The following is a 133,554-nucleotide window of genomic DNA, read 5'->3' on the forward strand; positions in this document are numbered from 1 at the left end:
GTTCTGCAGCTGTTCATGTGACGAAGACGTTTTCAAACCTTCAAACTGAGAAACAGATGACACCACCGAGCGTTTTGTGTCAAACTGTGAGGGATAGAAGACTCCGCCTACGATGTTATGTAAGAAGGATGGAAGGAGGACAGACGGAGGTTGAAAGGAGGATGGAAGGAGGAGGACTCTGATGCAGCTTGTAGTTCAGTTTCTGACGTTGCCCCGCCCCCACGATTTCTGGCCAATGGGAGCTTCTATTTGCAAAGTTTAGTTTACTTCTACAAAATCAGTAAAGGTTTGACTGAGCTGAAGGAAAGAAACAAAGTCCACGCCGGATCCAGATCAGACCCAGACCAAAGCGGACGTGGACCGGGTTCTGGTCTGGTTCTGATGGATGTGGAGATCATCTTCAGAGAAGAACGTGACAAACGCAGACGAAGATGATGGACGTTTCCTCGGCTTCAGGAATCCATCCGTCTGCAGTATTTTCCTCTGGAGATGAAGATGAAGACGTTCACTCAGGTCTTCTTCAAAGAAAGGGCCTCCTGTCTTTGTTCATTTTGGGATGGCTTCTGTTGAAAATTGTGTTGCCTGGCAACCTGCTCAGTCGTGAAGATGAGCAGGATAAATGAAAGCATCAGCACAAGGTCCTCGGTGTCTCCATGGCAACAAGAACTAGCTGTCCTCTCAGCTGAAGTGCAAGCCCCGCCCACCTCCACATCATTGTTTGGCGTTTGATTTTTTAAGTTCATGTGATGGAAAAACAAGGAAACCACAGATAAATGTTCTCCTCTCTCTGAAGATCAGGATGAGTGACGGTTTCTCGAAACACTTACGTGTTTTTACAGTTTCCCAAAGACACGCCGTGTGTTCTGATGCTGGAGGAACATCCTGTTTCTGTGGAGGCTTCACATTCCTGAAGGTCCAGGAGGGCCGTCGGGGATGCAGACCCTTCCTGGAAACCACAGAGCTGCTCCGATGATCCTTCAGACCCACACCTCGCCGTGAGATGTTCCTCTGATGTGAGGAAGATCCAAATGGGAATGCAGAGCTTCTCCTTAACCCTTGTGCTGTCCTATGACCCCCCCTCCCCCCTTCCATTGAGGTGTTCTTCCTACCATGACAAAGGTGGATAAAGGTGGAAAGATTTCATGTAATCCATGGACACCAGTGAAGATCACAAATCATTGAAGAAAAAAGGTTCAGAGCACTGTCTAGTGGGTCTAGATGACCCAACTCCCAATGGTAAAGTGCCTAGGATAGAACAAGGGTTACGGCATGTTATTTGGTCAGTTTATAAGTTGAATAACTTGAAAAATCATGAAAAAAAAAGGTCAAGAAGATGTTGAATTCAGACCAGTTCTTCTGACCAATAGAATGACTGAGGAACAGCCGTTTCTCTGTAGAAGTCTGTGGGACTTTGGCTTCTTTGAGCCACTTCCTGTTTGGAACACCAGGGGGCGGGGCCACTCAGTCCAGCTCTCAGATACAGTCAATGAGTGAAACACTAAAGAAAAAACCGGGTCTTCAGGTCTTTCCTGCTCAGATGTTGAGCACATAAAGAAGACTCGTGTTTTCTGGCTGCCGGTCTTTGGACGGTCAGTCGGGTTTTGGGGGGAAGGACAACGTCACACTCAGCTGTTCTTATTGCTTTTATTGTCTACAAGGAGAAACAGAAAAATCCAACAGTGTTTCTGCAAATGTTCCAATTCCTGACAAAGACTTCAAAAGCCCCCCCAGCCCCCCACAGCTTCATCATTTCAGAGCCAAAAGATAAAAAATAATAAAGTTTCTGACAGAAGCAGATGAGATCAGAGCGTCAGCAGGAAGGAGTCGCTTTCCTCTGTAAATCAGTCTGAAGGTCCTGCTTTCAGCAGATCTGAATTCAGTTGAAAATGTTTCCATGCCAAAGCAGTTCTACCCAAAAAACCACAATTGGAACAGAAATGTCAGCCCAGACCATAATAATCTGCAGAGAAAGTGTCCCCGCCTCCGGCAGCAGACATCAGCTCTGCTTCTTCTGAGGACAGGAAGTCTGAAACTGTTCAGAACTTTGACCACTAATTTCCACTGAAATGTGTGACGTCAGGAAGGCCTTCAGGGTTTGACCCGCGGTGACTAGAGAAGACGTCTAAGTCAGGAGGTTCCAAATTGTAGGATCAGAATCAGGATCAGGATCAGGATCAGCATCAGCATCACTGCAGACCTAAATCAGGAAAAGCCTGGATCCAAACAGCAAATAACACCCTAAAGGTGGAGCATTGAACAGCTGTCATGACCTTTGACCCCAGTGGTCTGCAGAAAGTGATGAAGATCTGAGGTGGACGTCACCTTCCTTCATCAGCAGAGACCTTTCCTGCTGGGTGGGGGACGGCGGTCAACGTTTGGGCGTTTCTCTCAAGCTTCGTAGGATCTTCAGACTGATCCTGAAAAACGTTTGTGTGACAGAGAAGAAGCAAACGCCGTATTTTATTCTGATGTTTCCAGTTCTTTTCATCGTAAACATTTTCCGGTTTCCATGACAACCTCTGGTTCAGGAGGAGCCGCTCTCCATCCTGATCACAGAGCCGTGCTGTGGTTCAGTGTGTTGTGCATTCTCAGAGAGGGTTCGATGTCGACCATTGCAGTGTGTGTGTGTGTGTGGGGGTGGGGGGTGGGGTGGGGTGGTTCTGGGAATGTGGGGTCCGGGCCCCCATAAAGGGGCGTCTGCTCTCTGTGTGACCCGAGCAGTGAGTCTGGTACTGCTATATTTTGGACTTGGCTGATGTTTGCGGCCAGAGGAGGAGCAGCTCGGGGCGGGAGGGGGTCTGGTTCAGGAACCTCAGGGGGTCATCTCTGCTTTTTGCAGAGGATGCTGTTCTCCTCCTCATCATCATCGTTTGCTGCATTTTCATGGAGTTTCCCTTTAAAGCTGGTTGTTTTTGGTTTTTCATCCACGGTGATGAAATAGGAGATTTTCAAAATGATGACTCATTTCCATGAAGTGAAAGGATTGATAATCCGCAGAGAACCGGTGATCCAGACTTTCCTGTCAGCCTTACAGAAAGTCGCTTTCTCCCCTCTTTCCTCCTCGTTTGTAGCAACATCAAGAGGATCAAAGTTGTGCCGAGGAGGTTTCTGAACCTCAGTCTGAAACTCCTGAAACCTGAAATCTCTGCCTCTGTTCATCCATGACGGGTCAGAAACGCCTTTTTACTCACAGGGAAAGAAAACTGAAGGAAAACGTGTGACTGCGATGCTGCAGCTCGTCCACTAGGGGGTAGCATAAAAAAAGGTGACTGAAAAAAGGATCAGATTAACAAACCATTTAATCTGAGAATCATATAAAGGAGGAGAGCGGTTAAAAAAGGTGTAAGGGAGTGTCAGTCTGCAAACACCAGAATAAATAAATAGTTCCACGTTTTAACCATGACAGTGAGGTTTAATACACGAGGAAGTGACTCCACAGGTGAGTTTGCTCAGGTAGGGATTAGAAAGAGTGAAGAACACGGCGGCTGTACTGATCCTCTGGGTTAGTTGAATAGAAGCTCTACAGACTAGTGTGTGGCGCTGTTGTCTCTAATATGCAGCAGTGTGGAAGAAATCACAGACAAACCGTTGCCATGACAGCAAACAAACAAATAAATAAAAACAAACCAATCAAGCTGTTTCCTCTAAAATGATTACAGAACTTAACTTGATGCAGGACTTATTGTTGGTATCATTAATAATAATATGACTACTTTTTTGTTTATTTGTTATTTTGTTTTTTTTAGAAAAAGGAAATCTTCATGAGCAGCTTCCTTCTGGTCTGATGATCTGATGTCAAAGGCTGGTTAGTCGTCGTCCTCGTCAACCACGGGGTCCGTGTCCCAGCAGGTGATGTCAATCTCTGAACCCAAAAGAGCAGATTATGCAGGTTAATATTGGAGGGGGGAGGGGGGTCCAGCATCTTAGCTGAGTCTCCTTTCATTTTGTTTGTTCCGAGGTCTAAATCCGTCTCTAATTTCACCCTTAAAACACACAGAAGACAATGATTCTGTTACAGTGTTATGACATCATCAGCTGGTAACAAACATCCCAACTGAGTCCAGACCACCTTCAGTCCACAGACCACCAACAGTCTACAGACCACCTTCAAAAATATGAACTATACAATCACTTTTTACATAAAAGGTCAACATATTTGATCACAAATAAAAACTCCACATTTTAAGCTGCATCTTTTAGAACCACGGTCTCCAGTTTCTGCTGCTAAACTTCAAAGATGTTGAAGGAAGAAGGTTTGTTCCTAATAATCCAACCATCTTCAACCGCCCCATCAACTTGCATGAAAACAGGACTGTTTGGTGTCAGAAACGCCAAAGATTGATTCTCATCCATCGGTGGTTCTTCAGTTCAGCAGAGATCAGGTCAGAAAGGTCAGACGGAGCCACAGACTCTGACCTCAGATGACCTCCTGACCTCACCAAAGAACAAACTTCTTCTCTGACTCCACGAACGGCCATGCTGATCCGGAACCAAAAGAGAACCGAATGGTAGTTGCTAAAATCACCATCATCTTCCCTCTAAACCAGACATCTGGAGAACCTCTCCATCAGAACCCTTAAGGTTCTGGGCAGAGATCTGAACCTTGGACCACTCCACCGTTTCTTACCTGGAGGCCTGTTATAAAAGACCGGCGCTGGTTTAGCCGAAGACTCCTCTGATTGGCCAAACTCCTCCTCCTGTGATTGGCTGAAATATCCCTCGCTCGCCTGAAGCAGACGGAGACACGTTCATCAAAAACCTGCAGAAGGTGAGGGTGAGGCGGCTGGACCTGTCAGACCTGAGTCCCCTCCTTCAACAACGGCTCGCCATTGGTCATCAGCAGCTGGGCGTCGTCCAGCTGTGGCCCCACCCCGGACGCGTGCTGCAGGGCGTGCTGGTAGCTGAGGGTCATCTGGTCTGAGCCTGTGATGTCCACCAGGCTGGAGGGGTCGTCCTCGGCGCCGGTTCTCGGGCAGAAGCTGCCGTCCACCACCTCGTCGAAGCTGAGGAGAGGCTGAGGCCGGCTGCTGGCCGCCGCGGTGCTGGGGGGGGCGTCGTCATGGAGAACATCCGTGTCTCCCATCAGATCCACCAGATTGGAGGTCTGGGTCAGGTTGGATATAGGGGCGGAGCTTCCATCCCACAGGTTGACCAGCTTGTCCGATCCTGAGTCCCACGTGGAGAAGCTGGGGGGGTCTCGGGACTGGGGGGCGACGCTCTGCACAGGCTTGGTGGCCGTCGACTCCTGGACCGGCGGTTTCTGCTCCGGCTCTGGGTCTGAAGGAAAGACGGTAATGAAGCAAAAAGCTGTTGAGTCTCAGCTTTGAGGCTCTGGCGCCTCCTGGTGGCCGCCTGCTCCTCTGAAGACCTGCTCCTCCTCACCCCAGAGGTCCTCCTCCCTGCTGAAGTCCTCTTTGATGGGCGTGGTGACGATTTTAGGAATGGGGGAGGTGGCGGCCGCGGCTGAATCTCTGCTCGCTGCATCATCATCGTCATCATTCCCTTAAAAGGAAACACACGATGACAAAGACGGGACGTTTTTCTAAAATGCCTTTGTTTTCCTGACACCCATGAACTCCTTTACCGTCTGGTGGCAGAACTTCTCCTTCATGGTTAGGATTGCAGAGAAAAAGTCAGAAACTCAGAGGAAATCTACATTTCCACAGTGCAGCTTTTGAAAACTGGTTTTTCTGACGTTTCTGTGCAGACATAAAAAGTCAAACAGGAAAACCCGAAGTTCACTCAGACGCCAGATTCAGGCGCATCACAAGGTTTAGAGAAAATCCAAACATTCTTTGGTTTTTAAAGTCCATTCCAAAGGTTTTGGACCGTCTCCAGAAGAACCTGAAGCTTCGGCGCGGCTGTTCCTGTTTCAGAGGCTTTTTGATGCTGAGCTGCTTCAGCTCCACCACAGACAACACGGTCCAAAGACCGGATCAGGTCTGTGGTTCTCTGCAGGGACGCTGAGTTCTGCTGACCAAACCTCCTCACGAGGAAGATCACCGACAAGAACCGTCACGTCACCACACAGTCGTCTAGAACGTGCACGATGAAGACCACAATGAGGATCCCGCCATGTCTGACCGATTCATTCTCAGGAAAAGTCCAATTATTCTGGAGGTTCTGATCGTTTAGGTTTGAGAAAAGCCTCGTTTTAGGATCATTTTTGAAATGCTAACGTATCACTTCTGATAAAAGAAACAATGTTGGATTTTTCTTTAACTGCATTTTGCTGAGTCAGCACGTCTCTGCTGATTTTTTCTGTTCAGTCACATTCCTCTGAGAAATGTACGATTCGGCTGAAGATTCGCTTCATCTGCATTTTCAGCCCTGAATGTTTCCTCCGTCCGTTTTTCCTGATTGTTGACAGAAGCGTTTTTTCCTTTTCTTTGGTTTGGAAGTATTTCTACTTCAGATGTTCTAAACGCAGCTTCGTTTGGATGACGTCACATGAAGTCACATCTAACAAAGACTTTTAATGTGAGCGTATGTGTGCACCAATATCATTTCTACAGCCAGACGTTCTTTAGTGGAAAGTTTGTCGTTGTGTTTTGTCTGCTCTCTGTTCTTATTTCCATCACTGTTCTGTAACCTGGAAGTTCCGCCTTAGCTACTCTGTTTGTTCGTGGTTTTTTTCTCTGTTTACTTAAACTCAAGATCATCATTATGGTCTTTTTAATCCACATTGACACGCCACAGACGTCCACAGACGTCCACAGACGTCCACAGACGTCCACAGACGTCCACAGACGTCCACAGACGTCCACAGACGTCCACAGACGTCCACAGACGTCCACAGACGTCCACAGAAGTACTTTCCCAGACTGCGGAAACATCTGCAGACTTCTGGAGACGTACACCTGAGGAGGTACATCCTCAGCCTAACATCCACAGGGGTACGTCTCCTGATGCACGTCCACAGGTGCATGTCCTATGATGTACATCTGCAGATGTACGCAGGCGTCTGCAGGCGTCTGCAGATGTCTGCACATGTACAACCGCAGGCGTACGTCCTGTGATGTACGTAGGCAGGCATCAAAGACAGTGACTACGGTCTGGCAGCCGGTGAAAAGGCGCTGCACAACCACTCACAGGTTGTTGTTAGGGTTAAAGGTGGCGGTGGCGGGTTGTGAGTGACAGAGAGGGTGTGGACCGGGCCACGATGCCATCCAACATGAGAGCAGGTCAGAAGACAAAGGAGAAGATAGAAATGTTAATTTCTCTGACAGAAATGACTTTGCTGCAGGTTGAAGCCACAAAAGTGTAAGAAAAGAAGAGAATTTCTGATCAGCTGACATCTAAAGCAGACAGACTGGACTGAGACAGACAGAGCCACAGACAGACCCACGCAGACCTGGAGGTCGGTCCCCGCCGTCTCTGCACCGTCTGCTTAGGATTCAGCAGCAACTGTCATTTACTGAAGCAGCAGATCATTAGAAAAAGCTTTCTAACCCGGAGGCTGAAGATTGGAGAACGTTTCAGCAAAGTCTGATGCTAATTGTTTACATTTTTCCTTTTGCTCATTGTCACAAAGGTGGAACAAGTCCGTGATCTGCTGTTCCCGTGTTTTTAGTCTGTTGTGAACAACAGTGTTTGGATCCGCGCTTGTGTTTCTGGACTTTGAGGTCTCACATCGGATGATCCGGACAATCCTCAGAGTCCGTCGGTGTGTCTGCAGTTACCGATGTGATCGGCGCTCGGACTTCACCGAGGTGGTCCAGATCAGGGTTCAGAATGTTCTGGTTCCCTACGGATCTGCTGTGACCATTGAGTCTGCTGATTCTCTAGAGATATGACGCATTTGATGTTCAGCCCCACTCCCTCCACCCTGGAAGACACTACGCCCCCACAAGCCCTGCTGATGTCATTGATAGTGGATGTGAACCATAGACTGCATCTGAGAACTGGACTGAGTGGCCCCGCCCCCTGGTATTCATGTCAGAATAACCATTCTGGCTCTGATTTCTTTTTTAACTTCTTCTTGATAATCCTCTGTCATTTCATGATATTTTTAAGTTTATGTTATTCAAGTTATAAACGGACCAATCAGGTGCCTCAGTAGAAGTAGGCGGAGCCTGCTGCCTGCACATCCAACATTCAAAACATTGGACAGATTTGTGTAACCTGCTTTCAATAGTGGCCTTCCAACAAGCTCACTCCACCTGATGGGGGAGGGCGGTTGCCATAGAAACTCAGACCAATCACTGCTCACTGTTGTCTGGCTCCAACATGGCGGCATCCGTATGGTGAAAAAATGTGGCCTGAACGGAGTTCATTTGGTTGGAGCAGGAAGTGAAACACTTTCTATGGAGGGGGGTGAGGGGGGTGGGGTCCGTCCAGCTTTCATATACAGACAATGGGAATGTACACTGCCATCTGCTGGACAGAGGCTCATCACGACTAGAACCCTCTGAGAACACGCTTCCCTGTGAGAACACGCTTCCCTGGTAGAACACGCTTCCTTCTGAGAACACGCTTCCCTCTGAGAAACACGCTTCCCTGTGATAACACGCTTCCTTCTGAGAACACGCTTCCCTCTGAGAAACACGCTTCCCTGTGAGAACACGCTTCCCTGTTAGAACATGCTTCCCTGTGAGAACACGCTTCCCTGTGAGAACATGCTTCCCTGTGAGAACACGCTTCCCTGTGATAACACGCTTCCCTCTGAGAACACGCTTCCCTGTGAGAACACGCTTCCCTGTGAGAACACGCTTCCGTCTGAGAACACGCTTCCCTCTGAGAACACGCTTCCCTCTGAGAACACGCTTCCCTGTGAGAACACGCTTCCCTGTGAGAACACGCTTCCCTGTGATAACACGCTTCCCTCTGAGAACACGCTTCCCTGTGAGAACACGCTTCCCTGTGAGAACACGCTTCCGTCTGAGAACACGCTTCCCTCTGAGAAACACGCTTCCCTCTGAGAACACGCTTCCCTGTGAGAACACGCTTCCCTGTGAGAACACGCTTCCCTTTGAGAACACGCTTCCCTGTGAGAACACGCTTCCCTGTGAGAACACGCTTCCCTTTGAGAACACACTTCTCTCTGAGAACACGCTTCCCTTTGAGAACACGCTTCCCTCTGAGAACACGCTTCCCTGTGAGAACACGCTTCCCTGTGATAACACGCTTCCCTCTGAGAACACGCTTCCCTGTGAGAACACGCTTCCCTGTGAGAACACGCTTCCCTCTGAGAACACGCTTCCCTCTGAGAACACGCTTCCCTGTGAGAACACGCTTCCCTGTGAGAACACGCTTCCCTCTGAGAACACGCTTCCGTCTGAGAACACGCTTCCCTCTGAGAAACACGCTTCCCTGTGAGAACACGCTTCCCTGTGAGAACACGCTTCCCTGTGAGAACACGCTTCCCTCTGAGAACACGCTTCCCTGTGAGAACATGCTTCCGTCTAAAAACACGCTTCCCTCTGAGAAACACGCTTCCCTGTGAGAACACGCTTCCCTGTGAGAACACGCTTCCCTTTGAGAACACGCTTCCCTCTGAGAAACACGCTTCCCTGTTAGAACACGCTTCCCTGTGAGAACACGCTTCCCTGTGAGAACACGCTTCCCTCTGAGAACACGCTTCCCTGTGAGAACATGCTTCCGTCTGAGAACACGCTTCCCTCTGAGAAACACGCTTCCCTGTGAGAACACGCTTCCCTGTGAGAACACGCTTCCCTTTGAGAACACGCTTCCCTTTGAGAACACGCTTCCCTGTGAGAACACGCTTCCCTCTGAGAACACGCTTCCCTGTGAGAACACGCTTCCGTCTGAGAACACGCTTCCCTCTGAGAAACACGCTTCCCTGTGAGAACACGCTTCCCTGTGAGAACACGCTTCCCTTTGAGAACACGCTTCTCTCTGAGAACACGCTTCCCTGTGAGAACACGCTTCCCTTTGAGAACACGCTTCTCTCTGAGAACACGCTTCCCTGTGAGAACACGCTGGACTTTTGGACGTTCTTGGCGTTAAATCCCAGATAAGACCACGTCTCCACTGCTGAAGTCGTCCTCATCAGTCCTGGGGGGCGGTGTCTGGCATCCACGCTCTTCCTCTGTACCTACCAGCCCTGGCAGCAGGCTGCGTCCGAGCTCGTGGTGGCGGCGTGCAGAGGGGGGAGGAGCCCCGCAGTGGGGGGTTGGCGGTGGGGCTGTGCTGCCGCCTTAAGAAGGGGCTGTCCAAGCGGCCTGACAGACAGCAGCCGCACAACAACCACGACACAAAGACATCAAAGACATGGAGACGAAGCAACAGACACAGGGGAGGGGAGGGGGCATCCCCCCAGGAGCAGAAAGAAGGACCACCACGGAACAGGAGGGCATGAAAGAAAGCAGGATGACCCAGAGGAGGTGATGGTTTAGTGACGAAGATGAAGAACAGGAAGGAGGAAGACAGAGAAGAAAAGGTGGTTAGCGTTTCTACAGGAAGAAAGAACTTCCAGGTCAGATCATCACATCCAGAACTTCCTGGTCTCTAGGGCGGAACCAGAGACCCCCCCACACACCCCCACCCCCACCCCCACACACACACCTGGTCTTGTTTCAGATACATGATTAACCTTTTATTACTGAAAACAATAAGATGTCATACTGTTTGTTATTGGGCGACATCGGCAAAAGACTGAACCAAACGCTGGAAGGGACAAAACTCAGGACTGAACCAAACTCTACAGGGGACAAAACTCAGGACTGAACCAAACGCTGGAGGGGACAAAACTCAGGACTGAACCAAACGCTGCAGGGGACAAAACTCAGGACTGAACCAAACGCTGGAGGGGACAAAACTCAGGACTGAACCAAACGCTGCAGGAGACAAAACTCAGGACTGAACCAAACGCTGCAGGGGACAAAACTCAGGACTGAACCAAACTCTGCAGGGGACAAAACTCGGGACTGAACCAAACGCTGGAGGGGACAAAACTCAGGACTGAACCAAACGCTGCAGGGGACAAAACTCAGGACTGAACCAAACTCTGCAGGGGACAAAACTCAGGACTGAACCAAACGCTGGAGGGGACAAAACTCGGGACTGAACCAAACGCTGGAGGGGACAAAACTCAGGACTGAACCAAACGCTGGAGGGGACAAAACTCAGGACTGAACCAAACGCTGCAGGGGACAAAACTCAGGACTGAACCAAACGCTGGAGGGGACAAAACTCAGGACTGAACCAAACGCTGGAGGGGACAAAACTCAGGACTGAACCAAACGCTGGAGGGGACAAAACTCAGGACTGAACCAAACGCTGCAGGGGACAAAACTCAGGACTGAACCAAACTCTGCCGGGGACAAAACTCAGGACTGAACCAAACGCTGCAGGGGACAAAACTCAGGACTGAACCAAACGCTGCAGGGGACAAAACTCAGGACTGAACCAAACGCTGCAGGGGACAAAACTCAGGACTGAACCAAACTCTGCAGGGGACAAAACTCAGGACTGAACCAAACGCTGGAGGGGACAAAACTCAGGACTGAACCAAACGCTGGAGGGGACAAAACTCAGGACTAAACCAAACGCTGGAGGGGACAAAACTCAGGACTGAACCAAACGCTGCAGGGGACAAAACTCAGGACTGAACCAAACGCTGGAAGGGACAAAACTCAGGACTGAACCAAACTCTACAGGGGACAAAACTCAGGACTGAACCAAACGCTGGAGGGGACAAAACTCAGGACTGAACCAAACGCTGCAGGGGACAAAACTCAGGACTGAACCAAACGCTGGAGGGGACAAAACTCAGGACTGAACCAAACGCTGCAGGAGACAAAACTCAGGACTGAACCAAACGCTGCAGGGGACAAAACTCAGGACTGAACCAAACTCTGCAGGGGACAAAACTCGGGACTGAACCAAACGCTGGAGGGGACAAAACTCAGGACTGAACCAAACGCTGCAGGGGACAAAACTCAGGACTGAACCAAACTCTGCAGGGGACAAAACTCAGGACTGAACCAAACGCTGGAGGGGACAAAACTCGGGACTGAACCAAACGCTGGAGGGGACAAAACTCAGGACTGAACCAAACGCTGGAGGGGACAAAACTCAGGACTGAACCAAACGCTGCAGGGGACAAAACTCAGGACTGAACCAAACGCTGGAGGGGACAAAACTCAGGACTGAACCAAACGCTGGAGGGGACAAAACTCAGGACTGAACCAAACGCTGGAGGGGACAAAACTCAGGACTGAACCAAACGCTGCAGGGGACAAAACTCAGGACTGAACCAAACTCTGCCGGGGACAAAACTCAGGACTGAACCAAACGCTGCAGGGGACAAAACTCAGGACTGAACCAAACGCTGCAGGGGACAAAACTCAGGACTGAACCAAACGCTGCAGGGGACAAAACTCAGGACTGAACCAAACTCTGCAGGGGACAAAACTCAGGACTGAACCAAACGCTGGAGGGGACAAAACTCAGGACTGAACCAAACGCTGGAGGGGACAAAACTCAGGACTAAACCAAACGCTGGAGGGGACAAAACTCAGGACTGAACCAAACGCTGCAGGGGACAAAACTCAGGACTGAACCAAACGCTGGAGGGGACAAAACTCAGGACTGAACCAAACGCTGGAGGGGACAAAACTCAGGACTGAACCAAACGCTGCAGGGGACAAAACTCAGGACTGAACCAAACTCTGCAGGGGACAAAACTCAGGACTGAACCAAACGCTGGAGGGGACAAAACTCAGGACTGAACCAAACGCTGGAGGGGACAAAACTCAGGACTAAACCAAACGCTGGAGGGGACAAAACTCAGGACTGAACCAAACGCTGCAGGGGACAAAACTCAGGACTGAACCAAACACTGCAGGGGACAAAACTCAGGACTGAACCAAACGCTGCAGGGGACAAAACTCAGGACTGAACCAAACGCTGCAGGGGACAAAACTCAGGACTGAACCAAACGCTGGAGGGGACAAAACTCAGGACTGAACCAAACGCTGGAGGGGACAAAACTCAGGACTGAACCAAACTCTGCAGGGGACAAAACTCAGGACTGAACCAAACGCTGGAGGGGACAAAACTCAAGACTGAACAAAACGCTGGAGGGGACAAAACTCAGGACTGAACCGAACGCTGCAGGGGACAAAACTCAGGACTGAACCAAACGCTGCAGGGGACAAAACTCAGGACTGAACCAAACTCTGCAGGGGACAAAACTCAGGACTGAACCAAACGCTCGAGGGGACAAAACTCAGGACTGAACCAAACGCTACAGGGGACAAAACTCAGGAATGAACCAAACGCTGCAGGGGACAAAACTCAGGACTGAACCAAACTCTGCAGGGGACAAAACTCAGGACTGAACCAAACGCTGCAGGGGACAAAACTCAGGACTGAACCAAACGCTGGAGGGGACAAAACTCAGGACTGAACCAAACGCTGCAGGGGACAAAACTCAGGACTGAACCAAACGCTGGAGGGGACAAAACTCAGGACTGAACCAAACGCTGGAGGGGACAAAACTCAGGACTGAACCAAACTCTGCAGGGGACAAAACTCAGGACTGAACCAAACGCTGCAGGGGACAAAACTCAGGACTGAACCAAACGCTGCAGGGGACAAAACTCAGGACTGAACCAAACTCTGCAGGGGACAAAACTCAGGACTGAACCAAACGCTGGAGGGGACAAAACTCAGGACTGAACCAAACGCTGGAGGGGACAAAACTCAGGACTGAACCAAACGCTGGAGGGGACAAAACTCAGGACTGAACCAAACGCTGGAGGGGACAAAACTCAGGACTGAACCAAACGCTGGAGGGGACAAAACTCAGGACTGAACCAAACGCTGGAGGGGACAAAACTCAGGACTGAACCAAACGCTGCAGGGGACAAAACTCAGGACTGAACCAAACGCTGCAGGGGACAAAACTCAGGACTGAACCAAACTCTGCAGGGGACAAAACTCAGGACTGAACCAAACGCTGCAGGGGACAAAACTCAGGACTGAACCAAACGCTGGAGGGGACAAAACTCAGGACTGAACCAAACGCTGGAGGGGACAAAACTCAGGACTGAACCAAACACTGCAGGGGACAAAACTCAGGACTGTCCCAAACGCTGCAGGGGACAAAACTCAGGACTGAACCAAACTCTGCAGGGGACAAAACTCAGGACTGAACCAAACGCTGCAAGGGACAAAACTCAGGACTGAACCAAACGCTGGAGGGGACAAAACTCAGGACTGAACCAAACGCTGGAGGGGACAAAACTCAGGACTGAACCAAACTCTGCAGGGGACAAAACTCAGGACTGAACCAAACTCTGCAGGGGACAAAACTCAGGACTGAACCAAACGCTGCAGGGGACAAAACTCAGGACTGAACCAAACGCTGGAGGGGACAAAACTCAGGACTGAACCAAACGCTGCAGGGGACAAAACTCAGGACTGAACCAAACGCTGCAGGGGACAAAACTCAGGACTGAACCAAACTCTGCAGGGGACAAAACTCAGGACTGAACCAAACTCTGCAGGGGACAAAACTCAGGACTGAACCAAACTCTGCAGGGGACAAAACTCAGGACTGAACCAAACGCTGGAGGGGACAAAACTCAGGACTGAACCAAACGCTGCAGGGGACAAAACTCAGGACTGAACCAAACTCTGCAGGGGACAAAACTCAGGACTGAACCAAACGCTGCAGGGGACAAAACTCAGGACTGAACCAAACGCTGCAGGGGACAAAACTCAGGACTGAACCAAACTCTGCAGGGGACAAAACTCAGGACTGAACCAAACTCTGCAGGGGACAAAACTCAGGACTGAACCAAACGCTGGAGGGGACAAAACTCAGGACTGAACCAAACGCTGGAGGGGACAAAACTCAGGACTGAACCAAACTCTGCAGGGGACAAAACTCAGGACTGAACCAAACTCTGCAGGGGACAAAACTCAGGACTGAACCAAACGCTGCAGGGGACAAAACTCAGGACTGAACCAAACGCTGGAGGGGACAAAACTCAGGACTGAACCAAACGCTGGAGGGGACAAAACTCAGGACTGAACCAAACGCTGGAGGGGACAAAACTCAGGACTGAACCAAACTCTGCAGGGGACAAAACTCAGGACTGAACCAAACGCTGCAGGGGACAAAACTCAGGACTGAACCAAACTCTGCAGGGGACAAAACTCAGGACTGAACCAAACGCTGGAGGGGACAAAACTCAGGACTGAACCAAACGCTGGAGGGGACAAAACTCAGGACTGAACCAAACGCTGCAGGAGACAAAACTCAGGACTGAACCAAACGCTGGAGGGGACAAAACTCAGGACTGAACCAAACGCTGGAGGGGACAAAACTCAGGACTGAACCAAACGCTGGAGGGGACAAAACTCAGGACTGAACCAAACGCTGCAGGAGACAAAACTCAGGAATGAACCAAACGCTGCAGGGGACAAAACTCAGGACTGAACCAAACGCTGGAGGGGACAAAACTCAGGACTGAACCAAACGCTGGAGGGGACAAAACTCAGGACTGAACCAAACGCTGGAGGGGACAAAACTCAGGACTGAACCAAACTCTGCAGGGGACAAAACTCAGGACTGAACCAAACGCTGCAGGGGACAAAACTCAGGACTGAACCAAACGCTGGAGGGGACAAAACTCAGGACTGAACCAAACGCTGCAGGGGACAAAACTCAGGACTGAACCAAACGCTGCAGGGGACAAAACTCAGGACTGAACCAAACGCTGGAGGGGACAAAACTCAGGACTGAACCAAACGCTGGAGGGGACAAAACTCAGGACTGAACCAAACTCTGCAGGGGACAAAACTCAGGACTGAACCAAACGCTGCAGGGGACAAAACTCAGGACTGAACCAAACGCTGGAGGGGACAAAACTCAGGACTGAACCAAACGCTGCAGGGGACAAAACTCAGGACTGAACCAAACGCTGCAGGGGACAAAACTCAGGACTGAACCAAACTCTGCAGGGGACAAAACTCAGGACTGAACCAAACGCTGGAGGGGACAAAACTCAGGACTGAACCAAACTCTGCAGGGGACAAAACTCAGGACTGAACCAAACGCTGGAGGGGACAAAACTCAGGACTGAACCAAACTCTGCAGGGGACAAAACTCAGGACTGAACCAAACGCTGCAGGGGACAAAACTCAGGACTGAACCAAACTCTGCAGGGGACAAAACTCAGGACTGAACCAAATGCTGCAGGGGACAAAACTCAGGACTGAACCAAACTCTGCAGGGGACAAAACTCAGGACTGAACCAAACGCTGCAGGGGACAAAACTCAGGACTGAACCAAACTCTGCAGGGGACAAAACTCAGGACTGAACCAATCTCTGCAGGGGACAAAACTCAGGACTGAACCAAACGCTGCAGGGGACAAAACTCAGGACTGAACCAAACGCTGCAGGGGACAAAACTCAGGACTGAACCAAACGCTGCAGGGGACAAAACTCAGGACTGAACCAAACTCTGCAGGGGACAAAACTCAGGACTGAACCAAACTCTGCAGGGGACAAAACTCAGGACTGAACCAAACGCTGGAGGGGAAAAAACTCAGGACTGAACCAAACGCTGGAGGGGACAAAACTCAGGACTGAACCAAACTCTGGAGGGGACAAAACTCAGGACAGAACCAAACGCTGCAGGAGACAAAACTCAGGACTGAACCAAACTCTGCAGGGGACAAAACTCAGGACTGAACCAAACGCTGCAGGGGACAAAACTCAGGACTGAACCAAACTCTGCAGGGGACAAAACTCAGGACTGAACCAAACTCTGGAGGGGACAAAACTCAGGACAGAACCAAACGCTGCAGGAGACAAAACTCAGGACTGAACCAAACGCTGCAGGGGACAAAACTCAGGACTGAACCAAACGCTGCAGGGGACAAAACTCAGGACTGAACCAAACTCTGCAGGGGACAAAACTCAGGACTGAACCAAACTCTGCAGGGGACAAAACTCAGGACTGAACCAAACTCTGCAGGGGACAAAACTCAGGACAGAACCAAACGCTGGAGGGGACAAAACTCAGGACTGAACCAAACTCTGCAGGGGACAAAACTCAGGACTGAACCAAACGCTGGAGGGGACAAAACTCAGGACTGAACCAAACTCTGCAGGGGACAAAACTCAGGACTGAACCAAACGCTGGAGGGGACAAAACTCAGGACTGAACCAAACGCTGCAGGGGACAAAACTCAGGACTGAACCAAACGCTGCAGGGGACAAAACTCAGGACTGAACCAAACGCTGGAGGGGACAAAACTCAGGACTGAACCAAACGCTGCAGGGGACAAAACTCAGGACTGAACCAAACGCTGGAGGGGACAAAACTCAGGACTGAACCAAACGCTGCAGGGGACAAAACTCAGGACTGAACCAAACTCTGCAGGGGACAAAACTCAGGACTGAACCAAACGCTGCAGGGGACAAAACTCAGGACTGAACCAAACGCTGGAGGGGACAAAACTCAGGACTGAACCAAACGCTGGAGGGGACAAAACTCAGGACTGAACCAAACTCTGCAGGGGACAAAACTCAGGACTGAACCAAACTCTGCAGGGGCCAAATTCAGGACTGAACCAAACGCTGCAGGGGACAAAACTCAGGACTGAACCAAACGCTGGAGGGGACAAAACTCAGGACTGAACCAAACGCTGCAGGGGACAAAACTCAGGACTGAACCAAACTCTGCAGGGGACAAAACTCACTGCTGAACCAAACGCTGGAGGGGACAAAACTCAGGACTGAACCAAACGCTGCAGGGGACAAAACTCAGGACTGAACCAAACGCTGGAGGGGACAAAACTCAGGACTGAACCAAACTCTGCAGGGGACAAAACTCAGGACTGAACCAAACGCTGCAGGGGACAAAACTCAGGACTGAACCAAACGCTGCAGGGGACAAAACTCAGGACTGAACCAAACGCTGCAGGGGACAAAACTCAGGACTGAACCAAACTCTGCAGGGGACAAAACTCAGGACTGAACCATACTCTGCAGGGGACAAAACTCAGGACAGAACCAAACGCTGGAGGGGACAAAACTCAGGACTGAACCAAACTCTACAGGGGACAAAACTCAGGACTGAACCAAACTCTGCAGGGGACAAAACTCAGGACTGAACCAAACGCTGGAGGGGACAAAACTCAGGACTGAACCAAACGCTGGAGGGGACAAAACTCAGGACTGAACCAAACGCTGCAGGGGACAAAACTCAGGACTGAACCAAACGCTGCAGGGGACAAAACTCAGGACTGAACGAAACGCTGCAGGGGACAAAACTCAGGACTGAACCAAACTCTGCAGGGGACAAAACTCAGGACTGAACCAAACTCTGCAGGGGACAAAACTCAGGACTGAACCAAACTCTGCAGGGGACAAAACTCAGGACTGAACCAAACTCTGCAGGGGACAAAACTGAAGAAGAGAAGAAGCCGGTTAAGGTGAGTTTTAAACCTGGATGAAACCAGATCTAGACTAGTATCAGACCTCAAAACTGGACCGGAGCTGCTGGTCTGAATGCTTTATTAAAACTTTTTCTCCAACATCATGGATTTGAACCAGGGCCTTTTTGCTGCGAGCCAGCAGTGCTGACCACTACACCATCATGTCCCCCTGTTTTCTACAGAAAATTCCATGATAACCCAGGCTTTCCGTGTTGGATTTCTGAGCGTCTGCCTCCCGGATTCTCCTTTCCAGAAAAGCTGGAGATGAATCAGAGTGACTGAGGCTTCAGGTAGCATGTTGTTTTTCTCTGAAAGAGCGCCCTCTGCTGGAAAACTACGACAATCACAGATTTGGAAAATCATAACGGGCGGCGGCGCCGTCCTCACCGGTCCTGTGGATGGAGACGGGGGAGGTGTCCACGCTGATGGTCATGGCTCTCTCCTTCTGCTTGAAAAACTCCCGCGGGTTTCCGGACCGCTGGGCGATGATGGCCTTGGCTTCCTGAGAACAGAAGTTCAGAAGTGGATGGGTTCCTGAAGCAGGTTCTAGTCTGAACATTGGGAGGTAGAGGGCTCTTCTCAGGATGTTGTTCCTTTATGAACAGACGCTGATCTCAAAGGGCTGTGATTGGTCTAAGCTGCCAGTCTCCGCCCACATTCTGAGGAGCGTCTTCCACTCTTCATGTGTAACCAGAAGCACATCCCTGCAAGTATCTGATGTTGGTGTATTTATGTAGAAATCCTCCTTTCTACTGTGGTTCTGGAGTAGAAATGAGCCACAGGAACCTTTCTTTGTTCTCTGACTTCAGAACCTACAGAAAGGTTCTCCTGTGGTTCTGTGGCGGTTCTTCATTCTGGTTTTCAGACTGACCTCTACCTCAGACTCCTTGCGGTCCAGGTTCAGGTCTTCGAGGCTCGGCTCTGCTGCCTGTGGACAGAAAGAGGAGATGCAGAGCAGGAAGTGCAGCAGACCTCAGCAGAACTTCAGAAATGTCCAGAACCTTGGTTCAGAATGTTTATGGAACGTGTCAGTGGCCTCCAGACTGTGCTGCTGCCACGGGATGCTAACGGGGCAAATACTACAGATTACTCATTACTTTCATACTCATTGTTGCCGCCTAAACCTTTTCAAAAACTTTGAACCAGTTAACGGGATTTGAAGTTAAAGTGGGAGCCTGCATGTATAAAGTTTGGGTTTTATTTCTTTTCATCATGTTGCCTTCTATAATTAGTAACTAGAATTTTCATAAATCTGTAGTTTTAAAGATGAATATTTAACTTAACTTATAATATATTATCTAATTTAAGCAGTTATTACTAGTAATGAGTCAATGATAGGATTACAAAAAGAAACTATGTCCTGATTTTTCTTATCTGAAGTACAATCAATGTATTATACTATATTATATTATACTATACTATACTATACTAACCTATACTATGTTATATGATATGATATGATATTATATTATATGTGACTCTAATGGGGTTGGGGGAGGGGGTCTTGCCTGGGGAGTAACTCAGTGTAGAACGGCCACTGGGACCCCAACCTACAGGAGAACAGGTGAACTCACCATGGAGGTCTGGCTCCTCATTCGCTCCCTGGCCTCCTCCTCCTCCTGCATCTTCTTCCTGCAGGGACGTCATTACCGGTTGAAGGAGAACCCCGACGTTCTCCAGGAGATACGTTCCACTTTCAGGCTGTTTTTCTCACCTGTGCTCCTCGATCTGCCGCTCCCTCTCACGGTACCTCTTTTCCCGGTTTTCCTGCTCCTTTCTCTCCAGCTCCATACGCTCCTCCTCGAAACGCTGCCGCTCCTCTGCAGCCTTCTTCTTCTCCTCCTCCTTCCTCATCTCTTCTTCGCGCTAAATAGACGCGGGAGACAAAAGTCCAGAGTGTCGTTAAATGATGGTTTGGATTTTGAGGAAACAAGGAGGAGAAAACAAGAAGAGGAGAAAGGAGGATGTCCTCCTCCTCCTCCTCCTCCTCCTCCTCCTCCTCCTCCCATACCTTGGCCTGCTCCCAGAACTCCTCCCTGTTGATCTTCTTCATCTCCACCTCTGCGTTGGTCTTCTCGTACACGGTTCCCTGCAGCAGAGAACAGAGCGTCAGAACTTCAGGAAAAGCTTTTCCTCAGAACTTGAGGAAAAGCTCCTCAGAGAGGAGCGGCTCTGGCAGAAGAACCTCGTCTGGACAAGTCCAGGCAGGAGGTGAAGAGAGGAGAGATGTTGGAGCAACAGAACCTCCTCGTACCACGTCTGCGTGATCTTCCTCTCGGGTTTTTAGGCGACCCAGGACTGGACTTGCTACCCCCGCCGTCCCGTTGGTCATCCGCTGCCCGATGGCCGAGGGTTCGATGTCATCCAGACTGCTGGCGTTGACGATGACCTCCACGCCCTGCAGAGCAGAACCACAGATGAGCGTCTGTGATCCGCTAGCTCAGCCATGGACCAGAAGATGAGGATGGACAGATAGGAGGAGGAGTAGGAGGAGACTTGTGACATCACAAATACGGTTTCAGATCGAGATTTAAAAGAGCCGTTTGGTCTGTAAATACGGAGTCATGAAAAAATATTTGTGTTGGGTAAAAGAACAAAATATACCTGATAACACACACAACCACACACAACCACACACACACTGTTCCTGATCCGTTTGGGTCTGCGTTTCCGTGAGGTTCTGGTGTCTCTTTGGTGGTTCTGACCTGGAAGAAGTCGGCGATGGTCGCCACGTGGCTGGCACAGGCGCATTTCCGTGCATCCGGCACGTCATCTCCAACCTGCAGAAGAGAACCGTTTCAGAACGGGGGGGGCTGAAGACGTAAAGATCTCTGAAATAATGTTCAGCAGCATCAAACCACTGAAACGCTATAAGACCATCGTGTGAAAGGCTCTCATCCCCCCCGTCCCCCTGCAGTAATGGACCATTCCATCAACAGGAAAATGAAGCTAATTATCCAAAGAAAACGACAAAGAGACGCAGGAAACGTGTGGCCACACTTCTAGAAGTGACAGAAGACAAAAAGAAAACGGAAAAATGAAGATAGAGAAGGTCCAGAAGGAGAAAAGGGACAGAAAGGAGAGAAAAGGCAAAGGGGGGGCAGAAAATGATCATTTTGAGAATATTTCTTTATTTCCAAACGGAACCGCTTCGTTCAACTTTTTTTGCTTCTGTAGTGAAAGTTGATAAATTAAAGAAAAGACTGAAGATTTGTTCCACCTAGAAGAACAGATTTGATCAAACTCAACCTTTTTGAAGGAAATATACAGCATATAAATCCCATTTAACATTTGAAGGGGATTTCACTTCATCAATGCTTAGAAAACATCTGATTCCCTCCAGGAAGGGATAACAGGAAAACAGGAATGCAGCCGCTGCAGAGGACCCCCCGTAATGTGCACCCGGGCCCCCAAACGGCCAAGTCCGGCCCTGGGCAGCAGCAGCACTCGGACTCGGTTCAGATGAACCCAATCAGGTCGGTTTCATTTGATCGCAGGGATGTTTGGGATTTCTCCTTTTTTACATTTTATGGTTCGAGTTTCAATAAATGCATTTGTTTTTGCCCCCCCAAAATGATCTGTGCCCCCGGCAGATAAACTCCTCTGGTCTGTGAGGATGCTGAGCCCATTAGGGTCTATTGTTTGAACAGAACCCCCCTCCTTCAGTAATCACGGCCCATTGGAACCAGAGCCGCAAACACAAGAGCTGCACTGATCCGTTCATTCATCTGTCAGTAAATAGAGGATGCAGCTGCACCTTTTCTCCTGGGGGGTTTGGCCCGGTTTGGTTCTTTCGATTCTGCACTAAAGTATGGTCTGCTGGCTCTAGTCCCAGCCTGCTTCAAGAACCAAATTCCTTCCTGTTTCTGTTCGTGTAGAGTTCTGATCCGTCAGAACAACTGATCACAAACATTCATGGAGTCCAGCTTCCTCCCCCCACAAATAAAATAAAACAGCAATTCTCAGAAGGAAGAACTTTGGTTTTTAGTGAGAAAATGGTAAACATACATTTAGAAAGCATGTAATTATCACCAAAAACCTTTAAACAAACAGAGATCATGGAAGTTCCTGCGGGTTCTGGAGAGGATTGCAGCATCAGGTTCTGATGAAGCTAAAGTGATGTTTAAGAAAGACGCAAATGTTCCTGCAGTTACACTACTGAGCAGCAGGGGGCAGTGCAAGCTGTGGATCTGACTGCACAGAAACACCTGAGGTTGTTTTTAACAGAATCACAGCCAGAAAAACTGCAGCCTGTGACAAAAAACAGAAAGCCGTTTTTAAAACGCGACTTTTTCAGCAGCAGAGAAGCAGCAGCAGAGAAGCAGCAGCAGAGAAGCAGCAGAGAAGCAGCAGCAGCAGGTCAGGTTGGTGGGATCCACAGATGTTCTCCTCACCAATCTTAACCTCTTTTCTGGTTGAACTGGGTTAGAGTCTCCGGTCCAGACAATGACCCCGGGTGACCCCCCCTCAGTGACTCACCCAGTTGATGAGGATGTACCGCGGCAGAGCGGCGCTGGGCTCCTTCAGGCTGCAGAAGCCGTACATCACCCTGCTGCTGTCAAAGGTCAGCGCGATCTCTGCCAGGCCCCCCCCTACGGGACAGAGAAGTCAGTACTGCAGGTTCTGCTGAGGTTATGCTCATCAGAACTTTCTCTTTTCCACAGATGAAACCTGCAGACCCGAGCCTCGCTCACGCCACTCAACCACAACATCCTCAAACTGACAACAGAGAAAGACAAACACCAACCTCCAGATCCTGCCAGCGTCAGGTCATTGTTGTCGTCTTCATACGTGTACAAAGCCCTGCAGAGAGCAGAAGACGGGTCAACGGAGCCCGTTACCCACATGTATGCTGATGACATCATTCATTACTAACGGACCAAACCGCTAAAGAGACAACAAACGTTTGTGTCATCGGTTTAACCTCCATCAGGAGAGGCAGCACTGAGTGTGAGTGTGTGTGAGTGTGAGTGTGTGTGAGTGTGTGTGTGTGAGTGTGAGTGGGTGTGAGTGTGTGTGTGTTCATCTGTCTGTAACCTTTATCTTGCCGTTTTTCAGGAGTCATTCTGATAATTCTCATCAGACGTCTGAACCTGCTGTTGATAAAACATTCTGTTACGAGACACATCCGTCGGTAAATGTTCTGCCTTCTTTGGCGAACACGAACACGCACACCAACACGCCGTACGTCTGTAGCTCCTTTCCTTTCCTTTAAGGCCCAGAATCATTGACATTTTCAGTCACATTCACACTCTGACGGTGCCAACCCAAACCACCAGGAGCACCGTGGGTTCAGTGTCTTGCCCAAGGACACTTGGCAAGGGGAAATCCAGGAACTGAACCGCTCCACCTCTGCATCATGGCTGCCGCCACAATCTGACCCTGAAAGAACCTCACAGACCCAAAGCTCAGCGCCGCTGAAACCTCTCAATAAATGTCTGTTGTGTTTCTATGACTGAAACAATAATAAATATTTGATTAATTATAACAATAAAATAATAACATATTTCTATGGATTGCAGTAAATCAAACCGTTTATAAGCCAAAGAACCTCCCAGAAGAAACATCTCTCATGCATCTGTCCATCAGTCCACAAGAGTCGCCGTGACCGCGGCGGCTTTGAACGCCTCATAGAACCACAGAACTAAAACCCAAAGACGACTGTATCAGACCTGCTCTGCTCTCTGCACCAGAACCATGAAGAAAAGTCCTGAAAGCCAGAAGACCGGCGGTCTATGAGCGTCACCAGGCCACATCAGGACCGGTTAACCTGACTGATAGGTCTGAATCCGTTCTTCGGTTTTTCATGCGTTCCTTGCTTTGGTTCTCCGTCGTCTCAGGTGGGACGTTCTCGTGCTTTGTTTTGGTTTCTCTCCTCTTCTCCGTTGGAGCTCCTCTCCCTGTTGGATCTTTCCTTGGTTCCGTGAATACGGAGTTCCTGGGAATCCTATCCTTTGATCCGGACGATGTTCCTGTCGGGGTCGATGTGTTCAAACAGACTCCGCCTCACCTCCATCCGACAATGTTCTGCTGGGTTTGTGTTCCAGTTCCCATGATGCTCTGGTCTTCCTCATTGATAGAGCTGCTCTGAAATCCCAGAAATGTCTGCCCCCCACCCCCACGGGGATTAGCCCTGCAGCTACATGACCTCATGCTGGTTCGGCTCCAAGCTTTACTTTGGCCGCAGTCTGACTTCCTGCTGACCTCGGCCCCCGCCCCGTCCTTCCATCCGGGTTCTGCTGAGGACCAGCTAATCAGCCTCAACCACAAAATCTTCATCAGGATGCTTCTGTCATCCAATCAGGACAGAGCTGTCCTTGCTGCACCGATCCATGTGGTTGAGTGTGAAGGACAGAAGTTCTGCGCCCTGAAAACATCTGATCTAAGGGGGAGGAGCCACGTCTTCATGGAGGAGAAGCTGCTGAGAGGAGCACCTCCTTATACTGACGTCACCTGAACGCATGACGACACCTGAACGCATGACGTCACCTGAACATCTGACGTCACCTGAACGCATGACGTCACCTGAACATCTGACGTCACCTGAACGCATGACGTCACCTGAACATCTGACGTCACCTGAACGTCTGACGTCACCTGAACGCATGACGTCACCTGAACGCATGACGTCACCTGAACGCATGACGTCACCTGAACGCATGACATCACCTGAACGCATGACGTCACCTGAACGTCTGACGTCACCTGAACGCATGACGTCACCTGAACGCATGACGTCACCTGAACGCATGACGTCACCTGAACGCATGACGACACCTGAACGTCTGATGTCATTTGAACGTCTGACGTCACCTGAACGCATGACGACACCTGAACGTCTGATGTCATCTGAACGTCTGACGTCACCTGAACGCATGACGACACCTGAACGTCTGACGTCACCTGGACGTCTGACGTCACCTGAACGCATGACGTCACCTGAACGCATGACGTCACCTGGACGTCTGACGTCACCTGAACGCATGACGTCACCTGAACGCATGACGTCACCTGGACGTCTGACGTCACCTGAACGCATGACGACACCTGAACGCATGACGTCACCTGAACATCTGACGTCACCTGAACGCATGACGTCACCTGAACGCATGACGTCACCTGAACGCATGACGACACCTGAACGCCTGACGTCACCTGAACGCATGACGTCACCTGAACGCATGACGTCACCTGAACGCATGACGTCACCTGAACGCATGACGTCACCTGAACGCATGACGACACCTGAACGCATGACGTCACCTGAACGCATGACGACACCTGAAGGTCTGACGTCACCTGAACGTCTGACGTCACCTGAACGCATGACGTCACCTGAACGTCTGACGTCACCTGAACGCATGACGTCACCTGAACGCATGACGTCACCTGAACGCATGACGTCACCTGAACGCATGACGTCACCTGAACGCATGACGACACCTGAACGCATGACGTCACCTGAACGCATGACGACACCTGAACGTCTGACGTCACCTGAACGTCTGACGTCACCTGAACGCATGACGTCACCTGAACGTCTGACGTCACCTGAACGCATGACGTCACCTGAACGCATGACGTCACCTGGACGTCTGACGTCACCTGAACGCATGACGTCACCTGAACGCATGACGTCACCTGGACGTCTGACGTCACCTGAACGCATGACGACACCTGAACGTCTGATGTCATCTGAACGTCTGACGTCACCTGAACGCATGACGTCTCCTGGACGTCTGACGTCACCTGAACGCATGACGTCACCTGAACGCATGACGTCACCTGGACGTCTGACGTCACCTGAACGCATGACGACACCTGAACGCATGACGTCACCTGAACATCTGACGTCACCAGAACGCATGACGACACCTGAACGTCTGATGTCATCTGAACGTCTGACGTCACCTGAACGCATGACGACACCTGAACGTCTGACGTCACCTGGACGTCTGACGTCACCTGAACGTCTGATGTCATCTGAACGTCTGACGTCACCTGAACGCATGACATCACCTGAACGCATGACGTCACCTGAACGCATGACGTCACCTGAACGCATGACGACACCTGAACGTCTGATGTCATCTGAACGTCTGACGTCACCTGAACGCATGACGACACCTGAACGTCTGATGTCATCTGAACGTCTGACGTCACCTGAACGCATGACGACACCTGAACGTCTGACGTCACCTGGACGTCTGACGTCACCTGAACGCATGACGTCACCTGAACGTCTGACGTCACCTGGACGTCTGACGTCACCTGAACGCATGACGACACCTGAACGCATGACGTCACCTGAACATCTGACGTCACCTGAACGCATGACGTCACCTGAACGCATGACGTCACCTGAACGCATGACGACACCTGAACGCCTGACGTCACCTGAACGCATGACGTCACCTGAACGCATGACGTCACCTGAACGCATGACGTCACCTGAACGCATGACGTCACCTGAACGCATATCGACACCTGAACGCATGACGTCACCTGAACGCATGACGACACCTGAACGCATGACGACACCTGAACGTCTGACGTCACCTGAACGTCTGACGTCACCTGAACGCATGACGTCACCTGAACGTCTGACGTCACCTGAACGCATGACGTCACCTGAACGCATGACGTCACCTGAACGCATGACGTCACCTGAACGCATGACGACACCTGAACGCATGACGTCACCTGAACGCATGACGACACCTGAACGTCTGACGTCACCTGAACGTCTGACGTCACCTGAACGCATGACGTCACCTGAACGTCTGACGTCACCTGAACGCATGACGTCACCTGAACGCATGACGACACCTGAACGCATGACGTCACCTGAACATCTGACGTCACCTGAACGCATGACGACACCTGAACGTCTGATGTCATCTGAACGTCTGACGTCACCTGAACGCATGACGACACCTGAACGTCTGACGTCACCTGGACGTCTGACGTCACCTGAACGTCTGATGTCATCTGAACGTCTGACGTCACCTGAACGCATGACATCACCTGAACGCATGACGTCACCTGAACGCATGACGTCACCTGAACGCATGACGACACCTGAACGTCTGATGTCATCTGAACGTCTGACGTCACCTGAACGCATGACGACACCTGAACGTCTGATGTCATCTGAACGTCTGACGTCACCTGAACGCATGACGACACCTGAACGTCTGACGTCACCTGGACGTCTGACGTCACCTGAACGCATGACGTCACCTGAACGTCTGACGTCACCTGGACGTCTGACGTCACCTGAACGCATGACGACACCTGAACGCATGACGTCACCTGAACATCTGACGTCACCTGAACGCATGACGTCACCTGAACGCATGACGTCACCTGAACGCATGACGACACCTGAACGCCTGACGTCACCTGAACGCATGACGTCACCTGAACGCATGACGTCACCTGAACGCATGACGTCACCTGAACGCATGACGTCACCTGAACGCATGACGACACCTGAACGCATGACGTCACCTGAACGCATGACGACACCTGAACGTCTGACGTCACCTGAACGTCTGACGTCACCTGAACGCATGACGTCACCTGAACGTCTGACGTCACCTGAACGCATGACGTCACCTGAACGCATGACGTCACCTGAACGCATGACGTCACCTGAACGCATGACGTCACCTGAACGCATGACGACACCTGAACGCATGACGTCACCTGAACGCATGACGACACCTGAACGTCTGACGTCACCTGAACGTCTGACGTCACCTGAACGCATGACGTCACCTGAACGTCTGACGTCACCTGAACGCATGACGTCACCTGAACGCATGACGTCACCTGGACGTCTGACGTCACCTGAACGCATGACGTCACCTGAACGCATGACGTCACCTGGACGTCACCTGGACGTCTGACGTCACCTGAACGCATGACGTCTCCTGGACGTCTGACGTCACCTGAACGCATGACGTCACCTGAACGCATGACGTCACCTGGACGTCTGACGTCACCTGAACCCATGACGACACCTGAACGCATGACGTCACCTGAACATCTGACGTCACCTGAACGCATGACGACACCTGAACGTCTGATGTCATCTGAACGTCTGACGTCACCTGAACGCATGACGACACCTGAACGTCTGACGTCACCTGGACGTCTGACGTCACCTGAACGTCTGATGTCATCTGAACGTCTGACGTCACCTGAACGCATGACGTCACCTGAACGCATGACGTCACCTGAACGCATGACGACACCTGAACGTCTGATGTCATCTGAACGTCTGACGTCACCTGAACGCATGACGACACCTGAACGTCTGATGTCATCTGAACGTCTGACGTCACCTGAACGCATGACGTCACCTGAACGCATGACGTCACCTGAACGCATGACGTCACCTGGACGTCTGACGTCACCTGAACGCATGACGTCACCTGAACGCATGACGTCACCTGGACGTCTGACGTCACCTGAACGCATGACGACACCTGAACGCATGACGTCACCTGAACATCTGACGTCACCTGAACGCATGACGTCACCTGAACGCATGACGTCACCTGAACGCATGACGACACCTGAACGCCTGACGTCACCTGAACGCATGACGACACCTGAACGCATGACGTCACCTGAACGCATGACGTCACCTGAACGCATGACGTCACCTGAACGCATGACGACACCTGAACGCATGACGTCACCTGAACGCATGACGACACCTGAACGTCTGACGTCACCTGAACGTCTGACGTCACCTGAACGCATGACGTCACCTGAACGTCTGACGTCACCTGAACGCATGACGTCACCTGAACGCATGACGTCACCTGGACGTCTGACGTCACCTGAACGCATGACGTCACCTGAACGCATGACGTCACCTGGACGTCTGACGTCACCTGAACGCATGACGACACCTGAACGTCTGACGTCACCTGAACGCATGACGTCTCCTGGACGTCTGACGTCACCTGAACGCATGACGTCACCTGGACGTCTGACGTCACCTGAACGCATGACGACACCTGAACGCATGACGTCACCTGAACATCTGACGTCACCTGAACGCATGACGTCACCTGAACGTCTGACGTCACCTGAACGCATGACGACACCTGAACGCCTGACGTCACCTGAACGCATGACGTCACCCGAACGCATGACGTCACCTGAACGCCTGGTTCATATTCCTGACACATCCCAGGTCTGCTGCTGTAATGTGAGGATTCTGTTCTATTCACATGTTCTGGTTCTGGTCAGTCTCACCTGGTTCAGGTTGATCCTTCACAGCTGGATTCATCCAGTTCCTCTCCCTCAGTCTTTGGAAGTGTCTGGTTTTCGGTTTTTCACGCTCTGCTTTGCCACCGTTTGGTTTCTCTGGGGTTTTTGTCACGTTTCAGTCTATCAATGTTGGTCTCCTGCATGTTGGGTCCTTCACCCCCAGTTCCTGACGTCAGGACCAGATGGAAAGCTTTTCTGTTTCTTAACTCAGACAAACTGGAAGTCAGAAAAAGTTGAAGAAAGTGGAACATAGACGGTTCTGGTGAAAACTTCCTGTGATTCTGAATGGAATTCACTGATTCCAGAACTGAACCGTCATCTGTCCCATTGTCTCCTGCTAATCCAATCAGTTCTGCATTCTTACACTCAGCAAGCGATGCATCTGTTGCCAAGACAACCTGAATGCTGAAATTAGCGAAATCTGTGAAACTGCGGAGGTTTGGTTTGAGGGTTGGACCTGAAGCCCGTTGGGCCAGAGGCTGGAGCCAAAAAAGAATTGCAGTCCTTTCAGGACAAACGCTCTTGCACAGCTGAGGTTATGAAACAAGCCGCTCAGAGCTGCTGGCAGGGAGGGGGGCAAACAGCAGAGGGCAGCTGAGTCAGCAGATCCACCAGAGCTCACAGGAAATGATCCAGAACGCCTCCGTGATTCCGGATCTAGATTTTGTTCAGAGGTTTTCTCTGAAGGACGAGCCGCTCCGTTCTCAGACACAAGTTCTACCTTCAGTGTCTGAGGATCAGTCGTCCTCACACTGAGGAGGCTCCGCTGTCAGGGTTCGGGTTTGGGGCGTCACTGTTGCTGGTGGGAGATCCTGGGAGACGGAGCTGTTAGCTGCCGGTTCTCCTCATGAAGCCCGTCTGTGGAGCGGTTCTTCTCACAGAAGCCTTTTCTCTGCAGTGACAGATGAAGGACGTCTGTCAGAAACCAAAGCTGTGAGGCTTTGGCCTCGCTCCTGCAGACGTCCTCTGTGGTCACACGGCTTATCGCCCGTTCAGAGGCAGAGTTTCTGAATCAAACGCCGCTCTGATGACTTCATCCGTCTGAACCAGGCGCCACTGCATCCCTGCAGCATCCACGGACGCCGCCGCCACTCCTGACCTTCAGAGCTCAACCTGTAAGCGGAGAACCCAGACTGACCCCCCCCAACACCACTATGATGAGGGGGGGCACAGTCTTCCCAGCAGAGGGGGGGGGCGTGGCCACTCAGGAGGTTCCTGTTGTTCACAGCACTTCCATCAAAGGAACAAATTTCACATTTTCTTTTAGAATCATTAAAACCCAGAAACTCCGACTCGTCTTCGTCACCTCTGCCTCTTCATCAGGAAGAGCAGAAAATACTCCTGCAAGTTTTTCCAGAAACGATTGCTCTGAATTCTGGGAATCTTATAGGAATTCGCTGATAAATGGCAGCAGACTGACCGACCCCCCAACAGAGGCGTCTGTGTTCCCTCCAAACAAAACCTGAGCTTCACAGACCTAGCCCCGCCCCTTTGAAGTGATGTGGAGGGTCAGTGGGGGCGCCACATCCTCCCCCTCCTCTAAACTCACTGCTGCCACTCTTAGTTCACTCCGCCCTCTAAGGCTTCACGCTGAGGAGGGCTCGCCACGGTGACCCCACGAGGCAGGAAAACACATGCACACAATCATGCACACACAGATCCGTGCACACAGTCATGTGTGCACATGTGCACGTTCGGCCTCACGCTGGCTGTGAAGTAGGTCAGTCGGCGTGCAGCTGAAAGCGCTCAGAAGCACAAGGAGCAAATTACAGCCCATCAGAGCGGCGGCGGCGGCTAACGCAGCGCCGCAGCAGAACACACACTTCCACATTCCTTCCAGTTTATGCCACACACAGCAGGAAAATCAGATTTTTTCCTGCCACTCGAATGCACCACATGCTAACATTTTTCAAAGCTCTGCTGTTTTCCAGGCTAGAGAGGGATTTTAGGCCCCCCCTTCCCCACGGTGCAGGTTGACTTGGTGTTGCCTAACATCATCACAGATTTGAAGGCTTCCTTTGTTTTGATTCAAAGGATCATAAATCCCAGAATCTTCTGTGATTGACATCTGAACATAAACGAATAGAGAAATGCAGCCAGGAGGACACGCCTCCTCCACATCATTCTGACGTCTCTCAGACGGATCACTGAACGTACCCATCCTCCAAATCTGTGCCCCCTCCCCCCAAAAGTGACTCCCTGCTGCAGAAGCCCGGCGTCCTTCCGGAGACGTTTCTGTCTGGTTCCTGATGTGAACGCGCTGCTGTCGCCTCATGTAGCTCTTTTCTTCAGGTGCTTCTGACTTTGCTCCGACTCGACATCTCCACATTCAGAGACGCGGACTTCCTGCACCCCCCCCCCCCTCCCGCCCCTGGAGACCTGGATGAGGTCATGCTGCAGACAGCCTCGCAGCGTTTGGGCCGCAGACGGACCTCGTCCTGACCCGCAGAGGATCGGTCTCGCTCTGGCATGTTGGCTGACGTTGTGTTTGTGCGCATTCCTGCCTGATTGTGTGAGTTGTGTTTCTGTCAGGGAAATGTCTGGCATCCTGTGGGAAATGCTGGAGCCCAGAGGCACAAATGTGGACTTGAGGGCGGCGGATTCCCTCTTAAATGGGAGGTTTACACCTCAGAATGGGTCAGAAATGAGGCGTTTCTGACGGCGTCCTGCTGTGAGGCTGCAGGTCTCATGAAGGACCTTCAGTTCTCTCCCCAGTTAATAATCAGCCAGTCACATTTTTCTCTGATTAATTATTACAGATTTTATTACATCTCAACCTGACTGCAATGGTTACAAACATCCAGCAACTTGTTGCTTTATAATTTTACCCCCCCGTCTCTCTAAACTGTTACAAATATAATTAATATAAGTAAAGTTTAGCCTAAATTACAAAGGAGTTTATTCAAATAAACCTCTGGTGTGTCAGAAGATTCATAACCTCCTGTTGTTACAGTAAAAGCTGTCGACCACAAGAGGCCTTCAGCTCTGATCTGTCTGCTCAGCTGATGGACAAGTTAAAATAAAAAGAGAACATGGAAGAAGACAAAGAGGGACATTGGAAAACATGGATGAGAGGAAATGGGAGGGGTCACCGATTCTGTCAATGAGGGTCGACCTTCAACTGGCTCACACGTGTTCACAGCCGCCGTCACCAAGGACAAAAAGCAGCTGAGAACCAGAGGAGGTTCTTGCAGAATCCCAACCTCACCTGGAGACGTCCTTTCAGCCGCTCAGCACTTTCATCCTGAGACAGTTTAGAAGATTTTACTGAGCTTCTCTGAGTCTGTAGAGCAGAGGAAAGCAAACAGTGAAGGATGATGGGATTTCTGTGATGTAAGTTTGTATGTTTAACAACAGCAAACAAGGACGACAGTGCATGTACACATGCACTGTCGTCCTTGTTTGCTGTTGCTTCGCCTTTGGCTGTAGCTCTGAAGGGTTTCCTTCTCCTCATCTGTCAGTGTTGAGCTGTCAGAGCACACCGTTGGTTGGTTTACAAACTACCTGTCTGACAGGACACAGTGTGTAACGGTTCAGAACCAAAAATGTATGTTTAAAAGTATCCTCAGGGGTTCCACAAGGCTCGGTTCTTGGGCCGTTTCTTTTTACCATCAATATAAACGACCTTGAAAAAAGGTATCATCGATAACATGTATGCTGACGATACCGTCTTGTACACCTCAGCAATTTCAATTGTGTTGCTATATCAAAGCTCCAATCACCTTGTAACCCTTGTTCTATCCTAGGCACTTGAACGTTGGGAGTTGGGTCATCTAGACCCACTAGACAGTGCTCTGAACCTTTTTTCTTCAATGATTTGTGATCTTCACTGGTGTCCATGGATTACATGAAATCTTTCCACCTTTATCCACCTTTGTCATGGTGGGGAGAACACCTCAATGTAAGGGGGGGGGGGTCATCTGGACCCCATAGGATAGCACAAGGGTTAATCAACTGCAGAACACCTTTTATCATTTAAAACTGGTCTTAAACACTAACAAGACTACATATTTGCTGTTCTCTAAAAGCAAAGTCAAACTCCAAAAGTCGTCCCCAATTACTATAAAAGAAGGACATTTAATCGAACTAGTAACCAAATCCAAATACTTTGGTATTTTAATTGATGACTGGGTAACTTTTAAACCACATATTCAGAAACTGGTTGAAACTAAAATTACGTTTTTATTTTAGAATCAAATCATGTTTATCATTTGAAGGCCGTAAGAAACGTGTCTCTGCCACTTTTCTGTCTGTCCGTGATTTTCTGTGATGTGATTTATATGAATGCTTCTGCTGATGCTTTGGATATCATGGATACGGTTTTTCATGGTGCACTGCTTTTTGGAACAAACTGAGGTCGCTAACCCCTCACTGTGTTCTTTATGCTCTGGGGGGGGGGTTGGCCCTCCTTGTCCAAGTGCAGATTGAAACATTGGTACCTTTTAATTTACAAATGCATTCTTGGGTCGGTACCGCCTCATCTCCAGCAGTTTCTAGAACTGAAGAGCAGCAGCCTGCGCTCTCAGGACCGGCTCTCTGTGAAAAACGGCTGTTAGATTCGCTGCAGCACAGTTTGGGGATAAACTCCAGGAAGAGTTCAGATTGAAAGAGTTGCTTTCTCTGGACTCTTTCAAATTATTTCTAAATGAACGTGAGACAAAGCTATCAAACTGCAAATGCTTTACTTAAGACTTTTTTATGTTGATTGAGTGTAAATGAGAAGTGTGTGTTATTGTTGTGCTGCTGCCTCTTGGCCAGGACGCTCTTGCAAAAGAGATTTTTAATCTGGATGAGTTTTTTATCCTGGTTACATAAAGGTGAAATAAAAAAAAAAATAAAATGTCCGCATCACTGAAACACATCCTGCCTGCAGCTCCGTTTCTAAGGTAAAACTCTGCTGGAGCTTTTTCTGACTCCTGAGAGGAGATGCTGGAGTCCAGAGTCTGTTTGGTTCAGTGGTGTGATGTCAGAAGCTCCGCCCCTCGCTGAAGTTCTCAGCGGGGCAGAAAAATCACCTTTAAGTTTTAACCTCTCACCGAGATAAGAACGTCTCCTGCTGCTGCCGAAGCAAACGATTCAGGAAAATGTCTGCCTGTCCATTCTGGAGAACAGAGCCACACTTCAATAATGCTGAGCAGGGGGGGGGGCTTCAGGACACTGCAGGGCGGATGTGGCGAGCAAAGGAGTGGGCGCCACAGAAAACAAGGTTCTGTATTTTTAAGCGCTCTGCAGAGCAAAAGGTCAAGAGAGTCGGGGCTCAGCAGGAAGCTGACGGCAACATTGATCTGAAACCGGAGCGACGCTTTTCAGGACAAATGATAAAAAGAAACAAGACCACAAATAGAAATGCAGCAGAAGCAGCATTAAGCTCCGCCTCCTGCTGCTCCAAAGCAAAGACAACAAAAAAACTACAAACCTGATTCAAACAGAGACGTTTCTACAAACCAGATCCTTCTAACTGCAGGATTTAAAGTTAAAGTCCCATAACTGTCACCACCTAGGAGTGGGACATTTGTTTCCTGTATTTGACCCCTCCCCTGGGGGAGGGGGGGGGGGGGGGTGAGCTGCAGACACAGCCATTTGGTGGTTCAACCCCCCAATCCAACCCCTTAAAGCTGAGAGTGCAGCTGGGATGCACTGGGTACCATTTTTGGTCTTTGGTGTGACTCGGCCCGGATTTGAACTCACGACCTTCCAGTCTTAGGGCAGACACTCTACCACAAGGCTGAGCTGGATTTACTGATGTGTGTCTGAAAAGTTGATTTGCTGAACGTCACACACATTCACCTGAGACCACAGGGGGCAGCGTGGGCTTGAGCAGTGGTTGGCCGCTCAGCTGACCCAGTTTAAAACTGATCACAGGAAGAGGACCAATCACATCAAGACTCCGCCCATTATCTTCTCGAGTTGCTCTTTCTTAATAATCCATTTTTACACTTTAAGCCCCGCCCCATCGCCGCCATGTTAAAGTTTTGTCTGTCATGTTTTTAGAATCAACTGAATTTATTTCCCGTCGGCTGTTTGGACTGTTGGTCGCTGGACGTTCAGACGATCGCCATCAAAGAAACGTGTCCATAAAAGAGGCGGAGCTAAAGACAGGGCTTGGAGTGTAAGTTCTCAGGACTTTGGGAACACAGAGTTCTTTCTTTTCCTCCCACGTCTCCATTTCAGGAACACGTGTTACGATTTTGCCTCCATCAGTCAGAGAACAAAGAAGAGGAAGAGTGAACCGCCGTCGTGACCAACAAAGAAAATCTCCAAAAAGATCAAGAAATCGTTCAGCGGGAAATGAGGTTTTTTCCCTCCACGGTTGAGAAAAGGTCACATTTAAGCTTCCTGAAGGACTTCTGCTCCACATTTATCTGGCACGTCCTATCTGGCAGAAACTGAGGCTTCACGCTCCACCACAGCCCTCAAACTGCTCACACCCTCTGATTCCCAGGAATTCAGCAAACTTCAAAGTCCTTCCAGACCCGGTCCACCAGTCTGCTCTCCAACATCCACAGAGGCGTCTCACCTGACGGCATCGGGCAGCGTCCAGGATGAGGAACGAGCGTGAAGGTCGATGCGCTCAGCAGAGGACGCCCAACACATTTCTGTTTTCTTTTATTGATGTCTAAGCTGTCGAGTCCAGCAGCAGAGCTGAAGGCCTCCAGGGTCAGACAGATCTTCCCCTCACAGCAGGGGTTTGGGAATCTGCTGACACGGGAGGAGGATATCTGGATAAACCTGATAAATCCTTTAAGGGTGGATACACACTATGAGCTAAAACCCGGTTCTGCAATACAACAATGATCCGAGAGGATCAGCAGAGGTCCTTCAAAGTCCGGACCTCATTCAGACAGACGGACTGGACCTGAAGGCAGAAGAACCAACGTGTGACCCGGTTCTGATCCAACAGGAAACAGCAATGACACCTCCAGATGAAAGAATGAAAGCAGCTTCACAAAAAAAGAAGAGGAGGGAAGTGACTCGTGTGATGAAGAACGGCGGCACATCCCATAAAAAGCAGCAGAGATGAATTCCTGCAGGAGATCTCTCCCCGAGTAAACGTGGGAGGATCATTTGGAAGTGTGCTGAGTGGGAGGAACCGCTCCAGAAAACAATCTGTAATCAGATTTTCTTCTGCATTTTAACCAAAGCTTCATTTCTGCGTCAACAGATCAAATCTGTCCATCAAAATCAGTCTGTCCATCAAATTCAGTCGATCTGTCCATCAAAATCAGTCGATCTGTCCATCAAAATCAGTCGATCTGTCCATCAAATTCAGTCGATCTGTCCATCAAAATCAGTCGATCTGTCCATCAAAATCAGTCGATCTGTCCATCTAATTCAGTCGAACTGTCCATCAAAATCAGTCGAACTGTCCATCAAAATCAGTCGATCTGTCCATCAAATTCAGTCGATCTGTCCATCAAAATCAGTCGATCTGTCCATCAAAATCAGTCGATCTGTCCATCAAATTCAGTCGATCTGTCCATCAAAATCAGTCGATCTGTCCATCAAAATCAGTCGATCTGTCCATCAAATTCAGTCGATCTGTCCATCAAAATCAGTCGATCTGTCCATCAAAATCAGTCGATTTGTCCATCAAAATCAGTCGATCTGTCCATCAAAATCAGTCGATCTGTCCATCAAATTCAGTCGATCTGTCCATCAAAATCAGTCGATCTGTCCATCAAAATCAGTCGATCTGTCCATCAAATTCAGTCGATCTGTCCATCAAAATCAGTCGATCTGTCCATCAAAATCAGTCGATCTGTCCATCAAATTCAGTCTGTCCATTTCCATCCAGGAAAATCATGAAAAACTGGAACTGCTGTGTGTGTTTGATCCCAACCAAAGAAAGACCTTAAACTGCAAACACAAGACAAATACTTTCTTAATATTATGGTTTTCATCTGAAGACCTTTTTGAAAAATATTATTTATGCAGCTTTATTCTATTTCCTGCAAAAACAGACCCTTAGAAATACAGAAATAATTCTTCAAATGTGAACATTTTCTTTAAATAAGCAAAGAAACATCTATCAATCTTGAATCTTGAATCTCAATAGGGTCTTAACAAGAATTCCACTTTTCAAAAAATAATTCTCACCCCGACCCCAACCCTGACCCCAACCTTGACCCCGACCATGTGACCTTAAGAAAACTCTTATTTTATAAATAAATGGAAAAAAGCAGGAATTCTGACAATTCAAATGACTGAAGGTCTGTTGTTCCTGAAACGCTGCTGGTTTATTTAAAAACTTTTGTGTAGAAAAGCGCTACACAAGTATACGCCGTTTACCATTCACAACAGTTGTTCAAACACAATGCATTGTGGTCTATATTTCCCAATCTGGTGAGCAGTGATGCACTCTGGTTTTTTGCAAGGACTTCTGGGAAATTTCTAGATCACTGCATTCTGGAAATCTCTACTAAATGGCAAACGTGGCAAATATAGCGAAGGACGGAATTCAGACACAACCTGTGTCTCCGCCTCCTGCAGAGTTGAAACTCCGCCCCCCTGGGGGAAGGAAAGCCTCGGTTTTTCCCGCCAGCGGAGCTCATCGTGGCCAGAAAAGGGAGCTGTGTGTGGAGAAGGTTTGAGGAGAAACTGGGCCTTCTGAGACGTCTGCTGACACAGAAACCAGCATGAAGAACAACAGGAAGTCCTCTCCATCCTCAGCCGGCAGATCATAGGGAACGCGTGAAAGCGGCTGTCAGGCGCCACGCCAGGACGCCACATGGGGTCCCAGCAGGCCGTTTCCCAGCAGACAGACGGCAGCGCCGCACACAGACGGATGGGTCCTGTTTGTTTCTGTCTTTGTGGTCGCTCGTGTTGACATGGAGGGGGAGGGGCAGCTGCCTCATGGCGTCCGTGTTGCCCACGATGAAAGGAAGGAGAGAGTTCACACAAACGTCCCAGAGAAACAGCCGCGTCCTGCAGAGAACGTCCAAATACTTCATGGCGCAGACGGTCAACGGTCTTTACATAAATTCGGTTTTCAGGTGTTCAAACTTTTTGGTCGGTTGAGAATTACACAGTTCGCGTGTATTTTACGACTGTTCCACGTTTGTCTAACAGAGTTTTCATGCATGAACCACCGATGTACAACTTTTATCTCACGTAAACGGCGCACACATCACGTTTAAATGACATAATTGGCGCATGAATCACGAATGAATTGCACAAGTAATTATAAATACAAGTAATTAAGTAAGTACAAGTAAGTACAACTTATTAAGTACTCACGCACGGTTCATGTTCCATGTTGGTTTCCGTGTTCTTTGCGTGGTTTATTCTTTCTTCTTCTGTGGTGGAAATTTCATGTAAATATCACAACCTTTCTGACTTTTTCCACCTTTATTCCCGTCTGACCAGTTTTCATCTGTGCAATATGTGTCAAAATGTAGGTAGCGGCTGCGTGATACTTCCTTTAGCCACAAGGTGTCGCTACACCCAACGTGCAGGAATGCCAGCGAGCTACAAAGTCCAGGGGCCTCATTTCTAAAACTTTGCGTAGGATTTGCGTCAGAAGTGGCGTACGGATGAAACATAGGACGTGCGTACGCACAGAAATATTTGGATTTATAAAACCGTGCGCACGCACATCCTACGCATCTTTCCCTTAATAAATCACAACCGATTCTAAATGCTGCGCAGCTTTTGCGGCTTCATGACACGCCCATAGTTGCCCATAAATAGTCCGTGAAACGCCCACAAATGAATATTCATTGATTGGGAAACCATGGCAAACACCGAGAGGAAATCAAAAAAACGGAACTTGACTCAATGTGAAGTAGAAGTTATCGTTGGCGAGGTGGAAAAGAGGAGAAAAGTGTTGTTTGCAGGGCACAGTGTGGGCATTACTAATGCCAAAAAGGCACGTGAGCGGCAAACGGTGGCAGACGCCGTAAATGCTTTAGCCTCACAACCTCGGACCGTGGTTAAATAAAAAAGAAAAGGTCGGACATCAAAGTCGAGGCAAAAAAACGTCTAGCGATGCATCGCCAGAGTGAGAGTGAGACTGGCAGCAATATTTGGGGAATCCCTTTTAAGTGGAGTGGTGACTGAGGCGCAGGGGGACACGACGCGCCATATGCACCGGGTGACACCCCCCCAAAAGCTCCAACAGGACGGCTGGAGGAAGTCTGAACCGGCTCATAAGCAATTCGTCCTCGTTTGCCAGCAAGTCTTCATGCTGTCTAAAGATGCGTTCACTCCAAATTCTTCCATTTGCCACATCTTCTAAGAGCACAAGATCAGCCATTGTGCGTCATTACGCATTGTGATGGGGCATTTTATTTCCCTCCATTTAATTACATCTGACAAGCTACAGATGTCGGTAATAATCCACGTGGAAATGGGAAATTGATCAGCAAATGTAATTTCTTGTTGCTTTCTGAATGGTTGAGACATACGCCATACATTGTTTTATCAAAAATAAAACAAACTAAAGGCATATGCATGAATACCATAATTCCATAGCTTATGAAGAAATGTTTTACTATGAAAACAACTTTCCCCAGTGGACAATTAATGCATCTCTCTCTATCTATCCATCTGTCTGATTGCACCTATATCTGCTCCTCCAGACGGACACATTGACGAGAATATCAGTTTTGTAAATTATTTCGTTCTGTTAACTATATTATTTATGAGGATGAATTGCACAACATGCCAATATTGCAGAACATATTTCACTTTTCTTTTTGCAAATATGTGTTCATTTGAATTTCTGTTGTAATTTTCGTTAGATTTTTTTTTTTTGTTTGTTTCACTGCTGATTGATCAAACGGGTGTTGGTGTAGCTGTTAATTGTCAGACTTGCTTTGTGAAGTCTTCATGTTATTTATGACAGGCAGGATTGTCATTTTCACTTTCACGTGTTTCTTCCATCTGCCGACGGTGTCGCTATTTCTCATTTCACCCGTTTTTGTGCGTACGCCTGGGTCAGAGCTTGAATGAAGGGCCGCACATTTTCCCCTCAAGTTTGCTTTTTATAAATCTCAACTATTGCGTAGAGAGTGGCGTACGCCTTCTTTTGTGCGTACGCAACCTTTATAAATGAGGCCCCTGGACGTCTTTGAACCACCGATGCTTCCAAAAATGTCCCGTTGGCTAAGGCTCTGGAGCAGAGCTGGAGCAGCTCGCATTCCTCTCATGTGAAGAACGGATCTGCATTTTTCTGCTGTTTGTGCTTCAGTCTGGAGGCTAGAATCTCTTTCTCCTCCATCACTCCTTTAAACATCTTTCATTTCTCATGACATTCCCGCCTACAGCTGCACAGACAGGAGCGCAGTTATGTTGATGAAGGAAACATGAGTTAGCTTCTCAGTGGTTCTCACACACTTTGCTGTTTGAATTTGGGGGATGAGGGTTTAATTCTTACCCCAGAGTCTCAAAAAGTCAGGGCAGACACTCCTCCACTAGGTCACTTAGCAGCTAAAATGTCAAAGACGTGTTTGGTCTCCATACATCTCATTAGATGAGCAACAAACAAGGAGAACCCAGAACCTCTTTTAGAAGGTCTGTCAGAACCCAGAACGTCTGTGAGTCAGAATGTCTGTCAGAACATCTGTCTCAATGTCTGTCAGAACGTCTGTCTCAATGTCTGTCAGAACATCTGTCTCAATGTCTTTCAGAACATCTGTCAGAACGTCTGTAAGAACATCTGTCTCAATGTCTGTCAGAACATCTGTCTCAATGTCTGTCAGAACATCTGTCTCAATGTCTGTCAGAACATCTGTCTCAATGTCTGTCAGAACGTCTGTCTCAATGTCTGTCAGAACATCTGTCTCAATGTCTGTCAGAACATCTGTCTCACTGTCTGTCAGAACGTCTGTCTCAATGTCTGTCAGAACATCTGTCTCACTGTCTGTCAGAACGTCTGTCTCAATGTCTGTCAGAACATCTGTCAGAATTTCTGTCAGAACGTCTGAATGTCTTTCAACACGTCTGTCAGAACATCTGTCTCAATGTCTGTCAGAACGTCTGTCTCAATGTCTGTCAGAACATCTGTCTCAATGTCTGTCAGAACGTCTGTCTCAATGTCTGTCAGAACGTCTGTCTCAATGTCTGTCAGAACATCTGTCTCAATGTCTGTCAGAACATCTGTCTCACTGTCTGTCAGAACGTCTGTCTCAATGTCTGTCAGAACATCTGTCTCACTGTCTGTCAGAACGTCTGTCTCAATGTCTGTCAGAACATCTGTCAGAATTTCTGTCAGAACGTCTGAATGTCTTTCAACACGTCTGTCAGAACGTCTGTCTCAATGTCTGTCAGAACATCTGTCAGAATTTCTGTCAGAACGTCTGAATGTCTTTCAACACGTCTGTCAGAACATCTGTCTCAATGTCTGTCAGAACGTCTGTCTCAATGTCTGTCAGAACATCTGTCTCAATGTCTGTCAGAACGTCTGTCTCAATGTCTGTCAGAACATCTGTCTCAATGTCTGTCAGAACATCTGTCTCACTGTCTGTCAGAACGTCTGAATGTCTTTCAGAACATCTGTCAGAATTTCTGTCAGAACGTCTGAATGTCTTTCAACACGTCTGTCAGAACATCTGTCTCAATGTCTGTCAGAACATCTGTCTCAATGTCTGTTAGAACGTCTGAATGTCTTTCAGAACATCTGTCAGAACGTCTGTAAGAACATCTGTCTCAATGTCTGTCAGAACATCTGTCAGAATTTCTGTCAGAACGTCTGAATGTCTTTCAACACGTCTGTCAGAACATCTGTCTCAATGTCTGTCAGAACGTCTGTCTCAATGTCTGTCAGAACGTCTGTCTCAATGTCTGTCAGAACATCTGTCTCAATGTCTGTCAGAACGTCTGTCTCAATGTCTGTCAGAACATCTGTCTCAATGTCTGTCAGAATTTCTGTCAGAACGTCTGAATGTCTTTCAACACGTCTGTCAGAACATCTGTCTCAATGTCTGTCAGAACGTCTGTCTCAATGTCTGTCAGAACGTCTGTCTCAATGTCTGTCAGAACATCTGTCTCAATGTCTGTCAGAACGTCTGTCTCAATGTCTGTCAGAACATCTGTCTCAATGTCTGTCAGAACATCTGTCTCAATGTCTGTCAGAACATCTGTCTCAATGTCTGTCAGAACATCTGTCTCAATGTCTGTCAGAACGTCTGTCTCAATGTCTGTCAGAACATCTGTCTCAATGTCTGTCAGAACATCTGTCTCACTGTCTGTCAGAACGTCTGTCTCAATGTCTGTCAGAACATCTGTCTCACTGTCTGTCAGAACGTCTGTCTCAATGTCTGTCAGAACATCTGTCAGAATTTCTGTCAGAACGTCTGAATGTCTTTCAACACGTCTGTCAGAACATCTGTCTCAATGTCTGTCAGAACATCTGTCTCAATGTCTGTCAGAACGTCTGTCTCAATGTCTGTCAGAACGTCTGTCTCAATGTCTGTCAGAACATCTGTCTCAATGTCTGTCAGAACATCTGTCTCACTGTCTGTCAGAACATCTGTCTCAATGTCTGTCAGAACGTCTGTCTCAATGTCTGTCAGAACATCTGTCTCAATGTCTTTCAGAACATCTGTCAGAACGTCTGTAAGAACATCTGTCTCAATGTCTGTCAGAACATCTGTCTCAATGTCTGTCAGAACATCTGTCTCAATGTCTGTCAGAACATCTTTCTCAATGTCTGTCAGAACGTCTGTCTCAATGTCTGTCAGAACATCTGTCTCAATGTCTGTCAGAACATCTGTTTCACTGTCTGTCAGAACGTCTGTCTCAATATCTGTCAGAACATCTGTCTCACTGTCTGTCAGAACGTCTGTCTCAATGTCTGTCAGAACATCTGTCAGAATTTCTGTCAGAACGTCTGAATGTCTTTCAACACGTCTGTCAGAACATCTGTCTCAATGTCTGTCAGAACATCTGTCTCAATGTCTGTCAGAACGTCTGTCTCAATGTCTGTCAGAACGTCTGTCTCAATGTCTGTCAGAACATCTGTCTCAATGTCTGTCAGAACGTCTGTCTCAATGTCTGTCAGAACATCTGTCTCAATGTCTGTCAGAACATCTGTCTCACTGTCTGTCAGAACGTCTGAATGTCTTTCAGAACATCTGTCAGAATTTCTGTCAGAACGTCTGAATGTCTTTCAACACGTCTGTCAGAACATCTGTCTCAATGTCTGTCAGAACATCTGTCTCAATGTCTGTCAGAACGTCTGAATGTCTTTCAGAACATCTGTCAGAACGTCTGTAAGAACATCTGTCTCAATGTCTGTCAGAACATCTGTCTCAATGTCTGTCAGAACGTCTGAATGTCTTTCAGAACATCTGTCAGAACGTCTGTCAGAACATCTGTCTCAATGTCTGTCAGAACGTCTGTCTCAATGTCTGTCAGAACGTCTGTCTCAATGTCTGTCAGAACATCTGTCTCAATGTCTGTCAGAACGTCTGTCTCAATGTCTGTCAGAACATCTGTCTCAATGTCTGTCAGAACATCTGTCTCAATGTCTGTCAGAACGTCTGTCTCAATGTCTGTCAGAACATCTGTCTCAATGTCTGTCAGAACATCTGTCTCAATGTCTGTCAGAACATCTGTCTCAATGTCTGTCAGAACATCTGTCTCAATGTCTGTCAGAACATCTGTCTCAATGTCTGTCAGAACGTCTGTCTCAATGTCTGTCAGAACATCTGTCTCAATGTCTGTCAGAACATCTGTCTCACTGTCTGTCAGAACGTCTGTCTCAATGTCTGTCAGAACATCTGTCTCACTGTCTGTCAGAACGTCTGTCTCAATGTCTGTCAGAACGTCTGTCTCAATGTCTGTCAGAACGTCTGAATGTCTTTCAACACGTCTGTCAGAACATCTGTCTCAATGTCTGTCAGAACATCTGTCTCAATGTCTGTCAGAACGTCTGTCTCAATGTCTGTCAGAACGTCTGTCTCAATGTCTGTCAGAACATCTGTCTCAATGTCTGTCAGAACGTCTGAATGTCTTTCAACACGTCTGTCAGAACATCTGTCTCAATGTCTGTCAGAACATCTGTCTCAATGTCTGTCAGAACGTCTGTCTCAATGTCTGTCAGAACGTCTGTCTCAATGTCTGTCAGAACATCTGTCTCAATGTCTGTCAGAACATCTGTCTCACTGTCTGTCAGAACGTCTGTCTCACTGTCTGTCAGAACGTCTGTCTCAATGTCTGTCAGAACATCTGTCAGAATTTCTGTCAGAACGTCTGAATGTCTTTCAACACGTCTGTCAGAACGTCTGTCTCAATGTCTGTCAGAACGTCTGTCTCAATGTCTGTCAGAACATCTGTCTCAATGTCTGTCAGAACGTCTGTCTCAATGTCTGTCAGAACATCTGTCTCAATGTCTGTCAGAACATCTGTCTCACTGTCTGTCAGAACGTCTGAATGTCTTTCAGAACATCTGTCAGAATTTCTGTCAGAACGTCTGAATGTCTTTCAACACGTCTGTCAGAACATCTGTCTCAATGTCTGTCAGAACATCTGTCTCAATGTCTGTCAGAACGTCTGAATGTCTTTCAGAACATCTGTCAGAACGTCTGTAAGAACATCTGTCTCAATGTCTGTCAGAACATCTGTCAGAATTTCTGTCAGAACGTCTGAATGTCTTTCAACACGTCTGTCAGAACATCTGTCTCAATGTCTGTCAGAACGTCTGTCTCAATGTCTGTCAGAACGTCTGTCTCAATGTCTGTCAGAACGTCTGTCTCAATGTCTGTCAGAACGTCTGTCTCAATGTCTGTCAGAACATCTGTCTCAATGTCTGTCAGAACATCTGTCTCAATGTCTGTCAGAATTTCTGTCAGAACGTCTGAATGTCTTTCAACACGTCTGTCAGAACGTCTGTCTCAATGTCTGTCAGAACAATTTGAGTTGTAAAAACAATTATTGAGTTTTATAGACGGAAGAAATTAGGTTGAATAAATTTAACTCAAACACTTGTTACATATAGAAGTAATTCATTTAAATTGGCAAAATTGGATAAGTTATATATATATATTTATATGCGTCACAAGGAAAATGGAAATAAGATCAGAAACTCTTTCTTTTGCTGATGATGCAGCCGTGTTACTTTATTGATGGATGTATAATCTTCATAGCCGTCATTAAAACCTCTGACTCCGTCTCACTGAAGCATAGCGCTCTCTTTTTTTCTCCACGTGTTTCCATGGTGAATCCGGAAATCTGTGATCCATTGAGAATGTCTTTATGTACCTGCTGTGCACGTGCATTAACCCAGGGTTACCAAGTCGAGCGTAATTACGCCAACTCATATCCGGTCTTTTGGAACCGACATACCCAGAGTAAGCAAGTTCAGGTGGATTTCAGCCAGAGTTCAGGCTTAAAGTCAGGGGAGTTTAAACGTGCTTCCTGGAATACCCCCCTGAGGAACAAGTGGCTCAGTGACGATTACAGAGCATTTAAACAGACAAACACACAAACAAAAAGAAAAACCGACAAACCAACAAAGAAACACACAAAAAACAAACAAACCAATAAACAAACAGATAAACAAACAAACAGACAAATGACCCACAGATCTGAACATTCTCCGCCTGCAGCTCTTAAACTTCTCCATCATGGAGCTGTGTGTGTGTGGGGGGGGGGGCTCATTCATTCTTACAGTATGTGCCCCCCCGCAGACGCCCACACAGCGTACCTGCTGAAACATCCGCCCACTCCACCACAGCTGCCGCTGACCTGCAGGCGCAGCTTCCCGCTCTCAAACAAAGAGCCTTCGCTTAAAAATAGCATCCGCCCGTCAGCGTCCATCAGCGTCCTGCCTCTGTCTGCGAGAGTTCAAACCCTCGCTTCAGAGCTCGGCGTGAAGCGGCCGCCCCCGTCCCAGAAATCACTTGACATGTTGCATAAATCCCTGAGCTGCAGCTTTGCAGAGAACACCATAACGGGGGAAACGGGCCTAGGGGGGCGGCGGCGTGGGCTCCTGAGGATCATCACCCCGTCACCTCCTGCAGTTCAGGTGTGGACACGGAGGGTCAAAGGTCATGTCAGAGTCTGGAGTGCTTCACTGTTAGAGTGAAGACAGTTGAATGAATATTCCAGCCTACATCCGCAGGAGGGGCGGAGCTACGATGGACTCTGAAGCTGTAGACTTTAGGTTCAGCACCTTAAAAAGGCGAGCAGCGCGGCGAACGGCGGCTACTTCATGAAGCTGTTTACCAGTACCCGTCACGCCCCGATGGCGGCTCCGTCACCAGCAATGTGGGGTTCAGTGGCTAGCCCGAGGGCACTGTGGCACATAGGTGGGACCTGAACCTGCGACCTTCTGATCGCAGGTTGACCGCTCTACCTCTGTGCCACGGCCCCCTTCAGCATAACTTGAGCCTGAGCTCCTACAGAACGTTCTTCAGAGCATCAGCACCGAAACGCTCGAGGAAAACGCTGACGCAGCCAGGAGCGGAACGTTGTCATGACAACGTAGAGACGGAATGAAGCTGGAGAACCGGAGAACCGGGTTCTGATTTGCTCTAACAAGTTCAGAACATCTCTTTTAAAATGATGATGAAGAAGCTGTGTGGTTGCCTTGGCAACAGGGGAGGAGTCAGCAGCCGCCCCGGGCTGTGGGCCGTTAGCGTCACAGCAGGAATGTGAAGCATCATTAAGCAGCGGCGGCGAAGGTCAAGCTGCCCCCTGCACCTGAACGCACCGCAGAGACGGCCGCCACAACAACCTGCCGCCGCTCTGCCCCCCACCCAGTAACCATCAACAGCTGACTTTACATTCATTTGAGCTCAACTGTTGATGGTTAACTTGAGAAAAAAAAAAGGCAGACAAAAACTTTATTTAGTTAAACGGGAATAAAAGAAACTCAAAGTGTTTCTTTTATTCCATAAATGGTTTTAGAGTTTAGAGATTTAAGGTTTTATTCCACAAACGCTGTAAAATAATCAAATTTCATTATTTACCCCCCCCCCCCCCATCACCTGGTTACCAGCATCCCCTCCCCCATCTGACCCCTTTATCTCTGGTTTCAGTCTCTGCTGAATCCTAAATCTACCCCCCCCCCCCCCCCCCCAATTAGTATGGCGCCTCCATGAGGCCCCGAGAGGAACAACCACAGCCTCCAAACCGCATCCAGAACGTTACGGACAGATGAGTCATCACAGAAAAGAGTGATCTCCCTCTTTAGCAGAACCAAGACCCAAAAGGAGGTTCTGCTCATGACGATGACTGAATCTAAAAATCAGCTTCAATATTCCAACAAAACCATGAAAAGGTCAAAGGTCAGGCGGACCTGAAGGCCTCAGAGGAAGTTCCTCAGGATCACTTCCTTCTTTCTTTAGTTTCTCCCGGACTTTTCTTGCTAACTCAGCGACTTTTTCACCCCCCCTCCTGGATTTTAAACCCGGTTCTGTCTTTCTCACTGAGCGGCGTCAAGAATATGCTAATGAGGCGATGACATCATTGGTCTGTCTGGGTCAGCCAATAACTGTGCTTCTGACTGCCGGGTCAGAAACCGTTCTTTAGTTTCAGGATTTAACCTAAACTAGATCTAAATCTAGCAGCCAAACCCGGGAGGGAAAGGGGGCGGAGCCTCTCACAGCACTAAAGCCACCCATTCAGAGCACAGAGGGCCTCCTGAGGGGGTGTGGCCTCTTTCCCGACGTAAGGACTGCAACTTCAGGAGTAAAACTACTGTCAACTTTAAAAAAGGTTGAACACCCCCCCCCCCCAGTAACTGACAAACAGGGGTGTCATTGTAAGCCCCCCCCCCCCCCACACACACACACACACTTACACAGTGGGACAACAGGGACGTCTCTGTCTGTGCTGCAGCGTCCAGAGGACAAATGCTGGCCTCTGTCCACCCGGACTGGAGAACCGCTCTCCTAAACACGCGTGTGTCTGAGAACACGCGGACTGAGAGATGAAGAAGAGGAAGAGGAGGAGCTACGTGTAAGTTAGCGGGATCGATCCGTGACCTTTCTGCCCCCGCCGGCCTCATCAAACAAAGTCCTCGTTAGGAAACCCTCCAAAGGTGGAGAGCGTTCGATGCTGACGCCGCTTTTATCAAAAACAGGGCAAATGTCCAGGCTCCTCCCACCAGAGCGGCCCTGACCTCCTCTGCTGAGCGTTCAGACGTCTGACCTCCACCACCACAGCCTCTGTCACGGCCCAGCGGCGTCCTCTCCGCCCGCCGCTCGTCACGATTGTTCCACACGGAGACTCACAAAGCGTTGACTTCCCTCTGAGCGGTTCTGATGTCTGTGAGGCCGCAGAGGCTCACGGGTTCTGCAGAACATCCGGCACTGGTCCGCTTCAGGCTCACTTCTGCTGGTTTACCGCCAGAACTTCCTGTTTCAGGACGGATGGTGAAACTGTGGAAACCAGTCAGAACCAAACCTCTGGAACCACAGACGCCTGCAGGAGGACAAACCTTCAGAACCACCAGGTTCTGCTGAAGGTTCTGTCTTCTCCAGAGAGAAGTCATGGTGTTTACGGCGTTTACGCTTCTTACCAACCCCTTCAGGTCGAGACCCCGTTACTCTGCTGCGATGGCGGCGGCTGTGGGGGAGGAGCCAGCTGTCCTCCTGCAGTAACGCTGTGTTCAGGGACAGAATCCTCGTCAGCTGTAATCCTGACACCTTCCATCAATCTTGGACCAAGTTCTGCAGAACATCTGCTGGTTTGTTCCATTGAAACAAACCCAAGTAAGAACCAGATGGAGATGACCCTGAGGTCCACACAGACGGAACCGCTGCAGACGGAACCGCTGCTAACCCAGCAAGTCCTGCCACGCAGCCAGAACCCGGACACGTCCAGGAGGTCCAGAGAAGTTCTGGTGGGCTGAACATCAGCCCAGAGCGTCCTCAGGAGCTTCAAAGTGACGTTTTCAGGACTGTGGGAGGAAACACGTATGACGTAGGATCAGGGAACGCCATGCAATCACAGGCCACTCCCCCTTTCTCCTTACTGTGCTCCAGCCACTCCCAGGTCAGTTACCATGGCAACAGCGTCCAGAGGAGGAAGAACTGTCCCGCTGTTCCAGAGCGGCTTGTGATCCAGCAAAACGCCAAACATCAGCGGCGTGGGGGGGGCTCACAGAGAACAGACCTCTGACCCTCTTTTGGGGGGGAGATGATGACTCAGCAATAAAGAGAAAACATAAATGAGATCTGAAGTGACCTTCAGGTTCTGAATGTTTCACAACGGTCTTCACAGAGAAAGTCCAGGAGGATTTCAGACCATAAGAGCCAAGCACGCCACCTTTTTAAAGCTCCGCCCCAAAACCTTTTCTGAGGCTGAATTCAGACTAAACCAGAATCTGAGGTTCTGGTTTCAGATGTTACCGTGTTCTGTTGTACATATCATACGAGGACGATGTCACGTTTCCTTTGAAGAGAGCTCTGTTCATCAAAAACACCCAAACCAGGGCATCCAATCAGAGCCGCTGATGATGGTGAGGGGCGGGGCCAAATACAAAGACATCCAATCAGAGCAGCTGATGATGGTGAGGGGCGGGGCCAAATACAAAGACATCCAATCAGAGCAGCTGATTATGGTGAGGGGCGGGGCCAAATACAAAGACATCCAATCAGAGCAGCTGAGGATGGTGAGGGGCGGGGCCAAATACAAAGACATCCAATCAGAGCCGCTGATGATGGTGAGGGGCGGGGCCAAATACAAAGACATCCAATCAGAGCAGCTGATTATGGTGAGGGGCGGGGCCAAATACAAAGACATCCAATCAGAGCCGCTGATGATGGTGAGGGGCGGGGCCAAATACAAAGACATCCAATCAGAGCAGCTGATTATGGTGAGGGGCGGGGCCAAATACAAAGACATCCAATCAGAGCAGAGTTCTGTTTGATGAAGCTACTCGCCTTTATTCGTCATTTCCGGCAAAGCAAAATAGAAGTAAAATTCCTGGTTTTTTGGTTGAAATCGTGGTTTTTCCTGATCTTTGGGGGTTTTCCCGCTTATTTGTTCCAACAGCAGCCGTGTCTTCCAGCTTCGTTCTAACCCAAGTCCTAAAAAAACGCTCCGGTGGCGGTTTCCCAGGTCCAGCAGAACGTCACGGTCCAGAAAGTTTGAGGGGAGGCTTTAGACTCCTCCCACAGCGGCCCGCTGAACGGCATGGTGTGTTCAGGGTCACCGAGGTCGTGGGGCTGTTTGCGGTCCAGTCAGCTGTTGGATGGGGGGAGGGGGGACAGAACAGCCGTCTGAAACATGGGCTTCATGTGGAGGTTTGGTCCAGAGGAGCAGAACCAGTTCCGGGGGGGGGGGGGGGGGGGGGGGGGATTCCGCCTCTGTTCAAACCTCCTTGAGTGTAAAAAGGGGGTTGGGCCTCAATCCCCCCACCCCCCACCCCCCCACGCAATCATCAGTGTCTGCAAGTCGGATTCAACAATGGAGACTTGACCGTCCGGATCAGAACCGTCATGAAAGTTCTGCAGAACCAGCATTATGGTTTTTCCAGTCGCCGTTGCGGCGTCAGCCCGCCGTAGCCGCTGACGCCGCCACGGCGGGCTGAGGTGAAACCCTCACTCGCCCACCTACCCCGCCTGCAGCGCCACACATGGCGGCCGAAGAAAAGGCGCCGTCGGTGAGTGACCCCCGTGACCCAGAAAGGGATCAAACGGATGATGAATGAATGAATGAATGAATGAATGAATGAATGAACATCCATCCATCCAGGACCGGGTCGCGGGGGGGGGCAGCAGTCTAAGCAGAGATGTCCAGACTTCCCTCGCCCCAGCCACTTCCTCCAGCTCCTCTGGGGGGACCCCGAGGCGTTCCCAGGCCAGCCGACAGACGTAGTCTCTCCAGCGTGTCCTGGGTCTTCCCCGGGTCCTCCCCCCAGTGGGACAGGCCCGGAACACCCCCCATGGAGGCGTACAGGAGGCATCCGGACTAGATGCCCGAGCCTCCTCACCTGGCTCCTTTCAATGTGGAGGAGAAGCGGTTCTACTCCGAGCTCTCTGGGTGACCAAGCTCCTCCCCTGTCTCTAAGGGAGCGTCCAGCCACTGGTGAATATAGACCACAATGCATTGTGTTTGAACGATGTGTCATTTGAAAAAATGTTGGTAAATGTCTTTTTTTTCCTCATCAGACCACAGTCTTTACCAAACATTTGCTTCAGTAAATGAGTGACGTTCACTAAAACGTGGCGAGCGTGACGTTCAAACCCGTGACCTGGGTTGTCCTGAATGACGCTATGGTAGAGCGGCAACCACACAACCTTTGAGTCAAGCAGAGATCGATAAATACTTGTCAAAGTTTGGTTTCTGCTGAGTTCAGGATCCGGGTCTGTGTTCTACTGTTTGGCTTCTACTGTTCAGACCAGAACCTCCAGATCCAAAGGCCCAAACCCCCCCCAGACCACGGGCACGGCAGGTCGGATCTGGCTCCGCCCCCAATCAATGCTGCTGAGATGACATGAACTCTGCAAACACTGACACACACACGCAAACACACACACGCAAACACACACACTGAAACAGGCTAATAAGAAAAAACTCCACAAACTGAAGGAACCGGATCAGTCCAGAACCTGACCCCCCCCCCCCCCCCCCCCCCCCACGACGTCCCATCAAGGTCAGCAGGTCACACCTCCAGATGTGCCGTCCCGCCCCATACCCAGAGGTGTGTGTGAGTGCTGGTGGGGGGGGATTCAGCCTCCACCCCACGTGAGGAAGGAAGAGCCACAAAGAGAGAGACACCCCCCCCCCCCCCCCCCGGCCTCTCTCCTCCCAGCCCCGCCCTCCTTTGGGGTATGCTGGCTCTCATCATACTGATCACTGGACGAGATCGAACCGGACCGGACCGGCCTGCCACTGCGGGCCCGGAACAAAGGCTCGCGGCGGATCATCATGCAGAGCAGCGAACCGCAGAGGAGCGGCGGACCGGGAGCGGACCGGCAGCGGCCCGCGGGACTCACCAGTCGGTGTCGGAAGTCTCGTCGATGACGTCCTGGTAGGCGGTCAGCAGGACCAGCCGGTTCTGGGAGAGATTCACGGCCATGTTCGAGTCCCTGCGAGCATCCAGACCGCTGCTGATGAGGGAGACGCGGAGTGAGAGTACGGAGAGGAGGAGGAGGAGGAAGAGGAGGAGGAGGAGGAGGCTGGGACAGGCGGAGACAAAGAGGAGGCTGAGCTCTCCGACGGGTCCTAGCACCGGGCCGCTCCATCAGTCTGATAACAGGATGGACAGACCGGATGTGACGTCAGCCGCCGGTCTGCAGTCAGCTTCCAGTGAACTTTTTTTTTTTTTTTTTTTTTTTTTTTTTTTTAAAACACAGTTGAGGTTAACAGTTTGAGACAATTGTATACAATTATGCAAAGTGCAAAAACATCGAAAAAAGGTACTGGACATGTACAAACAGCCAATGCAGAATAAAGACAATATAATTTTTTTTTTTTTTTTTTACCAATAATACAGAAAAATAAAATAAAATAAATACAAGACATTAAAATAAAATAAAAATAAATAAAAAAAGGGGGGGGGGGTTACATAGACATTGCAATTAATCTTAACTTAGGGGGCTATCAAGAAGCTGTAATTTACATATGATACTTTGAAGTTCCATAGCAAGTTTGTTTTCCATGAAGTTTACAGATGAAAAAAAAGAGCAGAGTTCTTTATGAAATGTAGAAAAAAATGGTTTGATTTTAAGGAAACGGCATTTATGTATATAGAATTTACCCAAAATAATTACAACATTCAGAATAAGTTCTGTGTTCTTGTTTTCTAAAATAAACCCAAAAATGATATCCTTAATAGAAAAGTCTGCTAAAAGTGGAATCTTGGGGAAAAGCCAATAATGTAAGCTATTACAAAAGACATCAGAATAAAAACATTCAAAGAAAAGATGCTCAGTTGTTTCAATCTCCACATGACAAAAAGAACAACAATTTTCAGGAATTCCAAACCGTTTTCTTAATAATTCCTTGGAAGGGTAAATACCTGAAAAGGTCTTAAAGTGAACTTCCTTGGCTTTAGGAGGAATGGGGAGTTTTAAATATTTAGTTCGTATTTGTTTCTTTTTTGAATTATTAAAATATTGGGTTATATAATTTGGATTTGAGACGTAGGGAAAGGACGTTACATTAAAATATTCTCTGATTTGAAGGTTTGGGAGTTTGGCAGTCGCTATGTTGTGTCCATTAATCAGAAGCTTGGGGACAGTAGGATGTCTGTAGATGTCATTATGAAACAAATCAGAAACTGAGCTCACAACATTTTGAGGAATGGCCTCAATAATTTTTTCAAAATCTTTTCTATTCGTTAGTGAACCATATTTAGCTGTGAAATCATCAAAAGACATGAGAGTGGCATTGTCATTAAGAAGATGCATTAAAGACCAAATTCCATTTTCAAACCATGTTGGAACAAAGATAGACTTGTTTCTGATAGTGATGTATCTGCAGTTCCATATGGGAGTGTTGTGTGGACTGTAATTGTGTTTATAAATGAGCTTCCAATACATGAGAACTTGCTGATGAAAAGACGAGAGTTGAATGGGAAGTTTCTTATTGTCAAAATCACAACTGAGTAAAAATGTGATCCCTCCTAGGCGGGAAAATATTTTATTAGGAACAATGAACCAAATACTATTTTGATTCCTAATAAATGATTTTAACCAGTTTATTTTTAAGGTGCCATTAAGGCTGTTAAAGTCTATGGCTTGAAGACCTCCATCTTCATATTTTTTAGTCAGCGTACCTTGTTTAACATAGTGTGTTTTCCTTTTCCATATGAAGTTAAAATTGACTTGATTAATAGATTTGATGGCTTGTTTAGGGACACCTATAGAATAGGTGGGATATATGAATCTGGATATGCTTTCAATTTTGGTGGAGAATTCTACCAAAAATAGAAAGATCTCTCTGTGCCCAGTTATTCAGCAGAGTCGAACATTTCTCTAGTTTGTCCCAAACATTCAGTTTTTCCAAGTCTGTTTTGTTTTTAGTTCTATGCATTCCGAGGTATTTAACTGTGGATTTAATAGGAATATTATAAACATTCAATAATGTACATGGTTTAATGGGTAAGATCTCACATTTGTTTAGGTTCAATTTGAGGCCTGAAGCTTTTGAAAAGATGTCAATAGTTTTAAGAATCTTGGGGATGTCATGAAGATTATTAAGGAAAATTGTTGTATCATCGGCTAGTTGGCTTATTGAAAATTCAGCATTTGCAACTGTCAGCTTACCAAAGTCAGTATGTTTGATGAGCAAAGACAGCATTTCTGCTGCTGCAATAAAAAGAAGGGGTGAAATGGGACGACCTTGTTTTCTACCTTTGTTGATGTTAAATCTGTGAGACGTTCCCTGAGGTAAACAAACACAACTACTGGTTTCATAATAAAAAGTTTTAACTGTATTAATAAATTTGTTACCAAAACCAAAGAATTGCAGAGTTTGAAACATGAAATTATGCTCAATCATATCAAAGGCCTTGTAAAAATCTAAAAATAAAATAAAACCGTCTGTATCTATGAGATGTTCATAGTCAATCATATCCAGAACAAGGCCTAAGTTATTATGAATTGAGCGACCTTTAATAAAACCGGATTGCGTTTCAGAGATTATTTGGGTTATGTCTGACTTGAATCTGTTTGAAAATATATGTGTTAGAAGCTTATAGTCAGTATTCAAAAGAGTTATAAGCCTTAAATTATCTAGAAATGTTGGGTCTTTACCCGGCTTGGGAATAAGGGTGATTACACCCTGTTTCATTGTATGTGTTAGAGACCCATTTTGAATAATTTCTTTAAACATTTCAAAAATTAAATCTTTGATATGCTGCCAAAAGAATTTATAAAAGTTACTGGTCAGTCCATCACATCCTGGAGCTTTATCATTGGAGAGACAGCTTAAAGCCTTCTCTAATTCCTGCAAAGTTATTTCTGAATCACAAGAATTTCTAAAATTGTCATCAATCTTAGGAATGAAATCTTTAATTGTCTGGAAAAAAGTATTATTGTGGGATTCGGAATAAGATGACGAGTACAAATTACTATAAAATGAACTTATTTCTTTAGAGATCATTTGAGGATCAGAGCATAATTGATTATTAATATGAAGTTTCTTTATAGTATTCTTCTCTTGCCTCTTCTTTTCTAGATTACAGAAATAAGAAGTACTCTTTTCACCAAGCTCCACCCATTTTGCTCGGGATCTGATGAAGGCTCCTTTGGCTTTTTTAATATAAATATCGTCAAGAGAACACTGTAAAATACTTCTGCGTTGTTTATAATCCTCGTTGAAAACAGGCTTGGAACAAATCTGATTTAACTCAGTCAAAATTTCAGTTTCTTTTTGCTTATAATGTTTTGCAATTAATTTGCTATGTTTAATGGCAGTTTGACGTACTTTGAATTTAAAGAATTCCCCCTTATCAGTGTAAGATTTTAGGGTTGAATCACTATTTATTGTTTCTAATAATTCAATAACAGCATTACAGAAAGTTTCATTAGTGAGAAGTGAAGAATTAAATTTCCAGTAGCCTCTTCCAAAGGATTTTTGGATTTGAGAGCTGACATTAAGTTCAATCAAACAGTGATCAGTCAGGGGAGCTGCTGAGATGTTAACGTCTATTTTGTTTTGTAGAAGGTTATTTGAGAGGAGCCAGAAGTCAATACGAGATTTTGAAGATCCATTAGGCTTGAACCAAGAGAATGTTTGTCTGAGAGGATTTTTGATCCTCCAGGGGTCAGAAACATTAAGATCAAGACAAAAGTCCCGTAAAGTTGGATTAATATGATGGCTATTGAACTTTGAGGGTACTCTATCCAGCCATTCATCTAGAACCATGTTATAATCACCACCATTGCTACAGTATTTGTACAGTACTTATGATTGAGAAGTTTGACATGTTTTGCAATTTCTGTTAATAATAACTTGTTGTGACTAGGAATATTATAGCCATACACATTGCAAAGGATCAGAAAACCATCATCAGTTTTAAGAACACAGATGAGCCAGTGGCCGTCATCATCAGAGATATGGGTAATCACTTTGAACGAACAGTTTTTAAAGAGCAAAGCAACTCCAGAAGATTTGTTTGTACCGTGACAGAATAGGATTTTGTCTCCCCATTGATTAGACCAAAACTGTTGGTCTGCTTTAACAGAATGAGTTTCCTGCAGTAGAATGCAGCTGGCTTTCACATTTTTACAGAATAGGAAAATAGATTTTCTTTTTACATTGTCTCGTAAACCCCTAACATTTAAAGAAACAAAGTTAAAATTAGACATGAAACACAAAAAAACAATAACACAAAAATGAACAAAAAGTTACTTACTTAGCTAGTTACTGAAGGTGAAAGTGAGCGGTTGGAATTCAGATCCCAAACAACATTGTAACACAGAACTAGACCTCAAACTTTTAGAAAAAATACTTTAGAACTTATAACTTTCAAGTTAACAACAACAGAGTTTCACTTTCCTCTGTGAACTTAAGGTGTGGAAAAAACGGAGCAAATGAGGTTTATGCTTTAAGAACAAAGCATTTATGGTAGTTAACTCCAAACTAGTAAAGAAGAATAAAAAAAACACAGCTAGTCTGGAGACAAACGGACTCCATTAGCGTACCCGATGTGGCCCCGATAGCAGACGTTCTGTCCCGCAGCTCTCCTTTCTCCATTTTGGGCCAGACAGCAGCTCTTGCTTCTCGGTCCGCTTTGCAGAAATCCTGCTTGAAGAAGATTCCCAACTCTTGACAAACCTTTGCATCCTTAGAAACCTTCCAGAAGATGTCGCGGTAGTGCCTCATGGAGAACTGGATGATGATTTGCCGGTGCCTCCCGGTTTCTTTCCTCCCCAGCCGATGTACTGTATCCACAACCATTTCCAACACCGATGTGTGCTGTGGCGCCATCTTTGCCAGGATCTCCAGGACTTCTTTGCGGGTGTTTTCCTCGGTTTTTTCTTTCAAACCTTGTAACTTCAGGTTCCAGCGCCGTTTATATCGCTCCATCTCCACCACCCTCTCTCTTAAGTCATCATTGTCTTTCCTCAGCACAGAAACTTCTTTTCCCAGATTGTGCACTTTGGATTTACAGTCCTTTATATCAGCAGCGTTTACCTCAGTGATCTTCGTCAGATTAGCCAGAATCACAGAGTTTTCCCGAAGTCTACCGTCAAAGTCGTCAAATCTCGCCGTCAGTTTTTCGATGGCGGCAGTTAATGCTGACAACTCGGCATCACTTTTGTTAGAGACGACTACCTTGTTAGGTGGAACGGAGGGTTTGGTGGGTGTAACCGGGGTTTTCCTTTTAGTAAACAGCGAGGAAACTTCCATGGCGTATTCGTGGTCATGTGTTGTCATCTCTGGGTTTTTGGATGCGGGAGTCGGCTTCTCCGATACAGGCTTTTCCCGTGGCATTCTAGGAGCTCTTAATATTGCTGTTGTTGTTTTTCTCACTTCGTTCTTGTCTCTTTACAGTGGTAAGATTTGAGAGTAATACAAAAAAAAGCAAAACTAGTTCAGCAGTTTGAAAATGAGGTCAAAAGGGATATTTTGGGACCGGACCGTAGCAGCTCACAAAAAGTTGACCGCACGGACCGCCATCTTAGCTCCCTTCGCTTCCAGTGAACTTCAGGCAGATCCGGTGTTTACTGCAGACCTTCAGCAGCCTCATGGCTCCAGAAGGGATTTGAGAAAAACAGGCGGATTCTGTCCGTTCTGATTAACTTTATTCATCTTCAGGGCTTTGAAGTCTCGCTCCGATCGTCTTCCAGGTCGTCTTTAAGTGATGATGATGACGTTTTCAGACAAAAAACACAATTCTGACGTTTTCTAAGACCTAGTTTCTGCAGAGCAGCAGCAGTTACTCAGAAATTGCTGTTGGTGATGAGTAAGCCTCTGCTTATTTCCCATGATCCCTTCGCTTTCACTCTCTCCCACTAGCTTACAGCCCCCCACACCCCCAACCCAACATTAGCAGTGCAACAAAAATGCCAGCATCATCTTCATCGAGGAGACCAACCAAAACCGGTTCAGATGGAGGATCTGAGGACATCCGGTCTGCAGCGGGATGAGACCCGCAGAACGTGGACTCAAACCTGTTCCTCAGCAAACACGAAGAAGCAGAACCAGAGGCTCCTCCTCCAGTGTATTAATAGAACAGCTCTGCACCCCCCCCATTATGCCTCAGAGGTATGTGGGCTCACCTTCAGCACGCAGCGGCTGACGGTTGTCGTAGAAACCGGTGGACGGCCGTCTGGAGACCTGCAGGAGGACTTCCTGCTCCCTCTGAGGCCTCCGACAGAACAGGGACGCCGTCCAGGAGGTTTCTGTTCCCTCCGGGTGAAAAGGTTCTGCTTTTTCTTCCACTTCCTATTCAAACTTTCAGCTGAAATCGGATTATCAACCATTTTTCAGACTTTTTCTGTTGTACATTTAAATTCTTTTTTAGTCTTTATGAACAGTTTGAACATTTTCTGCAGAAAACCAGATTCTGACTTTTCTACCGCTGTCCTTTCATCCAACGTCTGCAGTCAGGATGATCCCACACCTTCCCAGGTGGTCCAGAATTTATCCTTTTTCCTGCTCATCAGAACCCACCAGGTCTGCTCTGGGTCACAAACACAACCTGATTGGTGGTCAGAGATAAAGATCTCATCCAGAACCATCCATGTCTTATGGTCAAAGTAAAGAGGAGAAAAAACCACAACCCGCAACGTCAGAACCAGGTCTAGGTGGATTTGGTCTACGTTCTGTGTGGACCAGGTCTAGGTGGATTTGGTCTACGTTCTGTGTGGATCAGGTCTACGTTCTGTGTGGATCAGGTCTACGTTCTGTGTGGATCAGGTCTAAGTGGATCAGGTCTACGTTCTGTGTGGATCAGGTCTACGTTCTGTGTGGATCAGGTCTACGTTCTGTGTGGATCAGGTCTACGTTCTGTGTGGATCAGGTCTAGGTGGATTTGGTCTACGTTCTGTGTGGATCAGGTCTACGTTCTGTGTGGATCAGGTCTAAGTGGATCAGGTCTACGTTCTGTGTGGATCAGGTCTATGTCCTGTGTGGATCAGGTCTACGTTCTGTGTGGATCAGGTCTACGTTCTGTGTGGATCAGGTCTGTGTGGATCAGGTCTATGTTCTGTGTGGATCAGGTCTACGTTCTGTGTGGATCAGGTCTACGTTTTGTGTGGATCAGGTCTACGTTTTGTGTGGATCAGGTCTACGTTTTGTGTGGATCAGGTCTAAGTGGATCAGGTCTACGTTCTGTGTGGATCAGGTCTACGTTCTGTGTGGATCAGGTCTACGTTTTGTGTGGATCAGGTCTACGTTCTGTGTGGATCAGGTCTACGTTCTGTGTGGATCAGGTCTGTGTGGATCAGGTCTTCGTTCTGTGTGGATAAGGTCTACGTTCTGTGTGGATCAGGTCTGTGTGGATCAGGTCTTCGTTCTGTGTGGATAAGGTCTACGTTCTGTGTGGATCATGTCTGTGTGGATCAGGTCTACGTTTTGTGTGGATCAGGTCTACGTTCTGTGTGGATCAGGTCTGTGTGGATCAGGTCTACGTTCTGTGTGGATAAGGTCTAAGTGGATCAGGTCTACATTCTGTGTGGATCAGGTCTACGTTCTGTGTGGATCAGGTCTACGTTCTGTGTGGATCAGGTCTAAGTGGATCAGGTCTACATTCTATGTGGATCAGGTCTACGTTCTGTGTGGATCAGGTCTACGTTCTGTGTGGATCAGGTCTGTGTGGATCAGGTCTACGTTCTGTGTGGATCATGTCTGTGTGGATCAGGTCTACGTTTTGTGTGGATCAGGTCTACGTTCTGTGTGGATCAGGTCTGTGTGGATCAGGTCTACGTTCTGTGTGGATAAGGTCTAAGTGGATCAGGTCTACATTCTGTGTGGATCAGGTCTACGTTCTGTGTGGATCAGGTCTAAGTGGATCAGGTCTACATTCTATGTGGATCAGGTCTACGTTTTGTGTGTATCAGGTCTTTGGTCTACGTGGATCACATCAGGACCACTCTGGAACCACTTCATGTTTTGGATCTCAGGTCTTTTGAGCAGCTGCTAAAAACACAAGGAGCAATAATCAGCATTAAAACTCCCATAATGCACTGCTGCACGAGCTTAAGGTGATGCGACAGAAAAACAGACGTTTCTGAGGATTTCTACAGACCTCCAGCATCAAATCGCTTCATGATTTCTTTGGGGGTTCTGACAAAAACCAGAGATCCTCTCATTTAAAAAAAGACCTGAAGACAACCAGATATAAATTTAACTCTGGTCACGTGACTGAGGAGGCAGAAGCAAAGCAGATCTCTGCTGCTATCTGGTGGTCATTTAAAGGGACTGCAGTTCATTCACAGCTTCGGTGTCTGCATCACCAAAATGATAATTTCTCTTTTGTCTTTCCGTTTGTCCCGTAAAAAAACAGAGATTCCAAAAACACATCAGTCCACCAGCTTCTTATGGTTGGATGAATAGGTGGATGTTGTTTCTCTCTAATTTAAGGAAAACAACCTGAACAATAAACTGAATCAGACTCAGATGTTTAAATGCGACATGTAGCACCTTTATTTTTTATCATCATCATCGCCGTCTGAGCAGCCCCCCCCCCACCCCCACTGTGCTCCAGCTCTTAGGTCCAGTTTCCCCCCCCCATGAGAGAGTTCAACAATCATGTGTCCATCAGGAGCTGCGGCATGGCGGCCAAAGAGCTCCTGAGGAACATGGACCTGCTCCGAGGTTCCATCAGGCACTTGAAGGACTCGTGTGGAGGAGCCGCCGCCGCCATGCTGGAGTGTGAGGAACGCGGTTCCACATGCAGAGCAGAACGTAAACGTACATATCAAATGGAAAACACAATCAAACGTACAACGAGGATTAAAATCAAAGAAAATCTGCTGTTATGATGACCCCCCCCTCCATGAATGACATTCTTATAATACAAGGAATGGGGGGAGGGGGGTGTCCGGGGTGCTTCAGAGAACTGGTTTGTTCTGGTCCGTCATGTCATCGACCCATCAGATCATAGTTTGACGTCGATCCTGAACATTTCAAGACAAACGCCACCGTCTGAGGTCACATGATCGCTTTGGAATTCTTTATCCGAGGAAACGGAAAACGGCATCAGAGGAAACGACAGACATGAACACGTGTGTCTGCAGAAGAGTGGACGTGTGGCAGAGACGTTTCTGCAGCTTCAGCACCAGTCGATAAAAACACACGTGTGCCTCAGCAGACGACGCCTTTGACACGTTTGAGCTCAGCATGTTAACGTCACGCCAAAGGAAACGCTTTGAGGACAAACGGAGACTAGCAGAGATGCTATAGTCTCCGCTAGCATCTCTGCTACTTTTAAAACGGTTTCCATCTATCGCGGTTCAAAAGCAGAACATTTGATCCACGAAAAGAACCAAAAGTCAGAAACTCGACAGTCAGTCTGAAGAACCTCCAACTGTCCGATAAAGACCCCACCGGCGAAACCCTGGATGAGGGCTAACAGGCTAATAGCAGGCTAATAGCAGGCTAGTAGCAGGCTAATAGCAGGCTAATAGCAGGCTAACAGCAGGCTTATAGCAGGCTAGTAGCAGGCTAATAGCAGGGTAATAGCAGGCTAATAGCAGGCTTATAGCAGGGTAATAGCAGGCTAATAGCAGGCTAACAGCAGGCTAATAGCAGGGTAACAGTAGGCTAATAGCAGGCTTATAGCAGGCTAACAGCAGGCTAGTAGCAGGCTAACAGCAGGCTAACAGCAGCCTAACAGCAGGCTAACAGCAGCCTAACAGCAGGCTAACAGCAGCCTAACAGCAGGCTAACAGCAGGCTAACAGCAGGCTAACAGCAGGCTAATAGCAGGCTAGTAGCAGGCTAACAGCAGGCTTATAGCAGGCTAACAGCAGGCTAATAGCAGGCTAATAGCCTACGCGAGCTCTGGGTTTGGTAGAATTACTGGCCACTTCCAAACATCTGGAAAAAAGTTTGTTTTAGAGACACTGAAGACGCTTTGAGGAGACTCTGTAATTTTTCAGAAGGTCTGGTTTCTTTTTGAGTGTTGGGGAGCTAAGCTGACATGTTATTGGTCAACAAGAATCTGAATTTTCTACTCCACCTGAAAGAAAATGACGGAAGCCCGGGAAATATTCAGCCGAGGGTAAAAAGGCCGACCACAAACCGGTTCCCTGAAGCCCCCGGGGGGCCTGGGGGGACAATAAATAGGGGTCCTGTGCTTCAGAGGCGGTTGGCGTGTCCACCATACCCTGTAGTGAGTCTTAGTGCTGAGTTGCTGCAGGTTTTCAGCCGTTTCTCGGTCAAAGTGCAGGAGAGACCGAATCCAAGAAACGTGACCAAAGTCGGGAGGACGCCTCCTCCCCCCACACGGAGACAGCAGTCCAGAGGAACCCAACCATGTCATTGCTTTACTCTGAACCGACAGGTGTCTGCGCAGCCCCGCCCCCTCAGGTACAGGACGATCCGGCCGACGCCCAAAGCTACACGACTAAAATCAATAATGTGAGTAAAAGAGGCTCAAGGTTAGTAAAGAAAGTTTAAATAGGGGAAACAAACAGCAGGTGTGCAAACAGAGGCTGACCGAGACCACCCGCCACCCAGATTCAGTCAGTCAACCCGGATGGTAGCTCCGCCCCCCTCAAGAGCTTCTGTCACCGCCCCTTTGGTCTCCATGGCGACCACATTTCAGGCCTCGAAGCTGCAGAGTCTGAACTTCTAGCCTGAGCTGCTATTCGCTGAACCGTCCCGTTCTCATGGGGTCCATTGGTCGCTCAGGCTGAGGTTCTCACGGATCCGGTCCCACGGCGCCAGAAAGCAGTTGGTTTCGGGTCACACGGACGAGACAACTGCCGGCTTTTCTCCACGCATCAGCCGCTGGAAGATCTGCATTCTGCCAGCAGAACCTTTTTGTTGGACTGCAGCTTCCGACCTGAAACCAGGGAACCTGCTACTGATGTCACATGACCAACCGACGCCACGGTTCTTCAGGAACGCACAAATTCAGGCCGAGGATCGGCGCAAAACCTGAAAACGGATCCGGGTTCTGAGGAACCGCCAGACCAGAAGCCAAATGGATCCTTCAGAACCCTGCAGACTGAAGGGGGGGGGTCGACCGGCAGACGTCTGAGGAGATCTGGAGGAGGAGGAGGAGTCTGCCGGAGGAGACGCCGACCGCAGCCGTAAGGCACGAGTGTCTGTGTGTTTGTGTGTGTGTCTAGTGTGTGTCTGATGTTTGTGTGTGATTCAGGGCTGTAGAAAGGCTCTAGATGGCTCCTCAGCAGACGGGTCCGTTTGGACTGCCAGTACCTGTGGTTCTGATGCCCAGCATCAGGCCCGCCGCGCTGACATCAGGGAGTCCGTGGACTTCTGGCAGCGTCTGTTTCCCTCCAGAACCAACAGGAGGGAACCGGGTCCGATTGTCGGGGTTTCAGGTTTCAGTCGCGCCCTGAATATCCAGGAGCTGAAGACGGAGGGACGGCGGGGAACCCACGGCTAAAAACAGGGCGTGTCTCTGTTAGAAGGCCCGGCCATCAGCTCTGCAGAACCGGGACCAAGACAAGGCCTCAGATCCCTGTCCTCCTGCTTGGGTAGTTTGTGGGTTCTCTCCGTTTGCTCCTTTCCCGCCTCCTGCTCCTCCTCCTTCACCTCGGCGCCTCCTGCTGCTCCCTGGCTCTCAGCCTCGGATCGGGTTCCGATCCTGGTTCCGTTCAGGTCCTCCTCCATCTTCACCTGGAAGGGCGGCAGCCCGAGCAGGAAGGCCCGGATCCTGCTGGGCGAGCTCAGGTCGGCGGGTTCCTCCTGACTGCTCAGCTCCACGCCGGGCCCCGCCCCCACGTCCCCTTCACAGCCGGACCGGACCCCCAGCCGAAGGTCCTGGGCCTTCTCTAGGGAGCCGCTCCGGGACCGTTTGGACGACAGCGGATCAGAGTTCCCGTTCATGGCGAGCCAGCCAGCTCCCGGTCCTTCTGGGCCGGGTCTCTTTGGGGGGACCCGCTTGCTGAGGTTGAGGGGCAGCGCCTGCTCGGGCGGGGGCGTGATGGGGGAGCAGGGGGGTTTGGGGCTCAGGTCCTGGGACAGGGCCTCTGACAGCCGGCGTGTGAAGCTCTGCAGCTGAGTCGGGTCCAGGTGCCGAGTCCTCATCAGCTGACACACCTGAACGCTGCAGTCTAGGTTCAGGGGCAACACCCGCAGGGGGGGCAGGGGTGGCCGGGTCCTGCCGTCCCGGCCGCCCCCCCTCTGCCCCCCCTCGTCTCCGCTGCAGCCAGAGCAGCGGTTGTGCGGCGGGTGGAGCTGATCGGTGCTCGGTGAAGGGGCGTCCGGTTTGGGCTGCAGGGGGAACACGGCGGGGCGGTTCTGAGCGGGATCCTGGGGCGTCAGGGCGGGGCCCTCCAGGCCCCTCTGGAGGCTGACGCGGCTCCTGAAGACGTCTAGAGGACACACCCCCTTGATGGGGCTGAAGCCGCTCAGGGAACCCCCAACAAAGTGCCGCGGCAGGGCGGAGAGGAGAACGGTGGGAGCCGGCGCCGCCGGGCCCGGCAGGTCCGGCTTCAGCTCCCTCTGTTGGGGTTGAAACGGCAGGAAGGTGGCGGACATGGGGGACAGCTCCGGGGTCAGGGGCAAGTTGACGGGGAGGAGGGGGGGTTGGACGGCCTGCAAGCAGGAGAGAAGAAAGAGCGGGTCAAGACCGGGTCCAAACCCCAGAACACCGGGTTCTGACACTGTGTTAGCTAGGGTTTCCCAAACCTGCTGTAGTCCTAAAATATTGAAGCAAATTCTGAACAAATTAGTGAATTCAGGAAAAAATATAGCAACTGTGACAGAGCTGGCCACGCCCCCAACGCGAGCGTCCAGCAGGTCCCCGTCAGAAGGTGATGTGGTGGCGAGCACAGGCACCAAACGGCTCAGACGCCGTTGCAGGTCATGTAGTTCCATGAACAGATGAGTCCGCCATGTTTGGAGTTCTCTGCTTTTACCCAAACTCACAGGGCTTTTATTTTGGTAACTTAATATCTAAGTAAATATAGAAAGAGAAACGTCAACGTTGTCTGATGTCAGCAACAACATATTATTCAGTATGAGATAAAAATGTAATGAATGTGAAATAAAGTTCTGTTATTGTCCAACATTGATGTAGATTCTCCAGAACAGTTCAGGAGCTTCAAAATTAAAAACATTAAAGTGATGATGATGATGAGGCAGCAGGACAGGATGAAGGACACCTTTTATTTCCATGACCGTCTGCTCTGCAGCGGCTCCGTCTCACACGTGGAAGTAACCACGGATTTCACCGCTCGTCGCCACGGCCTTTTATCAGAGCGTTGGACACATCACTCTGATCCATCAGAACTAGAATCTATTGCTGGGAGGTTCTGCAGAATGTTGACCCGCTTTGCCGACAGCATGTTGTCTGAGCTACAAAGAACCGCAATCCACCTTTTTCCGCGTTCCTGGCAGCAACACGGCTCAGAGTTTCTGTTCAGTACCATCCTAAAGAAGTAGTTCGTGTCTCATAACAGCAGAACAAGCTGCCTCTGGCTGCAGTCTTCCTGCTGTCTTGTGTTGAGTAGAGCTGCTCTAAGAGGCTCTGTGTTCTGCGCTGCCAACTAGAGGTCGGAGGGTGAAGTGGACAACAACAGTCAGATGCTGAAGGACGCTCAGAAATAATTAAAGAAATATCGTCCTGGCAGCATTTTGAATCGATACAAGTATCTCCAAATAAACTATGGCCATATATCCTCAAATCTCGGCTCAGGAGATTCGGGATCATCTGCAGATGCTGGAGCAGCCGCCGCCCCTTAACCTCAGATCCTCTGCAGATCATCTGCAGACCCTCTGGCAAAAGTTCCTGCAGGTTATTTCCGCCGTGGCGTGATGACCTCACCCTGTGTGCGCTGCTGGCTGTGGGCGCCCCCCGGCCGTTGGTGGCGGGCTGAGTCTCCGGGGGTGGCGGCTGGACCCGGGTCTGCTGCTGCGCCTGCAGCTTGGCCTGAGCGATCAGGGTGGCCTTGTTGCGAGTTCCCGGCGGCCGGCCTCGGCCTCTCTTCACGGCGGCGGCGTTCGGGTCCATGATCTGCTCAGAGAAGGAGAGACGAGGATTTTCAGCAGAAAGAAAAACTTTGAAATAAAGTTATTATAAGGAAGCGTTGGCCTAAGATCTGCTGAAGAACAGACCGTCTTCTGTCCACCAGCAGCTGCATGCCGGATCAGCAGAACCGTCTGAGCTGGAACAACAAGGGGCGCCGTGCTGGCTACTTACAGCAGGAGGATGAGGAGGGGCCGAAGTCTTCCTCTCCTTGGCTTTGGGTCCAGGCCTCCTGCCTCTTGGTAGAGGTCTCCGTCCTCGCATGGCCTGGGGTTTGGGAGGCTCCAGGCATTCTGGGACTTTGAAGTGGGCTCCTCCGGCTCTCAGATGCTCCTCATACGGCAGCATCAGCCTGAGACACAAACAGGTTGAGGGTTCCAGTCCACGGCGGTTCCGAAAACTCACGCGGGCTTCGGCTGCCACCTCTCGTAATGTCTTCTGGTGCAGGTGGCAGCGCTGGTGCTGCCGGGACATCCACCCAGCTCGTTGTACACCACCTTCCAGAGGCGCTCCGTGGTCACCTGAAGACAGACACAAGCCATGGATCCAGGAGCTGTCCAAGGTACCTGCTTTCATGGAGGGTTCAGATACCTTAAGGTCACATTTCAGAAGATTTATCTAAACACGTTTTCACAGCATCTTTACTGTGATAGCTGATGGGTTGAGGGTTCCCCTCCAGCAGATGTCCAACTGAGTCAGTGACATCACACAGGCTGCTGCATTTCTCTCCGTATCTGTGGAGCCGCTCTGAGCTCAAACTGCCTTTAGTTTTTCCAGAAAGGTAAACAATTATCTGTAAGATCTCACGGAAGACCAACACTGACCTTTCTGTATCCGCCCAGACGTTTGACCACCGAGTACATGAGGAAGAGGTCGACTGTTGGAAACACACAACAGGATCAGACCAGGAATTTCACTGTTTGTGTTTTTTTCTGCCTGATCAGTTCAAGTTTCAGGTTTCCTTCTCCAATGCTCATTCTTAGTCCTTAAACTGCAGAGTTTGTTCTAGGGGCAGATGTAGTCAGAAGGTCATACGGGCAGGGCTGAAGCGCCCCCCAGAGGCCATACATGGTTTCAGATGGCAGACAAAAGCAAAGAGGGGGGCTCACTCTTCTTGAAGCCCAGGTTAGGGACTTTGTGGATGGGTGAGCCGTGACGGTCCATGAAGGCGTAAAGCTGATCCAGGAACAGCTGCTCCTCTGGGTGGGGGAGCCAGCTGCCCTCACAGCTGACCTCCACGCTGCCCATCACGTTCTCCTGGAGGAGGGGGAGCTGGTGTTTTTATGTGGACACACCTTCATGCTGCCTGTGAACGCACGTCCTCACACTGTGAGGTGAAGCACTGACCTTCATCCTGTCGATCCAGGACTCTGATTGGCTGCAGCTCAGAGAATCTTTGCTGTCGTGACCTCTTTTCTTTCGAGGTCGCCCTCGAAGGCTGAGAGACGAGCATCCTGGAGAAGAGACAGACAGAGTGACCGCAGGACCACAGAGTGACCATAGAGTGACAGCAGAGTGACCACACGACCACAGAGTGACCAGAGTGACCACAGCACCACAGGGTGACAGCAGGACCGCAGAGTGACCACAGAGTGACCATTGAGTAACAGCAAAATGACAGTAGGACCACAAAGTGACCATAGAGTGACAGCAGAGTGACCACACGACCACAGAGTGACCAGAGTGACCACAGCACCACAGGGTGACAGCAGGACCGCAGAGTGACCACAGAGTGACCATTGAGTAACAGCAAAATGACAGTAGGACCACAAAGTGACCATAGAGTGACAGCAGAGTGACCACACGACCACAGAGTGACCAGAGTGACCACAGCACCACAGGGTGACAGCAGGACCGCAGAGTGACCACAGAGTGACCATTGAGTAACAGCAAAATGACAGTAGGACCACAAAGTGACCATAGAGTGACTGCAGAGTGCCCATAGAGTGATCACAGAACCACAAAGTGACAGCAGAGTGACCACAGGACCACAGAGGGACCATAGAGTTACAGCAGGACCACAGAGTGACTGCAGAGGGACCATAGAGTGACTGCAAAGTGACCACATGACCATAGAGTGACCATAGGACCACTGAGTGAAGGCAGGACCACAGAGCGGCCATCAATGACTGCAGAGTGACCGTAGAACCACAAAGTGACCATAGAGTTACAGCAGAGTGATCACAGAGTGACAGCAGGACCACAAAGTGACTGCAGAGGGACCATAGAGTGACTGCAGAGTGACCACATGACCACGGGATCACAGAGTAACAGTAGAGTGACCGTAGGACCAAAAAGTAACCATAAAGTACAGCAGAGTGACCACAAAACCACAGAGCAACCACAGCATGACGGCAGAGTGACCGTAGGACCACAAAGTCACCGCATAGTGACCACAGGACCACAGAGTGACAGCAGGACCGCATAGTGACCACAGAGTGACCATAAAATAACAGCAGAGTGACCGTGGGACCACAAAGTGACCATAGAGTTACAGCAGAGTGACCACAGGACCACAGATTGACCATATAGTTACCGCAGAGTAACCACAGGACCACATAGGGACAGCAGAGTGACCACAGCACCACAGAGTGACAGCAGGACCGCATAGTGACCACAGAGTGACCATAAAATAACAGCAGAGTGACCGTAGAACCACAAAAAGACTATAGAGTTACAGCAGAGTGACCACAGGACCACAGAGTTACCATAGAGTTACAGCAAAGTGACCACAGGACCACAGAGTTACCATAGAGTTACAGCAAAGTGACCACGGGACCACAGTGACAGCAGAGTGACCATAGGACCACAGACTGACCACAGCACCACAGAGTGACTGCAGAGTGACCACAGGACCACAAAAACGACTGCAGAGTGACCGTAGAACCACAAAGTGACCATAGAGTTACAGCAGAGTGACCACAGCACCACAGAGTCACAGCAGGACCACAAAGTGACTTCAGAGCGACCATAGGGTGACTGCAGAGTGACCACAGGACCACTGAGTGACCGCAGAGTGACCACATGAACACGGGACCACAGAGTGACCATGGAGTAACAGTAAAGAGACCGTAGGACCAAAAAGTGACCATAGAGTGACCACAGAGCTACCACAGAGTGACAGCAGGACTGCATAGTGACCACATGTCCACAAAGTGACCATAGAGTGACCGCAGGGTGACCACAGGACCAGAGAGTGACAGCAGGACCACAAAGTGACCATAGAGTAATGGCAGAGTGACTACAGAGTGACCACAGAGACATGGAATGAAACGGATACATAGAAAGAAAAACAGGCTTATATTTTAGAACCACCATAGATATAAGGATACTGGTTAAGGGTTGATGGCCTTGGAAGTGTGCAGTATCACATAGTAACGCATGCTGTGGAAGCCTGAACCGTCCGACGCGAAGCAGCTGCTTCCGTGACGTGCGTTAATGCTGATAATGCACTCTTTGAATGCCATGAACCCGCTTATACCACGGTCACTTACAAAAGAATATTCAACCAGTTTTTGGTCCTTAATTCTTGTTATTTTTTTGGTTTGGATCGCTTTTTTCACAAAAAGGGGATTATTTGTTGGGTGGTGCGGCCCCAATGCCGGCTCAGCCAGCGCGGACCTCGAGTTCAGCGGCACGGAAAGCTATATCTATGCTGATGATCCCCATGTGTTAATAAAGCATCAGTTCAGAGAGAAAGTTCTCCTCTAACCGCTTGTTCTTGTCCAGATGACGAAGATAAACATCGTTTTCAAGAAGCCAGAGCAATGATACGAAACATTTAAGCTACGTGACCAGAACCTCTTTCTTAGGCGTGCATTACCACTTTTTTATGTACATCCAGAAGCCAATCAGAATGGAGAATTCACTCGGACCATGGTATAACACAGATGTATCCCACATCATCATTATTCTGATGCTCCAGGAAAAGGAGACACTGACTGAACTGCCAGGAAAAGCAGGCGCTGCTCTCCAGCGCCGGGTGGTTGAAGGTGTCCCTGCAGTACATCAGCCTGGTGTGGGGCAGCACCTTGACCCCGCCTAGCGCCAGCAGGTGGGGGTCCTCCAGCGAGGGGCCCCGGGCTCCGTCCTGGATGCGCCTCTGCAGGGAGCGGAAGCGGCAATACTGCGGGTAGCTCAGCACTTTGACGCCCTGCAGCTCGGCTGGGATAAAGACACAAACAGACGGATGAGGGAGCAGAAGCATCCAGCAGCATCCAACTCTCTGAGAGCAAAGCGGGACCTGAACCTGCAACCCCGCCATCAGAGGTTGATCTCTGAGCCGTGGCCGGCCCTGTCTAAGCCAGACCCACATCAAGTACGGGATGGGTGACGCAGACAGGAAGTTCCCCCAGGGATCTTTCAAGCTGCTGCTCAGAGGAGGGGCTCAGCTATGGGCGGGGCTGCTGGCTGAGGGTTCAAATCTCAGGCTCAACAGAATGTGTGAAGGGACTAAGCCCACTTTGCCCGCAGATGTCAGAAAGCTTCCAACAGCTTTGGATAGATGCCATGTGACATGAATTTACCCTCAGTCTGGTCTCCCAGGCCATCCTTGCTATCCTGCTCTGGAGTATCAGCCATCTGCAGAGGTCTGTGGAGGCCGTTGGGGCCTCCGGCCTGCAGCTTCTGCCTGCAGCTCCAGCTGGCAGGGGTGGCACAGGACCACCGCACCAGGTCCTCCACCCGCACCACCATCTTCCTGGACACGGCTAGAACTTCATCCTGTTGGGACAGCAAACAGACGGCATGAAGGAGCAGATATATCCCTGCATGAGAAGATCTGAGACACAGCGGCGTTCAGGGGCAGGGAGGTTCTGGGGAGGTTCTGGAACCGGTCACAGACCTTCTACCTACAGGAAATCAGGCCACAAGAGCTGCAGGTCGCCTGAAACAATTTAAGTCTCTGCTATGATTTTCTGATGACATAAAAAATATTTTTAGGAAACTTATTTTGAAAAGCAGACAGAACAGGAAGTCTCCGGTTGATGCCTCTGTGCTTCAGAACAGGGTCCCCAGCCGTGGACTGGTACCAGTCCATGGGCCACTTGGTACCGTGCCGTAGGCAGAAAAAGATGCAGACACCTACTTCAAGTATTTCCATTTTGTTTATTTTCTAAATCTGAAGGAAGTATTATTTTGAAAAACTACTGGATTCTGTTCACCACATCCGTCTGTCTTGACTCGTCACGTGACTCTGAGCTGCTGATTTGACCACTTCGCTAGCAACTCAACCCCGAGAAGCTAAAAACCAAACAATAATATGTGTTTGGAAAGTTTCTGTTGATTTTTTCAGATTTTTTTAAAATTAAATTTCTTGTAGAAGCATTTTAGTTTGAAAAATTGTTTTTTCAGAAACCACAAGCTTGAAAATACGAAATGTAAAGTTCGACCCGTTCAGACGTGTGGGTGAAAATGTAGTCCGACATCAAACCGGTCCTGAAAAGGCTGGACACCACTGGGAACGCTCAGTCCGGTTCCAGGTGTCTGCTCCCCATTTAGATCCAGATTCCAGCCGACTTTCTACCCGGCAGAGATGAGGCCAAAGGCCAAAGGTCAGAAATCCTCTGTGAAAAGTGACAGCACGGCAGAAGCTCCGCCTTTGTGCCTTTTTATTAATCCTGTTCTGTAATTAATTAACCCACTTTTTTTTTAATAGAACAGACTTTACTTTTGCACAAACAAGGTTTTTTTTTCAAACTTGAACAGTTAAAAAAGACTAAAGGAAACACAAGAAGAAAACATCCTGTCCAGAATCCAAAAACTATTGACCACAAACTTCTCATTGTGCCAGAATATCTGCTGATATTCCAGGTTACCATGTGATCGTTCTTTATGACCACCAACACCTCCTTGTCCCTTACATCGTAGCTAGTAGCTGTGGCCTTGTTAAAATAATTTGACCCCCTAATGTTGACCTTTGCCCATGACCATGACAACATCCTTTACAACTCGTTTTGTCAGGTCTGAGGGGTTTATGACCTGACAGCTGCAGGAGACAGCAGAGCGCCGCTCGTGGTCATGATGGTGTAAAGGTGACTCACCTCTCCATGTTCTCTAGTCCGCCCCTTTGGCGTGTCTTCGGGCAGAAAGTAGAGTCTCGCACTGGCCAGCAGGTGGTGCCGTGTCTGGTCCTCCCACAGTAAGGTGACCTGTGCAGGGAGAGTCCATAAATGTCCAAACAACTGTCATTCCTGACAGCTTTAAAGGGGCAGCAGCTGCATCCTTTGCAGCATCTGCAGCATCTGCAACCTCTGCAGTCTCTACAGCGTCTGCAGCCTCTACAGCGTCTGCAGCATCTGCAACCTCTGCAGTCTCTACAGCGTCTGCAGCCTCTACAGCGTCTGCAGTCTCTACAGCGTCTGCAGCCTCTACAGCGTCTGCAGCATCTGCAACCTCTGCAGCCTCTACAGCGTCTGCAGCTTAGGGTTGGGCGATGTCCCCTAAATTGGCCGTTGACGATGTTTGCTGTCAACCATCGGGATGGACGATGATATCGTCGGTGGGGGGCTATTTTTAATATTTCGGTCTTATATAATTGCTATTTGTTATTTTACTTTAATACTTTATTTATTTTATTTCCCAACTAATGACTAATCCGCGATGATCCAGTAAAAACTGAGGGAAGTGACTTTAACAAAAAAAGTAACAAACAAAATAGAAAAGAAGTAGTCCGCTCCCGCACTTCACTACTGAAGTGGACCGGCGGAGCGCGGACTTACAGCTTTGTGTTTGAGGGGAAGGGGGGGGGGGGTGCTTTGTTACATGAGCGCTATGTGAGGGAGATTTAAGACTGCGATCCGTCCCGCAGCTCTAGGGGTACAAGCAACCGAACTCAGAACCGGGTCTAAAAGTGTGTGTGAGCACAGCTCGGATCGTCAGCACACACAGCGGTTTGAGCTCCAAAGCAGAAATGCTGCTCAGTCCTTAGAAACCGTTCAAACAATCACGTGGATTTGTGTTTCCAGTCGTGTCCCGACTAAATAAAGGCTGATGTTATTCCCACATGTTTACATGCAGCACCACCCAAAGCTAATGTTGTTAGCCGTGTTAGCATACTGCCAATCCTGGCTTCTTTCCGTCTCCGTTCAGAAAAAGCACTGACCACACGGATTAAAAATAAAATGATGAGCGAACAGGTGTTTCATAATAACCGTAACATTATTAAAAGCACGTTTAGAAGATCGTCTCGTATTTTACCGAGCTGACATGTCAATGTATATAGCCGCTCGGAGCTGTTTAACATTGTTTTGTATTGAATTGTTACATTCAATAAAGTTTGAGAAAAAAATAGCCGCTCGGCGGAATTTATATCCTTCCGGTTTTCAAACCCTACTGCGCATGTGCGAATGATTTATTCCGACGGAAAGTGTGACCTTAGTGAACGTTTGTTAAATTCTGTAAACATTTTTCTGGGCCCATGTACACGGTTGGATTCTAATCCGACCATTGATCCCATCAAGATATTTTGGGCATGTAACCGCGGCTTATGGTGTCGACTCGCAACGTGGCGGGGGCGTGGCATCACGATGGTGTCTCTCCATCGGGATGTCACTCACCCATCACGATGGACGAATATATCGTCCATCAGCACAACCCAACTGCAGCCTCTGCAGCGTCTGCAGCCTCTGTAGCGTCTGCAGCCTCTGTAGCATCTCTTAGTCTCAAAAAGGTTAAGACCAACCAGTCCTTCATGTCCTGAAAACATTACAGGAGCTGCTTCATGGAGAATTCGTCCTTTTTTAACGGCAGATAAAGCTGACTGTCATCCGCGTACAAATGAAAAGTAATTCTGTGCTTACTCAGAATTGACTCAAAAGGTAACGGATACAAAGAAAACAATAGTGACCCTAAAACCGATCCTGTAATCCCCATAAGAAACCTGAGCTGTGGTGGATTCAAAACCACCTAAGCCGGGGGTCGGCAACCCGCGGCTCAGGAGCCGCATGCGGCTCTTTAGCGCTGCCCTAGTGGCTCCCTGGAGCATTTTCAAAAGTGTAAAAAGATGGGGGAGAGAAATATATTTTTGGTTTTAATATGATTTCTGTAGGAGGACAAACAAGACACAAACATTCTAAACATTTTCCAATGCTGTAAGAATGTGTAGAACAAATATTGTAACGCCCAGCAGGTACATCGCTTGCAGCGGGAAACACGAGAGCCACGCTGTCAACAAGTTGAGCTGTCAATCAACTGGCTGCGCTAGAGTACTGTCCGTGTCCCAAACACTGCACGACTCTGAACAGTCTCAGAGAGGAGAAGGCAGATAGAGAAGCTGAGAGCACGGTCTCCTTCCCGGCATAACAAGCCCATTTACGTTGAACACACACCACATTGAACATTGCACAGGGGTCATCAACCTCTCCCCCTCCCACACTCACGGTGCAACATAAAGAAACAGCATAACAGGAAGAATAAACTAAGGTGGAACAACAAAACTGCCATATGAGAAGAAACGTGGGCAAACAGCCCTGATAAGATCAGGAGACCGCATCCCACAATCCCCTGCTGCTAACAGACCTAAAATGCACATGACCGCCACTACAATATTAAAATTCAACATTTCTGTCAACGAAGGTTTGCGTCATAGCCCGCGACACACGTTTCTACCAGCAGGGCGGCGGACCGCTAGGCAGGTGGCTGATGGAAATGAACCACCGTCAGTTCCGTGCATTGCTTGATGAAGTTGAAAGCGAATATTCTGATCTCCTGCTACACGACACAGTCCGGTGGCTGTCCAGGGGGGACGTTTAGCATCGCTTTGTTGTCTGTTTAGAACACGTGAAAACATTCCTGAAAAGCAAAGACCTGAACTACCCGCAACTGGAGGAGTGGCTCAAAAAGCTGCACTTTTTGGTGGATATGACTGTGAGGAGCCACCTAAAGGAGCTGAAGGAAAGTCTGCAGGCGCCGCAAATGCTTGAAGCTGTTCTGTCATTCCAGCTGACTGTCTTTGCAGAGATGTACAGCAAAAGAAGAGGATGCTGCTGTTTTACCTTTGCACTGACTTACTTTGCATTTGCACAGAAATCAAACTTAACTGTATTCATTTGATTTTATATACTTTAACTTTTCAAAAGGCTGCTGTTTTATTTTTTTATAAACACAGGCTGCGTTTTATTGAACTCTGTTTAGTTCCCAGAGAGGGAACGTTCCATTTTGTTGTTTTTTGTTTGAATCTTCAAAATAAAAATGACATCAAAAATCGGATTACTTTATTCCGTTTCTTTAATTTTATCAAAGCAATGAAACATAATACTTTGATATTGTAATGAAGTTAAACTTCAACAGAGCAGTCACATGATGCGTCGTTCTCCCAGAATGCACTGCAGGGCAAATAAACATTTAATCGTTGATGCTCATTATGTATTTGTAACAACTTAGTCATTTTGATAGCAGGCTAATATAGTTCATATAGATACATATTGCATGTGTTGCCTTCATTATAAGGCTTAAACAGGGCTTTTAATATTTCGCGGCCCCAGACAGATTTGTTTTTTGTTTTTTTGTCCAATTTGGCTCTTTCAACATTTTGGGTTGCCGACCCCTGACCTAGGCTGACACACACGGTTCTTTCTGCCAGGTCTGACTTAAACCAGTCCAGAGCTGTACCTCGGATCCCCACCGGGTTCCAAAATACTGTGTTCTACTGGGTCAAATGCTGTTGTTAGATCCAGCAGAACCAGGACAACATCATCTCCAGCACCATTAGCCAGGAGAATGTCGTTGCTGACTCTGTACTGTGCGCGGGTCTAAAACCAGAAATTCAAGAATTTGATTCTGGTTCAAGAAATCCTCTGGCTGCGAGTACTTTCCCACTTTTCCCAGGAGTTTTAAGAAATGAGGCATCTTGGAGACAGGCCTAAAATTGGCCAACACAATACTGTCCAGGCTGTTTTATGTTTAACAACAGCAGCCAAGACGGGCCAACACTGCAAACACTGACTTTATGCATAAATGTCATGGAATTGCCGATAAAAGCCTTTGAAATGTACGAAGGGTTTGGAATTATATTTCTGTACATCACAGAAACTACTGAAACAAAGATCTACAAGAACTTAGTAGCAAACTGAAAGGTGATATTTTTGTCATTCTCTAAACTTTTGGCCATGACTGTAGATGACAGCAGCGCTGCTCCTCGGCTCCAACATCCTGGTTCCTGCAGGAGCTCACAAGACTCCAGCTGGAGCCTCCACAGAACAGGCGGAGCGCCGCTCGGACTCACCTCTGCGATGCAGACGGGGTCCTGCGGTCCACAGCGAACGCAGTAGAACTCCCCGAGCCTCCAGACCCGGACCGGCCCGTCATGCTGAGCTTGGCTGCTCACAGACTTGTAGAAGGAGTAGCTGCCTCTCTGGCAGGAGGGAGCGCCCAACCACTGTGGAGAGAGGAAGACCTGATGAGGAGGATGAAGCTGATCCTGAACCTGCAGGACAAATGAAAGACGGGTCTGGATCTCTGCAGGTAATGTTTGAAGAGAGACTTCTCCATGTTAATCCACATTTTTACCCACAATGCACTTCAGGCTTCACCCTACCCAAAGTTGCATCATCTCACAGCATTTCTGTGCTTCAGAAACCTTCAGAGCTGAAGACATTAAACACGGAACCAGGAGGAAGCACTGAAACACCCCCCACCCCCCGCATTCAATACCGACAAATGGGGTGCCAAAAGAGCAGAAGGTGGACCAGGACAAGGACAGACACGGATCTACCCCTGCAGGTGGACCAGGACAAGGACGGACACGGATCTACCCCTGCAGGTGGACCAGGACAAGGACAGACACGGATCTACCCCTGCAGGTGGACCAGGACAAGGACAGACACGGATCTACCCCTGCAGGTGGACCAGGACAAGGACAGACACGGATCTACCCCTGCAGGTGGACCAGGACAAGGACAGACACGGATCTACCCCTGCAGGTGGACCAGGACAAGGACAGACACGGATCTACCCCTGCAGGTGGACCAGGACAAGGACAGACACGGATCTACCCCTGCAGGTGGACCAGGACAAGGACAGACACGGATCTACCCCTGCAGGTGGACCAGGACAAGGACAGACACGGATCTACCCCTGCAGGTGGACCAGGACAAGGACAGACACGGATCTACCCCTGCAGGTGGACCAGGACAAGGACAGACACGGATCTACCCCTGCAGGTGGACCAGGACAAGGACAGACACGGATCTACCCCTGCAGGTTGACCAGGACAAGGACAGACACGGATCTACCCCTGCAGGTGGACCAGGACAAGGACGGACACGGATCTACCCCTGCAGGTGGACCAGGACAAGGACGGACACGGATCTACCCCTGCAGGTGGACCAGGACAAGGACGGACACGGATCTACCCCTGCAGGTGGACCAGGACAAGGACAGACACGGATCTACCCCTGCAGGTGGACCAGGACAAGGACGGACACGGATCTACCCCTGCAGGTGGACCAGGACAAGGACGGACACGGATCTACCCCTGCAGGTGGACCAGGACAAGGACAGACACGGATCTACCCCTGCAGGTGGACCAATCCACCTGCAGGGGTAGATGTCCACATGTCAACATGTACACAAAACAGATAGTGTTCACACATGCATACTTATGCCTTTAAACCAACTAGTGTGAAATATTTCAGTCATTCAAGTTGGGTTGTGCTGATGGACGATATCATCGTCCATCGTGATGGGTGACTGACATCCCGATGGAGAGACCACCATCGTGAGGCCACGCCCCCGCCACGCTGCGAGTCGACACCATAAGCCGCGGTTACATGTACAAAATATCTTGATGGGATCAATGGTCGGATTAGAATCCAACCGTGTACATGGGCCCAGAAAAATATTTTCAGAATATAAAAACGTTCACTAAGGTCACACTTTCCGTCGGAATAAATCATTCGCACATGCGCAGTAGGGTTTGAAAACGGAAGGATATAAATTCCGCTGAGCGGCAATTTTTTTTTTCAAACTTTATTGAATGTAACAATTCAATACAAAACAATGTTAAACAGCGCCGAGCGGCTATATACATTGACATGTCAGCTCGGTAATATACGAGACGATCTTCTAAACGTGCTTTTAATAATGTTACGGTTATTATGAAACACCTGTTCGCTCATCATTTGAATTTTAATCCGTGTGGTCAGTGCTTTTTCTGAACGGAGCCAGAAAGAAGCCAGGATCATTAGCAGTATGCTAACACGGGCTAACAACATTAGCTTTGGGTGGCGCTGCATCCTGGCTGCACGCAAACATTTGGGAATAACATCAGCCTTTATTTAGTCGGGACACGACTGGAAACACAAATCCATGTGATCGTTTGAACGGTTTCTAAGGACTGAGCAGCATTTCTGCTTTGAAGCTCAAACCGCTGTGTGTGCTGACGATCCGAGCTGTGCCCAGACACACACTTTTAGACCCGGTTCTGAGTTTGGTAGCTCGTACCCCTAGAGCTGCGGGACGGATCGCAGTCTGAAATCTCCCACACATATTGGCAGCATATTCATGTAACAGAGCACCCCCCCCCTTCCCATCAAACACAGCAAACAGCAAACATCGTCAACGGACAATTTAGGGGACATCACCCAACCCTAAGCTGCAGAGGCTGCAGACGCTGTAGAGGCTGCAGACGCTGTAGAGGCTGCAGAGGTTGCAGATGCTGCAGAGGCTGCAGACGCTGTAAAGGCTGCGGACGCTGCAGAGGCTGCAGAGGTTACAGATGCTGCAGACGCTGCAGATGCTGCAGAGGGTGCAGATGCTGCAGACGCTGTAAAGGCTGCAGACGCTGCAGAGGCTGCAGAGGTTACAGATGCTGCAGACGCTGTAGAGGCTGCAGACGCTGTAGAGGCTGCAGAGGGTGCAGATGCTGTAGAGGCTGCAGAGGTTGCAGATGCTGCAGATGCTGCAGAGGCTGCAGACGCTGTAAAGGCTGCAGACGCTGCAGAGGCTGCAGAGGTTGCAGATGCTGCAGAGGCTGCAGAGGGTGCAGATGCTGCAGACGCTATAAAGGCTGCAGACGCTGCAGAGGCTGCAGAGGTTACAGATGCTGCAGAGGCTGCAGAGGGTGCAGATGCTGCAGACGCTGTAAAGGCTGCAGACGCTGCAGAGGTTGCAGATGCTGCAGAGGCTGCAGACGCTGTAAAGGCTGCAGACGCTGCAGAGGCTGCAGACGCTGCAGAGGCTGCAGAGGCTACAGATGCTGCAGAGGGTGCAGATGCTGCAGACGCTGTAAAGGCTGCAGACGCTGCAGAGGCTGCAGAGGTTACAGATGCTGCAGACGCTGTAGAGGCTGCAGACGCTGTAGAGGCTGCAGAGGGTGCAGATGCTGTAGAGGCTGCAGAGGTTGCAGATGCTGCAGACGCTGTAAAGGCTGCAGACGCTGCAGAGGCTGCAGAGGTTGCAGATGCTGCAGAGGCTGCAGAGGGTGCAGATGCTGCAGACGCTGTAAAGGCTGCAGACGCTGCAGAGGCTGCAGAGGTTACAGATGCTGCAGAGGCTGCAGAGGGTGCAGATGCTGCAGACACTGTAAAGGCTGCAGACGCTGCAGAGGTTACAGATGCTGCAGACGCTGCAAAGGCTGCAGAGGCTGCAGAAAGAGAGCGGGAAAGAGAGCGCCGCCCCAGCCCAACCAAGAGAGCAGCCCCCCCGCCGTGCCGGGAGAGCCCAACGCAGGGCCCCACCCGAGAAGGGCGCCCACAGCCCCAGACGGGCACCCCATCACCACCCAGGAGTTCCGGGCATCCCCCCGCCCCAACCCCAGGTACGAGCCAGGACCCCCCAAGGGAGACCCCCTCCCCCACCCCCTCACCCTAATATGAGGTTATATGAGGAAGGGGGTAAGTTGAGTTAGCCTTCTTTAGGACGGCATTTCTGCATTCAAATCCCGCTCCGTTAGCGCACACACCGTCCCAAAGCCGCTCCTCTGCTCGAAGACGTGGTTCTCCCAAAGGCCTGGTTCTCCTGAGTCCAGCAGCTCGCTGGTCTGATCAGAGACATGTTAGCTCCCGCGGAGCAGCAGGTTCATTCTAACAGAACTTTTTACAAAATGGGTTGTGGTAAAATCTCTATAAACATTACAAAGAATAATGTCAGACACAACTTATGAGTGAAAAGAACTTTAGGTTACAAAAGAAAACGTGAAACGTGATGTGGAGCCCGAGCAGATCTCAACCCTACATAGTTTGTCCTAATGGGGTTACCGTAGTGTGATGTCATCATTAGTGTCAGGCTCCAGAACCCTTATCGGCTACTGTTGGGCGCAGGCGGGTACATTTGGGCAGGTCCAGGGCCTTTGTTCCCAGTACCGGGAACAAAGTTTAAACTATTTCCTGCAGTCAAAGTGGATTAAGAAACCAGCAGAGGCTTACTTCCAAGCCAACAGCAGGGCTCCAGACTAAATTTTTTCACTAGGAGCACTGTGGCCCCTAAATGAAAATTTTAGGGGCACAACCAGAAAATTTAGGGGCGCATACCGTAAATCAACATGCTAACCAAATCTACTAATTTCCACTGTATTACTAATAATACAGTGGTGCAACAAGGTAAACTGACAGCACCATCGCTGTCATGACAGTACAAATAGTAAAAAAAAATACCATACATTCAGAATGAAAAAAAAAGTGCTTAGTAAGAGAAAAGCTCCAAAACTGATTGAAATTCATGTTGGTGACACCAAATAAGTGCAGCCAAGATGCACAATAAGCGTGTTTGAGATCACCCAGGTGGACGCAACGCTGCACAGATCACCTGGTGTGTGACATATATTTTTGCTCCAACATCACCTGTCAATCATCACAAAAATATCACGAGAAAGGGGCGGAGCAAGGCCCCAACCTACGTGAACACAGCTGGAAATTTAGTAATGTGCTGACTGAAAGCTGCCTTGATGACTACAAAACAATGCATTATGGGACATTTGTCAACCCATCTGTCCTGATGGGTTTTTGTAGTTGGGTGATCAATTAAAATAGTTTAAAATACGAATTGATTAAAAAAAGGCTACATACATTACAAAACATTCAAATCAATCTAAAATATATAATAACACAGATCATACTAAGGGGAAGACGGATATTAAAACTAAATTGAATGTTAAGGACAACTCCAACTTCCTGTTCTCACTCAGGAAGAACGGGAAGTCCCCCCCCCCCGCGGCCTGGTCTCGCTAACGATCCAGGCGCGGCGCTGGTTCATCTTAAACACGTCTATCGTTGCATTTTCCACACGTGTTTTCAGTGCGTCTAAGACTAAATCTTGTTGTTGCTCGCACGTGTTTAATGTTCAAGCCCCGTTAGCTGTCACGCATGTAGGTGTGTCTCCTCAGCTGACCATCTCCCGCGGGGGCGGTGTGCTGCAGTGACAGCCGTGCCGCCGCGCTCCAAACCGTCACCATAACCATAACCCTCCTCCGGCTCCGTGCGGCCCAGAGCAAAGTTCAGCACGGACTGCATGTATTTAGAAAATTACGATCGAATAGATACGTTCTAAAGGAAAGTAAGGAACTCCTTAATGTGGTCTGGGGAGGGGGCTGTCAGGTGTCCTGCCTTAAATGTTCTCCTGCTTTCAAGCCCGGTCATTGTCACGCCCCCATGAGTCATTTACCCCACTGTGATTGGATGGTTGGTCAGCTCCACACACGACAATGAAAAGGTGTACACTAGCCGCAGGTCGGAAGAACGAATCAATAGTTCGCTTGCTCATAGCTCAGACGCACATATCAGGTTGTGATGATATTCCCACAGATGTTTACACGCGCTCGATTATCTCTAGGCCCCTCCCCCGAGTGTCTGCTTGCGTCTCATGAGTATGTGTGCGAGTGTGTTTGCGTGCGTGTGCGCTCGCGTCTCACTGCTCATTTCATTGATCATTGACGTGCCCCTTCCACGTTTAATGTATAAAAAAACACGGAGGGTGGGGGAGGCAAATTTACTGGTCGCACATGTGCGACTGGATGTAAAATTCAGTCGCACACTCTCAAATTTTGGTCGCAAAAATGCTACTTGATTTTTGTTTTCTGAGAGAATTTTATTTTTGTTTCCACCACATTTGCACTAAATGGTGTCATTTATTTTTGACAAAGACACTATAATTTGTTCACAGAATTAATATCTGATTCACAGCTACTTCTTTAAATTAAGGGTTTGTTTTTCAACAGTTGAAACCAACGTGAAGGAAGCTATTTGACTTATTCATTTTTTATCCTGTTTACAGCAATTTTGTACTAAATAATGGCTGCTGTTCATGTTCACTATTGTTTAACTGAATTTTACAGATATTTCCAAATGAAAATTGTCATCGTTTGTCAAAGACAGAGTGTTACTGATTTCAGCAATGTTACACAAAAGTCTGTGATTCATCATTCAAGTTGTTTATCATGGTGTTTAAAAAAATGAGGAAACATTTTCCAAAACAGTTTTTCTAGTTCTTCTTTCTTAAAGTTCGATATGTCCTGAGTTGTTAGAGACGATAAGTATCGATTTTCACATAATCTCCATATCGTGATAGTATCGTTATTCTGAGCAACGTATCACAAATCGTATCATGAGGTACTCAGTGACTCCCAGCTGTAGTCAAAACTGTAAAAAATCTAATTCTTCATGAATCTCTGCTGACACACAAACTCTCACTCAGTTACCCACAATGCAACACTGCTACTGGCCAACTTTAGATCCTTTATGGAAGTAAAGTTCGACAAACAAGCTTCTACTTGAACGCAGAGGATGTTTTTAGGACGATCCAACAGGTTACTTCTGGATGAAAGCCAAATAAAATACATAAGCATCACATTTATATCATTATTAAATTACAAACTGTGGAAGATGACGGGCGGCCATTTTGCTCAGGCGGTGGAGCAGGTCGTCCAACAACCAAAGGCGGACCGATCACGCTCTCCCCAACCAGCTGTTGCCCCCCCTAGCGCAGCTGCACTGCCGCTCACCGCTCCCCCCAAAATGTGGAGAAGACTTTCCCAATTGTGGGATAATAAAGTATCAATTATTATGAATTAATTATTATTATGACACATGTTTCCACACAGAAGTTTAAAAACGGGCGGCCGTGGTGCAGCAGTAGGGCAGTCGACCCATGATCATAAGATTGCAGGTTCGATTCCCGCCTTGCACGCCCATGTGTCGAAGTGCCCTTGGGCAAGACACTGAACCCCACCTTGCCTCTGGTGGGAGGCGGGCGCCTGTGTTTGGCAGCGGAGCGACCACCAGTGTGTGAATGTGTGTGTGAATGTGTGTGTGACTGTGTGTCTGAATGTGTGTGTGACTGTGTGTGTGTGTGTGTGTGTGTGTGTGTGTGTGTGTGTGCATGGGTGAATGGGTCTGTGACTGTAAAGCGCTTTGGGCCTTCGTAAGAAGGTAGAAAGCGCTATATAAGTATTTAAAAAAGTGAGTTCACCAGTTTCACCAGAAGTTTTCAAGAATAAAAGCTGAATTAATGGCTGTGTTGAAATGGATTTTTTCTTCAGATAAGTTGAGCTTTTATTTTGAAAATAGCAGCCTGTCTCCAGGCTCAGCAGGTTGTGGTTCAGAGATCAGTTCAGGCTTTTCATTCATCGGCACTAAAACTCTAAGACCTGCTTGCAGTTTCCTCTAAATATTCAAACTAACCAAAGGAAAGATGAAGAACATCTTCATGAATCAGCTGTAGATCAGTGGAGGAAAGGAAAAGTGGAAATGTTCTCAGAAATAGTTTCCTCTCTTGATTCACACAGAATGAAAAAAACATTTTCACAGCAGCCACAATAAAAATGAAGCTGAAGTTTGGATGAACCCTGAGGAGCAGAGATGAGGAGAACCTGTCAGAACAGACTTGTACTGAATGCAGATGGCTGCTAGTTTGGGTCAGAACCTCACTGGACTTTGTGAGGAACCGTTAGCTGGAGCAGAGCTCCAGGCCGAGCATCGGCTGCTGTGGCAGCAGTCTCACAGCTGTGTCGGGCCTGGGGGGCCTGCTGCCCCAGCCTGGTGGCAGGCAGCAGAAAATAAAAGCCCCCCCCCTTTTCGAGCACGGCGCGTGCGCGCAGGAATTTAAGGTGGAACGCCTGAACGTCAAAAGCGTTCAGGCGTTCAAGCCCCCCCCCCCCCCCCCCCCCCCCCCCCCCCGCTTTGTGTGGGTTTAGTGAGGAAAGGAGTTTCAATCAAACACCATCCCGGAGGACTACCGGGGCCGGTGCCCGTGCCAACGCGGCGCCGCTGGGAGACGTTCCCACGCGTGACGTGTCTGGCCGCAGCGGGCACCGGGTCCGGTTCGGACCTCCGCCGCGTCCCGGGGACGTTCGGGGTCCCGCGGCGGTTCCTCCCCGCGTTCCTCCCGCAGCTCCGGACACAAAATGTCGGGGAGCCTCGCTAATACCGACGGTCTCCGTCTGCTTCCTGTTCGGGCGGCGGAGCGCCGACAGATTCGGAGAGAAGAGCTTTTCTCCGTGTGGCCGCCGGTTCCGGTCCACCGCGGGGAACGGCGCCCCGAACCCCGCGTGCGATTCGGTTTTGGGGAAAAGTTTCTGATGTTTGGTGACATTTGGATTGGGGCGAACGCGGCGCCGCGCGGGTGGGGGTTGGTAGCGGGCTGTCGACGCGACACACAAAGAAATTAATCATTAACGCCGCCGAAATATCCCCGATATTAACCTGCAATTTCTAAAATCAATCCCCGAACCGAACCGGGGCCACGGCCCGGACCCAGGCCGGCTGTTTGCGCCGAAAAGGAGCCGCGTCGGCGGCTGTTTTCAGCTCCGAGGGGGGAGGAGAGGAAAAGTTGAGCCTGGCTGAATAAAGTTGTAATTGCAGTCAGAGCAACTCTCGGCGGCTGCGCCCGATATGGAAAACAATCAATACGACACGGCCGAACTCAGCCCGTCCCGGCCCGCTTTCGGTTCCGCTTCACGGCCACACGCTCAGCAAATATTCCTCCGCCAACGGGCTCAAAAAATGCCGCCAACGAGCGACGAAATTCGACTTGAATTTGGAAATTATATCGGCTTTACCTGTATTGCATTGTGCTCCATTGCAGTCCTGCATTCCCTCTCACTGAGGCCCCTCTCCGGTTTCACCGCCGGGACACGCCGCTACGAAAACAAGCGCACCGCTCAGGGGCGAGAGAAAAATACAAATTAAAAGTGTACAGATGTGTTGGTGGTACGGCGTCCACGCGGGGCCAAAAGTAATCACAACGCCCGACTTTTAGAGATGAATCCACTTTTTGAGAGCTAGCATCATTTTCTTTATTATGGTGACGTATTTCCGACTGAAATGGAATACAGGGGCGGAGTTCAACTGCGGCACGAGAACGCGTCAAAATCAAACGTACACAAATGTGGAAGTTATGAGGCTCAAAAACCTGCAGACATTTTTCTGAAAAAAAAAGTCTTAAAGCAAACAAACACTAAAAAACAAACTTTATTTAAACCCGCAGATATTTCACTGAAAAAAAATCCAAAAAAGTAAAAAAAAAAGTGTTTTTAAAAAAAGAGAAAAATCTAAAAAAGACAAAACAAAAAAAAACTTTATTTAAACAAAAATGTCAACATTTTCTTAAAAATAACAAAGCAAACAAACAATAAAAACTAAACCATTAAAACCTGCAAATATTCCTCAAAACAAATAATAAATAAAAATGATTAAAAACCGGGAGACATTTTTCTGAAAGAAAAAGAAGTCTTAACTCAAACACTAAAAAACAAACTTTGATTAAACCTGCAGATATTTTACAGAAAAAAATCCCCATAAAAAATAAACATAAAGAAACATCTATAAAAATTATAAAAACCTGCTGAAAATTTTCTTGGGACAAACTTAAAGCAAAAAAAAACAATTAAAAAAACATTAAAACCTGCAAATATTCCTCAAAAAAAATATATCAAAAAATAAGCAAAAAAAAAAAAAAAATGCATATAACCTGCAGATGACGTCACCACGGATGTCTGGAAAGACGCGATGAGAGCAAATGTGCCGTGAATAGCTCCAAGCAGCAAATCTTAAAAAACGCACTGCTGAACACTTGACCCACAGATGACAAAAACAAACCCACTTTAGTAGCTGAAGACTGTCAGAACTGCAGAAGCATCATTAATGCCACCTACGGCATGGCTAATGCTAACCACAAAGCTAAGGAAGGATTACTAACTCGAAACTACATATGGAGACCGATGCAGCGGGAACTAAAAATACTGGAATACCTCCAGAGAAAGTTCTAGTGTCTCTGAAAAAGCAAAGAGGGGAAGAAGATGTCTTCTTCTTCTTGATGTTGGCAGCAGTTGAAAATCTAACCTTTACCTTTACTTTTCAAGGGACCATGAAACCAGGAAACACACAAAAACCTAAGACTGTAACTTCTGAGGCGTTTTCCAGAAAGTAGGGTTAACCTGCCCTGAATTTAACCCTGACCTCTCGGTTAAGTCAGCCTAAACTTGCTTACTCTGCTTATGTCGGTTCCAAAACACTGGTTATGAGTTTGGTTACTTAACCTCTCGGTAACCCTGGGTTAATGCACGTGCACGGCATTAAAACATTCTGAATGGATCGTCAATTTCTGGAGTCACCATGGAAACGTGGTGAAAAAAAGAGCTTTATACTTCAGTGAGACGGAGGTTGTATTGATGGCGTATGAAGATTATACGCCCATCAAAAAATACGGCTGCATCATCAGCAAAAGAAAGAGTTTCTGCTTGAAGAAAAATAACGGACAAAGTAAACGCACAAGTTTCTGATCTTATTTCCAGTTTCACTGTGATGCAATTAATGTACAGCGGGGAAAATAAGTATTGAACACGTCAACATTTCTCTCAAAAAACATTTCTAATCGAGCTATTGACACGAAATTATCACCAGATGTCGGCATCAACCCATGTAATGCACACATAGAAAGAAATCCAAACATTTATGTCCAAAAATGAAGTTATGTGTAATAAAGTGAAATGGCACAGGGAATAAGTATTGAACACATGAAGAAAAGGAGGAGTAAAAAGGTCTGGCAAGCCAAGAAAGCAGCTGGAGTTTGTCAGTATTCAGAAGGTTAACCTGCCCCCTATTAGTGCAAAGTAATATCAGCTGGTATAGTCCTGATTGATGCCTTTAAAGGTTTCTCACCAGCAAGGTGTTAGACAAGAAGCATTGCATGATGGGTAAAAGCAAAGAGCTGTCCAAAGACCTACGCAACCTTATTGTTGCAAAACACACTGAAGGCATTGGTTACAGGCGCATTTCTAAACTTCTGAAAGTTCCAGTGAGTACCATTGGGGCCATCATCCGGAAGTGGATAGAACACGGCATTACCATAAACCTGCCACGGCCAGGTGCTCCTCACAAGATTTCAGACAGAGGAGTCAGAACAATCATCAGAAGGGTTCTCCAACAGCCCAGGACCACTCGTGGAGAGCTTCAGAAAGACCTGGAATCAGCAGGTACCGTTGTTTCAAAGAAAACAATAAGTAATGCACTCAACCGCCATGGCCTCCATGCATGCACACCACGCAAGACTCCATTTCTGAAGAAGAAGCATGTTGAAGCTCGTTTGGAGTTTGCCACACAACATTTGGATAAACCCATGACATTCTGGGAGAAGATACTCTGGTCAGATGAGACCAAAATTGAACTCTTCGGATGTCATAAGACACAACATGTTTGGAGGAAAAATGGCACCGCACATCACCCCCAAAACACCATACCAACAGTCAAGTTTGGAGGTGGGAGCATCATGGCGTGGGGCTGTTTTTCAGCATGTGGTACTGGTAGACTTCATATCATTGAAGGAATAATGACTGGAGAAAAGTATGGAGACATTCTTGATCAGAATCTGCTGTCATCTGCCAGGCTGCTGAAGATGAAAAGAGGGTGGATCTTTCAGCAAGACAACCATCCCAAGCACACAGCCAAGGTCACACTCAACTGGTTGAAGAAAAAGAAAAGAAAGCTGCTAGAATGGCCCAGTCAATCACCAGACTTGAATCCAATTGAAAATCTTTGGAAAGAACTGAAGATCCGGGTTCACAGAAGAGACCTCCGGAACCTTGAAGATCTGAAGGCAGTTTGTGTGGATGAATGGGCCAAAATCACACCTGAGCAATGTATTCCACTGGTTTCTCCATACAGGAGGCGTCTTGAGGCTGGAATCACCAACAAAGGTTTTTGCACTAAGTATTAAATCAATTTCAGTTAGCGTGTTCAATACTTATTCCCTGTGCCATTTCACTTTATTACACATAACTTCATTTATGGACATAAATGTTTGGATTTCTTTCTATGTGTGCATTACTTGGGTTGATGCCGACATCTGGTGAAAATTTCGTGTCAATAGCTCGATTAGAAATATGTTTTCTGAGAGAAATGTTGACGTGTTCAATACTTATTTTCCCCGCTATATATATTCAAACAGGAAAGAAGTTCTGTTAGCAGCGACAACAAGCCAGTTGAACGCGTGGTATTCTTAGCGCAGCAGTGATGGATGGTGTTGCTGCTAACCACCAGCTCGGTCTGCACTGCTCATCTCCAAGTGGCAACCTGTCTAAGCCTTGTGTTATCTTAGATGACCCCCCCCCACATTGACGTGTTCTCCCTACCATGACAAAGGTGGACAAAGGTGGAAAGATTTCATGTAATCCATGGACACCAGTGAAGATCAAAAATCATTGAAGAAAAAAGGTTCAGAGCACTGTCTAGTGGGTCTAGATGACCCAACGTTAAAGTGCCTAGGATAGCACAAGGGTTACACAGTGGTGTGGATTAACTGTGAGTGGCTGGTCCTCCTCTGGTTCATCCTGTGGGTTGCTCACCACCCAGTGAAAGCCCTGTTCCAGCACCCTGCCTCTGTGCTAAGCTCCACATACCCCTACATGATGCACCTTCTTTTCTCCAAGGCCTGGACCTTCTCCACATTCCCCGCCGCAGACCTATTCATAAGAGCTTTCAACATGACAACTCCAGCTCCATCCCGTCTTTCTGGTCCACTACTCGCAGCTTAAAGAGAAACACCAGTCGCCTGCTGAACGAGTCCTGGTGCCGGTCCCAAGAGCGTCAAACACAACCACCGGCAGCAGCTCAAAAGCAAACTTTGGTCTACCGAACACCCGCTCTATCACCAAAAAGGGCCATCTCACCCAGGATCTGGTGGTGGACGGTGAGTTAGACTTTTTATGCCTGACTGAAACGTGGCAGCTGAAGAATGTCTTCATGGATCTGAACGATGCTACTCCACTGGGGTCATAAATATTCACTTGGATAATGTTAACAACTCACTTACTTGCTACTAATGGCTTCCTTTCCGGTTGCGAGATGTTTGGTTTAGAAAAATTTGTTGATTTTCCCACTCACTCAAAAGCACACATTCTAGACTTGATCTGTTTCTCAGGTACAGTACCCATGGACTGCAAATCAAACTTCATTCCGCTTTCCGACCATACGCTTGTTACACGTAAACCTTGTTCTATCCTAGGCACTTTACCATTGGGAGTTGGGTCATCTAGACCCACTAGACAGTGCTCTGAACCTTTTTTCTTCAATGATTTGTGATCTTCACTGGTGTCCATGGATTACATGAAATCTTTCCACCTTTATCCACCTTTGTCATGGTAGGGAGAACACGTCAATGTGAGGGTGGGGTCACAAGATAGCACAAGGGTTCATGTCAATTTGTTTCTTTCCAAACCCAAGCCTTCACGCAATATTACCTTCCGCAATGCTCAGGATATCAACCTGGAGAATTTATCTGCCCTGATCAGTGAACTTCCAAATACAGACAGTTTTACAGCTCCAGATCAACTTGTTTCACACTACAACACACACCTGCACCACATCCTCAACACACTTGCTCCACTCAAATTCAGATCTGTCTCTTTCACCTATACTGCACCCTTGTACCTCATTCTCAAATAGTTAAAAGCAAAAGCTTGCCAACCTGAGAGACTGTAAACCACAACCGCACTAACTATCCACAAAGACATGTACACACAGAACCTTCTCCACCACAAAGACTGCATCTCCAAAACCAAATCTGCCTACTACTCAAAGTTCCCTTTCTCCCTCATCTCTAACATCACCAAACCTCCTGACTCCCTTCCATCACATCTCTATTCAACTGATTTCTGCAACACCTTGGCTTCATTTTTCACCACAAAAATCCACCTTATCCATCAACAGCTCACCCCCTACCCTGCTCCATTTCTATCTTCCATTCCGTCTTTAACGTCTGATAATTCGTTTTCTTCATTTACCCTACCCACAGTTAGTCAAATCTCTACATTAATTACAAAATCCAAACCTTCCACATGCCAGCTTGACCCACTGCCCACCATCCTTGTTAAAGCTACAGCTCCCTCTCTTTGTCCTCTCATCACCAACATAATCCATGCTTCCCTCACCTCTGGAATTGTTCCTCCTGCTCTGAAAACTGCTGCTGTCACTCCCATACTTAAAAATTGGGTTCAGATCCCATAGACCTCAATAATTACCGTCCCATTTCCAACCTTCCATTCATTTCAAAATTCTTGAGAAAACAGTATCTCCTCAGCTTCATGCTCATCTGTCCTCCAATAATCTGTATGAACTTTTCCAATCTGCCTTCCGTCCCCTTCATAGTACTGAAACTGCTCTTCTAAAAATCACTAATGACCTTCTCCTCTCTGCTGACTGTGGTTTATTATCCATCCTCCTTTTGTTTGATCTCAGTTCAGCTTTTGACACCATTTCTCATTCTATCCTCCTGAACAGACTCTCTTCCATTGGCATCTCTGGCACCGTCCTCTCCTGGTTTCATTCTTACCTGTCTGACCGTACTCAGTTTATCCAACTGAAATCTTTCACTTCTCATCTCCGCACTCAGGTGAGCTCAGCACTGGACCCGCTGCAGTTTGCATATCGACCAGGCATCGGGGTGGATGACGCCATCATCTACCTGCAGCATCGGGCCCTGTCTCACCTGGAGGCCCCTGGGAGCCCTGTGAGAGTCATGTTTTTGGATTTCTCCAGTGCTTTCAACACAATTCAGCCATCACTGCTGAGGAGGAAGCTGGAGGTTGCAGGTGTGGACCAACATCTCACTGCTTGGACCATCAACTACCTCACAGACAGGCCACAGTTTGTGAGGCTGCGTGACTGTGTGTCTGATGTGGGGGTCTGCAGCACGGGGGCACCTCAAGGGACTGTGCTCTCCCCATTCCTGTTTACCCTGTACACATCAGACTTCACCTACGACTCCCACCACTGTCATCTGCAGAAGTTCTCAGATGACAGTGCCATAGTGGGCTGTGTATCAGGGGGGGATGAGCAGGAGTACAGGGGGGTCATCACTGACTTTGTTAGCTGGTGTGAAGTTAACCACCTGCTGCTTAACACCAGCAAGACAAAGGAGCTGATCCTGGACTTCAAGAGGTCCTCACCATCACAGTCACCGGTGAACATCCAGGGTTCAGACATTGAGGTCGTGGACACATTTAAATATCTGGGTGTTCACCTGAACAACAGACTGGACTGGTCCAACAACACGGATGCTCTGTACAGGAGGGCCCAGAGTCGCCTTCACCTGCTGAGGAGACTCAGGTCGTTTGGCGTGTGCAGACAGCTGCTGAGGACCTTTTACGACACTGTGGGGGCCTCAGTGGTCCTTTATGGAATTGTGTGCTGGGTGGGGGGCAGTGCAGGCAGAGACTTGAAGAGGCTTAACAAACTGGTTAGGAAGGCCGGCTCTGTCCTGGGCTGCACACTTGAGTCCATCGAGGAGGTGGCGGACAGGAGGATGTTAGCTAAGCTGACATCCATCATGGATAACCCCTCCCACCCCCTACACCAAACTGTAGAGGCGCTGACCAGCTCCTTCAGCACAAGACTGTTGCACCCTCAGTGTAAGAAGGAGCGCTACCGCAGGTCATTCCTCCCCACAGCCATCAGACTGTACAACACCGTGTCACAGTGACACTCCACGGTCCCAGGGGTGTTTTTCTGTTTAGTCATTGATTCATTTACTTTTGTTGTAGTTGTTGTTTTTCAATTTTAAATTGTTTTTTGTTCCTGAACAGTTGTTTGTTTTTGTTTTTGGTGTGAACTTCATTAGTTATTTCTGTATTTTGAAAAAAAAATTTGTAATGTTTTTTTTTTTTTAACAGTTTACATGTTTTGCAGACCGCATGTTTTTTACACTTCTGCAGCTGTATTTATTTAATATTTATTTCTTTATTTATTAAGAATCTCATTTTTGATAATAATTTTTCACAATAATTTTAGTAATATTTTTAATTATTTAATATAAATGTCATTTTTTATGTCCTTTATTGATGTTATATTATATAGATTATTTCTGAATGTCGTGTTGCTCCCACAGATAAATGAAATTTCCCCATTGTGGGATTAATAAAGTCATCTATCTATCTATCTATCTATCTATCTATCTATCTATCTATCTATCTATCTATCTATCTATCTATCTATCTATCTATCTATCTATCTATCTATCTATCTATCTATCTATCTATCTATCTATCTATCTATCTATCTATCTATCTATCTATCTATCTATCTATCATTCAGTCCCTATCACAACTGGTCTCCCTCAGGGTTCTGTCCTCGGTCCACTCCTCTTTATTATCTACCTTCTCCCACTCGGTCATATTTTCCAAAAACACCACATCCATTTTCATTGCTATGCGGATGACACCCAGCTCTATCTTTCCAGCCAACTCAACTCCACACTGCCTCCATTAGCGCTGGTTGACTGCATCAATGAAGTCAATTCCTGGTTCACCTCAAACTTTTTAAAACTCAATGGCAATAAAACTGAATTTCTTCTGGCACCAAATCCACCCTGAGCAAGACCAACCATTTCTCTCTTTCCATTGACGGCTCCACCATCTCTCCCTCCCCTCAGGTAAAGAGTTTGGGTGTCATCCTCGACAGTAGTCTCTCTTTCACTTCTCACATAAACAAGGTCACCAGATCAGCCTACTTCCATCCACGCAACATACAATGTCTCCGGCCCTCCCTCACTCCTCAGTCCACTGCTGTACTCGTACACAATCTTGTTACTTCCCGCCTGGACTACTGTAACTCACTTCTCCCACAAAAAACCCTCCATAAACTTCAACTGGTCGACCCTGTCCTATGGGGGGGCATTCTGGGGGGGGGGGGGGGGGGTCACTATTGGTACGGGACCTTGGGGGGTTGACGGGTCGGGGTCTCCGCTGAGGCAATCGGCGGTTGCCCCGGCCGGTTGGCTGCCTCGGTCCCGTCGAGGCCTGACCAGAACTCTTCTTGGGCTGGCGCTTGGGGGTGGGGGCCTGAGCTTGCTCCGGGGGGGCGGCGCTTTCTGGCTCCTCTCTCTCTCTGTGGGGTGGGTGGTGCTGGGCCTTGGGTGTCGGCGCCTCCGGGGATGGGACCCCTGGGCAGAGGGGACCTGGCCCCCTGGCCCCTATGCTGGGGGGGGGGGGGGCTGGGGGACAGCTGTTGGACAGTCTACCAGCTGTCCCCCAATTACACCCTTCCTCATATAACCTCATATTAGGGTGATGGGGTGGGGGGTTTAGCCTGTGATGCGCCTGGGGGGGGGGGGGGGGGGCTACTTGGCATTGGTCCCCCTCCCATGGTTGCCATATGGAATGGGCCCCCCGTCTTTCAGTTTTATTTGCACCTTAGACATGTAGGGCCCTTGGTAGGGGAGGTGCTTGGACATCACTGCCAGAAAGCAGCAGATGTCCTCCTAGCACCCTACCCGCCAATTTTAACTGCACCTTAGATATTTAGGGCCCCTTGGTGGGGAGGATGAGTGGACATCACTGTGTAATCAGGAAAAGTCCCCTCAGTGCCCTGCCCGCCAATTTTAACTGCACCCCCTTAGTACACACACCCTTTACTCCTCAAAATATACATTTAAACATAAACACACACACACACCCTCACAAACACACACACACACATTTTGCAAGGAAGGTGGGACTTAGGACCATCTGTCCCCTACCCCATCCCTGGTGGGGGGTACGGGGCCCTTGGCAACGGCGGCCGTGTCCCCTGGGTGCCGGTTTCCTGGGCCCGGCGGTGCTCTCTCCGTGCGGGGAGGGGGTTCACATTACACCCGAGCCGGGGGTGTCCGTATCCCTGTGGGGTGGGTTCTGGTCCTTGCCCCTGAGGGCTGGGCCCCGCCAAATTTCCAACTGTGGCTGAGCCTGGTCGGGCCATGTTTACAACACCCCTTGTGGGCCCCCGTTTTTCCCGGGGTGCTCCCCTCCTGGGCGGGGGCGGCTGGCCCCTGCCTTGCTCCTTCCCGGACCAACCGTGGGCCGGGTGGGTGGTTGCCTTGGGTGCGGAGCGGGTCTCCCTTGGGGGGGTCCTGGCTCATACCTGGGGTTGGGGCGGGGGGATGCCCGGAACTCCTGGGTGGTGATGGGGTGATCGTCTTGGGCTGTGGGCACCCTTTTCGGGTGGGGCCCTGCGTTGGGCCTTCCCGGCGTGGCGGGGGGGGGGGGGGGGGGGGGGGGCTGCTCTCCTGGTTGGGCTGGGGCGGCACTCTCTTTCCCCCCATGCCTCCCTGCTCTCTGGCTCTGGGGGCCTCGCCGCGGTCCTGCTGGCCCTGGCCTGGGTGGCGGATGTGGTCGGCCGGGGGCGGTTGTTCCCTGCCTGCTGCCGTGTGGCGTTGGGGGGTTCCGGCTGCTGCTGCGGCGGGGGTCCTAGTGTGGGGATGGCTGGGCACTCTCCCTCCTTCTTTTCACATTCCACCATCCATTTAAGAAGAACATAAACACTCACCTGAGCACAGGTGTTAGCTCACCTTTGCACTAATAGTTTGCATGATTGAATGAATGAAATATTTCACACTAGTTGGTTTGAAGGCATAACTATGCGTGTGAACACTATCTGTTTTGTGTACATGTTGACATGTGGACATTTTTGCAGCTAACAGGTGTGTTGATAACATTTGAGTGTGTGTGTGGACAGGCCCCGCCTTTTAAGATTTGTATTACATTTTAACCTTACCATAATGATAAACATCTCATGGTCTTACCCCCCCCCCCCCCCTCCTATTATCACCCTCCCACCCATCTGTCTGCCCAGCTGTTGGACAGGACAAGTTAAAAAAAAAATTCAATTAAGAATTAAAAAAAAAGCTAAAAACTCATCTTTTCCAAAGGGCCTATTCACTGCAAAAGTAACTTTTTCATGTTTTTATGTACATTTTATTTAAATGTGTACGTATTTAATTTGTTGTTTTAACTGTATATCATTTCTTATACTGTATAGATGTTGTGCGGTGACCTTGAGTCCTCCGAAAGGCGCCTTATAAATAACATGGACTATTATTATTATTATTATGATTAAGAAAAAGCAGCTAAGTACAGAAAAACGAGTGGACATCATTACTTTAAGAAATGAAGGTCAGTCAGTCCCAGAAAAAGGGAAAACTTTGAAAGTGCCCCCAAGTGCAGTCACAAAAACCATCAAGCGCTACAAAGAAACTGGCTCACATGCGGACCGCCCCAGGAAAGGAAGACCAAGAGTCACCTCTGCTGCAGAGGATAAGTTCATCTGGGTCACCAGCCTCAGAAATGGCATCTTAACAGCAGCTCAGATTAGAGAGCAGGTCAATGGCACACAGAGTTCTAGCAGCAGACACATTTCTACAACAACTGTTCAAAGGAGACTGTGTGAATCAGGCCTTCATGCTAGAATATCTGCTAGGAAACCACTACTAAAGAAAGGCAACAAGCAGAAGAGACTTGTTTGGGCTGAAGAACACAAGGAATGAACATCAGACCATGGAAATCTGGGCTTTGGTCTGATGAGTCCAAATGGAGATTTATGGTTCCAACCACCGTGTCTCTGTGCCACGCAGAAAAGGTAAAGGGATGGACTCTACATGCCTGGTTCCCACCATGAAGCATGGAGGAGGAGGTGTGATGGTGTGGGGTTGCTTTGCTGGTGACACTGTTGGGGATTTATTCCAAACTAAAGGCTTACTGAACCAGCATGGCTACCACAGCATCTTGCAGCAGCATGCTATTCCATCCGGTTTGCGTTTAGTTGGACCATCATTTCTTTTTCATCAGGACAATGACCCCAAACACACCTCCAGGCTGTGGTAGGGCTGTTTGACCAAGAAGGAGAGTGATGACCAGATGACCTGGCCTCCACAGTCACCTGAACCCAATCCAGATGGTTTGGGGTGAGCTGGACCGCAGAGTGAAGGCAAAAGGTTATGTATATAATTCCATGTATGTTAATTCGCAGTTTTGATGCCTTCATAGTCATGAAAATAAAGAAAACTCTTTGAATGAAGTGTGTCCAAACTTTTGGTCTGTACTGGATGTATAAATCCAACTTAAATGAATTACTTTAATTGGTAACAAGAAATTGAGTTCAATTTATTCAACCTAATTTCTTACGTCTGTCCAACTCAATATTTGTTTATACAACTCAGATTTACATATTTATCTAACTAAATGTCATATTACTCCAATTCAATTAAATGTTTTTTCATCTTAATTTATTGTACTTCTTGGATTTTCATATGTCTAAGTTTGGGCCTGCAGATATTTTCATTTTTATGACATTAAAATGAATGACCCAGTGTGGATTTGCTCTATGGAATCTGCACTTATTTATCACCTTTAAGTTTAGATCTTATAACGTTATTCAGCTCAAGGGGTTTGGTCATCATCCTCTTCCTCCCTCTCACTCATGGTGCAGAAAGAGTTAAACATAAGACAAATAACTCGTCAAAACACAGTAAAACAGCTAAACAACTAAACACATTTAGACAAAAACCCACACTTAAACCCAAATCTGTCCAGAAAGGCAAAGGGAATGGTATCCCACAATTCTTTCTAATCTAACAGCAGCACTAAAGTTACACCTACTTAATTGAATTAATTTGAATGGAAGTAAAATAAATGTTTGATAACTACGTGTTATTTTTAGGTTGACTGAACTCCAATAAATGATTTATCTTAACAGGAATCTTTATTGTCGTTTCATCACAGTGATAAAACGAAATTAACATCTCTGGTCCCGAGTCAGACGTTTCCAGTGAGAAAGAAAGGAATAAATGAATATCAATATGATAACGTATGATTCCTATTGAGTATTGCACAGTGGAGAATATATCATTGTATTGTAAAGTCCTATGATTATTATGATTATTGCACTGAGATTTAGCTTACAGTTAAGTTAGATCAAAGTATAAAGTTTATCTTTCCAACATCCATATGTGGTCTTATCACCCTCTCATGGTGGAAAAAGTATTATCTGAGCTTCTTCATCCACTAAATCATCTTCAAATGGACACGCCATGCTGCTTCACCTCTCTGTAAACAAACTAACCTTCAACTAAACCTGCTCCAGACCAGGTTATGTTCAGAGCATGAGTTGCTATGGCAACTTGACCTACCCTGAAACATACCTCTGTTTCTGGAACAGAAAGCTGAGGTTATCAACTTCCTTAGCCTCAAACTTACCGTGGGAGCTAGCAGAACCTGCTTTCTGGAAAAGGGCGCTGATCAAAACTATTGAAAGGTGAAGCTTGTTTCTGTCATTCTGACAGCAGGGGTCGCTATTTTACTATAAAACCAATGAGTTATATCACTAGAGGAGACACGCCCGCTTTAGAAGCCTGGCCGACGGTGGCGGAGCACGACGCCATCTTGGTGAGGTCGACGACGCCCACATGACATTGATTTCTATTGATTTTAGTGGTGTCTAAGTAGCTTTTATAAACTGTATATATTTTTAGATTTAAATATATTTATACATTTATATAAATATATTATATTTTATGTATATAATATATATATATATATATATATATATACATCATTTGTTGTTGTTAAAGAAGAGAAACAGTCAGCCTTAAAAGCTCAAACTTGAATGAAAATGCATTGTTGCAGGACTTCTTACAAATGAAAAAATTATTAGAAAGAATTTTTAAAATTAATTTCTAAAAATTTAGAAGTTTTAGACCTCTATGACATGTTATTTAAATTATTTAGAAAAACCCAACAATAAGTCAATAATAATAATAATAATAATAATAATAATAAATCAATAGTAAGTCAAAACAAACAATAAATAACAATAAATAAATAATGTCAGTGTCAGTCAATAAATAATAATAAAAATAATTATATAATAATAATAATAGTAATAATAATAATAATAATAAATCAATAGTAAGTCAATACAAACAATAAATAACAATAAATAAATAATGTCAGTGTCAGTCAATAAATAATAATAAAAATAATTATATAATAATAATAATAATAATAATAATAATAATAATAATAATAATAATAATAATAATAATAATAAATCAATAGTAAGTCAATACAAACAATAAATAACAATAAATAAATAATGTCAGTGTCAGTCAATAAATAATAATAAAAATAATTATATCATAATAATAATAGTAATAATAATAGTAATAATAATAATAATAATAATAATAATAATAATAATAATAATAATAATAATAATAATAATAATAATAATAATTATTATTATTATTATTATTATTATTATTATTATTATTATTATTATTATTATTATTATTATTATTATTATTATTATTATATTATTCAAAAGAAGTCCAAAAGTGAACAATAGATTTACTCTAAAAAAAACAGTCTGGCCTCTCATCAAAATCTGTTTCCACAAAACAGCCAGACTGTATTACTAGTTGGTACCACAGTGATCCATCTGGGTTAACTCTTTTTATTGCTAAGGCCCACTTTTTCCCTAAGTCTGAATCCATTGGATACCTGCAAGAAAAGTTCAGTCACTGAGTCAGAAATGTATAAATCTATATTACTATAATAGCCTAGTATGCTGTATACAGGTTTAGCAAAATAAAATGTACATTTATGTTGACAGCAAAATAAATGTACATCATGCAGCATGTTGATAACAGCCCTGCAGCATCATGCATGTCAACATGTGTTCTATTCATGAAGCCCCTGCAGCATTAAAAGAAAAAAATTAAAATACTTACCTGTGAAATGATACACCTACCTCCTTCATGGGCTCATTTATCTGATTTTGGCAGTTGAAACCCGCACAATGAACTGGCATTATGCAAGAAATGTGTTAACATGCATGCACTGCAGTAGTAACTTGACCTCACCAAGATGGCGGTGCTCTCCTCCCATGAGGAACCACGTGATGTCTCCTCTAGTGATATAACTCATTGTATAAAACGTTAGAGTTAAATCATAAGTCATTACATTGACCTACAAGGTAATTGGTTAATCTTCATTGTTAATGCTGACATGCTTAATGTCATTTTCGATAAAAGTATTCAGGGACAATAAGTCCAATCAGAACTGAATAATGTCAGAATAGTTAAACATCTAGATCAGGTCACACTAACAAACTTAACATTGTCAAGATGATTTTTCTGATAAGTGACCTAAATGTTCCTCCAGTCACCATGAATAACTTCTGTAATGGACAAAACCTGGAAGATGTGTGATGTCCTCTCAACCCGGATATGAATCAATTCAGTTTTATTTATATAGCCCAATATTGCAACTACAGTCGTCTCAATGGACTTCATAGCGGTAATTGTATGATAAACATAAATCATTAAGAACATAAAATCATAGAATTCAATAGGTAATGGCTAAACTAGACTGGACAGACTAAACTAAACATCCCTGCCCCTTAGACCCTCCTTCTCGGTACACAAAACCTCCAACCTAAATATTTGGTCAAGCAAAAACGCTAAAATCATGAACGCCATAAATCGCTGTGAAACGTAACGCTGACGACATTCTGTGCTCCTTCTGTGAAACTGTTGAAACAAAAAACCTTTTGCTCTTTGAATGTACCAAAAGACAAACATTTAGGAATCGTAAGCAATATTGGCTGAAACCTAAAATGAAGTTCCCAGGCTCCAAGTCTACATTATGTAACATTTGGAATCCTTCTACCAAAGAAAGGAGAAGAACTCTGTTGTCGCTTACTCCTCTTCTTCTCTATTCATAAATAAAAGCACTGAAACGAAAAACATTTTCAACCGATTTTTGATTAACTGGACACATAAAATCCTTCAAACGACATAATCATGATTAAAACACCACTGGGAACGTTTTAATTGAAACTTTAAAAAAAAAAAGTTCAGCTGGATTTATCATTGTTTTGTTGTCTGTGGTTTTGTTTGTTCTTCCTTTTGGCTGTAATTGCTCTATTTTCTTTATTCACTGCGAGCAAAGCCATGTTCTGTAACGTTCAATCATTCAATTAAAAACAAACAAACCAAAAAAAACACAACGTAGGGGCAGACACAAAAGAGTCACTGCTCCTTTCCAGTCTTGAAGATCTGCGGCCGTCTACTGACTATGATCATGCCATGTGGTACTCTTCAGTAAAGCAACTAATAAACAGAAGAAGAAAAGAAAAACTTCTGCTTCTTGACATTTGTCAAAAGTTCATTTGGGTTCTAGTCTTTAGGCCCTTCCTAACTGATCTGTGATCAAACCTTCTCCAACAGAAACTGTGGCTCCAAACCTGCAAGTCAACTAACGAACACAAGTCTTTACGTCTTTTAGTCATGAGCTGCAGTTCTATGTGCAAAATGACTTTGATCGGATCAAAGATCGGATGAGAATTGAACTGTGTACCTGGGCCCAAAAACACTTTTTCCCATTATAACAAACGTTAGCTAACGCCACACTTTCAGTGGAACAACTCATTTGGACACGCGCAGAACTCTCTAAAATACCGGAAACGACTGTAGAAGAAGAAATAGCGTGTTCCGTTGTAAACAAAGAGACCTGACCATGACCTAAACCACAGCAGCAGTGACCCAGGATCAGATCAACAATCAGCATAACCAGCTACACTGTAAACCCGAATAAGTTACCCCTACTTAAAAATTTTTAGGCAATCATTTGCCACAATTATTTTAAGTTAATAAACTTAAGTCAGAGTTTTCCATAACTCAAAAGATTTAATTATGTCCAATTGTGTTTTTTGATAACAGTTAAATTAGAAGTGTTAATTTGTTGGAAATCAAAAATTTACAGTAAATATGACTTACATTGTCTTGTTAAGACAACTTAATTGTCATCAGTCACTATGACTCACTAATTTCAAGTTTGCATAAAAATAATTACACAACACCACAATTTTATTTGAACAGGACTTAGTTTTATTAGTTACCGTCAAGTACAGGGGTAATTAAATTTTTCGAGTCAGTAAACTCAAAACCACAAAATTCAAAACTTAAATTTTGTAAGGCAAATGATTGCCTAAAAAAAAGAGTAACAGTAACTTAAATACAGCACAATGTTATAAAGATCCGTCTAACTTATTGGCTCACGCCCTTCTGTGCAATGGTAAAAACAAAAAATCATACACTTTGATAAATTTTAAATCAATAAAAAATTAAATAAATGTTTTTATATATATTGAAATTGTAGTACAAGAAGAACATACTTTACCTACTTCATTTTTTTTGTATAGCGACATTTTAAAGATGAAACCCTCCAGCTTCCCTGAATTTAGTATCAATACTAGTTACTGGCTACTTTCTACTCTTCTCACACATCAGGTGATCAGAAAAATAAAGAATCCAAAATAATGAAGAAATTATACCAATAATGTAACTGAGCACTTTTCTTCAACATAACTGTTTTGCATTCGCCACATTCAAACGGCACCAAAACCCACAATTGTGTAACAAAAATATATTAAAAGAAACCTAAAAACAAGCCAAACATCTGCTTTACTTTTGCATTAAAATGCAATATTTTTTTCTTATTTCAACTTAGTTTTACACATGTATCGTCAAGTCATTTGTAAGGGTCTGCAACCTGGGTGGTAGTTTACCAGCTTCTAGACCAGGGGTGTCAAACATACGGCCCGCGGGCCGGAACCAGCCCAAAAGGAGGTTAGATCTGGCCCGCAGGATAATTTGAAAGTGAAAAAATGCATAAAGGACATGGATTTTTAAAATTTTTATTAAATGCAATTCTAAAATTCTCCGCTAGGGGGCTGTATTGGGGCACTGTATTGGTCAGAGTAGAAGACAGGCCGCATCACTGAGACAGACCAAACAGCAGTTGGTATCATTGCGCCATCTGCTGCTTGTTACGACGTTTGTACCTCCCAACTACACCCACATAAGCCAAAATGTCATTATCAAAACAGAGAAAAATAGATGTAGAATAGAATGTAAAAGCAGAATGTAGAAGAAAAAAAATGTAGAAAAATAGATAGTGTAGAATTTTCAAAGAAAAATGGACCACGTCCTATTTATTTACGGAGATGCACGGGAAACCTTTGTGCCTGGTGTGTTTGCAACACGTTTCGGTATTCAAGGAATACAACATTCGGCGCCACTATGAGACTCATCACGCCAATATATGATAGCTTTCAAGGACAACTGAGAATAAAGAAGATCAACGAATTGCTGGCAGGTCTGAGGAAACAGCAGTCAACTTTCACCCAGAGCTGAGAAGTCAGTGAAGCTGCGGTAAAAGCCAGCTACTTGATTGCTAGCGAAATTGCATTAGCATCAAAGCCGTATTCTGACGGTGAATTTGTTAAAAGATGCATGATGAAGGCGGCTGAACTCGTGTCTCCAGAGAAACGACAAGCTTTGGCCAATATTAGCCTGACTAGAGATACTATAGCAGAGAGGATTTCAGAACTATCGGCAGATTTAGACAGCCAATTGAAACAGAGAGTCAAGTCATTTATTGCATTTTCCGTCGCAATTGATGAGAGCACTGACATCACAGACGTGGCTCAACTGGCGATATTTATTCGTGGAGTTGATGAGAGATTGACTGTTACTGAAGAGTTTCTTGAGATGGTGCCTATGATGGACACAACAACAGCCGCGGACATTTTCGGCTCTGTCGTTGCTGCGCTGGACAGAGTTGAGGTGGACTGGTCCCATGCTGTCAGCCTGGCTGCAGACGGCGCACCATCCATGATTGGAAAGAAAGCAGGTGTCGTGACAAAGTTCAGAGAGAATGTACAGGCCCTTAATGGAGATCGTTTCTGGACATTTCACTGTATTTTGCACCAGGAGGCATTGTGTTGCAAGTCCTTGAAAATGGACCACGTTATGGAGGTGGTTGTTCGCACCGTTCCAGAGGTCTTAACCATCGTCAGTTTGACACCCTTATCAGCGACAGCAACATTACCCACAGCCTGCCATACCACACTGAAGTGAGATGGTTAAGCCCAGGCGCCGTGGTGAGAAATTTCTTTGATCTACGAGAGGAAATCGGACAGTTCATGGAGAAAAAAGGAAAACCGGTGTTAGAATTACAATCTCAGGAATGGCTGCACTAACGCCTTTAATATGCTGCTTTAGTTACTGTTTGAGTTGAAATACAACAGCATTGTGAAAATGAATCCTTACTGTGTTGATTAAAAAAAGGGCAATTGAATGTTTTTCAGCAGCTTCACTACTGTTCATGCAACTGCATACATTTTCAGTATGTTTATGTTTGTTTCATGTATGAAGTTTACACATTTAAGGACAGGTGAATCCTTTTTTCCTTACACATTTAAAAGCACTCTTTAGTTTGTAAGCTGTAGGCAGGGGTTCATTTTAGATTTTATATGCACATGTTTAAATGGTTTAGAAATTCCTTTCTTTATAAGTCTCATTTGATCTTAAAGTTCATTACTATATTTTTCAATACCATTTACTTGTTGAAGTTTTGTGCCTTTGTCCATCAGTGGGATTGGCTGCAATGCATGTGAACGTGCACATTTGTTTAAGGAAATATGAGGTATTTTGTGAAATTTTTGTAAAAGAGTTGTTCATTAAATTTCAAGATTTTCCTAATGCTCTTGTGCTTCTTTACACCAGTGTTTTTCAACCAGTGTGCCGTGGGAAATTGCCCTCATTAACTGATTTAACAACATTTCCCATCTCCAGGATTTCAGCTCTCTGTTCATCCAAACAGGCCCTGATAAAACACTGAGGAGTTAGGAATATAAAAGATCGTAAAATACTTTTTCTTTGCGTTTATTTAATTTTATTAAAGACATTTTGATAAGAATGACGTTACCACGATTCAGCTGCAGCTCCGGCTGTATTTTGGAAAAGTCCCGTCGCTTTAACTGTCTCCACCAATCATTCTTGAAGGCTTAATCACATGTCATCAGTCTGACCAATCAGAAGTGGTTAAAGTCTTCACTTCCTTGTCCCGATTTAGCTCGTAAACTCGCTCAGTTTTAACAAAAATACCAGCTAAATCTCGTCTTTATCGGTGTAGCTTTCCACAGAATCCGGTATCAGACCGTGGAACAAGTGAACAACACAATGAAGCTCCGAAAAGCGATCTCCGCCGGCCGTTTTATGCACTACATCTCCCATGATGCATTGGGTTGTGAGAGTGACAGCGCACAAGGAGATCTGTTGTTAAACGTCTTGAAACTAACGAACACACAAACTGTTTTTAAATCTTCTAACTTAACTTTTATTGCATCTTTTAGAAAAAAACAGCTGCAGTTTCCAGCTTTTTCTGCAACAATTATCTCAAAAATGCACGTGAGATTGTGGAGGGAGGGGCTGTAGATCAATACAGACTGAGTTTCTACTTTTTTTTTAATTTTTGGACGCTGGTGTGCCGCGGGCTTTTTTTTAAGGTTAAAGTGTGCCGTGGCTCAGAAAAGGTTGAAAAACACTGCTTTACACCAAAACAGAGAAAAAAACATGATATTTTGGTTATTTGTATCTGATTGTGCTTTAATTTTCATGGTTCGGCCCACTTGACACCTACCTAGGCCGAATGCGGCCCGCGATGTGAAATGAGTTTGACACCCCTGTTCTAGACCAAGTAAAATCCTTTGAGGAAATTCAAACGTGTTGGTCAGTGGTTTGGGATATTTGAGGTGCATTGCATAGATGAGTCCAAACATTACCACGAAGGCATCACTGAATCTGGGGAGGCTGACCACTTCATCACAACACTGGACTTGAGTCATGGTCTTTGATGACAGAAAGAAGCCCCACTGCGACACCATCAAGCTCCGGCTCATCAAACTCGACCTGAATTAATTTAAAAGAAGAAAAAGAGAGAAGCCAATCATAATCGAATAAACAGAAAATACAGTATATCCTAAAGGCCCGTACACACCGGGACGAATATTCGCCAGCCGTTATTCGCCACGTTTTTTGTGTTCACACCCAGGCGATTTTCGCTGACGATGAGCCGAGCGAACATGCAATTTCATTCCCTGACATTAGATGGCGCTTAATGTAAACAGAAATACTCCTGTACACAAGGTGGCGCTGCGCAACTTTACGCTTCTTAAAGTCGCTTTTCACTCAGAAGAAGAGAGCAAGTATTTACGCGCTTGTCAGAATCAAACAAAGAAAACATGAATATTTCAAGCACCAGTAGCTCCAACTGGTGCTTGGTTCGGGGATATTTTAGAATGTCCGTCATTATTTCTTCGCGGCAGTGTAGACGCTACTTGGCGTCTATCTTCTTCGCTGGTATGTGTGCTCAGCAAGGCAGTTTTGTGTTTGAGCGCCCCCAAGTTGTGTTTTACTGTAACTTCAGAAGCTCCAGACACGTGTGCAAAAGCGCCATTCTCATTAAAAAGTGACGCTTTTACGCGTGGCGTTTTTTCGCATGGGTGTGCACACTCTCATTGGTGCCCTTTGTTTAGTCACGAGGCGTTAAACGTCGGCGAAAATCGCGGGCGAAATTCGTCCCGGTGTGAACGGGCCTTTATTTAAGAGAATCCTGTAAAAATCCAATACCTCTACAGTGATTGACAGAAAACACCTGCTCTACACACAAATCAATCAATTTACCACAGAATCTAAATGCAGTGAAATAGACATATTAAGCTGATAAACTATGTTACGCCCCCTGGTTGTGTCCGCTTGTTTTGTGCGGGTATGTGCATGTCTGAGTTGTAGCTCCTGCAGAAGTCCTTCTCCCGTACAGCTGCTGACTCCACCCCCACCCCACTGCAGAGCTGACTGAGGCTGCTTCCAATCACCTGGCTGGGAGGGAAGCTTTAAAAGCTCCCAGAATCCTCTGCTACAAAGGCGGCTGAGAGGAGATTGTTTCTTCACCCTGCCCCTGCTGTCTGCCTGGCCTTAGCTTGTCAACGCCTCTGGTTCCCCCTTAGTCTTTGTTACATTTACTATTGTGGACTTCGTTTGTGTTTTGATTCATTTTGTGTTTTGCATTTCTGTCATGGTTGTCCTGCTATAAAGCCTGAGAGCTTAAGTTATATCATCATCTATTCCTCCTTTGGTGTTTTGATGGTTAGTTTCCTTTAATTTTTACGTTACCCAAATAAACGGCTGTGTGGCCAAACTTTACCCCCTCCGGTTATCATAGTTTCCTTTATGTTACATATTCTCTCCCCCCTCCCTGAAGAGGGATGTAACACACTAATACGGTTGGAGTTTGTCTTACTGAAGATCTTATCACTAGAAACAATATGCCAATTCGATTAATTTGAAGTGACACCAAAGAAATCAGACCATTTATGGAAACTGTAGATAGACTAAACAAAATGATAGCATTTTGATCAACCATTCACATAATAAACAGTAGTATCTATTTGTTACTTAAAGAAACTCGCTGTGCAAGTTTTAAAAACTCCAGAGACGTAAACAGATAAACAGGCAGGGCGTGAAGAACAGCAGTGCGCTTGGTGTGAATGTCATGGATTTCCTATTTACATTAAAAAACAAAAAGGTACAGATGCAGAAGTCAATCCATAGATGATTTAAAAAAGGAAAAAAACACTTAATATTAATGCAATCAGACATAAGGCAAATATAAAATGGACAAAATGCAATACTAGGGGTAGAAAAAAAGCTAATTGCCAAAAATAAGAAAGAAAAAAAACCTAAAACAAAACAGTAAGAAAAATCATCACTACTTGGATAAACTTGAGATGTCAAATAATTGATTTACCTGTTTATCGTGATTGTTTAAAATTTCTGCCAGAGAATCTGCAGTCTCCCCAGTTTTTGATGCCTTTTGTCTGAATATGGTCATAAGTGGAGGAAGATGACCGTCAAGTTCAGCATAAAAAGTGTTGGGCAGGTTCTGATTTGTAATCCGCCGAAACTCTGCATACACCTGAATAAAAATAACAGCAGGAGGAGAAAAAAAATGCAACAAGAGAGCTCAATTAAAAATAAAACAATCTCAAACAAATGTATAAAGCAGCACATGGATGCCACATGAGTAAGAATAATAATTTTCATTTTAAGAAGAGAGCTGATCCAGATTACCTCCGACTATTTTCAGAGCAGGCCACAGGTCCAGGAGCTCAATGACCGGGGGACAGGACATCACTACGGTTTGTCGGCGCAGAGGAAATCATCATCTTCTGAATTAAGGGCAGGTCATTGCTTTGACCAACAAAATAACTCAGATTGCACCATATGTTACAGTATTACCATGAATGAAAAATAAAAAAGATAACTCAAGGTGATTCAGCAAAAGACTGAACCAACACAAAAAATTACAACTGCATCTCTTTTCTCATGACTTCAGCTAAGAAGATTTTGTGAGTTCAAGTTTGACTGTTCAATATTGTCCAGGAGTGCTCTGCCGTTCACAGGGCTGTGAGTAAAGCTCCTACCAGTTCTGAATAGAAAGGCGTTGTCCAATGTCCAGCAGAGGGCGCTTGGTCCTTCAGATAACTTAGCAGGTTCAGAGTTCGGTCGCCATCTTGTTTCTTCCTGCACACGCGGATCTCGGAAAAGAAACAGTTTTCTTCGGTCCAACCTTGAAGGCCTATCATTCAAACAAGACATGTTTGAATGATACAACATATTAATCTGTGGGAACAAGATATATTTTATCTTCATGTCAGGACACGGGCTCCGTAAAAAACAATAACAACAATATGAAACAACATTTAGACTTTAATTTTTTGTGTTTTCTTTTTCTATTTTTCTATAACTATTCATTAATTTATTTATTTATAAAAAAAAATGACAAACACTTGAGGGCAAAATCTGCGAGTTTGCGGGGCAACAAATTCTTTAATCGACCTATTTGAAACAACATAAATAAGAAATTTTAGAACGCGATTACTTAATTCTAATAAACAAATATTATGTTTTTAAGTTTAATTTACTTAACCTAAACATATTTTATTTTTAATTAAAAAAGATTAGTTACATGTACTGTGTTGACAGGTTCGCATGCTACAGCGTCTTTGCGTGGTACCTGGACTTCCCTACTCGATAAATCACACGAGCAAACAATTCGTTTCACTCTCAGACTCCACTCTCAACTGCCGATCACAGCTGAGAGTGATTGCCATATTTATTTAGACACACCCACATGTAACACACCGGAATCAAATAAACAGGAAATGATGATGGCTTGTTTCAAAATAAAATACATCAGAAAAACAGGTATAGAAAAATAAAACTGTAATGGGGATCACATTCTAACATACTCAAAAAGAGGGAATGTGTTACACAAACTTTATATGATTAAGTTAATAGAGCTTTTTAGAAAACTTTGAGTATTAGTTACTCATTATATTTAATTACTTTGAACGTTCGGGTTTACAGTGTATCTCCATCAGAAAGACATTTTAATCCAAACGAGTCTGATCGGGGCAGAGTGTTCCAAACAGCGTGTTTACATGACGCAGTTTTCTTCCGATCAGGCGTTTATTACGATGTTTTTTGTCCATGTAAACGCAGCTAGTGATCCTTAGAATCAAACATATACACAGAAAACGTCTATGAAACTATATTTTACTGATGTATGACTAAATGCTTGTTCAGTACCTGAATGCAGTTAAACAGAACCACCATCGCACAAATGTGTAGTTGGCTTACTTCAGGTTCCAGTGTTGACCCTGTAACAACTGCAAAAAGAGAGGAGCTTGGAGACTTTAGCCCCACCTTTTAATCCTCACTACATCTCCCAAGGTTCATTGGGTGAATGTGACAGCACCTCTTACTGTGTAACTGTAACAGCTCATATTGAACGTATGATCAGAATCGTCACCTGGTGGTCAGGTGGGACGTGCATAAACAGGTGACAGGTGACTCCGCCCCCCACTGTCTGCCTGCTGGAGGATGTTGCTCCAAGAGTGTGATAGCTGGAAGGCCCCCTCAGAAGCTATTTGACACTATAGACAATATTAACGTTATCGCCATTATCACTGCATTTTAACTTCATAAATATAACAATAATTTATCTAAATAAATATAATACTTTACCCTTATAAATACAATACATTACATTGACTTTGACTTAATAAATACAACATTTTATGTTAATAAATACAATACTTTACCCAATATTTGCAACACTTTTCATGTTGTTGGACACTCATTCAACAAATAATTATTATTATTGGAAATATTTTGTTTATGAAAACAAATGTTTCCACAGTTACAAGAAATGACACAATTAATATAGAAAAACAAATTTAAAATTTAATTTGAACGACCTTATTTGAGATTCGGACTTCCCTGTACCGGGTTATAACACGGACGCTTGTGGCTCTTGGCAGCTCTCATAACGATCCTCAAGTGACTCAAAAGTTGATTTTCTCCAAAAAAAAGAGAGCTGACCAAAGCCCTGAAGAAAAACCAAGCAATGGGTGTCTATGATGACCTTAAAAAATAGTTGACAACATAATATATAGTTATGTTTAGCATTACTTGTTTAGCCATTACCTATTGAATTCTTAACGTCATGTTCTTCATGATTTTAAGTTTATTATACAAATGAAGCCCTTTGAGACGCCTAATATTGAGCTAAAAAAATTAATAAAATAAAAAATTGAGTCGAATTGAATTAAAAAAGTTAGTAACAAAAGCATTAAATATTTCTGAATTTTCTGCCATTTTCAATTAAACATTTGTTACAAAAATAGAGAAAATTGTTGATAGAAAAATTGAGATGTGAAACTGATTGTATTTATCTTGAAGAAAAGATGGAATTTTTTTCGGGCAAGTTTTTTTTTTTTTTAACTTGTCCTGTCCAACAGCTGGGCAGACAGATGACAGCTGAGGGCCTCTTGTGTTGGACAGATTTTACTTTAACAAGAGGGGTTATTCATCTTCAGACAAACCAAAGGTATGTCTGAATAAACCCCTTTTGTAATTGAGGCCAAACTTTATTAATTTCAATCATGTTTGAAAATCTTTGGTGTTGGACCGGACGGAAAAGGAAAGGAGGGAAGAAGAGAGAGGGACGTTAGAGAGAGGGGGGGGGTAGGAGGGTGATAATAGGAGGGGAAGGGGGGTAAGACCATGAAGCAGCATAGAGCAACAAGTTTACTGGTTGTTTATCATTACGGTACGGTTCAAATGTAGTACAAAAAGGGCGGGGCCTGTTCACACACACTCAAATATTATCAACACACCTGCTAGCTGCAAAAATGTCCACATGTCAACATGTACACAAAACAGATAGTGTTCACGAACGCATACCTATGCCTTTAAACCAACTAGTGTGAAATCTTTCATTCATTCAATCATGCAAACTATTAGTGCAAAGGTGAGCTAACACCTGTGCTCAGGTGAGTGTTTATGTTCTTTTAAAATGGATGGTGGAATGTGAAAAGAAGGAGGAGGAGCGCCCAGCCACCCCCACACCCATACCCCCGCCGCAGCAACAGCGGCAGCCGGAATTCCCCCAACGCCACACGGGAACAGGCAGGGAACAACCGCCCCCCGGGCGACCAAGACCGCCACCCAGGCCAGGGCCAGCAGGACCGCCGCGAGAACCCCAGAGCCAGAGGGCAGGGAGGCGCAGAGGGAAAGAGAGCGCCGCCCCAGCCCAGCCAGGAAAGCAGCCCCCCGCCGCGCCGGAAGAGCCCAACGCAGGGCCCCACCGGAGAGGGACGCCCACAGCCCCAGACGAGCACCCCACCACCACCCAGGAGTTCCGGGCATCCCCCCGCCCCGACCCCAGGTACGAGCCAGGACCCCCCAAGGGAGACCCGCTCCGCACTCCAGGCAGCCACCCACCCGGCCCACGGTTGGTCCAGGTAGGAGCAAGGCAGGGGCCCGCCGCCCCCGCCCAGGAGGGGGGAACCCCGGGTAAAAAAGGGTGGCCCACAAGGGATGTTATAAATATGGCCCGACCAGGCTCGGCCATGTTGGAAGTTTGGCGGGGCCCAGCGCCCAGGGGCAAGGACCAGGACCCACCCCCCAGGGACACGAACACCCCCGGCTCAGGTGTAATATGAACCCCCCCACCGTGCGGAGAGAGCACCGCCGGGCCCAGGGAGCCGGCACCCAAGGGACACGGCCGCCATCGCCAAGGGGCCCGCACCCCCCACCAGGGAAGGGGTAGGGGACAGATGGACCCAGGTCCCACCTTCCTTGTAAAATGTGTGTGCGTGTATGGGTGTTTGAGAGGGTGTTTGTGTGCATGTGTGTGTGTTTATGTTTGAATGTATATATTGAAGGGGGAGGGGTGTGTGTACTAAGGGGGGTGCAGTTAAAATTGGCGAGTAGGGCACTAAGGGGACATCTCCTGATTACTCACAGTGATGTCCCCTCACCCTCCACACCAAGGGGCCCTAAATGTCTAAGGTGCGGTTAAAATTGGCGGGTAGGGTGCCAGGAGGACATCTGCTGCTTGCTTGCAGTGATGTCCAAGCACCCCCCCTACCAAGGACCCTACATGTCTAAGGTGCAAATAAAACCGAAAGAGGGGGGGCCCACTCCATACGGCAACCGTAGGAGGGGGGCCACTCCCAAGTAGCCCCCCCCCAAGGCGCATCGCAGGCTAGACCCCCCACCCCCTCACCCTAATATGAGGTTATATAAGGAAGGGGGTAAGTTGGGGACAGCTGGTAGACTGTCCCCCGGTGGTCAAACAGCCGTCCCCCAGCCCACCCCCAGCAAAGGGGCCAGGGCCACCCAGCCCAGGGGCCCACCCCCGGAGGCGCCGACACCCCAGGCCCGGCACCACCCACCCCACACAGAGAGAGAGGAGCCAGAAAGCGTCGCCCCCCGGAGCAAGCCCAGGCCCCAACCCCCAGACGCCGGCCCTAGAAGAGCTCTGGTCAGGCCTCGACGGGACCGAGGAGGCCAAGCGGCCGAGGCAACCACTGATTGCCTCAGCGGAGACCCCGACCCGCTAGCCCCCCCGACCCGTACAAATAATGGGCCACCCCTCCCCCCCAGAACGCCCCCCCACAGGACAGGGCCGACAAGCCCCCCACCCCACCCCACCCCAGACCCCGCAGCCGAAGCGGGTGACACCCAGAGCGACCGGGGGCCCCGAGAGGGTTGTCCCGTCCCATCCCAGAGCCAGGGAAGGGCCGATCCCAGCCCCAGGTGCAGATGGGCAGCCCATCCGGCGCCGCTGGGCCCCCCCCACCCGAGCAGGGCCCCCCGCCAACCCCCCCCAGCACAGGCAAAGGGACCACCCCCCCAAGCCAAGCCAGACCACCACCCCACCCCCCCCACCACGCACCCCCACACCCAAGCCCAGAGGACCACGCAGCGCCCCAGCCCGCCCCACCCAGGCACCGGACCCGACCCCCCGACCAACGGAGCCCCCCACCGCCCCCGCCAGGCACCGGAAGCCCCGACCCCCACCCCAAACCACGGCAGAAGGGCAAGGAGCAGCGACGACCAAGCCCTCCACCCCCTAAGTCATGGAGTCAACCACAGGAGACCAGAGAGACTGAATTCTTTCAAAGTTACTTGAGCTTTGGGCTGACATTTTTTCCAAGCTGATATGATCAAACAGCAGATTTCTGTGTTGACTTATGTTTATATTTTTCTTGTTTTTCCAATTTATTAAAATAGTTTTTTTGGCAATACAAAGAGTTATGAAAATGATAGATGCTAATCCTTCTTCTATATCGATGGCACTTCTGTCACCAAGCACACAAAGTGACGGTGAGGCAGTGATTGAAACCTTAAGCCAGACTGATAGATCGGCACATACCTGCCGCCAGAGAGCCTGGACAGGAGTGCAGAACCACAGTGCGTGCATGTAGCTGTCGGGTAGATTATTATCACAGTGTTCGCAAATGTCTGAGTTACTGAGACCCATCTTGAACATCCTCTGTCCAGTGTAGTAAATTCTGTGAAGAGTTTTGAGATGGATTAGCTGCAGATTTGGACTTTTTGTCAGTTTAAAGGTGTTTAGACAAAGCTCTGACCAGAAGCTTTCATCTGTGCTGATGCTCAAATCTGCATCCCATTTTTTTGTTGGAAGGGCAATATTGTTATCTAAATTACATAAAAGTTTGTATATTTTGGAGAGAGTTCTATTCATTGAAAAATTAATCAGAGTGGTAACTACATCTGGTAGCTTTAAATCGTCGTCTTTAATTTTATACTTTTTAGTAATACTTGATTTAAGTTGCTGATATTCCAAGAAGTTATTTATTCCATGTTTGTCTTGAAGTTCCTGGGGAGTTATGAATCTTCTATCAATAATTACGTGCTCTAGTTGTTTTATGCCCCCTGTTTGCCAAGCTGGGAAGTGAATCATTTTTTTGTTAATAAGGATGTCCGGGTTGTTCCAGATGGGTGTCATTTTGCACGGTTGAATTGATGATTTTGATATTTTGAGAAATTCCCACCAGGCTGTTAAGGTGGCATTTATATTAATGCTTTTGAAACAATCCTGTTTTTTAACTGTTTGGCTAATAAATGGTAGCTGTGACAGGTTGATCTTTCCACATAACACCTGTTCCAAGTCTAACCATGAGTTGGTTTCTGGATTATTTTTTAACCATTTTAAGATATATTGTAATCTATTTGCAAGAAAGTATTTGTGGAAATTAGGTAGTTCTAATCCTCCACAGCTTTTTGCAGATTTTAAAGTTTTTAGACTAATTCTTGCAGGTTTGTTGTTCCATAGAAAGCTTGATATGGATGAGTCTAATGTTTTGAACCATTTTAATGGCGGTTGTGTGGGAATCATTGAGAAGAGATAATTAACTTTGGGTAAGATTTTCATTTTAACCGTGGCTACCTTGCCCATAAGGGACAGAGGCAGGTTGGTCCAGCGTGTTAGATCGTCCTGTATGCTTTTCAGTAATGGGGTGTGGTTTAGCTGCACCAGTTCTGATAGTTTGGGGGAAAAGTAGATACCCAGATATTTGATATTTCCTGTTTTAACTGGAATTGTGAGTCTTTGTTCCATATTCCTGTTGAGTGGTAATAAAACAGACTTATTCCAATTAATGGAATAGTCTGATATGGAGGAGAATTCATTTATGATCATTGCTGTTTCATTTACCGAATGTAAATTCCTTAAAAACAGTAATATGTCATCCGCATAAAGACTAATTTTATGATGGCTGTGTTTGGTTTTTATTCCTATAATGCTCTCATTCTGTCTTATTGCTGCAGCTAAAGGCTCAATGAATATAGCAAAAAGAGAAGGAGAGAGTGGGCAGCCCTGTCTGGTTCCTCTTCCAAGAAAAAACCTGTTTGAAGTCTGTTTATTGGTTCTAACTGATGCATTGGGGTTGTGATATAATATTTTGATCCAATTGATGAATGCTTCTCCAAAACCAAACTTATGGAGGGCAGCAATAAGGAACTTCCAATTAACTCTGTCAAAGGCTTTTTCAGCATCCAGCGATAGTACCGTCATTTCCTGGTTTTTAATGGTGGCAAAGTCTATTATATTAACTAGTCTACGGACATTATCATCCGAGTGTCTGCCTTTGATGAATCCAGTCTGGTCGAAGTGAATTATGTGAGGAGTGACTTTTTCTATTCTCTGTGCTAGTGCTTTGCAGATAATTTTTACATCTGCATTAATTAGAGAAATAGGGCGATAGCTTGAAGGACTAGTGGGATCTTTGTCTGGTTTTAGAAGAAGGATAATGTTGGCTGAGTTCATGTTAGGTGGCATTGATTGGCTCTCATTAATAGATGTGACAGTTTTATAAAATGTTGGTGCCAGTTGTTCCCAGAATTCTTTATAAAACTCAGCAGGAAAGCCGTCAGGCCCTGGTGCTTTACCATTGGGCATAAGTAACAGAGCTTCATGAAGTTCAGACGGCGAGAGCGGAGAATCTAAGTTTGTGATTTGATCCTCATTTAGCCTGGGTAGGTTTACATTATTAAGAAATGAGTCAATACTTTGCTCTGACGGATTGATCTGCGGTGTGTACAGGTTTTTATAAAAGTTTTCAAATGCGTTATTAATTTTGACCGGGTCATGGGTGACATTTCCTGTTTGGTCCATAATAGAGGTGATTGATGATTTTTCTCTGTTAATTTTAAGCTGATTAGCCAGAAATTTGCCAGATTTATTAGAGTTTTCAAATCTTTCAAGTCGTAGCCTTTGTATTTGAAATTGTGTTTGTTTATTAATGATGTCATTTAACTGCAGCTTTAAATTTTTCAGATCTCTCAGAATGTGTTCCTGTGCAGAAGCAGCATAAGCAGTCTCCAGGGTTTTGATTTTATTTTCTAATTCTAATAAATCTGCTTTCTCTTTGCGTTTTTTGTGCGTTGAATAAGAAATGATTTTCCCTCTCATGACTGCCTTTGCTGTTTCCCAAAGAACGCACGGTGGGATGTCTGGAGTATTGTTGAAGTCTAAGAAGGTTGCCCACTCTTTTTTAAAGAATTCAAGAAATTCCTGGTCCTTTAACAGAGACGTATTAAACCTCCAGGTTGTACCAGAGGGTGTGGATTTTTCCCTAGAAATGTTTACAGAGACTGGTGCATGGTCACTGATAATAATTGGATGGATATTGGAGCTTTGAATATTTTTTAAAAGAGAGTTACTGATTAATAAATAGTCTAAACGGGAGTGTGAATAGTGAACTGGAGAAAAAAAGGTGAACCCTTTAGTGTTTGGGTGACATGAGCGCCACGCGTCGCAGAGACCCAGATCATTCATGTACTGCTTTAGAATACTTGCAGACTGCCATGTACGCTGGTTTGCTGCTGTGCTGAGTCTGTCAAGTTCAGGGTCCAAAACAAGGTTGAAGTCTCCTCCTATAATGATTGTGGAGTCAGAGTGAACTGAGAGTGAGGTGAAGAATCTGTGAAAGAAGGAAGAGTCGTCAACATTAGGACCATAAATACTCACTATACAAAAGTCCTTATTCTGAATGGATATATTAATGATTACAAATCTGCCTTCTGGGTCAGTAACTGTATCCTTATGAGTAAAATTAAGATTTTTATTAATTAAAACAGCAACTCCTCGTTGTTTGGAGTTGTAACTGGCAGAGTATATAACTGGAAATTGTAAGCAGCACATAAGGTGATTCAAAGAATTTGATAAATGGGTCTCCTGCAGTAGAGCTATATCTGCTTTTAGACCATCCAGGTGATTTAACACTTTCAGTCTCTTTGGCTCAGAGCCAAGTCCACGCACATTCCAGCTAACGATGTTAAGACTGTTCATAACTGCTCTGACTGAAAAGGTGTAAAGCTAAGTAGTGCTTGTGTACCAGTCCGTGTGCGCGTGCCCGCATTGAGAAGCGCTGTGCGCGTGAACGTTTTCTGGCTATGTGAGCTGCGTGTCGCGTGCGTCCTATGAGAGCCTGTGTGAGGTGATTGCAGTATGTCGGCGTGTGTGTGCGGGATCGCATGTGCACGCCCCTGTGTGCGCTTGTGTGTGCGCGCGCCCGTTCCGTGCATAAATAAATACTTACCGAGGATGAGTTGCTTCCAGGTGATTTACATATAATGAGGGGGGAGAGGGGGGGGGGGGGAGAGTAAAGGAAAGAAAAAAAGAGATAGAAGGGAAAACGAAAACAACAACAAAACAACAATAGAAACATCAGTGGGACTGAGGTGACGAAGAAAAAAAAAAGACTTTTCCTGAGATCGAGGTGTGGATTATTGATGATCCGGTTTTCCATTCATTGAAGTAAGTTTAGCGGGTTTCTTCTGGGCAGCGCAGATGTTCTCAGCGCGGATCTGAAAGCCTTCAGCACAGCCAGGGGGTGATCTCCGGGTCCCGGAACAGCCGGCCGTCCACGTAAAGTTTGTCAACGGCCACAATCGCTCTCGAACCAGCAGCAAGATGCTTCCTCCTCAGCGGGAACAGGATCTTCCTTCTACGGAGGATTTCTGCCGGGAACTGGTCATTAACGCTGTAATGCGTGCCTTTCAGTTCCCGTCCGCGGCCCTTCACCAACTCCTTCTGTTTGAAATGTTCGAATTTAGCCACAATAGGACGCGGGCGCTGGTGGTCGGACCTTCTTCCTCCGAGGCGGTGAACCCTGTGGAAGGAGATCTTCTGCACCTCCTCCTTGGGGAGCTTCAGGTGGACCTGTAAAAAGGATCTAACGGTGGCCTCGGGGTCTTCTCCTGCCTCCTCTGGAACCCCCGCGACCACTAGATTGTCCCTCATGCTCCTCGACTGAAGATCCAGGAGGGTTTCCTTTATGGATCGGTTCTCCTCGGAGAGACGGGCGGTGTCATTGCCCAGGATCTTGACGGTCTTTTTCGGGCAAGTTTTGCCCCATCAGTTTTTTTAAATGTTTCACCCGCCATGATGTCATCGGTTTTGGGGGTGGGGGTGTCATTCACTATTACCAAAATTCATTTTTGCCAGGAATTAGGTGAATTTTGGTGAGTCTTCGGACATGTGGTGGTGGGGGGGTCAAATTTTCGCTTAAGGGGGCAGACATTTTTCCAATGGCGAAAACATTCAGGTCCTCACAGTCAGTGACTGAGTCGGCCATAATAAGCTTTTTACAAAATAAGATGTAACACAAACACAAAAGTATCATGTGACAGAGATAACTTTATTCACACTATAGAATTACATCAATCACAGAAAGCTGGAATTTCTGAGACGAACAATAAATAAGGAAAATGTATGTTAAAATGCTTAATCAAATATAAAATAATCACATTATAAATACTTTCATACAATATCATAGCCAAAAATCAGAAACTCAGAAACCGCAGATTTTAGCCATTGCTTTTGAAATTTAGAAAACTGACAAAGTAGTGTAAACGCCTAAACACATAACCCAATGTCATAAAAATCTTTACCTGTAACGAAGAATGTGTTTTTCAGAAACTGTAGTGTTTAGTTAGATAAAGGAACCCGCTTTAACCCCTAAACATTGTTTCTGTACCTTTTCCTGTCACCAATAATCCTCAATTACAAGATCAACAGAAGAAGTCCAAACAGCAGTTGAAGCAAGCCCATTCTGACAGTGTTTGCATCACTGGTGGAGGTTGGAGTGGTGGTGGTTGTGGTTGGAGTGGTGGTGGTTGTAGTTGGAGTGGTGGTGGTTGTGGTTGGAGTGGTGGTGGTTGTGGTTGGAGTGGTGGTGGTTGTGGTTGGAGTGGTGGTGGTTGTAGTTGGAGTGGTGGTGGTTGTGGTTGGAGTGGTGGTGGTTGTGGTTGGAGTGGTGGTGGTTGTGGTGGGAATAGTGTTGCATGAGCTGGTGGAGCAGCAGGTTGGTCCGGTGGTGATGGAACCAACGTTCTGCATGAAAGGCAGGTTTCCCAGGTTGGCTGCAACTGCACATGTGTTAGGAGATGTGCAGCCCAGAGCTGGATATGTTGTGGAGCCGTTGGTCACTGGGAAGAAAGATTTAAGATGTCAACTTGTGAAAAGGCTGGACTAAAGCCACAGTCAGAAAAGGAAACTCCAATCCAGTTCCTTCTTTGATTGATAAGTCTCTAAAATTTCTATTTGAAAAAATCCCTAATATTCGATCTTTTCCTCTGTGGAACCTCACTAAAACTCACAGGTTGCTTTGAAGCAGCTGGTCTGGTCTCCAGAACACGGAACTGTAGAGCTGCACTGAGAGGTGGTCGGGTCACAGACGAGACACGTCAGGCCGTTAGCAGACTGAGGGGTAGGAACTGAAACACAAGACAACATAGTTGGTTATGTCCAAAGATGAAAAGGTCTTCACAGAGCAGATCTGACAGCTCTGGAGATGATTTGAACTCACAGGCCAACGTCTGGGAGTTGCAGTTGTCGGAGTCGCAGCACTGAGCCGATGCAATGGCACTGGAATAACCCAAGTTGACGGAAAACGTTGCCGTTCCAGCCGTGGGACAAAGAGAAGGAGCAGCACAGTCCTTGTAGACCTGTGTTCCTGAAGCTCCAGGTGAAGAGGCTGCAGAGTCAAAGACAGTTGGTTCTACTGATGGAAACCCCACAGAACTTTCCAGAACAGCTTCAGGCTTTCACTGTACGGTCATGAGAGGAGAGGAGGATACCTGTGATGGAAGCGGTTATACACATGCTCCCTGAGCTGCAGGTCTTGCTAGATGTGGTTGAACATGCTGTGTCTGCACAGGCGTTACACTGAAGAGCAGCAGCTGCAGAGAGGAAACAGCAGAACATTCATTTAGTGTCTATGAGATAATGAGCCAAAAGTCTGTTGACATATGTTGTTATCACATGTTTTTCCATAGATAGATAGATATAATTTATGCCGGAATCATGGATCTGTAAATACAAAGGAGTGCACAAACCCACTACATTATAAAAGCACAACCTTAAGAATACACAGATTAAGAAACAGAATAGAACAACCGCTGTCATTTCTGAGACTGGCTAACAGGATTTTATTAAGCAGCTCTAAGTTGTATTCAAGTGAAATGAAAAGCCTAACTGTAAACTGTCTGAGAACAAGATACAATAAATCCATGAACAGATATGACCTGAATCTGGTTAAATGACTAAAGACAACCAAACTGATTTGGGTGGTGTTCTACAACACCCTAACAGTGAGTCTTAGTTCTGCAATTTCACCATTAGAACAGTTTCCATTAGATTACATTGACAGTAAAGAAGATTTGATGCTGAAAAAGTCTGCAGTTTCTGCTGTATAACCCTGCAAGAAGATTACCGGAGCTGCAGAGCATCCAGATGAGAGTCAGAGAGAAGATCAGCTTCATCCTGAGGAGCAGATGAGTTGTGCAGATGTCTCTGAGTTTGCTGGTCCTTCGGGATTGTCGTGCTCCTTCTGAGCAGCTTCAGCATTATATAGTGTCCAGGTGACCTCAGTGTCTGGGTGTGTGTCAGGTTGCCATCATCAGACTTCACTCCCTTTTTGTCACAACATCACAACAAGTAAACACACCTAAACATTCCTCCCTGATTGGTGACGTTATGAGATCCTCTGAAGCAGATGGAGGAAACTGTAGCTCCTTCTCACAGTAACCTTTAAGATGTGCAGTAATGAATCCTCTAAGATACCTTTAAACTTTTATTTGTTGTTTGCTTTTCCACATTATTACAGTTTATTTGGACTGGTTTAATTTTAAATCGTGTTATTTTTACTCTCTTCCGTGAACCGCCACATTCATTCACATGACATTCAACACGCGGAACAGAAAACTTGTGATCAAACAGATGATTTGGGCCCAATTCATCCAATGAAGTACATAAGTACAATGAAGTAAAGCTGTTTGTGTAAAAATGATTCTGTGAGAATATGAGAGTTGAGCTCTTAAGGCCTGTTCACACCGGGACGAATTTCGCCGGCGATTTTCGCCGACGTTTAACGCCTCGTGACTAAACAAAGGGCACCAACGAGAGTGTGCACACCGACGCGAAAAAACGGCACGCGTTAAAGCGTCAAAAAAAAAAAACGTAGTAATCAGGAGATGTCCCCTTAGTGCCCTACCCGCCAATTTTAACTGCACCCCCCTTAGTACACACACCCCTCCCCCCTCAATATATACATCCCAACATAAACACACACACATGCACACACACACCCTCTTAAACACACATATACGCACACACATTTTGCAAGGAAGGTGGGACCTAGGACCATCTGTCCCCTGCCTCTTCCCTGGTGGGGGGTACGGGCCCCTTTGCAGCGGCGGCCGTGTCCCCGGGGTGCCGGCTTCCTGGGCCCGGCGGTGCTCTCTCCGCGCGGTGGGGGGGTTCACATTACATCTGAGCCGGGGGTGTTGGTGTCCCTGGGGGGTGGGTTCTGGTCCTTGCTCCTGAGCGCTGGGCCCCGCCTAACTTCCAACTGTGGCCGAGCCTGGTCGGGCCATATTTACAACACCCCTTGTGGGCCCTCTCTTTTCCCCGGGGTTCCCCCCTCCTGGGCGGGGGCGGCGGGCCCCTGCCTTGCTCCTCCCTGGACCAACCGTGGGCCGGGCGGATGGCTGCCTGGAGTGCGGGGCGGGTCTCCCTTGGGGGGTCCTGGCTCGTACCTGGGGTTGGGGCGGGGGGATGCCCGGAACTCCTGGGTGGTGGTGGGGTGCTCATCTGGGGCTGTGGGCGTCCCTCTCCGGTGGGGCCCTGCGTTGGGCTCTCCCGGCGCGGCGGGGGGGCTGTTCTCCTGGTTGGGCTGGGGCGGCCCTCTCTTTCCCTCTGTGCCTCCCTGCTCTCTGGCTCTGGGGGGCCTTGCGGCGGTCCTGCTGGCCCTGGCCTGGGTGGCGGGCTTGGTCGCCCGGGCGGCGGTTGTTCCCTGCCGGTTTCCGTGTGGCGTGGGGGGGATTCCGGCTGCCGCTGCTGCTGCGGTGGGGGTCTTGGGGTGGGGATGGCTGGGCGCTCTCCTTCCTTCTTTACACATTCCACCATCCATATTAGAAGAACATGAGCACTCACCTGAGCACGGGTGTTGGCTCACCTTTGCACTGGCGGTTTGCGTGACTGAATGACTGAAATGTTTCACACTAGTTGGTTTTAAGGCATAAGTATGCGTGTGAGCACTATCTGTTTTGTGTACATGTCGACAGATGGACATTTTTGCAACTAGCAGGTGTGTTTGACACTTGGGTGTGTGTGTGGACAGGCTCCGCCCTTTTTGTACTGCATTTGAGCCTTACCATGGTGATTAACAACCAGTAAACTTGTTGCTCTATGCTGCTTCATGGTCTTATCCCCCTTCCCCTCCTACTATCACCCTCCTTCCCCCCCTCTTTCTAACGTCCCTCTCTCTTCTTCCCCTCTTTCCTTTTCCGTCCGGTCCAACACCAAAGATCTTCAAACATGTTTGAAATTAATAAAGTTTGGCCTCAATTACAAAAGGGGTTTATTCAGACATACCTTTGGTTTGTCTGAAGATTAATAACCCCTCTTGTTAAAGTAAAATATGTCCAACACAAGAGGCCCTCAGCTCTCATCTGTTTGCCCAGCTGTTGGACAGGACAAGGTAAAAAAAAAAAAAAAAAAAAAAAAAAAACGCCTCGGGTTCGTTTTTTTTTTTCGACGCGTCGCGTCGAAATCTACTCGACCAATGAGAACGGCGCTTTTGCACACGTGTCTGGAGCTTCTGAAGTTACAGTAAAACACAACTTGGGGGCGCTCAAACACAAAACTGCCTTGCTGAGCACACATACCAGCGAAGAAGATAGACGCCAAGTAGCGTCTACACTGCCGCGAAGAAATAATGAAGGACATTCTAAAATATCCCCGAACCAAGTACCAGTTGGAGCTACTGGTGCTTGAAATATTCATGTTTTCTTTGTATTATTCTGACAAGCGTGTAAATACTTGCTCTCTTCTTCTGAGTGAAAAGCGACTTTAAGAAGCGTAAAGTTGCGCAGCGCCACCTTGTGTACAGGAGTATTTCTGTTTTACATTAAGCGCCATCTAATGTCAGGGAATGAAATTGCATGTTCACTCCACTCATCGTCAGCGAAAATCGCCTGGGTGTGAACACAAAAAACGTGGCGAAAAACGCTGGCGAATAACGCCTGGCGAATATTCGTCCCGGTGTGTACGGGCCTTTAGGCTGTAAAAGAGGGCAAATGTAAGATCAACTTATCTTTCTGCTCTCATTTCTTCATTCAAAGTGCTGATGAATAGAATCACATGATTTTTTTATGCTTCTCTTTGTAATAAGTTCAACTACTTACACAGCTGCAGAAAGAGCTTAAAAGGAGAAGTAATAAAAAATGTTTTATATTTTTATAGTAGTTACAGTCACACAAGCAAAAAGTACTAAAATCTGCTTACAAATCTAACGTGTTCATTGGTTAAACATGATAAACTTACTGAAATCTTTATTTTAGTACAGAAATAAATGAATGAAATAATGACAGTTGAAGCAGCAGATTATCAGTGATGGACTTCAACTAACCATTATCATAGCCAGCTCCTTTGTTTCCGTCAAAAGACACTTGTTGTGTTTGACAGAGACAAAAAACAGGGTGTGTCTGACTCATCAGATGAAGAGTATTTTATACCTGTTCATTAAAGTCATTAATGTTTAAGCAGACCATGACCAAAACACAGGCGTGACAAATGGTGTCATAGAGAAACTATTGATCCAGAAATATGCACCACTTTGCAACTCCTTCACAATTTTAATAACACAGCTAAAGAAAAACTATTATTAACCTTATCATTGTATTATGGTCTGTCATCTGTGACAGTGGTAGTATGTAAAGTGGTGTAGTGGATAGTACTCTTCTGTCACAGTAGCTTCGTTTCCATTGACTATGAATTGACGCAAATTGGATTTGCGATAATAAATTTACTTCATGGAAACAAGTCAATTTACGCGTTATTTGACATATTTCTCAAAACGGCAATGCAAAGACTTTTTTCAAATTAAACGAGTTGTGACCAACAACTCTGCACTGGTAGACAGGTTGCAACCCTTTTCTTAACCCACTGGGGCCGCGGGGTTGCCGGAGCCCGTTCAGGCTACTGTTGGGCAAAGGAGGGATACACCCTGGACGGGTCCCCGGCCGATCGCAGGGCCCATCGGGCTGGAGCGATCACGCTGGCTACGCTGGACGGCCCCTGGCCGGCAGACAGAGAGATCCGGCAGGGCTCGTTCACCTGCCATGTCGACACCTGGCCGGCTGGCTGGCTAGCTTGACACAGAGAGCCGGCGCGCTCAGGCCTCTTAAGTCTTATGATATTTTTCTTATTTTCATGGAGACAATCATACAAACATTCTCTAGTTTAATTCTTGTTTTCCAACTAATGCGGGTCACAGAGACACAGACGTAGCAATGGAAAGCTGCTTTTGCAGCAGGAGTGAGGCTCACTACACTGGGAGAGACTCAGCATGATCTCATGACAGGATTACCGATAATAAATCAATCTGATCTCTAAACATCCTCCGTGTCTTCCATGCATTGTAATGAGACACACACAGACAGAAATGTGAAGGTATTTGCTGTAAATTAAAATTTTGTCACATCTGTGCTTTTTTATTGCATGAGTGTGTTTGTGTTTATTTGCATAAATGATTTATTGGAAAAGGTGTAATAGTAATTCTGTAAATATTTTTAGAATTAAGTTTTGTGCATTTGTGGAATGGAAACACAGCTAGTGAGAAGCTCTTGGTTCAAATCCTAGCCGGGTTCTTTCTGTGTGAAGTTTGCATGTTCTCCTGGTTCATGTATGGATTTTTATCACAGTCTAAAAACATGTTTCATTGGTTCGTAGATGATTCTGAACGGTCTCTTAGGTGTAAATGCACATATTTGTCTGTGTGGCCCTGTGACAGACTGGTGACCCGTTCAGGGTGAACCCCACCTTCATCTAAGGCTAAAACCGATTCATTCCCTACCCCTTTGGCTTCTTCCTACCCCTACATTTTCCCCTCCAAGCGCATAAATATGCTTTGACCTCCTGCCCGGAGCTATATGAGTATGTGGTCATGCCCTTTGGATTCTGCAACGCCCCCTTTTGTGTTCCAGGGGTTTGTCAACAATGACCTCTGTGACATGTCGCAAAGCATTGTTGTCGTTTACATTGACGACATCCTGATCTACTCTGACACGTTGGAGGAGCACGTTACGCATGTCCAGCAGCTTAAACAGTGGCTGATCACAAACGACCTGTATGCAAAATGGGGGGAAATGCAAGTTCCATAAAACCTCCGTCACTTTTCTGGATTATGTGATCAGTATGGGGGGCGTGGCGATGGACCAGGGCAAAGTGGAGTTGGTGCGGACAGAGTCGCCTGGCTTGTAGCGCAGAGCAGTAAAAGAGTGAAAGTCCAGTCAAGTCCAAGGTATGAAGCTGGGGAAGAAACAAATGTTTGTCATAGCCATAACCCCCAGCTTTCCTCGGCACCACGCATGCAGTATCCAACCACGGCGGTCCAAAACTGTAAAGCAGACGCTGAGCTGTCCGGAGTCTGAAGGTGGTCAAACAGGCTGAAACATCGACTAATCCCTGACCTCCCTCCTCAACCGGCAGGTAGAGAACAGCAGCTCTTAGCCAATGATGACCAGACCAAAAGACATCCACCACAGTGTTTTGAATCGCAGTGATGAGGCTTGCAAGAGGAGGCAACACCATCATACTATGCCAAAGTGTTGAGGCAACCAAATTATTGACAACAAGAACTCTACCCCTGAAAGATAGCTGAGGTAGCAGGTATTTCCATTTAGACAGTCTGGCACACACTCTCTCCATGACACCCTCCCAATTCTTTTTTTGAACACTGTCACTGCCCGAATAAATTCCTAAAAACTTTATCCCTTCAGTTCCACAAAAGAGGCAACCTGGAGCCCACCCAACATCCCCATAGTAGAACTGTGCTCTTACCCCAGTTCAAGCTTTTTGGAATAGATCCAGAACGTTACACAGAGAAGCAACATCTCCCTGATGCCGTACAAAAACTGTTACATCATCAGCATATGCAGACACTACTACATATGGCCTGTGGGACATCTCTGGCAGCATCAACCCTGTGAGCCAAGTATGTAGCCTATGCAAAATGGGTTCAATGGCAAGAGTGTAAAGTTGGCCAGAAAGAGGACATCCCTGTCTAATCCTTCTCTGAACCAAAACAGGACTGCTGTTATGGTTCAAAACAAAAAGCATTTTTTAACAGAAGAACCAACAAAGAAGTCAAAAACTCTCCAAAACCAAAAGCTTTCAAGGCAGAAAATAAATAAGAATGATCAACTCTATTGAAAGCTTATCCTGATCTAAAAATAACAGTCCAATTGAGATGTCACAGTGTTTACAAATATCAAAGAAATCACATACAAGAAAAAGATTGTCCACAATAGATCTGTCCGGCACACAATAAGACTGATCCCTGTGAATGATCATGCCCAGAAAAATTCTTAAGTCTATTGGACAGGACCTTTGAAAGCAACTTGTAGTCTGTACAAAGCAAAGCAAGCTTTCTCCAAATTTTCAAGAGAGAGAGAAGAGAGAAAACAGCTTGACAACATGAGAAAGGCAACAAGCCAGTCTTTGAGCAATCCTTGTACACCTCTAGTAGATCCGGGCCTTGGCACTTCCAGACGTATTTATAAAAATCAGCCGGCAGACCATCCAAACCAGGTGACCTCCCCAGCGCCATCTGACCCACAGCAGCAGTCAATTCATCCACGGAGATCAGAGAATCCAAAAAGTCCCTGTCTGCATCACTAGGTCGTGGAAGTCCTTCCAGCAGCTGATCCACATAGTTGCTGTCATAATCTTCTTTTTGGAAGAGGCCGCTGTAAAAATCCACCGCAAGAGTTCTCATGGCAGTCGGACTCGTAACAGTCCCATCATGGAAGCGTAGACATACCATCTGTTTCTTCTGAGAAACAGATTTCTCCAGGTTAAAAAAGAAGGATGTAGGAACATCCATGACTCTAATACTGGTAAACCGACCACGAACTAAAGCCCTTTCATGGAGAAAGGAACTTACTTCACCCTGTCTGCTCTGAAGCACTATGAGTTGAACAAGTGTTTTCTAACCTTGAAATGTCTTTTTCCAAAGCAGATATTACTCTATTAGTGGTCATTATTTTTAACCTTTTGGACCTTTTACTTTTTGCCGCCTTTAACTGTTTACGAATGGTAGTCACACGCTTTTTCAACCTAAACTGTTTCTTTTTATCAAGTGTATCAAGATCAACCAATTTCTGTAAAGTAAGTGATGTCAGAATAAACTTTTTCAAGTCTGGAAAATTATGAGCCACTTTAACTGGTCTACCAAAAGAATCATCAAGGAAATGATTGATTTCCTTGATGACATAAATGTCATCACTTGATATCTGGGATTCTGCCAAAGTGTTAGGTTGAGTGGAAGGATCCCAAAGCAGAGACTGAAGCCATAGGGCAGGTTGACGATGTATTCCTCAGGAACAAAAACTAAATCAGACAGGGTTCTGAATTCACAGAGCTAGACCGATAAACAGGACAGGTGCTAAGAGCAACTGAATAGTAATAATCCGGACAGGCTTCAGGCTTTTAAAGACAGTGACGAAATGAGGATCAGGTGTGGCGTGTAGAGAGGCATCAGGGAAAAGGTAAACCACGCCCCCCCTGCCTCACACTGACCACAACACAAAGAGACACAGTCAATTCAATTCAATTCAATTTTATTTGTATAACCCAAAATCACAACAACAGTCGTCTCGATGGGCTTCGAAGTAAAACATGAAATCAAAAGGATCACGAATACAAAGAGTTCAATAGGAAAATACTAAAATGAACTAACAAACTGACTAAGCTATACTGGCATCCCTGCCCTTAGACCCCCCTTCGCGGTAAGGAAAAGCTCCTAAAAAAAACGAATTCCGGAAAAAACGAAAAAACCTCAGGGGTGCCCACATGAAGGAGGGATCCTCCCCCAGGACGGACAGGCGATTTACCAGAACTCTTAGAGAAGAATTAACTTATCTAAATCTACAACTACATATATAAAGTCCAGCAGAAGAGCTTCATCCGGCCATGGTTGGGGGGACAGTCGGGGGCGCGAGTCGAGCCGGAGACAGGAACCACAGCCAGGTGTAGGAGCAGGAGCAGAGACGAGGTAAACGGTCAGGAACTGGAGCACGGATGAGCCAACTGGAGTCTGGAAGCACTCCCACTCCCCAGGAGGGGAAAGAGGGAAAGAGGGACAATACATGAATCACTGCACCAAACAGAGGCATGGAGAACTAAATGATGAATAATGATCAAGAATAGAGGAGAGGAAGGGTAGAAGTAGAAGAGAATAGAGGACAGAACCCCAGAGCACCATAGTTACCCCAGCTTCAACTTCTAGCAGCCTTTTAAAACAAATAGTTATTATTAAGTTTAATTTAAACAAATTAACATTAAGTTAAATAATCTCTGAATACTAACTAGTCTGACAATAAGCCTGTCCAAAGAGGAATGTTTTCAGTCTAACTTTGAATGTAGAAACTGAGTCGGCCTCTCTTACATGAGCTGGGAGTTTATTCCATAAGACAGGGGCTTGGTGGCTAAACGCTCTACCTCCAACCGTACTTTGACTAATTCTAGGAACCACAAGCAGTCCTGCATTTAGTGAGTGAAGTGTTCTTATTGGATGGTAAGGGACTATGAGGTCCTTAATATAGGACGGGGCCAGTCCATGTAGGGCCTTATAGGTTAACAGGAGGATCTTGAACTTGATTCTAGAATCAACTGGGATCCAGTGAAGTGAAACTAACACAGGAGTGATGTGATCTCTTCTGCTGGTTCCAGCTAACAATCTAGCTGCTGCGTTCTGAACAAGCTGGAGACTTCTTAAGGAACTCTTAGGACACGCTGCTAACAAGGAGTTACAGTAATCCAGCCTAGACGTAACAAATGCATGGATGAGTTTTTCAGCATCACTCTTAGAAAGTATATTTCTGATCTTAGCAATATTCCGCAGGTGAAAAAAGGCAGTTCTACACGCCTGAGATATGTGAGCCTTAAATGATAAATCCTGGTCAAATAAAACCCCAAGGTTTCTCCCTGATTGGTGACGTTATGAGATCCTCTGAAGCAGATGGAGGAAACTGCAGCTCGTTCTCAAAACCCTCAGCTCATAGGTAAGGGGTACTTCTGAGGACTTCGGTCCTCAGAATCAGTTCTGCCTTCACCACAACGGCCCAGAAGAAAGTCTGCATAACTGTAGATTCCACAGTGATCCTGTGGTTGATTTCAGATACTTTAAAATCCTCCACCTGGGGATATGACCTGTTTCTGGAGAGGAGATTCCACTTCTTGGCGTCTGAGAACCTTCGCCTCAGAGGTTGAGTTGCTACACACTAAGCTGTTCTAGTGAAAGCTGGGGATCAGAACCTGAATTAACTGAACAAGAGCACACCATCTGCAAAAACACAGACTGAAAGGGTCCTAAAGCCAATCCCTTTGGGTCTAAGGGTGTGCTGAAAAACTGTCCATAAAGGCCATGGACTGATATGGTGACTCTGCCAAAGTCCAATTAACAAACCTGACTCAGTGTAGATCAAGCTCCTGCTATGTTTGTATCAAGATGAAATCTGATCCAATGGGAGACCATGGGTTCTTTCCTCCCAGTGTTCTGCCCACAGAATATCCCGCAGAACACTGGCCAATGCCCTCTCCATGTTTTCAAATCACACATGGACTCCAAGATTTCCCACCAATGGAAGAGCTGGTCCAGCATTTCACAGCCAGAACACAACTGTTTCTCTGAAATCTGGGGTTCCATCAGCAGAACAAGAGAACAGAGGGGCATCTGATGGTGACGACACACATTCATGGTTTGGGTTTAGTAAAGATCTTTGCATTATTTTCCTCTATACAAGGACTTAAATGCTTTTAGTTTTATATTTTTTGTGTGTTTTTCTATTTTTCTTAATAAAATGACAAGTCTAGGATAAGTGGTACCATTTTATTATTATTGCATAAAATTGTATTTATGTTTGAACTTAAAAATTACAATTTGCAGAAGTAATAAAACATGAACATTTTACAACTCAGATAAGTAAAGTGCATGATCATCACGAGTGAGCTAGTGTTTCTGCGTTGTTTCATTTCAAGGGAGACAAAAAAAATAGATGAAAAGGGTGTGTACCTGACACACAGCCTGCCAGATAATAGAATCTTTTATTCCTTTTTCTCTACACCCAGTCATTAACCCTTGTGCTATCTTAGATGACCCCACCCTTCCATTGACGTGTTCTCCCTACCATGACAAAGGTGGATAAAGGTGGAAAGATTTCATGTAATCCATGGACACCAGTGAAGATCACAAATCATTGAAGAAAAAAGGTTCAGAGCACTGTCTAGTGGGTCTAGATGACCCACCTCCCAATGTTAAAGTGCCTAGGATAGCACAAGGGTTAAGGGCAAAGCAGATCATGACAAAAAAAGTAGGGTCTGTCCACATGAAGGATCCCTCCTTCATGTGGACAGATGAAATGTATGAGATTTTGGAAAGACAGGTGTTGGGTGGAATAGAGAAGAAACAGAAGGATAAGGAGAAAGAAATTGCGTAAAGTATGGGCTAAGATGGATTTGAAACGGACTAGAAGTTGGATGGCATTTAGTCAACAATTACGGAAGAAAGAGGATGTTACGATAAAACAGGTTCAGGAATTGGATGAGAAGGTGAAAGGAGAATCATGGAAGGAAAAAAGGGAAGCCAAGCGGAAGCAAAAGGAAGCTGACGAAACTATGCTCACGGTACATCAACTGACTCTTGCTGCTACAGCGTTGGCCACGGTGAAAACAGAACAGGAAAGTCATAAATGTACTGTGACACCATCTTCCCCCAAGGTCCCTCTTCCTAGAATTTAACCCCCCCTTCCTGTAGGGACAGACTCCCTGCTGTACATCCCCCCCCATACAAATCACAGGAAATGTATCCAATGTTGAAAATATGTGGGGAAATCGCTTGCGACTTGGATGAGGATTTGACCCCTGAAGAAAAGCAGCACATAGCCTTCATGTTGCGGGAGAGGTGATCAAGAATGGGTGAAAAAAGAGCATACCCCTCCCGAGACCTCATAAATCTATAAGCAGAACCCCCCTCTGCTCGACGGGTAAGTGAAGACGACAACACGGATGCTTACCCTTCTCCCCACAGCTCTCCAGCTACACGCAGAGGAGCTGCATCAGGGGTGACTGACCACAAGGGCAGACGATTTCTCTGTTACTATGAGGAAAAGTCTGCACGTAAGGAGAATGCATTGGAGCGTCTGGCAGGTCAGTATGAAACAGCAGGTGAGTTCAAAAAATATCACAGATTAATATTTCCAGAACAGGATGGTGACAAATATGAGGAGGAAAAGGACGATGACGACGAATATCCTCCACATCAACCACATCTCCTAACCTCAAATCAGGATTTGAATAATAATAATAATAATAATAATACATTTTATTTATAAGGCGCCTTTCTGGGCACTCAAGGTCGCCGCACAGCATGTATACAGTATATATACGAATAAGGTAAAAAGAGTGAAACATGGTATGACTTTAAGAAGTGAAACAAAACAGAACAGAGACAAAACTCATATGCTTCCCAAGATATCAACGGGAGCAGGTGTGCCTATTTATCAACCCCTCCCGCTTAAGGATGTGTCGACACTGGCCAAACGTTTACCACATGTGTCAAATGGAGGTCACAACTTCCTCCAGCAATTATGTACAGTTATGCAGGGTCATATTCCCTGTATGGGGGATTTGAATCAGATGATAGGCGTAACGGCCACAGTCACTGAGATCCAGTCTATTGAATGGCGTGCAGGTGTGCAGGACCACCCGGACTCCACTCTTTTAGTGGACGTTCAAGCTCCAGTTTTTACTGCAATCAGAGAAATTTTTCCAAATCCACAGATTGCAGGACCATCAAGCTTCCCCTACGCAGGTAAGAAACCCAGCACACATTATTCTGAGTGTGTCCAGAAATGGACAGACAGCACAGGCAGTGATCCCAGCCTGTCACCCTCTGAAACACTCATGTTTAGAACAGCAAACCTGGCAGGATTGCCGCAAGACCTGCAGGATTTATTAAAAACAGACCCAGACTTGATGGCTGGTGATGAACCTCGATTTTAAAGACATCTGGGTCATCATTGCAAATTATACTTGGAGAAAAAGGGCAGAGCAGAGGGAGAAGTTGAGCAGCTGAAGACACAATTACTCAAACTGCAGCTAGCACAGGCCAGGAAAGAATCCACTCAGGATAAAAAAGGTGTAAAAAAGAAAATAACATGAGTTTAATATCTCCAGAGCCAGCAGCAATGATGTGGCAGGCTCAGGCATTTGGAGGCCGGGGCAGGAGAAGGGGTGGATATTCTGGAAGACGTGGACCACCCAGGGGACCCCCCCAGCAGCAGCTGGAGACGGATGCTTCATCTGCGGCGCTCCGGATCATTGGGCACGTGACTGCCCACAACGAGGTACCCAACAGCATCATGCACAGACCACAGGGGTGGCAAGTCGGACAATACCACTAGGGGTGCCCAGGAGGCCAGGAACCGTTTGGTGATGCAGGAGCCATGGTCCCTTTCAAACTCAGAGGTAACCCCATGATGGGTCTAGTGGACACTGGTGCAACATGTTCCTCTATAAACTGTCACTTACCTCCATCTGCTCTGACAAATGAACATATGAATTTTGTCGGCTTCTCTGGGACACCCCAAAACCTGCAAAAAACCATCCCGCTGACCTTTGAACTGGCTGGTCAGATGGTGGAACATTCATTTGTGCATTCACCACACACGCCTGTAAATCTGTTGGGACGGGACATTCTTGTCAAAACAGGAGCCAGCATTTTATGTTCTTCAGATGGGATACAGATCACCTTCCCGAATGGACATGTTCTGACCGGATGCCATGCCACACAATATGAGGGACAATGGTTGCTGCAGCCTCAACCACAGCCATCCCCCACGGCTGACATTTACTGGGCCCTGCTGGATCCAGAGGCCCCTGACACGCCAGGTGTGTTTCATGAATTCCAGGTATGGAAGACATAAATCCTGTCCTTGAAGCCATATTTTCTGCCTCCGGTTGACTTGCACTGCACACTCTATTATGACAGAGAGGATGATCAACTGTATCAGGAAGCTTTTCATCAGGTAGAAGGCCACACGTGGCGTTTGAACTCCACTGACACATATATTGGCCCTGAGGGTGTAGCGGCTCATTGTGCATTAACAAACTCACAATTGCAATGGTACCGGATGTCAGACACAGCTGTACCTCATATATCATTAGCACTCTCCCCTGGTCATGAGGCTCGGCAACTCGGGCCTATGACTAAGCGGGGGGTTAACAACACAGACTG

The 133,554-nt window shown here is 46.9% G+C and overlaps 3 protein-coding genes across 20 annotated transcripts; all 3 read right to left on the reverse strand.

Moving 5' to 3' along the window:
- Positions 1-1,630: 1,630 nt before the first annotated feature.
- dbn1 (drebrin 1) lies at positions 1,631-52,833 on the reverse strand. 18 transcript variants are annotated; one of them, XM_078930915.1, is made up of 16 exons: positions 52,609-52,758; positions 32,925-32,999; positions 23,172-23,227; positions 22,904-23,016; positions 21,130-21,204; positions 20,610-20,822; positions 20,436-20,513; positions 20,139-20,290; positions 19,999-20,056; positions 19,296-19,352; positions 18,812-18,926; positions 10,062-10,184; positions 5,383-5,502; positions 4,799-5,277; positions 4,628-4,727; positions 1,631-3,862 (listed from the first exon to the last, which is right to left on the reverse strand). In XM_078930915.1, exons 4-16 carry the CDS (start codon positions 22,967-22,969, stop codon positions 3,807-3,809), a joined length of 1,692 nt encoding a protein of 563 aa, XP_078787041.1. In that variant the 5' UTR covers positions 22,970-23,016; positions 23,172-23,227; positions 32,925-32,999; positions 52,609-52,758; the 3' UTR covers positions 1,631-3,806. The 18 variants fall into 18 exon arrangements, with proteins under 18 accessions (XP_078787041.1, XP_023818191.1, XP_078787036.1 ...); XM_023962423.2 differs by lacking the exon at positions 32,925-32,999 and having other exon boundaries at positions 5,383-5,478; positions 20,679-20,822; positions 52,609-52,833; XM_078930910.1 differs by lacking the exon at positions 32,925-32,999 and having other exon boundaries at positions 5,383-5,478; positions 19,302-19,352; positions 20,679-20,822; positions 52,609-52,830.
- Positions 52,834-61,189: 8,356 nt separating this feature from the next.
- On the reverse strand, positions 61,190-85,877 carry zgc:77151 (uncharacterized). Its single transcript, XM_023962426.2, has 12 exons — positions 85,719-85,877; positions 76,953-77,105; positions 72,772-72,879; positions 71,257-71,452; positions 70,673-70,894; positions 68,078-68,184; positions 67,840-67,987; positions 67,555-67,607; positions 67,154-67,251; positions 66,905-67,082; positions 66,530-66,718; positions 61,190-65,298 (listed from the first exon to the last, which is right to left on the reverse strand). The coding sequence occupies exons 1-12, from the start codon at positions 85,737-85,739 to the stop codon at positions 64,141-64,143; spliced, it is 2,631 nt and encodes an 876-aa protein (XP_023818194.1). The 5' UTR covers positions 85,740-85,877; the 3' UTR covers positions 61,190-64,140.
- A 32,494-nt stretch (positions 85,878-118,371) lies between these two features.
- On the reverse strand, positions 118,372-120,613 carry LOC111948690 (uncharacterized). The gene is made up of 4 exons (XM_078930940.1): positions 120,469-120,613; positions 119,834-119,935; positions 119,563-119,730; positions 118,372-119,470 (listed from the first exon to the last, which is right to left on the reverse strand). Exons 1-4 carry the CDS (start codon positions 120,515-120,517, stop codon positions 119,343-119,345), a joined length of 447 nt encoding a protein of 148 aa, XP_078787066.1. The 5' UTR covers positions 120,518-120,613; the 3' UTR covers positions 118,372-119,342.
- Positions 120,614-133,554: the final 12,941 nt, after the last annotated feature.

This window comes from Oryzias latipes, chromosome 14 (assembly GCF_053564925.1).
Source record: "Oryzias latipes strain Hd-rR chromosome 14, Olatipes_Hd-rR_3.1".
NCBI lineage: Eukaryota > Metazoa > Chordata > Actinopteri > Beloniformes > Adrianichthyidae > Oryzias > Oryzias latipes.

What these genes read in the sequence shown, in the direction of transcription:
- LOC111948690 (XM_078930940.1), bottom strand. Translation starts at nt 120,517, where the DNA reads ATGAAGCTGATCTTCTCTCTGACTCTCATCTGGATGCTCTGCAGCTCC. An exon ending in TATAACCGCTTCCATCACAG is followed by an intron (nt 119,731 to 119,833) that starts GTATCCTCCTCT and finishes TTGACTCTGCAG; the next exon opens with CCTCTTCACCTGGAGCTTCA. An exon ending in CAACTCCCAGACGTTGGCCT is followed by an intron (nt 119,471 to 119,562) that starts GTGAGTTCAAAT and finishes CTTGTGTTTCAG; the next exon opens with TTCCTACCCCTCAGTCTGCT.
- zgc:77151 (XM_023962426.2), bottom strand. Translation starts at nt 85,739, where the DNA reads ATGGAGCACAATGCAATACAG. An exon ending in CTGCTTTTCCTGGCAGTTCA is followed by an intron (nt 68,185 to 70,672) that starts GTCAGTGTCTCC and finishes TCTCTTCTCCAG; the next exon opens with GATGCTCGTCTCTCAGCCTT. An exon ending in CCTGGATCGACAGGATGAAG is followed by an intron (nt 67,988 to 68,077) that starts GTCAGTGCTTCA and finishes CCCCTCCTCCAG; the next exon opens with GAGAACGTGATGGGCAGCGT.
- dbn1 (XM_078930919.1), bottom strand. Translation starts at nt 52,691, where the DNA reads ATGGCCGTGAATCTCTCCCAGAACCGGCTGGTCCTGCTGACCGCCTAC. An exon ending in AGTTCTGGGAGCAGGCCAAG is followed by an intron (nt 20,291 to 20,435) that starts GTATGGGAGGAG and finishes GCGTCTATTTAG; the next exon opens with CGCGAAGAAGAGATGAGGAA. An exon ending in GCAAGGAGTCTGAGGTAGAG is followed by an intron (nt 18,927 to 19,295) that starts GTCAGTCTGAAA and finishes TTCTGTTCTCAG; the next exon opens with GAAGCCAAGGCCATCATCGC.